This window comes from Carcharodon carcharias, chromosome 14 (genome assembly GCF_017639515.1).
Source record: "Carcharodon carcharias isolate sCarCar2 chromosome 14, sCarCar2.pri, whole genome shotgun sequence".
Classification (NCBI taxonomy): domain Eukaryota; kingdom Metazoa; phylum Chordata; class Chondrichthyes; order Lamniformes; family Lamnidae; genus Carcharodon; species Carcharodon carcharias.
The window spans coordinates 143,448,092-143,586,321 of record NC_054480.1 but is presented as its reverse complement, the minus strand read 5'-3'; the positions used below and the strand labels follow the sequence as shown (position 1 = coordinate 143,586,321).

At 41.0% G+C, this 138,230-nt stretch overlaps 1 protein-coding gene across 5 annotated transcripts; it reads right to left on the bottom strand.

Annotated features, from left to right (window-relative positions):
- Positions 1-24,264: 24,264 nt before the first annotated feature.
- LOC121286953 (casein kinase I) lies at positions 24,265-130,443 on the bottom strand. 5 transcript variants are annotated; one of them, XM_041204292.1, is made up of 13 exons: positions 130,299-130,439; positions 84,368-84,476; positions 81,988-82,422; positions 73,365-73,405; positions 67,084-67,153; positions 61,730-61,878; positions 59,675-59,909; positions 57,716-57,801; positions 54,135-54,219; positions 50,412-50,560; positions 46,824-46,904; positions 29,948-30,054; positions 24,265-27,554 (listed from the first exon to the last, which is right to left on the bottom strand). In XM_041204292.1, exons 3-13 carry the CDS (start codon positions 82,169-82,171, stop codon positions 27,500-27,502), a joined length of 1,242 nt encoding a protein of 413 aa, XP_041060226.1. In that variant the 5' UTR covers positions 82,172-82,422; positions 84,368-84,476; positions 130,299-130,439; the 3' UTR covers positions 24,265-27,499. The 5 variants fall into 5 exon arrangements, with proteins under 5 accessions (XP_041060226.1, XP_041060224.1, XP_041060228.1 ...); XM_041204290.1 differs by lacking the exon at positions 84,368-84,476 and having other exon boundaries at positions 130,299-130,443; XM_041204294.1 differs by lacking the exon at positions 84,368-84,476 and having other exon boundaries at positions 50,412-50,557; positions 130,299-130,443.
- Positions 130,444-138,230: the final 7,787 nt, after the last annotated feature.

Genomic DNA, 138,230 nt, shown 5'->3' with positions numbered 1-138,230 from the left:
GATGGCCATTTAGAAATGTTTCGTAAAATTCTTTCAGCTATTTTATGAATAAGGTATGTTTTTGTAAGAAAGCTAGGTTCTGGCTCCTGTTTCACCAAACGGAGAAAGCCGAATCACTAAGTCAGCAAACCTCAAGACATAAGCTGAAAGTAGATTTCTTATGTGTGTGGTTTTCTACACTTTGTATCCACAGAATTTTAGGGGCAGTCGATTTTGCCAATTATCCTTTTGGCTGTTTCAATGCCAAATGTTTCAATTTCAATAAAATATCCGAAATGTTATTTTAATGCCAACTGTCTAAACACTTTTAAAGTGAAGTTATTTGTAGTTTTTTCTATTTTGAACATCTTCTATCCTTCAATTAATGATCCCATACAACTAATGATCCCATACAATGATTGGTGCAAGTAAAGATGTCTATTTAATTTGAACTCAGAGCTCACTCAGTAAACTTTGTAAACAGTACTTTTGAACCATTATATGAATATTTTCTTTTGGGATGAGCCAGTTTAACTCTGTAATCGACACCAGGGAATGCTCATCCAGCCCTGCTCTCTCTGAAAGGTATCTGATGAATCATCACTGCCATGACCATAGCCCCAAATTACTTAAGGATATATTGAACTTTTAAGTAAGATGTGTAGTTTTTGAAAAGAAGGACATACAAGGAAAAGTTGGCTGAGGCTGTAAAGTAACCACTTGCTGGAAAATTCTTATGTGGATTACACTTCACCAATTAATCCAGAGAACGGAATGTTGCATCTAAAAAGGTGTCAAGGCCTACTTCAGACAGAGACACTTCAAAGGAAAAGATGCAATGCAAAAACTGAACTGTAATCTCCTGTGGTTGCGGAAATAATGAAAGCTGATTACCATTTTAACAGAAACCATCCCCTGTGAGTTATATAACAGACTGTGGACATCCGTGAGTTAAAAAGAAAGCAGATCTGGGCAAAAGATGTGTTTGTTTTTTCCTCTCCAGGAACACACAAGAAGTGGGTTAAAAACCAACTGCGACCCTAGTCTCTGTGTGCTAGTTTTGGTGTTCCAGGTCTTGTATGTGAGGGTGTGCTGTGAAGGTCAAGGCTGAAGGACATCAACTAGGCATCCCCATGCTTGTAGGTTAAAAAGTCCTTTCTCTCAGATTGCTGGAAGCAAATCACAAGTCAGCCAACCCACAGTCAGGAAGGAAACAGGACAACTCCTTTCAGCTAATCTGCAGAACCAAGAATCTCCAAACCAACTGCTCAACTGCCAAAGTCAGCGCTACCGGAATCACCCAGTTTAGTGGCCGCAACATTCCACCATCTACTCCTCACAGACAAACCAAAGTGTAGGGGGTGGTGTGTGTGTCAGCTTCACCTCTGACTTCTGAGCAGTTCGAATCGCTCCCACTCCCTGGGTTCTAGACCTTGGACTTATTTGGGGGTTGTGGCAAAGTGCAGCAGACAACTGGTTTTGGTGCAAGAAAAAAACTGAGTTTATTGAAGTCACAAATGAACTTATAACATTAGGATTACACTGAGCTTATACAGACCTACAAAGTACACTTAGTTAAGAATGGGGAACACACGGCATAATGAGGGAAAATCACGTTACTAATCCCCTTACCCTTGTCCCACCCCCAAAACCTAACTAAATTGAACTAGGAGGGGTCAGGGGTCATGCTCACCAACCCAGGGTTCCTTGACTGTTCAAAATCCAGCCAGGTAAGCCGGTTGCAATTTTGGGGTATGCTCTTTGTGTCCTCTGGGGCCTGCCATCCCCACGTGGTCCTGGTCTGTAGAATCTGTGAAGGTTCTTCAGTTGGGTGGAGGGCTGCGGTTGTGGGTGGTCGATCTTCGTGGAGGGCTGTGGTTGCAGCCTTGTTGTCTTTGATTGTGCCCCTCGTCGTGATGTCGCCTGCGGGCCTGGAGACCTCCAGATCTCCTCCCTGCTTGAACTTGGCTTCAACTGCTCCCAACTGCTCGCTGCCCTTTGTCAGCTTTCAAAACTGCTCACCCGTCTGTGTCTCCCAAAAACTGCCCAGTTCAGATCTGCTGGCCCAGTTATACAGTTTTTTTTCACATTTCTTATCTCAATCCAAATCAACATTAGTTCTTTGTTTGATTTTGGTGGGCTTCCCCAGGTGATTGTTGTCTCGTCGTTTTTAATGGACTCGCATGATGTTTATCATTGTCTTCCTGCCCCTGTAACTAGTTTTGAACTGAAAGCCATTGTATGTGTGGAGTATTGATGGGTTCACATAATTGCACTGATTGTCATCTTCCTGCCTTAGTAGTTAGTAGCGATTATTTATGCAAGATTTTGATGGATTTCAGTTTAAGTCTTTCTCTGGGTTGATTGCTTTAAAGGGAAGAATACGTATTCTGACTCCTCTCGTCTGGTTTCAGGTAAAAGTCCAAAAGTCTTATCCTTATTGATGATATGAAAAACGTGGGAATTTTGAGAACCCTTCAGCAAGACTGACTCATATATCTTTTTTAACTTTTATTTGTGGACACAATTTCTAATTTCTAACCTGTGTGTATGTGTGATGCATTTTTATTATTTATTTTCTCACATTTTAGTAACCAATAAACTCACTCACTCTTTAAGTCATGAAAGCCTGGTTAAATTCGCCCCATTTAAAACATAAATACATTTGGACTGGGAAAAGATATCCACGAGGGAAGGGATCCTTTGTAGATGAACCCTGTTGTGACTAACCGAGGGAGTTGAATAAAGAAGGGGAGCCAGTTCATCCCTCCTCACCCAGGAGCATAACAATTTGGGATACCTCATCTGGGATCATAACAAATTGGGGGAACCTTTCCCGGGGACCGTTCATAATAATACACACCAAAAAGCTGGCAATGTGTCCAATAAGTCTATTACTCTGAGAAGTAAGAACTGCCTAACAGTTTAGCCTGTTTATCCCCTTGTGTTTATGTGCATGGACCCCGGTCCTCCCCAATCTGTCTAATTGTAATAGTTTTCCAGTATACACATTATTCATTATTTTATAGATCTCAATAAGATTGTCTGAGTCTATGCTTCACTAAAGTATGTAGATCCAGTTATTTAAACCAATCTGGATAGTTTAGGTATTATGGGCTGAGAATCATTCTCCTCTTCGAACCTTACTCAAAGCTTCAATATCACCCATTGTATCAGAGGACCAAATTTGGACATGGTATTCTAAATGAGGATTAAGCAAAGAACATTGGACTTAGGAGCAGAAGTAGGCCATTTGGTCCTTTGAGCCTGCTCTGCTATTCGATAAGATCATGAATGATTTGGTTGTGGTCTCAACTCCAATTTCCTGCCTGCACACCCAGCCCCCCATAACCCTTGACTCCCTTGTCTATCAAAAATCTATCAGCTATAAATTCAGTGGCCCAGCCTCTACTTTTTCCAGAGAAGAGAATTTCATAGACTCAGGACCCTCTGAGAGGAAAAAAAATTCCTCTTAAAATGGAGATCTCTTATTCTTAAACTGTGACCCCTAGTTTTAGTCTGCCCCAAAAGAGGAAACATCCTCCCAATATCCAACCTATCAATAATGTACTTGTCTTTTTACATGCAACATCTTTCCTGAGAAGGTGGTGCACTTATTTCCAGGCCCTTGCTTAAGGCCTTGTACTGTGTCAAAATGCTACATTTCATTTTGTAATGGATAGCCAGTCAACATCCTCCTCCAAGGGCCATAATAACATGCAAAGTCTCAGATATCAAGTATAATAAGATATGTTGGTTTTTTCAAAGTGAGTCATTGCTCCCACCTTCCATCCTTGTTCAAACATGTGGTGGTATTGTTGAATGGTGCGAGTATATTCTAGTCATCCAGAGGCACATATACCCACGTTGCAGTATATTTATGCACTGAGAATTTCTTTCTACTGATGTTTGTGCTGAGACTATAGATTTTTTTTTAATGGAATGTTTGAAATGTGAAAGGACAACAAATGCACATCACATTAATTATTTTTTTCTTTGTAGCTACTGATCAATGTAGTGATTTATCACATCTTTAAGATATCCAAAAGTATTTTGCATTAATTACTTTTGAACTACAGTCACTATAGTTGCATAGGAATGTCCCATTGACAAAGATAAATACAAATTGTTTTATTTTGTAGCATTGCTTGAGGAAAAAAGTATTGGCCAAATTCTTTGCTCTTGAAATAACAACTATTTGCATTTATATCATCCTTCAGGTACCATGCCCCAAGAGAGCATTGTGGACCATGGATTTCCATTGGATTGGTCCATGATTATACTTTGCAAAGTACTGCAGTGGTTTGCCATTACCTTCTGCAAATGGCTGACCAGGAACCTCTCCCACTCTTACTGCCTGCCATCAAGTGTATTGGAAGGATGTACAGGCTGGTAGTCAATTTGTTTGGCCACATTATGCACAAACCTTCCATGGCCATCAAGTCCTGAGGTGGGACACAAACATGGAGCTTCCGGCCCAGAGGTAGGGACACTACTCCTGTGCTACAAGAACTGTATTCATAAAGCACCTTGTAGTAGCATAAATCAGACAAAAGCTGACTCTGAGTCAAAGCAGATATTAGGAGAACTGAACAACATCTTGCTCAAGGAGGTAGCATTTTGTTTATTCAGCCTCCCACATTGAAATATTACTTTATTTTGTACAGTAGGTTCTTTAATGAATTGATGATTAATAATATCAAGTTTTTTCCTTGCAATGGCCGTGCATAGAATGAACAGGGAACCCCAGATACATCAGTTTGGGATCTTGATTTTTCAGACAAAATTTCCTCAGCTGGTATCAAAAATATGACTGGCCTCAAAACAGGTTGATGTTTTTGCCATGCTTTCAGAGCTTAGGGCCTAGATAACTGAAGGCATGGGCAAAGGAAGTGCGGTTGCTTAAGAGGCCAGAATTGGAACAAACTCAGATTTCTTGGAGGGTTGTAGGATTTAGAGGAATTTACAGAGGTAGTAAGTAGGTAGTATTTGCCACAGCACATGGCACTGCTGAATCTCATCTGATCCCGACCTCATCTTCTAGCTCAGAATATTACCGATCAGTTTTTCAAAAATAGTTAGAGTATGTTTAGAATAATGTTGAAAGGAAAATAAATTTTTATTTCCCTGGCATTAGCAACTTGCTAGTTAACCACATCCCTGGTAAAAGTAATCTTAAGAATTGTCTTAACGGACCTTTTAAATCAATTCATAATTCAGTACAAAAAAATTAGAATTTGGTAAGCTATTTTTGCTTTTGGGATCTGACTGATTTTGGGCCAGGCAAGTGAGAGCAGAACCTCTGTATGTTTAATGTTGTAGTTGCTGAGTGTAGATCCAATTTTGTTTTACCACATACTAGTAGATAATATTAATACATAAATTCCCAGTTACAATCATGTGACAATGACAGACACAGAATAGAAGGGAGGGGAGAATTTTAATAGCCTAAACCTTCATAGCTGGAAACGAATATAAGAATCTAGCTATGTACAAGTAACAGTAACAGAAAGAAACCTCGTCAGGCGAGAAGGGAAAAATCGGGGTCATCAATCTATCCTCAATGGTAAATGACACAGATCATTGGCTGCTCTTTCACATAAAACTATACATAAAATCTCACTCCCGTTTCTCCCTCAGTTGGTTTTTGTTACACTGCCCATCACATTTAGGATTTCCAACCCTCCAGGATTGGCCTGGAATCTTCAGGAATTGAAGATTAATCTCCAGGACTGCTGTGCACTGCTCTGTGTAAAATCATTGCGACATTAAAAAAAATTTTTTTAAAAATTTCTTTGAACATTTCTCTTTACCAGATATAAAAATATTGAAAATGGCTGTTTTTGGCTGACAGCCAATCATCATCCAATTAGGTGATGAGTCCTTTTACTTTCCAATTGGCTTAGGAAGGCAGTGCGTCACAAGGATGGATGTGTTGGCCAACTAATGGCAAGAGTGTGGGGGCAGGTCATGTGCCGAAACCTCCAGGAATACATTTAAGCACAGTTGGGAACCGTAATCACATTTCACTAGGTGTGTAGCAATTCAGCATTTCCCAGCCAGCCCATAAACAAACAACCCAAAAATGAAACAATGCTTTCAAGCAGGAGAAAGGTGGCTTCAGTTGGGAGGGAGATTGGGGACCAGCATTGCATCCATTTCTAATATATGAGCTCTTACTGGTAACACAAGTATGTCCTTAATTCATGCGTGTTGCCTCAATAATATTTCCATCACTGGGATGGAAAACATTCACATATTTACTTATATATGCAAGTTGTGGGTGTTTGCCAAAGCATTTTTTTTTGAGGGGTGGGCGCAAGAAATTGAACTTAACAACTTACACTTAAATGAAGCCTGCCATGTACTTTACAGCAGATATGGAGGAACGCTACGCAGTAAGTGGCTGAGAAGTTTCATGAAGTGACCAAAAGTGCATTTGAAAGTTTTGAGGAGTTTTAAGAAAGGGAGTCTAGAATACATGAGAATGGTGGCTGAAAAATCTCCCATCAATTTGGGAGTGGGGGAGGAGCTGCAGATTAGGCCAGACTTGGAAGAGCTCAAGGTGTGACTAGGAAGTGGGCCTGGAGGATATTGCAGTGGTGGGATCAGAAAATGAGGAGGAGGATTTTTAACTTGACATGAAGTGGGTTAAGAAGCCGTTAAAGCCAATAAAAATAATGATCATTGGTTGTGTGACATGAAACACAAGTGGCAGTGTTATGAAAGAGTTGGAATTGTGCAAGTTGGAGATTGGGCGATCAATGAAAAGAGCATTGATAAAATCAAGTCTGCAAGTGATGATAGGTTTTGGATTTTTTTAATTCTTTCGTGGGATGTGGGCTCCACTGGCCAGGATTTATTTCTCATCCGTAAATGGCCTCGAGAAGATGGGGTTGAGTCACTTTCTGGAACTGCTTCAGCCCACGTCGTGTAGGTGCACCCACAGTGCTGTTAGGGGGGGAGTTCCAGGATTTTGACCCAGCGACAGTGAAAGAATGGCGATATAGTTCCAAGTCAGGATGGTGTGTGACTTGAAGGTAAACTTGCAGGTGGTGGTGTTTCCATGCAACTGCTGCCCTTGTCCTTCTAGGTGGTAGAGGTCATGGGTTTGGAAGGTACTGTCGAAGCACTCTTGGTGAATTGCTGCAGTGCATCTTTTAGAAGGTACACCCTGCTGCCACTGCAAGTTGGTGATGGAGGAATATTGAAGGTGGTGGATGTGGTGCCAATCAAGCGGGCTGCTTTGGCCTGGATGTTGTCGAACTCCTTGAGTGTTGTTGCAGCTGCACTCATCCAGAGAGGTGGAGAGTATTCCATCACACTCGTGACTTGTGCATTGTAGATAGTGGACAGGCTTTGGGGAGTCAGAAGGTGAGTTATTTGGCGCAGAATTCCCAGCCTCTGACCTGCTCTTGTAGCCGCAGTATTTATATGACTGGTCCAGTTCAGTTTCTGGTCAATGGTCACCCCTAGGATGTTGATAGTGGGGGATTCAGTGATGGCAATGCCATTGAATGTCAAGGGCAGATGTTTGAATTCTCTCTTGTTGGAGATGGTCATTTCCTGGCACTTGTGTGGTGTGAATATTATTTTGCCACTTATCAGCCCAGGCCTGAATGTTGTCCAGGTCTTGCTGCATTTGGACATGGACTGTTTCAGTATCTGAGGAGTCTCAAATGGTGTTGAACATTGTACAATCATCAACGAACATCCCCACTTCTGTCCTTATGATGGAAGGAAGGTCATTGATGAAGCAGCTGAAGATGATTGGTCCTAGTGATGTTGTGGAATACCCTGGTAGACAATATTGGAGACAGATAGGGAGATTTGAAGATTCTCCTGTTAAAGATTCTTGTTATTCTCCATAACTTAAATCTTTTAAGTAACATTTGCATTGAGTTTTGTAATCTTATGAAAGTAAGCCAGCTGCGTAGTTGGTGGTTAATAAATACGAGTATTAGTACCTTGGTTATACAGTGGATAGGTGGGAATACAATAGAAGAAGATTGCTTAATCTAAATGCTGCATGTCAGAAAGCAGTTTGCTCTTTCATCTAAATAGTGTTTGTGGCCAAATGGTTATTGTGGGTGGTCAGATCTGTGTAGGTTGTGAGATATTGGATGTGGAACAAAGGGTGAAGCACCTGCAGCCCTGATACCAGGCTGACCAAAAACACCCATTTTGATTTTCTACTGATACAAATATTTTAAAATTATTCATAGTGGTTTATTGATTCTCACTTGGAAATTCAATCTTGACAACTAAAATAATTTCTTGAAATCCATTTATGAAATTTGTTCCTGCAGCTGTATATAGAGATGGTGCTTGGCGTGGAGCAGCATTTTCTCTCATTTCGTCTCTACTACATCATCAGAAATTGTGTGAGTTCTGTGCTTATTCACACGACTGTCTGTATAGTACCCATTTGGCAGCTCTCAGTCCCCTGGAATATTTGCTTAGTCCTCTTCCTTCCAGTTTCCCACTGATCTCCTCACATTTCCACTACATTCACTTCCCTCCTGGGTGCATGTGGTCTCCAACATCAAATCATTTAAAGCTATTGCTCCATTGGACTTCACAGAGCCTAATTACTGTTTGCCAAAATTAACTTATAAGTAGTAATTTACATTTTATTTAGACTACAACACTAGTGAGCGCTTTACTTTCTCATTTTAACTGTATATTAATTAAAGGATTTTAAGGAATCGCCAACAATGTTTAAATTCTGAAAAGTATTTTCTAATATTGAACTTGTCTGCATTTTCGCTTGGAAAATGTATTATTCACCTTTGGCTGCCTTTTACTTGACTTCTCAATAACAAAGTTTTATGGAAAAAAATAAAAGGATGAAAATGAATGTTGCATTTTGACAACATAAATAAGGGGAGATATGTGTTAATCATAAATGACTATATCAAATACTCCCTGATTATCTAAAAGTGAATAGAGGCACAGCATGGTGTAACATTAAACCAAACAGACTGGAAGGCATTTCTGGTCAATCATTATTCTGTGTTAAGTTAACTACTGTCCTGCTAGACGACAGCTAAGGTGCTATAATTTTGTTCAATGTCCCTGGAGCTAGGCAGATGAAGAAAGTATGTTTCTGACTGCTAACCAGTTACCAAGGGTGCAATGTGTCCACCTCTGGGCACAGGGCCAGAACAGGGTTGGTCAACAGCATTGCTCTTCATAATGGACTAGCCCTCAGAAGCTCATTATCTATACTCACAAATGAAGGTTGGCCATTTGAAGAAGTTCACAGCTGACTGTTGATTCCTGTGGTCTAGTGGGGGTTGGTCCCTTCAAGAGAATAGAGAAGAAACAATTGGAAAAGTATAGTCCGAGAATGTTTCTAATTTCCCAACATTAAAAGGCGCACTTGTGACCTTTGCCTTGGTCATGCATAATTTGAAGTAAAACATTGAGGCCCCCCACCCCTAAATTTCTAGGGTGGGGCCAAAGCAAGGCCAGAAATTTCTGAGGGTGCTGATTTTCACTTAAGCTTCACTGGAGAAATTCAGTTTTAGGATGTGCTGAAGAAATGCCTACCCTCAAAGTGGCAGTTACGGGCAAGCAGCTCAGTTAGGGCAGGATGATGTTATCCACCCGAAATTCCTCCTTCCTTCCCATCAATTTTTGAGAATGTTTGTCTTGTCTATAAACTACCATTTGCCAGGGCCCATTTATTAAAGCAGAAACACTTGGTTATAGGACATTGCTCATCCGAGATTGCTTGGGAAGGCTGTTGGTCATAACTTGGGACTCAGTGTAATTTTTTTATTCATTCATGGGATGTGGGCGTTGCTGGCTATGCCAGCATTTATTGCCCATCCCTAATTGCCCTTGAGAAGGTGGTGGTGATATAACTGAGTGGCTTGCTAGATCATTTCAGAGGACAATTAAGAGGCAACCACATTGTTCTGGGTCTGGAGTCATATGTAGGCCAGGCCAGGTAAGGACAGCAGATTTCCTTCCCCAAAGGGCAGTAGAGGCACCAGATTGGTTTTTATGATAATGATTTCGTGGTCATCAATAGACTTTTAATTATAGTTTTTTTTATTGAATTCAAACTTTATCTGCTGTGGTGGAATTGAAACACAGATCCCCAGAGCATTACCCTGGGTTACTAGTCCAGTAATAATACCACTACATCACCACTTCCCCAAGCATTGGGAAAGCAAATTTTACTGACATACACAGGAAGCCAGTCCCTTCTGCATTGCCCTTGGAAATTATTCTTTATCAACATAACAACTCAGCTAGGATAGAGGCTGCACAATGGGATTCTCATTAAAAAAAATCATCCCACTTAATATTAGAATGTTATTGGAGGAGGAGGATGAAGATGATCAGCAGGCAGGGAAAGCAGATTAATCAGGCAGTCGTAGAGGACAGCCAGGCTTTCCAAACATGATCCTTCCAGGCCTATGGACTTTCATGCACGTTAGAGATTGTTCCCAGAAATTCTGTCTCAGGATGTTGTGATGATTTAATGAAGCTATGAAGGTACACAGCTCCTTGCTGCAGTCGGAGCTGCAACCGAGGTCGTGCAGCAGCAGAGAAAGTGACCACAGTTCTCTTTACACCTCTCGCTCATTCCAGGAAACCACAGGGGCTATTTTGACAGTTTGCTGTGCACTCTACCTTAAGGCAAATCACCAGTGCTCTCTTTACGCAATTTGATAGTGCTCCTACACAGATGATTCATGTGTGGCCATCACATTCTTCAGGATTGTCATTCTCAGGAGTTGTCTCACCTATTGATTCTACCCATCGGGCATTCCGCAACTCAAATATAGCTCCCCCCACAATAACTTCCAATCTCTAAATGGGAGCACGTTTGGATTGACAAGCACTGTGTTTTTGCACTCACAGTCATGAGCTGTAATGATGTTCACTAGACTAGTGTCGCAGTTCAATTTTGACAGCAGGGGCAAGGAGCAGGATGCCTGCTGGGTGACCAGGGATTCTCTCTACTCCCCAGAGCATGATGCCGCTTCATAGAACCACCAGTGTTACTGAGGAAAACTACAATGAAGCACAAATGAAGACAAGATTAATAATTGAACAAACCATGGAATACTAAAAGGAATGACGGAATAGATCCAGGGCTATCTTGAGGTAGATGTAAGATTCATAACTTGGCAGTCAGGCAAGGACTGATGCTGGATGTTCTGGAGGATGCAAGAGTGTTACTCTCTGGTCAATTACATTCTTAAGGTTTGTTAATGTCATTGTTAAGAGAAACAGGTGATGGGTATTAATTGTCTTTGAGCACATAGAAATGGGGGATCACGCAGTGCAGAGGGGGGTGGGGAGGGAGGAGGACCTCCTCGTAAGCCTGTTCCTGGGCCTGACCAAGGTGGCCATCAATAGGTCTAGGCAGCGGACGGTTGAGGGTGTCGTCTGACCCGACTATGCTCGCAGGCGGGTGGCCTTAGAGAGGGAGCGTGTGGTGTCCACTGGTATGCTAGTCGCCTTCCGCAATCAGTGGGAATTGTGGGGGCTGGGGTGCATCATCACCCCTGAGAGTGACATTTTGATTTCAATTTATAAGTTTCCTTTCACGTTTTTGTTTTAGTTTCAGTGCTCCACCAGGAGCTGTCACCCCCTCTGATTTTTAGTTTAATTGATTGATTTTGTTTCTAAAAAGGGTCTATAAATAGGGATCACTCAGTGCCGAGGTGGGTGGGGGACGGGGGAGCAGGGAAGCTGGAGGGCTTCCTTGTAAGGCTGCTCCTGGGTCTGGCCAAGGTGGTCATCAACAAGTCCAGGCTTTGGGCGGTTGAGGATGTCATCGGACCCGACTGTCAGCCCCTCTTCGGTGGCCATGTTTGCAGCTGGACAGTGAGCATGCGATGTCCGCCGGTACGCTTGAGGCTTTCCATGACTGGTGGGGACCACGAGGTCTGGGGTGCATTATCGCCCCTGAGAATAATATTTTGGTCCAGTTAGTTAAGTTTCCTTTGACGTTTTTGTTTTAATTACAGTGCCCCACCAGGGGGGCTCTCAACCCCTTTAATTTATTTTATTGACATTTTTTTTGGTTTTATAAAAAGAGAATAAGGGGATAGCTGGGACACTGGGTTGAGCAGGAGGAGAGCTATGAGACTGAACAAGTCAATAAACTCTCTCAGTGGAGATAAGCTCCGTGTCTCTGTTTCAGCTGCACCAACCAGTTTGGATCCTGTTAACAAGAGAGCCACAAAATGATGCCAACAGCTGACGCTCTGCCTTATTTGAACCCTTTTTTCTGTGTCATCCAAGAACTTAGGGGTTAAGATGTAGAGGCAGCTGCAAAATGTTTTGAGCCTGTTGAGGTCTCCAAGAGCTGGGATGGATAAAAGATAGGTTAAATTCTTGTCCGTGGCAGTTTGAGCTTGCAAATAAAATTATTAGGCTGCTGTGGGGAGCTGAAGTGTTCACTTGTGCTGCTGCTATGGAGATAATCACTGTTAGTCAGAGAGGCACAATTACCAGCTTCTCCTGAGGTACTGGGAACAGGATTTTGGTTACCAGCGATCATAGGAGACTGGACCTCGAGAAAATAAAGATCCTTAAATCCCAGGCATGGAATCAAATGAATATTCTTTAGTTGTTCTGAGATGCTCGGCTGTATATTAAAGAAAAGAAAGACTTGCATTCATGTCGTGCTGTGCACAACCTCACGATGCACTAAAGCACTACACAGCAAACCAAGTACTTTAGAAGTGTAGTCATTATTGTAATGTAGGAATTGCAGCAGCTGATTTACACACAGCAAGGTTCCATAAACAACGATGACCAAATAATCTGTCTTCAGGGGCAGAATTAAAGGGCCGATTAAGATAGTTAAAGTTACAGTTGTCTTTAATTTTTCATTGCCTGTCCAAACTTACGGTTGGTGGACGGTGAAACGCCTTTGCGTTTTTCTTCAAACCTCATCCACAGGCGGAATGAGGTTTCTGTGATGAAATGAAATATATATACATTTCTGTGCAAGGCATTTTCAGTAGCTAAACTTTAGATGACTTATAACGATGCGTGGACACTTTCTTTCATCTTCTGAAACACAAGCTTGTGAAAATGTTTCCAAACAGCAGGGATGTTAGGAAATATGGATAGTTTAAGGAGGTTAGATTTATATTTGCAGGTGTTAGGAATGAGTTTTCACTTTAAAGTTTAAATTGATTTGTATTTCTGCAACTGTGTATTAAGAAAGGTCAAATGAAGTTTTAGTTTTACTTTAAAAAGCTGCTTGCATTTCTAATGAGAAGTTTATGACCTCTATACAGTTAAAGTAAACACACAAGATTAGAAAGAGTAGTGCTGTTGCCTAGCAACAGGGAGTCAGATCGGTAGGTTTCTCCCACAGACATACACACAGAACTAAAGAAATAGCAGTTTTAAATTCAGTTGAAGCCAGGACCCCAGAGAGACTGAACATTGGGAGAGGGAACTGCAGATTTCCTAAAAGAACAAAATGGTCCCAAGCAAAGAAAAACTCCAAAAATCCAGGAGAGTGGGAGAGGGGAAAGTTCAAAGGAAACCTTGTAGTCAAAGGAAGGACAGGAGCCTCAGAAAAGGTCCTGTTAAGTGAAGTTAAGAGTGAGGGGCAGAGGGAAAGGCTCCAAGCTTCAGGTTTAAAGTGAGAACAGCTTGTAAGAAGGTTCAAAGAGACAACTGAAGATCCGTAATTCTTTGCTATGGGCACGTGAAGCAGTGATGTATTGTTTCAGCTGAGTTGGTGAGAGAGAGTCCATGGAAGTCAGCTTGAGTGCATGTGGTGACTTAGGGGAAGAGGAGCATCAGAAGGCGAGTTCGAAACCCTGGAGCCGAACCGTTGTGGAAGGTGTCCCCTTGTGGAAGGTGTCTGAGAAAGCGTCAGTTTGGGAGAAGATTCCAAGGCGATGTCCTGGAGAGTGGATTGGAATCCCTCGTGTAAAAGACAGAGTTCAGTGAGACTGATTGGCTCACGGTGAGACAAGCGCCTGGGGGGAGTTGAGGAGAGATCCATAGCATCTGTTTGAGGTGACATCTGTCACTTGGTTTGAGTGAGATGTGTCTGACCACAGGGTGCCATAGGTTTACATGGACTGGGTGCTTACTGTGTACATTAGAGTATAAGATAACTTTTGTAACTTGTGTTATCCTTATAAATCTGTATATGTCTGTAGAGGTTTAGTTGTGGGTGAAGGAGTATTGTAATATAGTTCATCTTTTCTTGTTGAATAAATGTTTCATTCTTTTGGTAGAAGTTCATCAGCTGACTCCTGTGCCTCTGTTCAGTAGCTGCAATAACAAAATACAAGTTAGGATCTATCAAGCTGGATTTCACTCTGGGATCAGGCTTGTTCAGGGGTAACCTCAGCTGGGATCACAACAGGCGGTTGAAGCAGAATCTGCCAAAGTGGGTAATGAACGTGATGAGCAACCTGGACTCTTTGTCTAGCAGAAGTTGCAAAAGCCGCTATTGGCATTGAGTCAGGTCAGCATCCATCGGGTGTACTTCTCTGGCCATGGCTTTACTGAGCTGTGTCAAGTCGACTCAAATACGGATGGACCCGTTTCGTTTTGGAACTGGGACCCTCCTGGAACCCCGTGCGGTTGGCTGTGTGTCCGGGGTGGTCACCCCCATGTTTGTCCAGCTGCTGCTGCACTTGTTTCACGAGCGGGTGGGGAATCTTTTGTGGAGTGAACAGGCACACAGGTTTAGCACCCTTCCTCAACGTGACCCTGTATATATTCTTCAGTCACCCTAAGCCTGTAAAGAGCTTCATGAACTCCTTTTTATATTTGAAGCCAGGCCCTTGTTGGTTGACCACCACAATTTTTTTGTAAAAGGTTAAGATCAACATAGGCTTTTCAGCTGAGCAGTGAACAGTCCTGGTTGTGGGCCACAAACAGGGTGTCTTGGATTGCTTTGTCTTTGTACCTGAATCGCCTGCAGAGTTCCTTTCACCAGGCATTGAATGCCTCCTGCTCCATACAGGTGCATTGTCACCGGCCATGGTTCTGTGTCTGATAGGATCGTAACGCTGGCTCATGTGTCCAACTTAAAGTATGTGAGATAGCCACTAACAGGAGATGTCCGCATTCCAGAATGAAGATCCAGGATCTTCGACCTCATCCCAGAAGCATGGTTGTGTGTCGTCCTGGTGAGCTGTCTCGACCTTGTGAATCCTCGAGATCCTCCATGCATTTTGGTGTTTTGGCTTTGCGCACCTTCGCGAAGTGTCCGATTTGGTTACATTGAAAACGTCGGATGAAATTGCTGGACATTGGTTATGCCTGTGGGGGGCGCTTTGCTCCACAGCGCTGGCATGGTCACTCTACTGGTTGGTTAGGGTATTGCTTCTCTTAGCCTGGAGTGTCCCTGTTTCTGTGCTGTTCAACTCACTGGACAGTGGGGTTTACTTTTTGGCTTGCTATCTTCCTTTAATATGGATCTGTGCGGCAAACAGATTTCAGATTGCCTGACTGGATGGCTTCCTCAAAGGTTAGATCTTTCTTCGCTTGAAGCATGTCCAAGAGTGCATCGTCCACCACTCCCACAACTATTCTATCCCTGATTAGTTCAGATTTCAGGTCACTGTGATCACAGTCTTCAGCCATTCTATACAGCTCAGTAACAAAAGAGTTGATAGGTTCTCCTGGCTGCTGGATGTCTATTAAGTGTAACCCTTTCAAGGGTTTTGTTACTTCTGAGGTTAAAATAGGCATCAAATTATTTTAAAACTTCATCAAATTTTGCAGATGATTCCTTGTCTAGCTATATTGTTGGCTATTAGACTTACCAAATGAAGCAGTGTATTAATTTAAACAAAAACAAAAATTGTTGGAAAAACTCAGCAGGTCTGACAGCATCTGTGGAGAGAAAGGCAGCGTTAACGTTTCGAGTCCGTATGACTCTTCTTCAGAACTAAAGAGAAGTGGAAATGTGGTGAAATGTGTACTATGTAAGTGGGGGGGAAGGCAGATGAAGCAGAGTAGAAAGCAGGATAATCCTTGTTCTCACACCCTCCCCTCCCCACCCCCACTCAGGCCATCCTGTTTCTACTCTTAACGTCATCATTAGCACCTCCTTTAGCCAGTATCATCACCATCAACATCCCTTCGATCTATTGTTTATGACATCTTTTACAATCACTCCTTCGTCTCCACCTATCACTGGCCCTCTATCCAGCTTCATCAGGCCCGCTGAGTTTTTCCAGCTTTTTTTGCTTTTGTTTCAGATTTCCAGCATCCGCAGTATTTTGCTTTTATCTCAGTGTGTTAACTAGTTCAGCTTCTGTCGTTTTACCCAGACCGGAAGCAATCATGTATCCAAGGAATCTCTTTCTCCAGAGTTCCCAATTTTGTGATTTATCTGGACCTTGGATAAGTCCAAGCTGATCTTGGAGAATGGATTTCCAATCCATGGTTAAAATTGTTAAATTGCAGGTTCAGTTTCAGGATGTTTCCAAAAATCCAAGATGGCGCCGCCACGTGGTTTTTCACAAAGAGTTTCCTCCACTTGTCATTTTGGCGGGTTCCCATAGTAACAGCCTTCACAATCTTAGCATTTAAATTTTTCAACAATGGCTGACTGGTTAGTCTTCCCGACTTTAGCACAATGTTCTTGGGTCTTGGAAGTGTTGAATCCTGGCTTTCGCTGGGCTTTTAAAGCTGCTGACTCAGTCGCGATTAATTTTTAATTACTATTTTTTTTCTTGTTTCGGAGCGAGCTCGACTGCCGCGTGTTCTGATGCCATCTCAAGAGTCTGGTTTCTCGGACTGTGACTTGAACAGCAATTTTGGACCACTGCGGTGTTTTTGGGACTTTTTTGGGACTTAGGTTGCCAGGAATTTTAAAGTTTTAGCTCACCCCTGCTGGTCTCCTGACTCTACACACTCTGGATAGTGAAGATGGACTTCCACTGGATTCAATGAAGTCTTTTGCTGCAGTGAGGATTTTAACGTCAGCTTCCAAGCCTTTCTTGGAGCTTTTCCCTGGCAATTTCCTTTTGCGCCTTCACTTCTTGAAGCTTTTTTTCAGGTCAGAATGTTCTTTGATTTTCCTCCCATTTTCTAGGATTTTAATTTTCTTCTGTACTCTGTGCAAGGTTTTGAGTTGTTCCATTCACTGCCACCATGTTGTAAGATGTTGGGAGTAGCTCAGTAGGATTTAAGGTAGTTCTAGTCTTAGGTAGTTCAACAGTATTTTTTAACTATTAGAAACTATATACATAGGTACAGTAAAGGTCCAAACTAGGAGCTGTCTCCATGTTTGCTTCTACACATGTTTCTGTCCAATGCTACTCTGACCTCAAGTTGTGAGTCATGTGCCCTTTTACATCATTGTGGGTGATACTGTACTCAGTAACCCTTTATATGCCAGACTTTTATACTACATCATCTACCCCTTCCACATTTGCAGCCTTTGGCTTTCTTGTGCTTTCTGCCTCATGTCAATTCCTTATTTGCAGTCATGATCCTGCCTTTAGTGCAGGGGCATCTGGACTGTTGCATTCAAAGGAGAAGATGAGTGACAGTGTGGGTTAGTGACCAATAGAAGTAGATGGGACTGCAAGGTCTCACTTTAGAAATCTTCCCTGATGTATTCAGGCTGTGGCCTCTGAGTCCCATTAACATTGGAATGCTTGAACCACGTTTTTATCTTCAGCAGCTCCTTTAAGACTGAAGGACACATTGAAAAAAAAACTTCTATGAAAGAACGATTTTTACAAATCCACAGAAGACAGAGGGGGCTCTGACACCTCCATTCCCAACCGCCAAATCACAATAGGAACCAAAAATGGCCACTGCATCCTCTTCTTGCACTGTCAAATGCCAGAGGTTGGTGCATCCTACCAGAGCAGCAGGTTGTTCCCTGGTATTCCATGCTGTTGTCTTCTGCAGAAGTGCACAGTGGTATTTGGTTGCTGCAGTCACACTTGATCATGATTCATGCATGGTAGGTGTAAAGGGATCAAGGACCTAAGTTGTGGGCACTGCCAAGTGACTTTGCTTTGGGAATTGGGAGCAGGGTACCATATGATAACAGTTGAACATTGCCCTTTAAGGTGTGCTTGGAGATTGAATCACAGAAGCAGTTACCTTCCCTGTTATTAATTTAGAATCAATCTTATGTTACTGACCTGGTAGTCATTAAACTTCTTCTAACACTGCAATAGATTGTGGAAGACCCATTTGCAACCCTTTTTTTCCCCCACCTGTCCCATACACTTCTTGGCTTCTTCGTTGATATTCCATCTACTGGACATTATCTTTCTCTGAACAAAGATCTTTAAACACAAAAGGTTGCTTCCATACTCCACCTTCAATTTATAAAAAGCAAGCTTCCTCCACATCTCAAACACGTTTTTGAACCCCTTTGAGGAGACCACTTCACTTATCCCGTCAGCATTATTTAAATTAGTTGACCCTAGAATTTGACCTCTAAATTTGGCAGCCATTTGTTCCATCCCAACACACTTTTGCCACTGGAACGAAGACCCAGAAATATCCAGGCCTATGTCTCCCCATATTTCTTATTTTACATTAAATATAAATGACTTTTCCTGGTATTACAGACATTGAATTGTTTCTAAATGAAGTATATAAAAAGGACTACCCACTAGCTAAGTAGTATATGCTCTACTTAAACACCACAGTATTCTTGAAACAAAAATGGGAATTATTTGATGACAATTATCTTGGCATGCAAGACCTGTAGTAAGTATAAAAATGACACACTAATCAGTCCAAGATGAATGCTGGGCTTCAGGAACTGCCAAATTCAAGAGTAAAACTTTAATTTCTTTTGGAAAACTTCACTAACCTTCATAATCCTATAGAAATCGTTATTTACATCGGACTCTTTCAAAGCAGTAAATATAACTCCACTTTTGTCAAATGCACTCATTCAAAAACACTAGCTGCAATAACATGGAAGGATAAATTCTTATAAGTCCTGATAAAAGGGCATAAATTAATTAGGGAGTTAGAAGAGTGAACAAAAGTTGAATCTTTTTTTTTTTACTGAGAGTGTCATGGAAGGGCATTGAAGCAGTGTAAATAGGTTTGCAAGACAATCTATATTAATGGTAATTTCTTAACAAAAATTGTTCCAACCCCTTTTACAGAGAACAAATATCGAGCATATAGTTACAAGAGTTATCTGAGAGCATGTTTGAATAGATAAGTGTTGAGGCAGCTTTCAAAGTAAGTGAATAGGCAGAGGGATTTAGGAAGGGACTTCAACATGTACAACTGAGACAGAAGGCTCTGCCAATGCTTTTTAAGGAGCTTTTATTTTAATGTATTCATTCATGTGATGTGGCATGACTAGCATTCATTGCCTATACCCAATTGCCTTTAGGAAGGTGTATATTGTGGGAGAAGGGGGCATAGGGCCCTGGAGTCAAAGGCTGTGATATAAGTGGGGTTGTGGTGCTATGGTGAGGCCTTGGAGGAATTTGTAGATGATAACTAAAGCTTTGAATTCAATGTGTTGGGACAAAACACTAATAACAATAGACAAATTGAATGTATTTCTGAACATAGAAGAGGATTCGCAGATATGTTGAGAAGGTAGGCAAGAGAGGGCTGATTTTTCAAAAATGGCAACCTAAGTCTAATGGGCTTTTTGCGTTCCTAAACTTGGTAGCTGAATTCCATCAACAAATAATTTTAGCGAGAAAGGTGTGCACGAAACAGATCACAACAAATCTTTTGATATTAAATTAAGATTTTTATACATACGTTTTATATATATTTTTCATAACCTCAGGGAATTCCAAAGTGCTTCCCAACCAATTTAGTACTTTAGAAATGTAGGGAATAGGGACAGCCAATTTGCACCCAGCAAGGTCCCACAAATAGCAATAAGATAATGGCCAATTAAACTGTTTCTGTGGCGTTGGTTGAGGGATAATTATTGGCCAGAACACAGGAGAACTCTCCTCATCAAATAGTATCATAGGATCCTTCAGATCCGCCTGAAGGGAAAGACAAAGCCTTGGTTTAGCATCTCATCTGAAAACACAAATTGACAATGCTACACTCCCTCACTAAAAGAGTCATCTTAGATTATGCATTCCAAGTCTTGAAAAAAGGACTCAAACCCACAACCTTCTGACTCAGAGGTGAGAGTGCTACCAACTGAGCCATTGGTGAAACATACATTGTTTATTGAATCAGTCAACCAATGGAACCTATTCCGGAATTGGGGTTCTGAGGCACTAGGTGCACTTTAACCTCCAGATATAGTTAGAAAGAATCATAAACATGCAGCATAAGGAGGTAAGAATATGTATCTGTTCCTTTAAAGTTATTGAATTTTGGTCCTCATTTGCTTTCCCTTTTTCAACCCTAAAATATCAAGAGTGATGACTGTATGAACACCTAATCTTAGACATTCTCCAATGTTATTTTTGACAGTGAGCATTTAAGTAGTTTAGGCTTATTGATTATTTCCATTTCCTACTGGTAAGCAAATATCTTGTCTCCTGTAGAGTATTAGAAGGAAAGGTCACACTCATCATGAATGAATTTACCACTGGTAGTTAATTCTACTATATAAATCATTGTTCTAGGGATACCAATGTATAGCGATGCTATTCATCTCCATGCCTGGTGGTGTAAAATTGCTGCTGAGAACATTTTGTGGAAAAAATCTGTGAAGACAAGTATTAATCCAGAGGGAACAAAGCTGAAATAGTATTCTATGGTTAGCATTTCCTATTCATTTGATCACTGGGGAGCAGTTTTTCACTGCATAGTAATTTCAGGCAGCTTCTAGAAATTTATATATTAAAACAATATTCTACATGGAACTAATTTCTCAGTGATCCCAATAACATTCTGCTGTGCCAATTGTTATTTAAGTAGAGCACAAGATTTTAGAATAATTGGGAATTGGTCTTTTAGAACAAAATAATGATCCACTTGACTGGCCCAAGATGAACAATATCAATCCTGATGAGTGGAACATTCTCTCACTGTTCTATTATGATCCAATGTTTCACTTTATCTTTGACATTGGAAGAAAATTCTCCTAACTGCAATCATATGATTTTCTATTTCACGGTTCCTTTTTGCCACTCTGTAAAACACTGTAGTGCTGAGTACTATGCTGTACTGTCATATTTGATAAGACTATTGCAGACAGTAGAAAGAAAAAAATCAGTTGGGACTGGATCCAGAGATAACTCTGCTCTCATCTTCCAGATCACAATTTTTGCAATGCTATCTCTATAAATTTTCATACAATTTAAAATAGCATTTCTTCACAATAAAAAATCATGGTGACTAGTTACCTATTTCCAGTGCCAAGTATTTAGTAGTTTTCATAACTCTTGAACTAGTCACAAGTAAATCAAAGTCAAGGGCTGCCCTCTAATGCTTCAGTGGTTAAATGCAACTATAAGATATGGTGCGGAGTCAGATAAATGGAAAAGGTCCCAAATTCAAGTTAGAATTAGCTGGCCTGTGCAGGGCAAGAGTGAAATATAATTAGTTGCATCATCATCACAGCAAGTTTGGTTGAAAATGACACTTTATCCTATAAATCTCATCTTTCCAAATATCAGTCCCACATTCTTCTTGAAGATGTTCAGCATCTTGACCTCCGCTACCTTTTTTGGCAAGACATTCCAGTTTTGAAGTCCCTGAACCTGTGCTCTCTTGCTCTGGCACATCAGAAGACATTGCTTTGGGTTTCTCTGTCTCATGAACTAAGAATTCTTTATGGTCCCCTCCAAGATGTGTTCTTTCAAAGCTAAAGAGATCTAGCTTAATTAGTCTTGAAAGCTCTGAAAAGACTGAGGAAATTGGGCCAGTTGCTTTCAAGCAAAATTGAGCAAGGTCAGGATTTTGATCACCTGTATTGCATTCATGTCTGAATCTTATGATTCACAGATGTTCTTGGCAGAAGGTGAGTTGGAATTTTTTTCTGGAGGTTATCTGGACATTGAAGTGTTATTTTAAAAGTTTTAACAAGCGGTTGAAAAAGATCCATCCAGGATCAATTTTGATTTTAATAAGGTTGAAGGATATCTGACATGAGAAACAGTATGATTTTCTTTGCCAGTGAAATGCATTTATGATGTGCCTTTCCCTTGGAACAACATTTAATTAACTGCGGAAGAGGAAGCAAGAGGAGAAATTGCAATCCTGAGGTAGATCCTGCCCCTCACCCGCTATCATCGTATTTATCCAGTTTGGAATATGCCACATGCTCCAAAAGCTAAAGTGAATTTGTTTAGATCTTGGAGATTCTTAACTGGAAAACTTGAATTTTACCAGCTCTTCAATTCATAGATACTTCCTCTTTTTAATCTTTTGTTAAGGAGGAAATAGTTTGCATTTATATAGTCCCTTTTATAACATCAGGGCATTCAAAAGCACTTCATAGCCAATAAATACTTTTGAAGTATTGCAATTTAGGAAACCAACTTACACACAGAAAGGTTCCAGTAGCAGCAAAAACGACCAGTAATCTGTTTCTGGATGTGTTGGTTAAGGGACAAATATTGATTAGGATATTGGGAGAACTAACTTGCTCACCAAAAGAATTTTTCACTTCAGCCTCGGTTTAATGGCTCATTTGAAAATTGCACCTCCTACAATAAAGTACTTCCTTGGCACTGCAGTGACGTGCCAATCTAAGTCATGTACTCAAGTCTCTTGAAGGGATTGAACACACAACCTTCAGAGAGGCAAGAATAGTACTACGGAGTCTTTTTGTTTGAACTTTTGACAGACCGTGCAAGACAAGTTGCAATTCAGGAAAGTACAGGCAACTAATTTTCTGAAATTGATGGATTTGTTGGAAGCCAGGAGTTAGCAAATCTAGAAAATGTGAGCCAACATGAAAGTACAGATTAGATGTAGCAACAATTTGCTTCAGTAACATACCACAGACAGCAATAAGACAAATGGCTGGTTAACCAGGGCTTTCTTTTGGTGGTATCAGTTGGGCAGGTGGTAATGTTGGCCAGGACACAAAGAAATCACTGCTCTTCTTCGAATGCAATGTAATCATTTATAACCAACTGAATCAGTTTAGCATTCACTAATGCCATACACAGTGTTTTGGTAAGCGTTTTCTTGCTCAAAACACCAATCCAGAATTGTCATAGAACAAACCAAAATTACATGAGACAATCGCTTTTTTCTCCCCACAATTACTATTTACAGCATGGCACCAAATATGAAATTGTAGAAGAAAATAAACATATGCCAAATTGCTGAGATTTGCAGACTTTAGCATCCCAATGTGAAGAATCATCCCTTACTGAAGATAGTTACATGTCTATTTCTTTAGAGGGACAGGATAAAGTTACTTGTAAATTACTGCACAAAGAAAAAATACTCGGCTACTTTGTTAGCTGTGACTCAGTGAGTAGCACTCTTGCCTGTGTTCAAATCCCACTCCAGAGACGCCAGCACAAAAATCTAAGCTGACACTGTGCAATACTGAGGGAATGCTGCATTGCTAGAGGTGCCATCTTTCAGATGAGACGTTAAGCGCCGTCTGTCCCCTCATGTGGATGCAAAAGATCCCATGACACTATTTCAAAGAGGAGCAGAGGAGTTATCCCTGGTGTCCTGACCAATATTTATCTCTCAATCAACATCACAAAAACAGATTGTCTGGTCATTATCACATGCTGTCTGTGGGACCTTGCTGTGTGTAAGTTGGTTGCTGCATTTCCTGCATTAGAATAGTGACTACACTTAAGTACTTCATTGGCTGTAAAGTGCTTTGAGGTTGTGCAAGGCACTTTATAAATGCAAGTCTTTCTTCCTTTCTTTGCATTAACTCTAACTTGTAAACAAAGGTTGATTAACTGAAACAGAAGAACAAAATATCAACATACATTCTCATGCACAAATGATGCATCATATTTGTGCTTTGGTTGCTGTGGTATATATCAGATTTTTAAAAAAAGACCTCACTGATGGCACTTCATGTTTAATGGCAGAGTTCAGCATCAAGTCTACATGGGTGTAATTTGGTTAAATTACATGCTTACCAGAGCAGAAGAGCAGGACAAGGTAGGTCAGTGGAGGAGGAAGTGTATTAATTCACTTAACACCTTAGTTGGCTGGAATAGCATATCTCACCATTTCTCAGTTTAGAACTTACATGGAGCATGTATATATGTGTGCTAGCTTTATACTGTACAGTACAATGCAAAATGTAGCCAATTATTTAATCTGACCAGATGCTTTTGTAACATTTCAGAACGTTTAGTTACCTAGCAAGGAGTTTAACACCTGAATGAATAAAAAAAATGCAAGGCATAAATATGAATTGCTTGTATTCCCTTTATTTGGTTCTTTTCACTTATTACAGTCACCAAAATTAATGACAGCATAATAAAATTGCTCATGTGCTTGTTGTGGATAGGGACCATTTTATGTCAAGTAAGTGTTAAATTACTGGGCAGCTTACAGAATGCAGAGTTCAACCTTCTCAGTTGTAGTGCCATTCTGAGCAGTAGATTTATCACAAAAAAAGGTTACAAAATCGGAACCTAAACATTAATATACATTTTAACTGTCACATTAATACCTATCATGATAAATTGCATTCCAGCCAATAACAGACCCATCCTAGCAGAAAAGGCAGCAGGTGAATTTTGCAAAACATTGCACAGCATGCTGGTGATACCACTGTGCTACCATGACATTATTTGTGACTCCTCTTTCTATCCATTTAAGTGGAAATGGAGATGATTCACAGTCAAACTCTTGGTCATTTCTGACAGCTCAAACTGCCCACATAAATTTTTGAAAGTCTATATACAACAATAAGTATTAAAATAAGGTATGACCGTCAACAGCCCACCAAACATTAGGTTTATATTTTTAAAGATACTCTCTGTTCAGCACTTAATTCCATAATTTTTCTGTCCAAGGGAAATTACACATTGGTTGTGCTGAATTGAGATCACCAGTATGAAAAGTGCATGTTTTTGGAAGTTACAAAATCAGTTCTGCCTTCTCTCAGGAAAGGTCTATATCTAACTGTAAATTAGTTTATACTTCAGGGGTGGGAACGTAATAAAAATACAACTGTGCAATACTAGCCTCAGCTAAAAACCTTTGGGTAGTCTCACATACCTGACATGTTGAATTCTCAATTTTCAGAAAAAATTGTGGTAGTTCACAAGATATTTGTGAACACAAAGCTTAACATTATTTCAGAAAAAAACAATAAGCATAATTTTCACTTAAAATGTCTTCATATTTTCACTTGTGGAAAGGACCAGACACACCTGCAAATTAGGTTTCAGGAGTGCTTTAACCATATTGGCCAAACTAACTCTCTGAATACTCAATGATACTTTGGAAAGAAAAATTGAAAATGCAAAAGAATTACTTCATATTTCCATACAAAAACCATCACTTAGTACTGTAGTTTCTTCATTAATATATTACGATGCAAGCATATCAAACAATGTTTACCGTGGAGACCAGGTAACAGAAGATCAGGGCCAACATTGTTACCCTTTTGTTCCTGTGTTGCCCTCCTTATATCTCATTGGCAAATGGACACAATCCACAACAACACTTAAGCATCCAAAAAAATTTTTAACCAACTAAAAACTGAATGTTACACAAATAAAATGTTGCACATGGTTGTGGATGAGTGTTTCTCTGCACCAGAAATAGACCTGTTAGGTACTGCACCAATGGAAACAGCTTCAGTAAAGATGACTCACAGTAAAGTACGTAACCTATAAGCTTAGTTATGTGCAGGACCAATGATTCACTCTAGGTAGAAGTTTATAATCCAAGTTTTACTTGTACCTATAGTTACCAAGAATCTATTGAGATGGATAATCAATCAATAGCCCATTCTCATCAGGGGTCCATTTTAAGTACCCTAATTTCCTGAGAAAAACCTGCAGCCTTAAAACAGAAGGGGGATAGAGTGGATTCTAAAATGGTGTAACATTTTAAATGAAATGAACTTTGAAGTAAAAACAATGGATTTTCTAAATAAAATTGTGCATAAAATCTTTGTAGTTCGACACACCAAAAATATGGCTACACGAACAGCTTACAGCACATTGAACGCAACGGGTAAAGCTGGTAATTGGTAAACCTCTGAAATCAAGATTTACTTCAAATTAATTTCTGTCCTAATTAAGACTAACAGCTGTGGCTTCCAATTCAGAAATTGAGGTACTTTGTCACTGCTCACGTTACTAACTTTCCAACAAAGTCATTGAAACCTGAAGAATTCTCCTTGCTGTCTGATGGGCCTGATCGAATGACTGCTAACTTACTCTTCTTCACTGCTCTTGCCTAAATTGAAAACTTCATGATGTCTCAGAGTGCTTTTGCCCACTTTTTACTTGACAATTTGAACTAGTTCAAGAATTTTGTTTAGAAGCCTTCCAAAGTGCTTTGCTGTAAACTTGCCAACGCCGAATGCTTTGAAATACGAGATCCTCCTCCTGTCTTACCTCGTGCTCTAAGAGTACTGGTAACAAAACTTGAATGCTGATCTCTCAGTATATGGCATGACTATGACAGAAGCCTTCAACTGTACAAAACCCTTCCCCTATTAACTGGGTTGCTTTGCCTAGATCCAATATAAATGGTGCCTCCACAAATGACCCATTCACCTCTATCGTGTCTGAAGTGCCATTTTATCTCATGGTACAGCTGCTAAAATTCAGACGATGACCACCTCCTGTTCATATATGGCCCTTGTGCCATCTGGATCTCAAAAGCTCAAACTAGATCTGAATTTGAACAAGTTTTTTTTTCTGTGAACTATCAGGTCCTAATTCTACCCAGTTTAATAATGCAACTGCTTCATTTACATTTTGCAAACATTATTACATTTAAAAACATGCTACATTTCCTACCATTTTTGTATTCCCTTAAAAAGGTACATAGAAACAGTTTTTGCACAATCAGATCCAAAAGCTCTTACATACTGTTATCGAAAGTGCAATTAAAAGGTGAGGAAAGCCTGCAGGCCACTTCCTCATCCCAACAGTACCCAACGACAGTGACTACACCATGCATTCAGGTTGATCAAAACAAAAGGAAAAAAAAAAATAAAGAAAAAAATTATCGTATGACTCGCAATTATAACACTGGAGATGAATGAATCATGTCTCGAGTTGAGTTTCAAATTATATCAGCAGCCCACCAAAATCTTGAAGTAATTGTTGCTTTTTCATTCTGGAACTTTTTAAAAACTTGAACTCAACACTGCCTTGATCCCATTGAGAGAACTAACCCTATTTAATGCAGATTTCAGGTGTTTATTTCAAAGACGATGCTTTCGTGGGTTCCCACAGAAAAGGAAGTAAAAACTTTGCATGGTGCATTTGCCAAGTCCACTAGTATGAACTTCACAGCAAAAAAGAGTACCAATGTCAGAAGCCCAAAATGCTGGGCAGAAAAGTCATGATCTTAGACAACGGCAGACGCCTGCCACAAAAGGGATGGATTTCTGAATTAATTATGACTGGAAAGTTGCAGAACACGCTTGTAAATCTCACAGCAGCTTCCAGAGTCACTTATGGCGCTGAATGGTTTTCCTCTTCCGCCTCTTGAAGAAACAACAGCACCTTAAAAAAAAACACACACACACATGGCTGAGAGAAAGATCCTCTGTTACCGCTAAAGGTTTTAGTCGACTGAAAAAGATCTCAAAGCTCCTGCTGGTATCAGCCAGAATTATATCACAACTAGAATCTAACTTTCTCCTTTCTGCTGGCAACGAAGGCAACTGGAGTTGAATGGGCAAGGGCCAAATGAAAACAAAAGAAAGTGAAAATAGTGGATTGAAGAACTTTATTTCTGGTCAAAGATATTTTTAGGTGTTAATATATTTATGAACAATAAATTCACTACCACATGAAGAGGAAAAGCAGCTTTATGCATTCAAAAATTTACCTTGTGCTCACCAACATTATGCTAATATGAGTCAATGAATCATATTTCTGCTTTGGGCACTGAGTATTAGCATCAAATGTTCTCTTGACAAGGCAGATGGAAAATAAATCCTCCTTTACTATTAAAAATGGTGCGATCACCATTGCTTCAGCCGAACAGTTCCTAATGCCCCACCCACCCTCTCACAATTTTGCTCAGGTTGTATTGACTTCTGAGCAAGTTTTGAGTTATGTGTGCCTACTAGCTACAGAGTTAAAACCGTTGCAATTCATTCTACATTGGACTCATATAACCGCCAGAAAGGGAGAGTTTTCCCTCATCAATCTCATGTCAAAGGCTAAAGGACATTGTACAAGCTATCCCACTGAAATACCAAATTCTGTTCCTGTGCTAATAATAAAAACTTCACAAAGAACATGTTAATTGACAATATATTCAGTTGTAGAAATTTAGAAAATTCAACAGGTGCCTCATTTTGATAGGTGTACAAGGCATTCAGTATTGAATGTGAAACAAGATAATGCTACAGGATGAGGGAGTTAATTTGGAAAGTAATCAATGGCAAAATGGTTGGATCTGCTCTGGGCTACCCACACAGGTATAGGTACTGCACCTTCACTAACTTGCTGAATAATTGGTTTGCCTCTATTTTCAACATCTTTTGTCAAATATAAAGCCTGTCTTCCAAGTATAACAAGCATATAACAAGTATAAAAAGTGACTTATGATAAGGCACTCAATAATGTTGCACTGAAAACAGCTGTGTGAGTGGGCAATTTGGCTTCAGTTTTCCTCTATTCTTATTGGGAAGTGCCTATTTTCACTAAATGTTTTCTTTATAAAGTTCCAATCTCAGTTGTTCAGTTTAATGTGGTAGAATAATGCTATGAACTCACATACCACTACACTCTAGATGATGTATATCAATGTTTCAAGTGTACTGCACCACCAAACCTATCCTTTTGTGGCTGTATGTTTAAGGAGGTCAACAATTTCCCATAGAATCAGAAGGGAAGAATCACAGGAAGAGTGATTCTATACCACATTGTACACAGCCACAACTGGGAATAATTTGTGATATGGATGAATTCTTAATTGTTAGAAAGATTTAAAATGGGAAATGAGAAACATACTGAAGTAATAGTCTTTCCAAAATATGATTCATGCCCAAGTATTTCAGAGAGAAATTCAAAAAAGCTTAAATTTTGCAGGTGTACTAGATGGTCCCTCCATCAAAACGTTAATACAATTCAGCTTCAGCACCAAGGCATGGAGCCATCGTGAATTCCTATCTCTGTGGCTGAAGTGCTGTGAAGGTTAAAATTGGTCTAATTTTAGCCACAAATGTAGGGAAAGGTTTTCAGAAGCTCGGAATAAACTACACATTTTAACTCAAGAACTAAGGGAGGAGAAGAAAAATGGTCCAAATCTCATGCCTGAATAACTGACTTGACCTATTTAGAATTCCACACTTCCATCATTTAACTCGCAAAGCACATCATCATTTAACTCGCAAAGCACAGAACTAAAAGACTGATTTGCTTTTAAGTCATTTATAGCTCAACAGATTTGAGACAGAGTCCTTGATTCCTATCTCCCCCTTTGCTCTCTTCAATGAACCCACTCCATTCTGAATGCATAGAATTTTGTGAGGTCTGTTGCAGAATGCCACGTCACTGTGTGCCCTTGTAGGCTGGCAGGAACAGAATGTAATACAAATATTACTGATGGAGTCTTTGTAAAGCTGAATAAATTAAACAAAATCAGCTTTCAGCACTAATGAAATGGACTTTGCAGCTTTCAAAGCGCACATTTGTAATTATATTCAAAAATGAATTTCTGTCCATTTTTAGCATGAAACATCATGATCAAGTTGATATGTTTTTACCATAGAGGTAAAGCTTCAGAACCACATACATGGTTTGTCTTGGATGCATACTGCTAGCTTAAATCATAAGATATGCTGTTTCACTCAGCTTTTCAAAGCAAACAATAATTAAGGATTCATATTTGCTTAATATTCAAAAATAAATAATTTATGTCGAAGGTTAGGAGAAATTCATACTTTGTATCATCTGCCACTTCAATCTCTGCTGGGGCTGTGATGGGTGCATTGGAGTGTCCTGCTGTGGGGTCATCTGTGTTAAGCTCTCCATTTGTTGAACTGACCACCTTAAAAAAATACAGAAAATAATTTGAAGAATTGTGTAATTTTCTGCTACTTATTGTTATGCACAATGTACTGTACATTTAAAGATTCAAGAAAAAACACTTGCAAATGATGAAGATAAAATCACCCTAAGTTGAACTAGTATTTTCACCCACCAAGAGATAGGGCAAATAAAATTAAAAACAGAAACAATGCAATTCCAATCAAAGCAACCACAAGTATCCATTGTTCAATAACAATCAGGTGACGAGATGAAAAACTGCAAAAATAATCAAGATTAGTCAACTATCAGCACTAAAATGCTGGATGAAGATTATTGAAAAATGTTTACTACACAATAAAGATGGCCATCTCATGGATAGATGTCTATTTACTTTGATGGCATATATCTATTTATGATACTTGCGTACACAAAGGAAATATAACTTTTTAAAATCGTCACAACAATATGGTTCCTGCCTGCAATTCTTGATACATCGAATTCCTGATCTCAACTCTGTTGTGGGGAACTACTTAGCGAAGACCAGAAAACATCTTTAGCATCGGAGGGGAAATTCTGACTTGAGCAAGTCAACTTGGATCAGCTGGCAGTATTCTTGTCTATGGGTCAGATAACAATTTGGTCCCACAATAGGTGCTAAACTGAGATTCTGAGATGGAGTACTAAGGGATCGCTGCAATACTGGCAGGTTTACTCCTGTAGATAAAACATACAGGTTCCATTCTGTCTCTTTCACTGCATTATTTGAAGAAAAACAGAAAATTCTCCTGATGACCTAACCAGCATCGCCAGAAAGTAAATTAACTGGGTATGTACCCACCAAGAATTTGATTAATCAGTGATTCATTTCATTTACACGTGGGACGTTTTTGCTGCGTGAAGTGCTTTTTTCCAAATACTCACGCACCTTTTAGTAACTGATTACAGAGCTGAATTGGCAGAGGCCTAGAAACAGGCCTCGGACCACTCCTTGGCTAGGAAAGACCATGGTAGGATAGGGAGAGGGCAAGAAAGATTGGGTTTAGCCTGTTGCATATATTCAAACATCTGAACTCCCACCTTGCAAAGATAAAAATCCAAGCAGCAACCTGTGTAAGAAGGAAGAAATAACTGCTTTTATATAGCATATGTTTTCAGGATGCCCAAAAATGTTGTTTCGCCAATGGATTACTTTTCGAAGTGCAGTCACTTATATACTGCCAGTCTGGCCAGGCATAGGCTCAAATCTGCACCTGTCAACTGCTCAATGAACAATATTTCCTTAAGAAATAATCCCTGTCCATTCCATGATAGCATTTGTATTAAGATAACAAGATTAGTGATCGCAGATTTGAATAAATTATTTGTGGCACAATTAACAATTCTTAATCAGGCAGGTTTAAGCTACTTGAGTGCACGACTGATGATTGACCTTGTTTCCTGGTTTATTCAACAGAATTTGAAAGGGTTGGCCAATCATAAGGCTCTTCCCACTTAGCTCCAGACAATCTGGTAGTCAAATTCCCTAACATATAGGCTGGATTTAGTTAGATAATTAGTAGAAAGCTTGTCAGTGCTGAAACACTCTACTGCTTTAGCTGGTTGACCTCTAGCAGACTTTGGTTAACTTTTGCCAATCTATACTCAAGTTTTCTTGGTTTAGAAAAGTTGGTTGTATCCCCATGTGCAGAGCTGATGTGATCCACACTTGCAAGGAGAAGTTTTTCTGAAGTGAATTTCTCAATGGTTTCATTTTGAAACTTGAGCACAGTATTGGGTTTTCATCCATGCCAAACATTAGCTTGATTAAAAATAAATCTCCTTTGACTTTCTTTGCCTTTTGATTAGCCTATTTCCTCACTGTCTGAAGCGAAAATCTCTGATTCACTGTGGGCAGTTAGTCGACTATGCCATGGTATCCAATAAACTGTTTCATCCATTCACACACATGAACTCAAGTATCCAGTTATTTTCTGCAATTGGTTGCATGTGCCAAATTAGTGTAAGGATTTCCTCTCTGAGGTAGGAAATCTTTCTGGTGCTAGAGGAATTCAGTCACTAAATTTGGGATAGATTGCATGCAACAGTGAAGTTTGAGCAGAACTACTTGTACACATACTGCCTGAAGGGAATTATTAATTTACTCTATCAGGAGAATGACAGAAACCTCAACATGAAGGAACTTGCAAAGAAACACTTCAGCAGACCTTGGGGAAACAACAAATTTTTGACAGATGTGGCTAGTTTGCTGACTGAGCCTGGTGAATAACACAGATGGAAGCACAATTCACAGAATCAGCTGCTGCAATTTTACTTAAGAGATAGTGATTTCCTGTTGATGGAGGTGATTTTCATGAGTTTCTAACATCCTTTCAGATCCCTATCTGCAATCTCAAATGTCAACATTCAAAAAGAGAGATTGCCCTGGTGCTTGCTTTTCCTGTGTGTTCTGATGGCGTAACTTGCACTACAGTTCAGAGGTTAAATACAGGCTTTTGTCGAGAAGCTTTGATTCTTGGTTATACTGAAAGACGAAGGTCTTTCAAACCGCTGAGCTTACTCAGTGAAAAGAAGCATAGAATCATACAGCACAGAAGGCAGCCATTTGGCTCAATGTATAGATCTTTCAAAAAGCCCATGCACAATTAATCTCACTCTGATGCTTCACCCATAGCTCTGCAAAGGCGGCTGTGTACTTATATTGTGCCCTAGATGATAACAGGACATTGCAAAGCACTTCACAGTCACTTAATTATTTTTGAAATGTAATCACTGTTACAATATAGCGAAACACAGCAATTTGTACATTGCAAAGAACACGCAAACATCAATGGAGATGAACTACCAATTAAACTGTTTTAATGATGCTGGTTAAGGGATAAATGATGACCAGGACAACTGGCGAACTCCCGTTAAAGGAGCTTTGGTGAGTTGCTGCTGTGCATCTTGTAGATGGTATGCACTGCTACCACTGTGTCAGTGGTGGAGGGAGTGGATTCTTAAAATCATGCCTTGGAATCTTTTGCTCCTATCCCAGGGGGCATGTGCGATCTCTGTTCATTCAAAAGATGGCACATCTGACAAGTGTAATACTGAGCAGTGTTACATTAGGTGTCAGTCTAGATTATGTGCGCAAGTCTTGGAATGCTCCTTGAAACCGACAACGTCTGGCTCAAATGGAGCAGGGGAAATCTGAAGGATGATATACTCTGTGTCAATCTTATGTATCCCTTCTAGCCATTTTTTAAAATTCTTTCATGGGATGTGAGCATTGCTGGCTAGGCCAGGATCTATTGCCCATCCCAAACTGCCCCTGAGGAGGTGATGGTGAGCTTCCTTCTTGAACCGCTGCAGTCTTTGTGGTGCATACTCAAGTGCTGTTAGGAAGAGAATTCTAGAATTTTGACCCAGTAACAGTGAAGGAATGGCGATATAGTTCCAAGTATAGATGGTGTGAGACTTGGAGGGGAACTTGCAGGTGGTAATGTTCCCATGCATCTGCTGCCCTTGTTCACCTAGGTGGCAGAGGTCATGAATTTAAAAGGTGCTGTCGAAGGAACCTTGATGATTTGCTACAGTGAATCTTGTAGATGGTACATACTGCTGCCACTGTGAATCAGTGGTAACTCTTTCGAGTACAAACCCGTTTCCATCTGTTTCAGATGAAGTTACATTGTTTGCCATTGTGAGATTTGAACTCTTGATCTTGGGGTTACAAGCCCAGTACCATAACCACTTGGCTATTTAGGCCAAGCTTTTTGCAGGATGGCTGTAACTCTTTTGAGTACAAACCCGTTTCCATCTGTTTCAGATGAAGTTACATTGTTTCATAGTTTGCCATTGTGAGATTTGAACTCTTGATCTTGGGGTTACAAACCCAGTACCATAACCACTTGGCTATGTAGGCCAAGCCTTTGAATCAGTGGTAGAGGGAGTGGATGTTGAAGGTGGTAGATTGGGTGCCAATCAAGCAGACCGCTTTGTCCTGGATGGTGTTGAGTTTCTTGACTGTTGTGGGAGCTGCACTCATCCAGGCAAGGGGAGAGTATTCCATCACGCTCCTGACTTGTGCCTTTTTGATGGTGGACAGGCTTTGGGGAGTCAGGTGGTGAGTTATTCTCCACAGAATTCCCAGCCTCTGGCCTGCCCTTGTAGCCACAGTATTTATATGGCTAGGCCAGTTCCATTTCTGGTCAATGGTATCCCCCAGGATGTTGATAGAGGGGGATTCAGCAATGGTAATGCCATCAAAATGTCGAGGGGAGTTGGTTGGATTCTCTCCTGTTGGAGATGGTCATTGCCTGGCACTTGTGTGGTGCAAACGTTACTTGCTACTTATCAGCCCAAGCCTAAATGTTGTCCACGTCTTGCTGCACAGGGGCACAGACTGCTTCAGTATCTCAGGGGTCATAAATGGTGAACATTGTGCAATCATCAGCGAACATCCCCACTTCTGACCTAATGGAGCAGGGTAGGTCATCGATGAAGCAGCTGAAGATGGTTGGGCCTAGAAAACTATGCTGAGGAACTCCTGTCCTGATGTCCTAGGACTGAGATGATTGACCTCCAACAACCACAACCATCATACTTTTTTGCTAAGTATGACTCCAATCCAATTTCCGCCGATTCCCATTGATTTCAGTTTTGCCAAGCTCCTTGATGCCACACTCAGTCAAATGCTGTCTTGATGTCAAGGGCAGTCACTCTCACCTCACCTCTGGGGTTCAGCTCTTTTGTTCATGTTTGGATTAAGGCTTTAATGAGGTCAGGAACTGAGTGGCCCTGGCAGAACCCAAACTGAACATTAGTGAGCAGATTATCGCTGAGTAAATGCTGTTTGATAGCACTGGTGACAACCCCTTTCATCACTTTGATGACTGAGAGTGGATAGATAGGACCGTAATTGGCCAGGTTGGATTTGTCCTGCTTTTTATGGATAGGACATATCTGGTCAATTTCCCACATAGCCGGGTAGATGCCAGTGTTGTACCTGTACTGGAACAGCTTGGCTAGGGGCGCAGCTAGTTCTGGAGCACAAGTCTTCGGTACTATTGCTGGAATATCGTCAGGGCCCATAGCCTTTGCAGTATCCAGTGCCTTCAGCTATTTCCTGGTATCATGTGGAGTGAAACGAATTGGCTGAAGACTGGCTGTGATGCTTGGGACGCCAGGAAGAGGCCAAGATGGATCATCCACTCGGCACTTCTGGCTGAAGACTGTTACAAATGCTTCAGCCTTCTCTTTTGCACTGAGGTGCTGGAATCCCCCAACACTGAGGATGGGGACATTTGTGAAACCTACTCCTCCTGTTAGCTGTTTAATAGTTCACCACCATTCACAACTGGATGTGGTAGGACTGCAAAACTTAGATCGGATCCGTTGGTTGCGGGATTGCTTAGCTCTGTCACATGCTGCTTCTGCTGTTCGGCATGCAAGCGGTCCTGTGTTGTAGCTTCATCAGGCTGACACCTCATTTTTAGATATGCCTGGTGTTGCGCCTGGCATGCCCTCCTGCAGTCCACTGAACCATGGCTGATTTCCTGGCTTGGTGGTAATGGTCGAGTGGGGGATAGGCCAGGTCACAAGGTTACAGATTATGGTTGTATACAATTCTGCTGCTGCTGATGGCATCCATGAGGCTCTGTGGGCCGAGCTGAGTTGCTAGATCTGTTCAAAACCTGTCCCATTTGGCACAATGGTAATGCCACATAGAGGGTCTGCTCAATATGAAAACAGACCTTCGCCTCCACAAGAACTGTGCCGTGGTCACTCCTACCAATACTGTCCTGGACAGATACATCTGCGCCAGGTAGGTTAGTGAAGACAAGGTCAAGTAGGTTTTTCCCAGTGGGACAGGACATACCCGGGAATGGTGATGGTGACGTCTGGGACATTATCTGTAAGGTAAGATTCCGTGAGCATGACTAGGTCAGGCTGTTGCTTAGCTATAGTCTGTGGGATAGCTCTGTCAGTTTGGGCACAAGCCCCCAGATGTTGGTGCGGAGGGCCTTGCAGGGTCAACAGGAGTGGGTTTGCTGTTGTAGTTTCCCAGGTCAATGCCAGGTGATCCATCCAGTTTCATTCCTTTTTGTAGACCTTGTAGCAGTTTTGATACGACTGAGTGACTTGCTAGGCCACTTCAAAAGAGATTTAAAAATCAAGGTTGCATGTAGGCCAGACCAGGTAAGGGCGACAGATTTCCTTCCCTAAAGGACATTAGTGAACCAGATGGGTTTTTATGACAACCGACAATGGTTTCATGGTCACTATTACTGATACTAGCGTTTTTTTTATTAGTTAAAGATTTATTAACTGAGTTTAAATTCTACCAACTGCCATGGTGATATTTGAACCCACGTTTCCACAGCATTAGCCTGGGCCTCTGGATTACTGGCCTGATGACATTACCACTGTGCTGCTGCCACTGTTCAAGAAAAACCTTTGTAAAGGCATGGAAGCAATCAGCAAAACAAACACTTTGGAAAAGGATGAACAAGGTACCAGAAGTAAAATTCTGTGTTTTAATTACAGTCACATGCAGCCAGAAAGATAGATCACCATCATCATAATGCCAGATTGAGAGTCTACAGACAGGGGAATCCCAATTTCAGAGCACTTGTCAGCCTTAGCTCAGAGCTTTCGCCTCTGGAACCGAAGGTGCTGTGTTCCAGGTCCACAATGAAACAAACGCAATCCAGGCTGATGCTTCAATGTAACACCGAGGGTATGCTGCTTTGTTGGAGGTGCTCTTTGAGATGAGATGTTAAATCGAGATCCCAACTGCCCTCTGGTGAAAGTAGAAGACCCTATAGCACTCTTTGAAGTGCAGGGAAATTCTCTCTGGTGCTCTGGCCAACCCTTATCACTTAACCAACTATACTAGAACAGTTTCATTTGTCATTTATCTCATTGTCGTTTGTGTGATCTTGTTATATACAAATTACAAAGTACCCTACACAAGTGGCTACACTTCAAAGGTAATTAATTGACTGAAGTGCTTTCAATGCCCTGTCAAGCAAGACTCTATATTAATGTGTCCCTTCATTTCACTATCATCAAGACATTGAACCTGACAGGAAATTCTGTGCAAGAAAAAATTTTGCTTCAATGTGCAAGAGCATGTGTTTAAAATTTTCAATGCATACTAACTGATATAAAGTTTCTGGCATAAGATTCAGAATGTACATTCTGAAGCACATCACTGTATGACCATACTTAGGCTCAAAAATATCCAAAAACTAAAAACATCCATATGGCTTGCACAAATTTGCTATTTTTTAAGGAGAGCCATTATGGTTGTCACTGACAGAAAACACCTGGAAAGCTACCATCATACAACACTCATCTTTATCTGTAATTGACCAAAAATCATCAGTCAATTCACTCTACTCCTCAAGAAGCGTTTGATCTGAATTTTACTTAATCTTCTGTTCTCTTCACCTGAAGGTAGAATGTGAATCATGCTGCAGAACAGATAATGGGTGTCAGCAGACGTCCAGGGTTTCCTTCCTTGAACTGGTCAGTGTTCTTGTGACAAGCCTAGGCAATGAATGCTGCCAGGCTGGGGACCACTGTGGTTGTCACAGCCCGAGCAGAGGCCTGACCTCACCCAATATCCAAAAATATAGAATACTAACCGGCTTATAAGAAACTGTAAATGGAATTGAGATTTAGATCAGCCACGATGCAACTGAATTGCAGAACAGGCTCCAGAAGCTCAATGTCCTACCTCTGTTCCTATGTAACAATGACTTTGGTTGACTCTGGGTCTCACATTTTAGGAAGGATGAGAAGGTAATGCAGAGGGTTTAGAAAAGATTTACAAGAGCGGTTCTGGATGAGAGACTTCAGTCATGTGAATAGGTTAATGAAGCTGGGATTTAGAGAAGGTGGTGAAGAGATTTTATAGAGGTGTTCAAAATCATAAGGGCAGAGTAGATAGGGAGAAACTGTTCCTATTGGTGTAAAAGTCAAGAACCAGGTGACACAAAATTAAATGGCTGGCAAAAGAATCAGAGGCAACAGGAATAAAAACATAGAGATAAAAACAAAAAAACTGCGGATGCTGGAAATCCAAAACAAAAACAGAATTACCTGGAAAAACTCAGCAGGTCTGGCAGCATCGGCGGAGAAGAAAAGAGTTGACGTTTCGAGTCCTCATGACCCTTCGACAGAACTGCAGAACTGAAGTTCTGTCGAAGGGTCATGAGGACTCGAAACGTCAACTCTTTTCTTCTCCGCCGATGCTGCCAGACCTGCTGAGTTTTTCCAGGTAATTCTGTTTTTTGTTTAGAAATAAAAACATTTTTTCCCAGCAAGTGGTCATGATTTGGAATGAACTGCCTGAGAAGGTGATGGAGCCAGATTCAATGCGCCCTTCCAAAAAGAATTAGATAGTTACCCGAAGAGAAAAAAAACTGCAAGGCTAAAAGGAAAAAGAATGGGGCTAGTTAAGTAGCTCTTTAAGACAGCTGGCATAGATCCAGCTGCCTGAATGCTCTCCTTCCATGCTGGAACCATTCTATGATTTTTCCACTCCCGAGCCTATCAGCAAAAGGTCCATTTTAATTATAGCGCTACACCTCAGATGGACTCAGCTAACTTGATGTAAACCAGGTATTGAACGTGGAACCTTGCCGGTCCACATAATTTAGGGCAAATTATGATACCAATCACTCTTTCAATCTTTTACAATTGTGGATTTTGGCTAGCTACACATTTGGTTTACATCCAAAATCTGAACAGGAATCCAGGAAGTGTGGTATATTTGGTTTTCTCCATTTCACCAACGCTTTAGAGGTCTGTGCACTGGTAATAGATTAGCGGCACTCTAGAACTGTACAGTTGTGTAACCAACTACTTATTACCACATACAGTCAAACTGAATATCATAAACAGATTGCATTTTGAACATCAATTGGAATCCAGTTGTAATGCAGAATTATAAGTGAAGAATACAAATACTAGGTGCAACAGAATTGAAATTAGTTTGCAAGGACGGCACATCAGTTTTACAAGCAACACACCAAAGAATGGTTAGAATGTGCAACTAATGCAGAAAGTACCTGTACGGAACCTGCGAGCCTGTCTGATGCCAGATGTGTTCCCAAATGTTGTGTACTGGGCTGACAGCTGGAATGAGGTTCCCAAGCTCCGTTGCGATCTGCCAACTGTCAATGTTAAAAAGGAAAATAAAAAGAAAAAAAAACAAAACAAAAAAAAAACAAAAGTAAGGGGAAAATCATGCTAAGGCAAGCAGATACAGCAATTATATAAAAAGCAAAATTAGTAAATATGCCAAATTAAAATTGCAGAGTGCATTAGAAAACAAGTGACAGCGAAGATGACGACAAGTGAGGCAATATCAGTGAGCAAACAGAAAATAATGATTAAGGTGCAAGAACAATTCTAGCATACAAAGAAAACAAAAGCCGACTTCCATAAAAGCAACCCATCTATTATTCCCTAGCTTTAGAACGCCTTTCACTTTCCAATTAAATGGATGAAATTCTGAATTTACTTAGTTATGGAGTAGGAAGTAATTTTCCAGAACACTCCCCTCCCACAGGAGATTGAATATGTTGGACTGGGTTCAGTCGGAGCAGGCTCAAAGGGGTGCTTGTCTTTTTCTTAGACAAGTGTATGGGGCTCATAGACATCATTGTCACCAAGACTGAGACAATCTGATCAGCTGCCTCTGCCACATCCCTCCCTTCCACTAATGCACTGGGTCAAGCTTGCTTTTGGGTTCCCCCGTGCTATAGCCCTGAACTCGCACCTTTTTTTAGTTTCCCTCCTAGCTCCAGTCATGGCCTCTCTGAGCTCATCTTGTCCATGAGACCCACCTCCTGGTCCCTCAATTCTATTCCCACTAAACTAATCATCCAAGTTCCCCTCCGTACCCCCATGTTAGCTGATTTGAAAACAAATTCTCTCTCTTTAGGTATTGTCCCTCACTCCTTTAAATTTGCCGTCATCACCCCTCTCCCCAGGAAAAAAAGCCACCTTTGATCCCGCTGTTCTCGCAAACTACCATCTGATCTCCAACCCCACCTTTCCTTTCCAAAGTCAATGTGTTGGTGCTTTTCAAATTTGTTGCCATCTTCCCTGGAACGCTGTGTTTGAATCCCTCCAATCAAGTTTCTGCCCCTGCCATAGTACCGAAATGGCTATCAAAGTCACATCTTACATGACTGTGACTAAAGTAAACTTTTACTCCTCGTCCTTCCCGATCATCTGCAGCCTTTGACATAGCTGGCCACACAGTCTTCCTACAACGCCTCTCTACTGTTGTACAGCGGACTGCTTTCATGTGGCTCCATTCCTATCTATCTAATCATAGCCAGAGACCCGGCCTGCTCCCACACTGTTACTTCCGGTGTCTCTCAAGGATCTATCCTTGGCCCCCTCCTATTTCTCATCTGCACACTGTCCCTTGGTGATGTCATCCAAAGTCAGTGTTATTTTTCAAATGTAGGCTGATGACAGCCAGCTTTACTTCACCACCACCCTCAATTCCTCCACTGTTGCTAAGTCATCAGGCTGCTTATCCGATATCTAGTACTGGACGAGCAGCAATTTCCTCCAATTAAATATCCAGAAGACCAAAGCCATTGTTTTTGATCCCCACTCCAAACTCTGTTCCCTGGCAACAATCCGAGAGTAAGTCAGCCACTTCAAAACCTTGCCGTCACATGTGGTCCCAAGATGAGCTTATGGCCTCATATTCATGCCATCACTAAGACCACCTATTTCTATCTACATAACATCACCCACCCCTACCTTGCCCGTTTTAGCTCTTCTATTGCTGAAATCCTCATTTACGCCTTCATTACCTCGACTCGACTATCCTATTGCACTCCTGGCTGGTCTCCCACATTTTCCCTTGGTAAACTCCAGATCATCCGAAACTCTGCTACCCGTACCCCAACTTGCACAAAGTCCCGCTCACTGCTCCGTGACCTACAATTCTCCCAGTCAAATAATGTCTTGACTTTAAAATTCTTATCCTTGTTTTCAAATCCTTCATGGCCTTGCTCTGTTCCTGTCTCCGTCATCTCCCACAGCCTCTCAAACCTGCAAGGTGTCTGTGCTCCTCTAATTCTGGTTTCTTGTGGACTTCCAATTTGAAGTGCTTCACTATTGGTGACCTTCAGTTGCCTAGGCCCCAAGCTCTAGAATTCCCTCCCTAAACCTTCCTTTCCTCTTTTAACATGCTCCTTAAAACCTACTTCTTTGACCAAACTTTTGGTCACAGACCTACCATCTCCTTATGTGGCTCAGTGTCATACTTTGTTTTATAAAGCTCCTACAAAGCACCTCAGGCCATTTCATTACATTAAAGGTGTTATATAAATACAAGTCATGAGGGGACATAAGTTTAAGGTGAGGGGCAGGAGGTTTAGGGGGGATGTGAGGAAACACTTTTTTACCTAGAGGGTGGTGACAGTCTGGAATGCGCTGCCTGGGTAGAGGTGAGTTGCCTCACATCCTTTAAAAAGTACCTGGATGAGCACTTGGCACATCATAACATTCAAGGCTATGGGCCAAGTGCTGGTAAATAGGATTGGTAGGTAGGTCAGGTGCTTCTCACGTGTCGGTGCAGACTCGATGGGCTGAAGGGCCTCTTCTGCACTGTATGATTCTGTGATTCTGTGAAGTTGCTGTTGTAAATTGTTACTACTACGTTCCTTATATATTGTTAAAGAATGCAAATTTGCAACAGTAAAAGCATCTGATCAAGTAGCAAATTGATTTAGAAAACAAAATGATCCAATTAAGCAGGAAATTTTCAAAGCATTTTGAATAGATTCAGAAAAAAGTTCAGTTTTTTTTTCTCTCTGTCAGCCCACTAAAATTTTACATGTTTAATATTTTGGTTAAAAGCAATGATATCAGTGTAAATCTGACCCAAATATGAATTTGACATTTACACTCACCTCTGCTCTGAACCAGGACAGATGCTGAACAGAATTAAAATTACTTCAGGGTTTAAAATAAAGCTAATAAACTACTTCGCGATTTGAATACAGCTTCTTCAACTCTTCCATTCGGTTTCATCTCGAGTGTATCATAATACAGTCAAATGGAACATTTTTGGGAAAGTGGCAATTCTTTCTTACTTTAAACTTTACACCGACATTGTCTATTATTTCTTTAGCCTCTTTCCGGTTTTAAATCACATTTCTCATTCAAATATTTTTCTTGCCTATAGATTTTGATAGGTAAATTCAGAACTCAGAAAAGGTAATAACTCAGCACACACTTGAAAAACACCCTGAACAAAAAGCCCATGGCCAAAGTTACTGCTTTAAAGTGACTGAATCAAGTTAAATTCCTTTTGCTGATATTGGATGTCATATTTCTCCTTGTGACTTGTGTCATACTGAGGAAACATACTCAATGCTTTCATGCATGTAAAGAAGCAGATAAATTTTAAGTGTTTATGAAGCAAACAGGTCATGGCTTAAGCTGCGGCTATTTCCAATATTTCATGTGATCATATGCAGCTAACAGTTGTGCACTCAAATATTCAGCTTTTTGGCAAGCAGTTACACTGGCGGCTAGAAAACTAGTTTACAGTTGTAAACAGCTGGAAGTACAAACAAGACTTTTGAAAAACCGACCTCCTTAAAAGCCACTTAAATTAAAGCATGTTACAAATGACAAGGGGGCTGCACATTATCCTTTAGCTGACGTGAGATCAGCTGAAATCATTATGCATGGGGGCAACTGTTTTGGTGGATCCTTCCTGCCTTATGAACACAAGGTAAACTGAAGTGGGAAAGGCCAAGACCCATACAAGAAAAGATGATTCAAAACCATGAACGTGACTACATTGAATCCTAACTCAGCAATGATATTCTCTGACCCAAAACACTGAAAGGAAGATCTTAGCAGGTCTGACAGCATCTGCGGAGAGGGATACAGTTAACGTTTCGAGTCCGTATGACTCTTCATCAGAATTAAGAAATATAGAAATGAGGTGGAATATAAACTGGTTGAGGGGGGGGTGGGACAGCTAGAGCTGGATAGAGGGCCAATGATAGGTGGAGGCAAAGAAGAGATTGCCAAAGATGTCATAGACAAAAGGACAAAGGGGTGTGGACGGTGGTGATATTAGCTGAGGAATGTGCTAATGATGACATTACAGGTAGAAAATAGGATGAGCAAGTGACAGATAGCCCTGGTGGGGGGAAGAGATCGAAGTAGGCTAAAAGGTAGAGGTAAAACAATGGATGGAAATACATTTAAAAATAATGGAAATAGGTGGGAAAAGGAAAATCTATAAAAAAAAATTTCAACACACCACCCTGCTCTCATGCCCACATGTCTGTCCTTGGCCTGCTGCAATGTTCCAGTGAAGCTCAACGCAAACTGGAGGAACAGCACTTCATCTTCCAACTAGGCACTTTACAGCCTTTCAGACTTAACAATGAGTTCAACAATTTCAGATCATGGACTCTCTCCTCCATCCCCATACCCTTTCTGAACCCGCCTTTTCCAATAAGTTATAATTTTTTATTTGTATATATATTTTTCTTTTCCCACCTATCCAGCTCTACCTGTCCCAGTTTATATTCCACCTCATTTCTATATTTCTTAGTTCTGATGAAGAGTCATATGGACTCGTAACTTTAACCGTATTCCTCTCCGCAGATGCTGTCAGACCTCCTAGGTTTTTCCAGCTATTTGTTTTTGTTTCAGATTTCCAGCATCCACAGTATTTTGCTTTTAACTAATAGGAAGATATTTGGATTGAAGCAGTGGCTACCAAGATTTATATTAGAGCCATATACAAGACATTATTTGTGTTTGCTATTATGTAAATCTGAAGTCAGCAGAAAATTCATTTCTGGCCCCAAATTTGTGTGTTGGCAAGTAGTAGAAATTTTGGTACAGTTAATGCTTGGTGTGTCCTGCTGTGATGCTCACAAAAATGCAAATTTACACTTGTAAATCAACAAGGTAAAACTGGGAAGTTTATTCTTCCTCTGAAATTTCTTACATTTCACTCATGCACTCCCCTTCTGTTAATATTCAAAATGAGTCACAATCATTGCAGAAATGCTCAATTGCAAAGAATCTCACAGTGAGAAACTGTTACTCCCATGAATGAGAGAGGCCTCATCGTAGACTTGTGACATAAGTATAAGAATGCAAGAAGTAGGAGTAGAAATCCAGATGGCCTGCCGAGCCTGCTCTGCTATTCATCACGATCATGACTGATCTTGGGCTTCAACTCCACTTTTCCTACTCCCCATATCCCCTGATTCCCCAAGGCCCCAAAAATCTGTCTATCTCAGCCTTAAATATATTCAATGATGGTGCATCTGGTGTAGAGAATTCCAAAGATTCATAACCCTTTTGAGTGAAAAAATCTCTCATATCAGTCCTAAATAATCAGCTCTTTATCCTGAAACTTTGCCCCATTGTTCTAGATTTCCCAGCCAGATGAAACAGCTTATTTGTATCTATCCTGTCAAGTCCCTTAATAATCTTGAATATTTAAACGAGATCACCTCTCGTTCTTCTAAACTCCAGAAAATATAGACCTAATTTACTTAGCCTCTCACTATCGGACAATCCTCTCATCCCAGGGACCAATCTAGAGAACCTTTGCTATACTGCCTCCAATGGAAGCATATTCTTCCTTAAATCTGGAGACCAAAACATTGCACACCGTATTCTAGATATGGCCTCAACAAAGACCAGACTTCTTTACTCTTGTACTTCAATTTTCTTGCAATAAAGACCAAATGCCATTAGCTTTCCTAATTGTTTGCTGTACCTGCATGCGAACTTTTGTGTTCCTTGTATCAGTACACTCAAGTCATCTGAATATCTATATTCACAAGTTTCACACGTTTTAAAAAATATTTTGCTATTCTATTCTTATGACCGAAGTGAGTAATCTCACACTCCCCCACATTATACTCCATCTGCCACTTTGTTTCCCACTCACTAACCCTGACTATATCTTTTTGCTGCTTCTTTGTGTCCTCCTCACAGCTTGCATTCCCACTTAACTTTGTATCATAGTCTTGAGTTATGAAGGCATTCCTTATTAGAGGAATAAGTGAGATATACTCCACTGCTGCCAACTAAGCATCCGATGGAAATATTAGCAAGTGCAAAGCATGTTTAACATTCAACTGTGGTATGTGAATTGCCTCTCTTTGCACACAGACAGGTAGGTCTTCAGAGTCAATATCACAAGTAATTGTTTTAACATATGTAAAACCAAGATATAAACGCGCCAAGAAAGTAAGGGTGGAAAATGGCCACTACACAAAAACAGTGCTTTTATAATACCCAACTTCCTCAAAGTAAAGCATGTTGCAAGTATGATACAACCACCAAAAGGCAAGAGACTATGGACAATTTATGGCAGTAGGTAGAAAGTAAAAAGCATAACATGTCATGGTCATGTAATGCATTCTATAAAGTCATAAACATCATAAATTCCGTTGGATAAATCACAGTAGAATGCTGATGTGACAGAGTAAAAGACAAGTGTATAACCAATGCCAGGTAAGCAAACCTATGCAATTTCCAGTGGAAAAGGAATGCTGACCACAAGTTACAATACATCATCATTAGAAACACACAATTGCTTATCAAAGTGATAGCATGTAAATGCTTATATGTTTCAATGCACATAAGAAATAGGAGTAGGCGGTTATTTGGCCCACCAAGCCTGCTCTGCCATTCAATAAGATCAAGGCCTCAACTCCACTTTCCTGCCTGCAATGATTCAAGTATTAAATTCTAAAGTAGCATTTATTATTTTGAACAACAATTTTATCCAACATTACATGGAATTCCCTACTGTAACCTACTGCACAGTAAGCAACATCTCTGAGTTCATCCAGTGCATGGATGTAGAGTTTCACCACACAGCTTTAATTTGGCAATTTCTGTTTCCTGGATTAGATCCAGTTCTAACGAAGATTACTGAGAATGGTAGCTCACGCACATGAGTAAAGGTAAAGGTACTGAGGCACCAGTATTCTGCCAGGTGACTAGACTGCAGTACAAATAAAATTTGGATTAAGCACATATCAATAGAAAGGTGCTTGTGAAAATCAAATACAATACAAAAACTTCTTAAAAAAAATTCATTCACAGGACGAGCAAAATACTGACAAGCCTCTATTTATTACTCGTCCAAAGATGTTGCTTGTGTGCATTTATCTTGGGCAATTATGTTACAATTCAGTAAAGCTAAGGCTTGGAACTGGAGTCACATATAGATTAGGCCAGGTAGGCATGGCAGGTTCTCTTTTGTAAAAAAAAGATTTATGAACGAGTTGAGATTTTATGACAATTCAGCAATTCATGGTCATTCTTTTCTATTACAGGCCAGCAAAGCATCAAATTTGTTGAATTCAGTTTCTCAACATGCACGCTGGGATTGAACTCACAACCAGAGTTACCAGAGGCCCAATAGCAGAACTGTGATATTATCCTCTAACACTACACTACCATATCTTGGTGCAGCATTATGATGAAACCAGTACAGGAATGCAAGAGTTAAGATTTGGAGTTTCAAGATTTCAAAGTATTTTATGATATAGCACTGCAATGTACAAATAGCATGCAAATTTCAAACTGGCAAAACAAGTTAAGGTACATTTTTAATGCTAAAACCTCCAAAAGTTCACACAACAGTATAGAGTTAATAGACTGTAGCACATATTTAGTAAATTCCTGAATTCATCAACTTTAAGATCATTTCATGGAAGCACCCATATATGGTTATGAAGAAAATATTTACCAAGTGCTTACCTGTTTGGTTTGTTGTGGTGCTTTATCTCGATTGGGTGGTGAGAGTGGTATGTCAGCATGGATTGAACCAATAGGAGTTGGCTGAAGTTAAAGAAAAAAAACTCCAGTTACAAAAAGCTCCTTTTTCTGTTATTGCTGTTGTGGATCTTAGCTTAAGTTGTCCTTGGTTGGGATAGAGAGAGACACTGCTAGAGGAACGGCTGTTGGTAATCTTATTAAATAGCCTTCTAACTATATACAGGACAAATCTTAGCAAGAGGCTTCACATAGAACCATCCCTCAGTAGGCTCTGTTGTCATGTGATCTTACATCACTGATGATGTTGTCTATTTATATATTTAACATTAATCTTTTACACTACATTTCCCTTCAAATCTCTGACTCTATTCAATACATTACACTGTATATTTTATTCCCCCCAATTTTTCATTCATTCCTCTTGTGAAGTTAGCAACCCAAATCTTTGGGTAACCATCATTCAAGTAATCATTCTTCATGCAAGCTAATACAGTAAGTGTTGATATGCTACTTAACTGGGAGATATCACAGCCAAGTCCTGTGTTTTTCTCATTAGACATCAATAAATCTATACTTTATAGTAGGTGTCACTAGATAGCAGGCAGGAGCGAGAATGCTGGGCAAATTTCCTTTTGCCTAGGGACATTGTTGCCAACTGAGAGAGAGATCAGGTTTCTCATTTGCAAGATACTTGTAATCTACCCTGGGATCTATCCAGTCTGCAGCACTCAGTGCCGTACCATGTGACACAGTTACTCACTAAGCAGAAACGAGGCAAGATGAAATTCAGTGTAGATAAGTTGCAGGCGTTAAATGGAAAAAGAAAAATGGGAAGCACTCAATGAATGGTGTTGAATTAGCTAGGGCAAAAGCTGAAACTATCAAGTTAAAAATAATAATAGGGATGACACTGACTGCAGAACGCCACAAAGGATGTTGAGTTTTATTGCCAATTCAATGGGCGAAGTCCACCATGTTAACTGTAGAGTGCTCTGGTTAGGTCACACATTAAATATCACATGCAAACCCCATTACCAGAGCACAAAGCCAAATCCTGGAAACATTACAGGAAAGAGCAACACAGTTTAGCCCTAGCATCAGAAAAGTGGTTTCTGAAGAAGGCTTAGAAAAAGGAAAGTTATAGCTCATGGAATAAAAAGGACAGTAGCAATGTGGATACAAAATTGGCTGAGTAATGGGAAACAGCGAGTATTGGTTAATGGATTTTTTTTGGGCTGGAGAAAGGTTTGTAATGGGGTTCCCCAGGGGTCAGTATTCCCTTGCTTTTCCTGATATATATTAATTACCTAGATCTTGGTGTGCAGCGAACAATTTCAAAATTCGCGGCTAATATAAAATTGGAAGCATCGTAAACTGAGGAGGACAGTGTAGAACTTCAAAAGGACATAGACAAGTTGGTGGAGTGGACAGATAGGTGACAGTTGAAGTTCAATGTGGAGAAGTGTGAGGTGATGCATTTTTGTAGGAAGAACATGGGGAGACAATATAATGTAAGGGGCACAATTTGTAAGGGGGTACAGGAGCAGAGGGACTTGGGTGTATATGTGCATAGATCATTGAAGGTGGCAGGACAGGTGGAGAGAGCAATTAATAAAGCATAACAGTAACCTGGGCTTTATCAATAGGGGCACAGAGTACAAAAGCAAGGAGATCATGCTGAGTTTATGTAGGGCACTGATTAGATCTCAGCTGGAGTATTGTGTACAGCTCTGGGTGCCAAACTATAGGAAGGATGTGAACACATTGGAGATGGTGCAGAAGAGCTTTACAAAAATAGTACCAGGGATGAGAAATTTCAGTTATGAAGATAGATTGGAGAGGTTGGGACTGTTCTCCTTGCAGAGGAGAAGGCCATGAGGAGATTTAATAGAGGTGTTCAAGGTTATGAGGGGGCTGGGTAGGGAGAAACTGTTCCTGCTCGTAAAAAGATTGAGACTGAGAGAGCACAGATTTAAAGTGATTTGCAAAAGAAGCAAATGTAATGCAAGAAGAAACTTTTTCACACAGCAAGTGGTTCGAGTCTGGAATGCACTGCATAAATGTGGTGGAGGCAGGTTCAATTAAAGCATTGGAGATTATTTGAATAGAAACAATGTGCAAGGGTACGGGGAAATGGAAGGAGAATGGCACAAAGTCATAATGTTCATTTGCAGAACCAGTGCAGACACAATGGGCTGAATGGCCTCCTTCTGTAACATAACAATTCTGTGATCCTCATTCTGTGAAACATGAACACAAGCTTTTGAGGGGGATGTAAGAGAGTGGAGTTTATAAAGAATAAAGGGTAGAGCAGAAGGGATTAATCTTTTGAACTCTTTCAAAATAAAAGTAGACCATGGTAAATGGCCATTTAAAGATTGTGGGTGATTTAATGACATTGGAAAATTGCCTGAGGGGAGATACAAGAATTATTTCTAGCTTAAAAGAACCTCAGCTACTCAAACAGGCCCAAGGTCTATTTACTTTAGAGGTCTTGGTCCAATAGTACCATATAGATTTAAGAGTTGACCTGATGGAGGGCTTGGTACCATCCCTGTGGCCAGATTATTCCAGTTTAAACAGATTTGGAAGGGTCAGGGAAAACAAGTTTAGACTACATAAGAATAGGAACAGACTGGATGTTAGTCAGTTCTTCTTTTCCCAGACAGTAGTGGGCCTTGAGAATACATTGCTGGCTGGTGTGGTAGGTGCTGATTCCCACCATACCCTCAAGAGGGAGCTGGACCATTCACGAATGAGGAAGAGACTGCATTAAAAGTGTTTTTCTACATAACACTTAGTCCATGTGATCTCCTGGACTACTTTGGCCGTCATGTTGCGGGACAGGTTTTATAGACAATTTTCTGCAATCACAGCATGGGGAAGAAAGAGGGGAGGCCAAAGACATTCTTGGGGGGCCAGGGAGCTGCACTCCTCGCCCACAATCAGCTTTCCATGGCAGAACATTCACACCCAACCAAACCTGCTGCCATTTATGTGGCGGGTTGGGGATGTATTCACTTATTATAAAAAAATAAATTTCTGAAAACATCAAATCTTGCTGGGTCCATGCATATTGATTGCTCCATGGTGTACTGCCAAATTAATCATTCTTCATACATGAGTATAGACAGCAAGTACCAGAAGATTATTCAAATGAAAAGGGCATCACCGCTGAGCTGAAACCTGATGTACGCTAGGAAAAAGGGTTTACTCAATTACGATCAAAAGCAAGAAGCCTTGGGGTGGCTTCCTCCTCTCTAACTCAGAAGGCACCGAGGTAAATTATAGTGTCCTCAACTTTACTTTGGGTGAAATTGGCTAAGCTAGCAAAGATGAGGAGTTATACCTGGGAACTTTCTGTTCTGTATGTCTCAGCTGCTCTCCAACCAGCTGAGCTACAATAGGAGTGAATGGTTAAAATCAAACATTGATTGAAACTATGATTAGGTTTCTTTACCAGCTGTAACATATTAAATGGTCCCTATTTTCTTGCAGCTTTTAGGGGTTCAGAGTTCAAGGCAACTTCATTTAGTTTGAAAGCCGACTGAAAGTTCTCAGAATACTTACTAGTGGTTTGCCAACCCAGTCATATTCGTAATCAAACACAAAGCCATTTCTATCAAATAAATCAGTGAAGAGTTTTCGCAGGTATTCATAGTCTGGTTTCTCAAAAAAATCAAGTCTTCGTACATAGCGGAGGTACGTTGCCATTTCTTCTACAAAAAAAAGAGAAATTAAATCGAATTTTACACTTCATTATATTCATAAATAACCCTAAAGAGAAAGAACACTCTAGGGATAAGTATAATTAGTAGATCATTCTTACTTAGATGCAATATCTCAGCTGTATTCTATTGAGCCCTATTTCATCTATTCATTATCTATTTCAGCAGTTAAAAGTAAAGCAGATACACCAAAAGTGATGCAGCATGGATCCCCTTTGGAGTACATGCCCTAACCTAGGTATTTATGTGACTAGAACAAAAACAAAAACACCTGGAAAAACTCAGCAGGTCTGACAGCATCTGCGGAGAGGGATACAGTTGACGTTTTGAGTCCGTATGACCCTTCATCAGAACTGGCTCTGATGAAGGGTCATACGGACTTGAAATGTCAACTGTATCCCTCTCCGCAGATGCTGTCAGGCATATTGAGTTTTTCCAGGTGTTTTTGTTTTTGTTCTAGATTTTCAGCATCCACAGTATTTTACTTTTATATTTATGTGACTAGTTTGTCTTGAGATCAACTACAACTTATTTTTTTTCTTTTCACTTTCTAAAAGGACACATTCCATCTGTCTTAAGCACACCTCAAGTATATTTATTACATGCTTCCCTAAAAATGAAAATATTCAGGGAAAGGTACTGACCACATAACATTTACTCTTACAGCCCTCAAACTCTACATGGCAATTTCAAAGGAACAATAAATAAAGCTTACACTGTGTTTGCTTGGTTCACCTTGGTAACTATCTTATGTCAGGGTTAGAATTTGAGAGTCCAAGCCCCATTCCAGGACCTGAACCCATAACCTAGGCTGACTGAGAGACTGAGCACTAGATCAAATATGAACTGAACTGATGAGAGAGTGCCAACATGGGTTTGTAAAAGCAGTGCACACCTAAGTAACCTAAGTGAATTATTTTTTTTGAGGACATCAATGATATTTTAGATAAGGGTGCGTGTGTGTAAATAACATCTATATGGACTTCCACAGGGTATTCCTCGGGAGACTTATAAAGGCGGCAAATGAACATGGGATACAGGGTAATTTGATAAGGTGTATTCAAAATTGGCTTAGTTGTAGGAGACAGAGGGTGATGACAGAAGGACGCTTTAGTGACTGGAAGCCAGTGTCCAGTGACGTACCACAGGGATCTGTGCTCGGTCCCCTATTATGTCATTTACATAAACGACATGGATGACTATGTGCGGACTAGGATTAGTAAGTTTGCAGATGACACAAAGATTGGCCGGGTGGTTAATAGTGAGGCTGAGTGTCTTGGGTTACAGGAAGATATAGACTGGATGGTCAAATGGGCAGTTAAGTGGCAGATAGAATTTAACTCTGAAAAGTGTGAGGTGATACACTTTGGAAGAAGTAATTTGACAAGGAAGTATTCAATGAACGGCATGGCACTAGGAAGTTCTGAGGAACAAAGGGTACCTCGGCATCTGTGTCCATGGATCTCTGAAGGCGGAGGGACATGTTAGCGGGGTGGTGAAAAAGCCATATGGGACACTTGCCTTTATCAATCGAGGCATAGATTACAAAAGTAGGAAGGTCATGTTGAAGTTGTATAGATCCTTGGTGAGGCCACAGCTGGAGTGCTGTATGCAGTTCTGGTCGCCACATTATAGGGAGGATGTGATTGCACTGGAGGGGGTGCAGAGGAGATTTAAGTTATAAAGAGAGGTTGATAGACTTGGGTTGTTTTTGTTGGAGCAGAGAAGACTGAGGGGTGACCTGATCGAGGTGTACAAGTTTATGAGAGGCATGGACAAGGTGGATAGGGAGCAGCTGTTCCCCTTAGTTGAAGGGTCAGTCACGAGGGGGACACAAGTTCAAGGTGAGGGGCAGGAGGTTTAGGGGGGATGTGAGAAAAAACGTTTTTAGCCAGGGGGTGGTGACTGTCTGGAATGCGCTGCCTGGGAGGGTGGTGGAGGCGGGTTGCCTCACATCCTTTAAAATGTACCTGGATGAGCACTTGGCACTTCATAACATTCAAGGCAATGGGCCAAGTGCTGGTAAATGGGATTAGGTAGGTATGTCAGGTGTTTCTCACGTGTCGGTGCAGACTTGATGGGCTGAAGGGCCTCTTCTGCACTGTGTGATTCTGTGATTCAATAACATTTCACACAAGAGGCCATTAAGATAGATGAAAGTGCAAGGCATTGGAAGCATCCCATTGATATAGGTAGCAAATTGGTGAGAAGGCTGAGTATGTACTTATTAAGGATGCAATTAGTGGTGTTTTCTCTGGATCTGAACCAAGCCTCAGCTTTTCACTATAAGTACCAACGGATTACAGCAAGAATAGTCATATATCCAATTTTGCTGTAGGTGGCAAAACGTGCAGATGGGGCCAGAAAGTTTTAAAGGGACATTTATAGATTAATTGAGCGGGCAAAACTATGGCAGATCAAAAACAATTTTGGTAAACATGAGGGCATCCACTTTGGATCCAAGAAATATTGATCAGAGTGTTTTCTAAATTGTAAGAGGCTGGGACTATGGAGGGCAGAGGGATTTAGGGGTCCAAAACAGAAATCACAAAATTGGTGGACAGGTACAAATAATTAAAAAGGCTTTATCTCAAAAGGAGACTGGAATACAAAGGGGTGCAAATTAGACTAAAGTTGTATAAAGTTCTTGTTAGACTGTATCTGGAAATGCATTTAATTCTGGGCACTGCACCTCAGGAGAAATATATTGGCCTTAGAGGTGCAGCACAGAATCCTAGTAGGGCTAAGTAGGTTAAATTTTGAAGACAGATGCATCAATTCTGTTGCCTTCTGCATAAAGTTTAAGAGAGGGTCCAATTGAGGTGTTTGAAATGATTAAGGAATTCAATAGGTTAAAGAAAGAGAAACTATTTCCTCTGGTGAGAGTCCAGAACAAGGGGATATAGCTTTAAAATTAGAAGTAAATGATTGAGGAGTGATGTCAAGAGGCAATTCTCCCCACCACCCCACCGATCCAATAGACCTGTTGAGGCTAGGTTAATTGAAAGTGTCAAAATGAAGACAATAGATATTTATTTGTTAAGAGTATTAAGCAATATGGAACCAAGGCAGGTAAAATGGAGTTAAACAGAGATTAATGATCTTATTGAATGGTGGGACAGACTTGAGAGCCTAAAGAGCCTACCCCTGTTCTTATGACATTCCTATTGAGGGATTATTGCATTGTCAGAAGTGCCATCCTTTGAATGAGATATTGAACTAAAGAATGGTCTTGCTCATGCCAAGATTCAGGTGGATGTTAAAGATCCCACGACAGTACTTGAAGAGCACAAAACATCTGTTGTCCTGGGAAATATTCCTCTCTCAACCAAAACCCAGATTAATTGGTCTTAATCATATTGGTGTTTGTTGAATTTTACCATGCTCAGAATAGATGATGCATTCCCTAGATAACTACAGTGACAGCACTTCAGAGTAGTTAATTGAATGTGAAGCACTTTAAGATGATTTGAGTGACACAATAAGGTGCTATGTTAGTGCAGGACTTTCATTCTTTGCAGAGGTTGTATTAGGTCTAATTAGGTTAAGAAAGAAGGGTTCAAACCTGGGAAGTTGTCACATAAGACTTCAATTGGGGTAGCTCGTTTGGTGTCACCTATTTTCTGATACCTTTCTTTTAATGTATCAGCCTATAACAGACAGAAGGCAATCATAGGTATAATTAGATATCATATCTTAAGTTAAAATTAATAAAACACTTGCAAATATTTTACATTAAGATCTTCCGTGGCATTAGTCATCCCAATTCAGATGTTACACTTTACTCACTGAGGAGAGGATGTGCTAAAGTGTGATTGGAAGCAGTTCAAAATCTACATGAAGTATGTACTACACAGAAGACTTAATATATGGTAGATAGCTATATAGATAAGTAATTTTGAATTTTGAATAGATCTTTAGCTATTTCATCCACAAGACTAGAAATTAATTTTGGCAATGTTAGCAAACAGAGGCTTGCACATTGTTCTTCAGTCTGTTTAATGTGAGCACCACCCTCCATGAAGCAAACATATTGACACCTGCAGTCAATCAACACCGTGGACAAGTTCTGCCACCTTGAGGGAGACTATAATGAAGAACATGATGTAAAACAATGAATGGTGTCTACTTGGACACATAGGTAATACAACAATTCAGGTATGAATGGTGGTTATTGGGACACACAGAAGGCCAATGAGCAATTTTTTTGTGTTATTGTGCACTCTACAAATATTTCAGAATGAACACTCAGAATGAGTTAAACTTATTTTACCTGAATTCCATTGATGTGGAAGAACTGTTTATAATGGAGAAAATTCATTGTATACCTCGCTTTTGTTTTTAAATTAAAACTAAACATATACCAAGGCAAGTAATACCATATCCACTGGTATCTTTTTAACAATATGTTCTTTTAAAAATGTGGACAAATTAAAAATAACTGAGGATGGTAAATTAATTCAGTATAACAAAAAGAATTAAGGAATAATGTAACTAATTTCAGAATAGCATGAAAAGGAATTTAGTGAACTACTGAACAGTGTAAATACATTCCTGACAGCAACAGAAATGAACTAAATAAGAAGGGTGAAAACGATGGAACAGGTTTTAAATTCAGAAATAGGGAGTTTCAATTATTGAAAAAGAGAGTTTGCCAACAAATGAATAGAAGGAGTTCAGAAAAGGTTCACTTGACGCATTCCTGGGATGAAGGGCTTATCTTATGAAGAAAGGTTGAACAGGTTAGGACTATGCCCATTGGGTTTTAGAAGAACGAGAAGTATCTTGATGAAACATAAAAGATCCTAAGGGGACTTGATAGGATAGATGTAGAGAGGATGTTTCCTCTCATGGGAGAACTAGAACTAGGGGACAGAGTTTAAAAATAAGAGGTCCTCCTTTTCAGACAGAATTGAGGAAAGCTTTCTCTCAGAGGGATATAAGTATGTTAAATTCTCTTCCCCAAAAAGCAGTGGAAGCTAGGTCATTGAATTTATTCAAGGCCAAGCGAGACAGGTTTTTTGATAGACAAGGGAGTCAAGGATTATGCAGGGCAGCCAAGAAAGTGGAGTTGAGACCACAAACAGATCAGCCATAGTCTTATCGAATGCTGGAGCAGGCTTGAAGGGCCAAATGGCCTACTCATACTCCTAAATGCTGTGCCACAAATGACTGAACCTGGAAGGAAATCTTAGTAACTATCAAAATGACAGAATAAAGAACAGGCATAATTTATTTCAAAATACAGAGCTGTGATACCAAGGGGGGTGGGGGAATCAGTAGTTTAGGGAAGTTTTAAAAAAACAAAGTAGAAAAATTGTTCTGTTGTCTAGCAACAGGAGATCTATAGAGACTGGGAGAAACAGAAAGCAATTTTAGTTCAGTTGGTATGTGGAAGCCACAGGGCGAAGACAGAAAATTCTCATAACAAAGAAGAAAGGTCCCAAAACCAAGGAGTCAGACCAGAAAGGGGGTCCCAGGAAGACCTGCTAATCAAAGGAAAAGAACAGAAATCTGAAAAAAGGTCTGGTTAAGAGTGAGGAGCAGAGGAAAAGGCTCCAAGTTAAAAGACAGAGCTGTAGGGAGCAGACTTGGAATGAAGTGGGCTTGCGACAGCCAAAGGTTGGTGACTCCTTCTACGGGCCTGTGAAGCAGCGGTGTTCTGTTGGCACGGTTGAGTTCCTGAGATAGTGCGTGGAAGGGAAAGCTTGAATACACATGGCGATCCAGGGGAGAAAAACATCGGAAAGAGAGATCGAAACCTTGGAGGTGGATCTTTGTTGAAGACGTCCTAGAGGAAGCATCATTTGGGAGAAGATTCCCAGGTAAGTTCTTCGAGCATGGAGATTTGAAACCCTTGTGTGAAAGACAGAGTTTCTGTGAGGCCAGTTGACTCTCAGCGTGACGAGTGTCTGGCGTAATTGATGAGAAATCCACAGCATCTGTTTTGGGCGGCATCTGTCATTTGATCTTGGAGTGTGGTGTATCCAACCATAGGTTGCCTATTGGTTTACATGAATTGTATACTAAACTGTATTATCCTTATGAATCTGTATGTATCTGTAAAGGTATGGTTGTGGGTGAAGGAACAGTGTAATATAGTTTCTCTTCTTTGTTTAATAAACTTTTAACAAAAGATTAAAACGTTCATCAGCAGACTCCTGTGACTCTCAGTAGCCGCCCTCCACGTTTCTAAACAAAAAATAAAAGTTAGGATCTATCAAGCCAGGCTGCACCCAGGGATCTGACCTGTCCAGTAGTAACATCAGCTGGGATCCTAACAGTCTACACTGGTTTCTAGTTTGAGAAAAAAGTTATATTTAATTCTGGGTGACAAAGTTCAAATTGATAAGAGATTGATAGGAGTCCAAATTAAATACAACATAGCAAAAAAAAACTGGGAGGGAGGACAATTAAAATAAAGCTGTGATATTAGAATAGCTGATGGCAAATCGTGTCTAATGCTTGGAACTCACCCAAAGCAAAGTTTCAAAATAGATTTCCATCTGTTCTGCCGGGCTGATACTGAATAGGAACTAGCCATTTCATCAGAAAGAGAAAGAAACTGGAAGATAACTCAGCCCTGTGGAGTTCTTAGTGAGCAACTTAAGAGCACTATTTTGAAAGAAGTTCACCTACCTATCATCTTAGCTGTACTAGCCTAACATACTGGGGCCCAAAGGGAAAAAGCAATTTAGAAATACTAACGCCTACTGCCAACCGGAAAGGTGTCAGGAATGGTTGGGCATGTGCACTTGGTAAACATTATAGCCGCTGACTGACGGATGTGCAGGATGTGCTGTGGCACAAATAAATTCAGCTATTCAGAAATGGGATAATCAAAAAGGAATATCGTATTAATATTTGATTTCTCTTCCCTGGAACTTAAGCCAAAATTGCTAGCTTGCTGAGCTTAATCCCTTCAGTTTTATAATGATGTAGTCAAGCACTCTGCAGCATAGCATGATAAATTATACAAGTTTAAAAGGATATAAAACAGAAATTGACTGCAAATTAAGGCAACATTTTCATACTGCCCATTTATAAATCCTACTACTGAATTTAGTAAATGTAATGGGACATATTATAGAAAAATCATTTACTTACATGGATGGACTAAATCTGACAGACTGGAGTTTCACTCACCTTCAAACCTTGCCAAGGCAAACTACCACGCAGGAAGTACATAAACATGTGGCCTAATGCTTCGAGGTCATCCCTTCGACTTTGTTCTATAAAGAAAATAACAGAGTAAATAAACTCACATCAGCAAAGTTAACATCCAAGTTGTCAAATTTTATAACGTGTGTAATTTAATCATTTGTCTGAGTGAGTGATGTTGCATTTTTCAGAAAGCTTTACATAATCGTGTTTTTGCTGGGGTATGACAAGAGGCAGAGAGGGACAAATCAGTTACAAACTTATTGAAAATCAACATCTCACTGGACTTCTGATTCCATTGTGCACAAAATTATTTTCCTACTGAAATCATAGACAGTTGAAAATATTGTACACCAACTTCAGTTGATTTGAGGAAAGGACACTCTCTTAAATGAGTCTTCCATCAACCAGCATGTGACCTTACACATCAATTTCTGGTAATATTAGCAGTATGAAAAATCAAACCCTTATAACCAGTGCTACTGTAATTTTCTCACTAAGTAACACAAGCCCTCCTGAGTAATACTAGATAAAATAACCCTCAAACCATGTGGCATAGACCAGGTTTATTAAAAATAAAAATTAAATAATTGCTGAAGATCAACAAAACGGATTCCACCAGAACACAACTGCAGCTGGTGCAACTAGTTCCAACACAACTATTTTTGAGACTAGGTAAGAATTACACGGTGTTTGAGAATACAAATGACAAGACATAACTTTTTTTTGGTGAGAATGGGTGAAGATGCAAAGTCTGATGTTAATGGAAAGGTGAAGACCTTTTCGAACAAGGCCTTACACACAGCAAAATCAGCAGGATCAGCTGATCAACATGGCTGTATATGGCAAAGCTGTTAAAGCGGCACTGTTACTTTCCCTCACCAATTCTAACCATAGACTGATGAGCTGAATAATCAATTTGTGTGAATAATATGTGTTAATCAATTGACCCTTTCTTGTCAATAATCAGGTGTAAACACTGGGCTTTTGTTGAAAGAGAGATTAGGTAAAATGAACAAAAATTTGCAAATCATGTATCAGTTTTATTGCATATTTATTAACGTTAAAAAAAATCCTTTAAGTTACAATCTCTCTGTCTATCCCTTGACCAAATTATCTTTCCATAAAATGTTAATTATTGCTAGTACATGTTTCCCTGTGTCTTGTGCAAGTGGTCACTGTATTTATACCAGCCAGAGGCCAGCAGGATATTGGAACATCTAGAGGAAGACAGCCAAGCCTGATTTAAGCTCGACACAGAGGTTACAGCAAAAGCAACTAGATAGCAAACAGGAATAGGAACCTGAGCTGATTTTCCTAATCAGAAGCCTAGGCCGTTGAGACTATCTATAATGTAGCAACTGCTGGCCTGGCAGAGGTAAGCTAACTCAGCATACAATGGAAATTGAACCTGATTTCTGGTCTATGTGTTTGAGTGCAACAGTGGGAGAGGCTTCACCCATGGGATTGATTCTCATTTTTCTCCCTTCAAGTTTACTGCTTACCCATATCTCACATCTTAAAACGTTGAGTCTGTTGTAATCCCTTATGTAGTTATCAGACACATCCAAAATTATTGTAGAACAGAGTTGTGTCATATTGGAGAAACAGAGACTATATTAGCTAGCTTACACAGATTCTTGATCCTGAGTGATTCCTAATAAATATTATCCAGAATGTTTTGTTTAATTCATGCTAAATGCATTCAGAGTGGAACAGTCAAGACGCTATAAAGATAATCAACAAAGACATGGTAAGGCAATCACTGAAGTTAGCAATGATGCTAATATCTTGAATTCTGAAGCTGTGTTGTAGAACATGCAGTACAACTGTTCCACTCCCAGTTTCAATCTGGCAAATGTCATCACTTCTCAACAGGCTCACAGAAAGAAGCTTCTTCAAAAATCAGTATTTCCCTTTCAAATCATACCAGCAAGAAATTACCTTTGCCTAGGTGTGTGTTTATGCTCATATATCGTGCTGTCCCAGTTAAGCTCTTGTGCTCTCGGTATGGGATGTGCTTTTTGGTCTCTGGATCAATGTATTCCTTGGCAAGGCCAAAGTCTATGATGTGAATGGTATGTTGTCGTTTGCTCCCTGGTCGACCCACTAAGAAATTCTCTGGTTTAACATCTCTGTATATTAAACTTTTGCTGTGTACAAATTCCATCCTTGTAATCTGGAAAGACAAGGTAATAATGTGGGTTAGGCAGTTATTTCAACAGTAAGGTTAAATTAAAATTGTGCAGCAGCTTCAAGTTCACAACTGATTCCATCGCTACAGTAAATTAGAACAGCTTTAAAGTAATGGTTAAGATTAAAACTAAAAATCGTCTCCCTTACAACTTTTGTTCTCCATGCTCCAATCCTCAGTCTTGAAGTCTCTTTATAGCTCATACACTTTTTAATATCAATCTCGGGTTCTCCCTCATACTTTTGAGAAACAAGGTACAACTTACTTTGCTCAGCTCCATTAAAATGTCTCAACCCCATTTTAAGAGCACCCTCTACTGCATTAATACGAGAGATTTTTCATCTTTCACACCAGTTATCTTGTGACGCTGGCGAGATTGACAATTGTCAGCTTTGTGTTCTAGGCTCATGTCCACTGGGAATCAGATTAAAACCACCCAAACTCACTTCACAATGAGACCTTGCAGCCAACAGAAGGAAAATCCTCTCATCATTCAGGGCTAGATTTGAACAGACAGCTGAAAGTCCACTGACTAAACAATTGCACTACCCAGTTTCCACAAATACAAGCTTAAGCAATTTGAAACAGGGAGACTTATGAACATGTATGTGGACAAGCAGTGCTTTAACTATAGTCTCAGACTGCACTTCAGAGAAGTTCTACCTCATTTATGAATTTGAAGTAATAAGATACTTCTGTATTTTATAGACTATATTGCTTACACCTTGGAATCCAGCTACTTGGGCACAGAGAATAGCAATTGGTGGCAGCGTTGCTCACCTTAAAAGTTGAGCTCGCAATATGCATTGATTACATATTTCTCAAGAGCAGCAAGGAAAATAGTTAAGGGGAAGTTCTGATGTACATGTTGCACAAGTTTTCACCCGCGAGGCAAACAGTGATTGGGTTTAGAATAGAATGCAACTTTGAGGCAAAATATTAGCAGGTTATATAAGAATTAACTGTTGGTTCAAGCATAAACAGTATTCTTACAAGCTTTTCTATATTTTGCATTCAGGGATTTAGATTTTCTTTTTCAAATATAGCTAATCAGGTAAATAAAGGAAAAGGTTTATTGTAAGGCCAGTAATTTAAATATAAAATATTTATCTCCATGCCACACTAAAATCGAGAGAGTTATTATAAATCACACATTTCAGATCCTATCATCAAGGTATTTAAAAAAAAGAATATTTCCATGGGGACCTGCTAATTCAGATGCCAAAACGATACTCAGCTAATATCAGCTACAGACCTTATCATCAAGCAATACAAAATAAAGTGAACTGGATTTTGTGGTCAGCGGCAAAAGGAAAGCGCTCACTTGAAGAAAGCTGTCCACAAAGATCTAGCGAGCGCTACCTTGTTGATTTCTCCCATTATGATACCAATTTCATCCTGGCACCAGCTCCAGGGGATCTCTAACATCTGGGAACAATGAAGTCAACAAGGGCTGAACAGCCAATCAGGTTGAGGAATTCTTATGGACAGAAAGCAAAAAGCATTTAGAAATGCTAGTTATAGGATGCTTGGAAGAAAAGCATATCTTAGGAAAACAAAATCTATATGTGGGCAATTGTACATGAAAACATATCCCATAAGACCCCATCTTCAATATCTTGTAAAAAACTGATAAGAGTATGGATAGGGGCCACTAAGAGCATCTGAATTTACTGCTTTCATATCTGCCACACTATATCATAAATTAGCAAAATGTACAATATTGGGTTGTCATTTATTCACTTATGCTTCTATAAACAGAAACCGATACAACAAATACCAATCATTTGGTTAGTCACACTTACCAACTGTATAGCTATCATTAATACGGTTTTAATGGAAAACGTTCGATCGCAAAGATCAAATAAATCCTCCAAGCTAGGTCCCAGCAATTCTAGTACCATGGCATTGTACTTTCCACAAGGGCCAAAGTAGTAAACCTGAGGAATTCCCTCTGTTTTAAAAAGAAGAATTGATTGATGATGAACAGCTATGATAAGCTCCACTTCATAAAATTAACATCACAACAGTAGACCAAAAAAAAGCAACACTACCAAGAATGCGCATGATTTCAAGAGTATAATGAACAGCTCACAATATCTAATGCAGAGGCATCAAGATAGTGGGCTCCAGTTTCTGGGAGGCTTTTTGATATTTACTTTTCTTTCTGATTTGACTAAACAAAATGTAGGTACAATAAAGTTAAGGACAACACCTTCCAGGTTGAGCCTAGCACCATTAGGGTGGTCGTCCAGTTAAGAAACAGAAAATGTAGCCAAGTTGGGTTGCCTCTGGATCTTGGCCTATTTTCAAGCTCTCCTTTTTGGATATTCCACCCATATTCTTAATCAAGCAGATGTGTTTGGGAAGTTTCATGACCGTCCCCAGGGATTGACCCATTTATGTCTTTTATAGGTCTTGGCAGAGCTCATCTACCGAGAGCAGGTCTGGTCTGGAAAAAAAAGCCTCAAAACTTTTCCGTTCAAGTTAATTGCTTACATTCCCACTTAGTAACTGTAAGCAGAAAAGATGATGAGGTTAAGTACAGGGGTTCAGCAATGGTTCACAAGATCGATTCCTGGAATGGGAGGGCTGTTTTATGAGGAGGCGTCAAGTAGAATAGGCCTACACTCTCTGGAGTTTAGAAGAATGAGAGGTGATCACGTTAAAACAGAAACAATTTTGAGAGAGCTTGACACAGTAGATGTTTCTTCTGGCTGAAGAGTCTAGACCAAAGGTATATAGTCTCAGGAAAGGGGACCGGACATTAGTGAGATGAGGATAATTTTTTTCATTCAATGGGTTGTGAATCTTTGGAATTCTCTATCCTGGAGGGCTGTTCAGTTGACGCTCAGTTGATAAGTATATTCAAGACAGAGATCGACAGGGAAGCAAGAAAATGGGGATAAGGCAGGAAAGTTGAGCTAATGTAGAACTACAGTCATTATCTTACTAAATGGCAGAGCAGGCTTGATAAGCCACATAGCCCATGTCTATTGCTTATGTCCTAGTGCTTTATGCATATGAAAAGCTAAATCCATTTTTCTCCTGAGAATTGAGAATTCTGACCTACTGGATATATTTTCACAGCTGAATGCTATTGCACCATTGATATTTCACAGAATACTGAGGACGGTGAAAAAAGGGAGGGAAAAAAAGCCATCAGCAACTTCCACAGAAATGGAAGTATAAAAATTGTGCATGCAGCACTTTAGAAAGTATTTATAGAAATTAGCACCTTGTCATAACCAAATAAACTTAACAATTTGCAATTACAGTAATTTTAGCTTCCCAACTACTTACCATTTCAAAAATGGTAAACAATATGAACCAGCCTTTTGTCATGCTTTGTGCATCCACTTAAAATTTAAAGATTTTAGAATACATTGAGACAGTTTTTCAGCTTGAGTTTAGATGTTTGTCAGGTGGTGGGGGTGGGGGTGGGCAGGGAGCGGATAAGGAGCAGTATTCCATTTTGGAGCCCTCCTCATAATTCTGAGAGTTACTGCGCTGAGTGCCACTCAGCCATACAGGGGTACTAGGCTAGTTTGTACTAAGTTAACTGATCTCAACCAGGGATAGCAAGGAAACTATAATTAGCTTCAATATGCCACAGACTGGAAGGAACATTCAGAAAGAATATACTTATTCACTACATACTGGTCCCTCGATTTTTATGAGGTCACCAACAGATAACAAGGTTAGAGATATCAGGGAATGGTTAGGAATGTTCTGCATTCTTTGCATCATGAGACAGAAACCAAAAAGAAAGACATCAGTGATACATTAGGAGGCAGTACAGCCAGCAGTTGAAAAAATGCACTAAGATTAATATGGTTGCAGTCTGGTTAGCACTAACAAAGCTACACTGTATTTTTGGAATTATGAGGAAAAACAGCAGCAAAACACTAACCCCAAAAGTGCAGTATAATGTGGGGCATTACAGATATGTGTGTAATTCACTATTCCTACCATCTCCTAAAATCCAACCAGCTGAAATAATTCATCAAATAAGAAACATTTTTAATACATTTTATCAAGACTTGCACCCCAAAGCTTATCATTTCTTATAATCCAAGTTGTTGTTACCTGCTAGATCAGTAGCGGAATCTGGCCTTGTTAAGAGATTTACTGGAGAAAAAGTGACCTGATAGAGGCCTTTAAGATTATGGAAGGGTTTAATAGGGTAGACCTAGAGAAGATGCTCTCACTTCAAGTCGAGACCAGAAGTAGGGCCATAATAAAAGAGTCAGTAATAAATCCAATACAGGAGAAACTCTTTACCAAGAGAGAAAGGTTAGAATGTAGAACTCACTATGACGAGTAATTGAGGCAAACAGCATAGGTGCATTTAAGGAGGAGTTAGATAAACATGAGGGTGAAAGGAATAGAAGGATATGTTGATACAGTTGCATGAAGACTGGGTGGAAGCTCGTGTGGAGCATAAACAATGACATGATCTTACGGGGCCACATGAACTATTTCTGTGCTGGAAATACCAAGTAAAGCTAGTTATTTTTAAGGAGCTAATAAACAAAAGGTCAGAAACTGTCAAAACACCTGGCATTTTTTAAAATCTGTAAACCTTTCAAAAGGATTATGCTGCTGCATTTTGTTAATCTTTGATTAAAGCTAACCAAGCCTGAATTATAAAAGCAGCTTTCTAAACAGAGTCAGCAAGGGACAGACCTATTTACCAGCATAATTCAACAAATGAATTTGCTGAAGAAGAATTTGAATTTGTAATATTTCTTGTAAAAACTCAACCATCACAGAAGATTCACTTATCCATAATGGTATATCTTATTAACTTACATGCAGTTCTACAAACCTATGTGCTCATTGATGTAACATATGATACACCCCAGAGTTCTGAAGGAGATAGCTGAACAGATAGTGGAGGCGTTAGTGGTGACCTTTCAGGAATCACTGTAGTCAGGGAGGGTCCCAGAGGACTGGAAAATCGCTAATGTAATCCCCTGTTTAAGAAGGGAGTGAGGCAAAAGACGGGAAATTACAGGCCGATTAACCTGACCTCGGTCGTCGGTAAGATTTTAGAGTCCATTATTAAGGATGAGATTTCAGAATACTTGGAAGTGCATGGTAAAATCGGGCAAAGTCAGCATGGTTTCATCAAGGGGAGGTCATGCCTGACAAATCTGTCTGAATTCTTTGAGGAGGTAACAAGTAGGTTAGACAAAGGAGAGCCAATGGATGTTATCTACTTGGATTTCCAGAAGGCCTTTGACAATGTGCAGCACAGGAGGCTGCTCAGTAAGATAAGAACCCATGGTGTTAGAGGCAAGGTACTAGCATGGATAGAAGATTGGCTGTCTGGCAGGGGGCAGAGTGTGGGGATAAGGGAGTCCTTCTCAGGATGGCGGCCGGTGACTAGTGGAGTTCCGCAGGGGTCAGTGTTGGGACCACAACTTTTCACTTTATACATTAATGATCTAGATGAAGGAACTGAGGGCATCCTGGCTAAGTTTGCAGATGATACAAAGATAGGTGGAGGGACAGGTAGTATTGAGGAGGTGGGGAGGCTGCAGAAGGATTTGGACAGGTTAGGAGAATGGGCAAAGAGGTGGCAGATGGAATACAACGTGGGGAAGTGTGAGGTCATGCACTTTGGTAGGAAGAATAGAGGCATGGACTATTTTCTAATTGGGGAGAGAATTCAGAAATCTGGAGTGCAAAGGGACTTGTGAGTCCTAGTCCAGGATTCCCTTAAGGTTAACTTGCAGGTTGAGTCGATAGTTAGGAAGGCAAATGCAATGTTGGCATTTATTTGGGGAGGACTGGAATATAAAAGCAGGGATGTGCTGCTGAGGCTTTATAAGGCTCTGGTCAGACCACTTTTATAATATTGTGAGCAATTTTGGACCCCGGATCTCAGGCAAGATGTGCTGGCCCTGGAGAGGGTCCAGAGGAGGTTCACGAGAATGATCCCAGGAATGAAAGGCTTAACATACGAGGAACGTTTGAGGACTCTGGGTCTATACTCGATGGAGTTTAGAAGGATGAGGGGAGATCTGATTGAAACTTACAGAATACTGAAAGGCCTGGATAGAGTGGACGTGGGGAAGATGTTTCCATTAGTAGGAGAGACTAGGACCCAAGGGCACAGCCTCAGAGTAAAGGGAAGACCTTTTAGAACAGAGATGAAGAGAAACTTCTTTAGCCAGAGAGTGGAGAATCTATGGAATTCATTGCCACAGAAGGCTGTGGAGGCCAGGTCATTGAGTGTATTTAAGACCGAGATAGATAGGTTCTTGATTGGTAAGGGGATCAAAGGTTATGGGGAGAAGGCGGGAGAATGGTGTTGAGAAACTTATCAGCCATGATTGAATGGCGGAGCAGATTCGATGGGTCGATTGGCCTAATTTCTGCTCCTAATGTCTTATGTCTTATGATCAAGGCAGGCTCTAACTGGGGGTGGGCCGGGGTGGGGGGGGGCAGCTGGCAGGGGGTGGTGGGGTTGGCACACTGTGATGCCTCTCATGGTTAACAGCTGCTTGACATTCACTATTGTAAGCTCAAATGAAGGATTCCTGCAACTTGTGGGACCACATTCCGCCAGAAGCCAGTTTATCCAGTAGAGATATGAAACATGGAAGAGAGAAAGGGAATCCTTTTTAATGAAACATCAGCTCGACTAATCTTTTAGGTTGATTTATTATAAAGTTTTGTTAACAGCCAATATTGAGATTGATATCCATCTGATTCATCATTCCTTCACAACTTTCAAGTAATTTAACATACAGATGGGTATTTTTCAAACTGAAAGCAATTGTAATTTTCTATTAATCAGGTCTTTGGGCTTTGCTCATGGAAAGTTAAAAGGAAGACAACCCCTCCTCTGCCTCCGATTTATCACACTGCCTTTTCATCCAACTAAATACTGAGAAGACAGGAGTCATCGCCTACTGTTCCCACCACAAATTCCAGTGCCTAGCTTTCGACTCGAGGGGAGTTACTCTGGGTTTGTAAGTTTTCCTTCCCAAAAAAAAAAGTTAATACAAACCCTTGGACAAAACCAAATATTCAAAATCAAAATTTTAACAAAACTATTCAAGATACTAATTTTGCAAATTACTACTATACAAAAGACAGGCATTTCCAAACAACCACCTCATCAATTACGAAACTCATTTCCTACCTGCATTGCCGAGCTGTTTGTAGAATCTGTACTCTAAATGAAGTTGCGGAGCCCTGGATTTTATAGGTTCCTAGGAAACATGTAAAATAATATTGGTACCTTTAGAATTTGTTAAATTTAACAGTTTTCACAGTTCATTCAAATGGTGAAGGATAATTAAAATGCTTGAATTTCCTTAGCAGGTCAAAATTGGCTGATATCAAACTTCAATCAGCTATGACTTGTGATGGAACAATGAAGTTTCTTTTATATCTTCCAATGAGATAGAAACTGTTTTTTTCTAAAATGCAAGTAAATGCCAGAAATTAATTGTCTATGGCAATAGGCAAAGCCAACTGATTTGACATCAAGAGTACAGCATTTTTGTTCTAAGTGCTAATTAAAATTTTACATAGCCAAAGTATTAGCAGTAAGAGAACCTGTTAATTAGCAAAACATACACCATGCCCTACCAGTATGCTATTAATCAGAAGTCTCACAACAGGTCTAACTTCAGGTGGTTATGGAATGAACAGCTGAGGAACACTCCAACAGGCATTAGCTCTGACTGGAGACCTGAACTCTCTGGTGTATTGAAAACTTGTATCACTTACATAGAGCGATACATTGCAAAGGTCCTTGAAAGGCTTTCAGTTACAGAGTCACAGAATTGTTGCAGTGCAGGAGATGGCTATTTGGCCCATTGTGTCTGCACCAGCTCTCCGAATGAGCATTATAACTTAGTGCCATTCTCCTGCTTTTTCCCTGTAACACTGCACATTATTTGAATAGAAATAATCATCTAATGCCCTCTCGAATGCCTCGATGGAACCTGCCTCCACCACACTTCGAGGCAGTGCTTTTCAGACCCAACCATTCGTTGTGTGAAAAAGTTTTTTCTCACACTGCATTCGCTTTTTTTGAGAATCATTTTAAATCTGTGCCCTCTCATTCTCAATCCTTTCACGAGTGGGAACAGTTTATCCCCAACTACTCTGTCCAGTTCCTTCATGATTTTGAACACCTCTATCAAATCACCTCTTAGCCTTCTCCTCTCCAAGGAGAACAGTCCCAACTTATCTTCATAACTGAAGTTTCACACCCCTGAAACTATTCTTGTAAACCTATTCTGCAAACTTAAAACTTAAGACAAACTGTTCTGAAAGGAATATTTTAATCCACATAAAACGGATTATATTTTCATTGTCCTAAGTGCCATTGTGCTCATAGCTTCCTATGCCTATGTATTATTCAATCCATACATAATGGTTTACAATCTATACATACAGGATGGTGTGGTATTTTCATTTTTCAAAAGAATACAGTGGACATCCCATATGACTACCTGTGGCCAAAGCTGCAATTAGGGATTACAGTTAGAGGTCATTGTTAATCCAGGACATGCTAGTCCAGTGAATGCAATATAAAAGATTTGCAGATTTCAGGTCTTGGGATAATTAGTCATCTACAGAAAATGCCTTACACCATGAACATGGAGGTTTTAGGGAAATTCTTAACTATAGAGTGACTTGTAGGTCAGAAGCAATTAGCTGAACAAAGTGTTAAAGGATCTCTACCATTTTGTATCCAGTACACTCATGGCTATAAATCACTTCATGTTTAATTCAATTAATATAGGAATTTGCCAACCCTAATTGTCCATAAACCTTTTAACATTAATGTAATGGCTCCAGAGAGTGAATCTATCCCAACCTCTTTAGCCAGCTTACCTCCCTCCATCAGATAGAAACAAAGCTGGCAATTCAAGTAGCTGTTTAACAAATCATTACTGCCAAAAGAAGATGAGTCAAACCATTTATGCTCCTATAAACATATTTATCATCAGCTCCACTTTCAAAAAGTTCTCTCTATTCCTCCAGTCACATGCTAAAAATAACAATCTTGCAATTTATACTAATTTGATACAGCACTGCTTTGTTACTTCCAAATGCATTAGTGATAAATGCATGCAAATATTGAAAATAATTTTTCTGTATTTATTTGCTAACTGAATGTTAATCAGATGTATGTTTTTCAGTTTTCAAATTTACCATTGTTACCTCCAGTAACAAACTCTGCCAGTAGCTAACATTTACACAGAGCTAAACGATCCCATCATTTTGTTGTTAATAATGTAAGTCACAAGAACAGCAATCAAAGTTAGGAGATGCAGTCTAAGTCACAAACAAAACATTAGTGGCCACTTTTATATGCTTCACTAATCATGTATAGAAAACAATTTATTAGAAAACCAATTATGAAGTACTAGTCACTGGCATTTTGACAATTAGCTTTGATTGAGCCAATGAAGTTATTAAACATACACACAAAAGTTGGAGTTTAAGAAAAAGTTTGGATCCTGAAGTAAGGCTTCAAGCCAAATTTGAAAATCAAGTCCCAACACCTAATGCAAGACTGGTCAAAAACAAGCTCCCCTTTCAAAATTTAAATCAAGTGATAAAAAGGGATACAATACTTTAATATTATGGCTACACCAAATAGAAATGTACACACTGACCACCAGAAGGCACTCAGCAGCTGCATCATCTGCCCTCAGAGTTCCTTCTCCTTATATCAGTGAGCTGAGATCTAAAACATAGTGAGGCAAAACGCCAAACCCCTACATCTGCATGCTGGTACTCTAAAGTACCACAACCACTCTGCTGCTGAGAATTTACTCAAGTTGAAATGTATAATTATGAATGTTATTCTTATAGACAGAGAGAGATAATGATTAGCTTGGAGGTCATGTAGTCCCATGTGTATTGGCAGGGGAAAAAAGATCACCCGACCTGAATTCCATTGTTTTTGGGTGAGCATGACACCATTCAATAATAAGCCTTTTTGTTTTAATGCGTACAGTAAACAATGAAATTCATATTACAATGTTAAGTGTGCTTAGGAGCTACTAACTTAGGACCACCAAGTAGTAGGAAATATATAGGGGAGCAGATTTTCAGGGAAGTTACAGAGAATTGCAAGAACTATTGAATAATGAAAATGGGGCTTCAACCATCCTAATAAAGACAGGGATAGTAATGGTGTAAATGGAAGAAGGGAAAGACTTTCTGAAATGTGGCCAGGAGAATTTTGAGCAGTACATTTCCAACCAGACGAAGAAGGAGGCATTGGAGGATTTGGTTCCGGTTAATGAAGGGATCAAGTGTCAGTAAAGGGACATTTAAAGAGCAGTGATCATGAGGTTGAGATCTGCTGTGGAAAATGGCAAGAAGCAATCTAGAGTAAAAATATTTAATTGTGAGAGGCTGATTTCAATGGGTTCAGAGATTATCTATTCTAGGTAAATTTGAATCAAATATTGGCATGCAAAATTGCATTAAAACAATGTGCTGCCTTTAAAAGGAGATGGTTCAGGTACAGTTGAGGTACATCACCATGAGGGGGAGAGATAGGCCACCAAAGCCAGAGCTCCCTCAATGACAAAAATGAGAGAGTAAAATGAAGCAGATAAAAGGGGGCATATGACAGATGTCAGGTTGTTATACAAGAAAGGACCAGGTTGAATATAGACAGCTCAGAGAGGAAATGAAAAAGCAAATAAGAGGGTCAAAGAAAGAGCATGAGAAGAGACTGGCAGCTAACATAAAAGGGAGTCCAAAAGTATTCTATTAGCAAAAAAATAGTAAAAGTCAGTCGGAGGAGGGGTGGGACTGATTAAGGACCAAATGGGAGACCTAAGCATGGAAGCTGAGGGCATGGTTAAGTTGCTAAGTGAACACTTTGCATCTGTCTTTACCAAGGAAATGATGCTACCAAAGTCATTGTGTAAGAGGTAGTTGAGATATGAGATGGGCTAAAAATAGATGGGTGGAAGTACAAGGAAGTTTAGCTGTACTTAAAAGTTGGTAATTCACCAGGGCTGGATGGGATGCATAAGAGGATGCTGAAGCAAGTAAAGGTGGAAATTGTGGAGGGACTGGCTACAACCTTCCAATCCTCCTTAGATATATGTGGGTGATTGCAGAGGGCTGCAGAATTGCAAATATTACACCCTTGTCCAAAAAAATGAAAGAGGGGATAAAACCCAGCAGCTACTGACAAGTCACTTCAGCCTCTGTTGTGGGTGGGTGGGTGGGTGGGTGGGGGGGGGGAGAGCTTTTAGAAATGATAATCCGGGCAAAATTAACTATCACCAAGCCAAATCGTGTCTAAATAACAGTTTTTTTGATGAGGTAACACACAGGTTTGATGAGATTGAAATAGTGTACATGAACTTTCAAAGGACATTTGATAATAGCCCACATAACAGGTTTGTTGGAAGCCCATGGGATAAAAGGGACAGTGGCAACATGGATACGAAGTTGGCTGAATGACAGGAGAGTAGTGGCGAACAGTCGTTTTTCGGATTGGACAAAGGGTATACAGTGGTGTACCTCAGAGATCAGTATTAGAAACAATTTCTAATCTATATTAATGGATTACACTTTGGAGTACAGGGCAAAATTTCAACATTTGCAGATGATACAAAACTTGCAAGTATAGTGAACTGTGAGAAGAATAGTGATAGATTTCAAGAGAACATAGACAAACTGGTATGATGGGAAGTCATATGGCAGATGCCATTAATACAGAGAAATGCATTTTGGTAGGAAGAACAAGGAGCAGCAATATAAACTAAAGGATATAATTCTAAATGAAGGTGTAAGGATGATGTAGAGAGAGCTGGAAGTATATGTACATACAAATCATTAAAAAGTGGCTGGGCAGGCTGAGAAAGTCATTAAAAAGGCATATGGGATCCTGAGCTTTTGTAAATAGAGGCAAAAGCAAGGAAGTTATTAACCTTTATATAACACTGGTTCAACCTCAACTGGAGTATTGTGTCCAATTCTGGCACCATACATTAGGAAGGATGTGAAAGCTTTAAAGAGCATGCAGAAAAGATTTGCAATAAAGATTCCAGGAATGAGGAACTTCAGTTAGATCAACAGACTGGAGAAGTTGGGGCTGTTTTTCCTAGAGGAGAGGTTGAGGGCATATTTGATAGAGGCGTTCAAAATCATGAGGGGTCGAGATAGAATAGATAGAAACGGTTCCCATTAGCAGGAGGATCTAGAACCAAGGGACTTTGATTTGGCAAAACAGGCAAAAGAATCATTTAAAAAAAAATGCAGCGAGGGTTTATGATCTGGAATTCACTGCCAAAAAAAAAGTGGTGGAAGGAGATTCAATTGTGGTTTTCCAAAGGGAATTGGATAAGCACCTGTAGGGAATAAGCTGCTCTTGCAGAGGACCAACACCAACTCAACAGATTACAGCACAGAAGGTCATTCTATAGTTCTATCAATTTTTTTGGGAAGGACACTCAAAAACTGTAGACTATCGATTAAAAAATGTTTTGGGATGTGGAGTGCAATTATCATATTGTCTTAACTGCCCTGAACTACTGCAGATGGAAAGCAACGCTTAGCAGTTCCATAAGTGCTTACATTCCCTTCCCTCAAGTACAACTGGGTAGGTTTATAAAAGAGTTTATTTTCTTGGCACCAACTAACTAATTACCAGATTTAATTACTTCAACTCACAACATGTCACAGGTTGACTTGAACTCATGATCACTAGATTGCTAGTCCGCTACCAGAACCAATCCATTATATTTTCATCTATTTTAAGTACTGAAATACACTTGCAAATACCCCGGAAAAACAGTTAACACAATTTGATTACCTGCACTGCATAGAATACAGTTTTACTGCTGGGCAGAATAATGCCACATTTCGTTCCATGATGAATGTGAGGGGTATAATGTTCTAAAGCATGATAAAATTGTACTTTATAATCAAGAATGATCCTAGAGTGTTTTACAAAGCACTTGTACTTTCAGTTTTATATTGTCATCTAAATGTGGCTCACCAGCGCCATCCAAATTTGGAATTGCATTATGACCCTACAAGCATTTCTAGTCAAATTGTTCTTTTTTTAAAAAAAAAAGTGAAATCGGAGGGAAAGTTTAATTTTTTTTGGCACTGGAACATACAAATTATCAATTCATGCTATCTTATCTGTAGTAATCGCTGATTTCACTTTACTGTGTGTTAATGTGTACACATTGGCCCAGCAGATTTTCAGCCTTTCCTCTCATTCAAACACTTGTCATTGTTTGGTGTGTAATTTTAACTATTGTTCAATTTCTAGGCTTTTTGTTGAAATCAAAATAGTACTAACATTCACTTCTGAAACCACCGGTTCAGGGATTCAGCATTATTGCTGCTATTCACACACGTTAAGAGAGCTATATTTGTAGCATACCCAGGTATTTATGGAACATAAATACAACTTACCAGTTTGATGGCCACATATTCATTTGTGTACAAATTCTTTCCTGAGTAAAATACGTGAAAAGAGCAATGAGTTAAAAAAAAATTGTAGGAGATGATTCAACAGTAATGCAGTATTGCTGTTAATTCAGGTTGACATGCAAATTCCTTTGTAATAATGCTTTACTTGTAGGAAAACAAAAATACCTAATTTATGGATGTCATTTTATAATATTAATCATGGGCAGGGGTTTGAGTTAGGTATAACTAGTAAATGCAATTCAACCAAAATCAAGCTAACCAGCAAAAAAGATCGAGTAATTTTAAACACAAATTACATTTCGCACAAACTGAGTTTCCACAATTGTTTGCACCAGTTTAATAAAAACATTGCCCACAAAACTGGTCGCACTCCGAGATCTAATTCACCACCATTTGCAAATTTCCACTAATTGCGCCTGTTTGAGGCTGTTCAAGGAGTCTTTATTTGAAGCTTTTTTAAAAAAAAATGCACAAGGATAACAACGGACATGTTTTGAAAGCTTTTAAACAAACAATGGTCTGGATTTTAAGGTGATAATCACAATGAAACTGTCAGCATTCAAAGTCATCACTCTGCGAAACTGACAGTAACCTTTGTCGTCAACACATGTGCAGTTAAAGCCAGGAATCTGCAAGTTACTGGCATCAATTCCCCGCTCTCCACAGGGTGTGCTATTGAAATACTCAGGTGGAAATCTTATAGCAAATCACTGAATTAACGTAAACATCCACTTTTTAACATTATTATTCTTACTTAAAACTTGCACTGTGGTGTATGTGTAACTGAGTTTTTAAACAGTGTGTTAAGTCAGAATTACTATTGAACGGTCCCTCTGGCCCTGAAAAGTTAAATTTAAATTTGTGGAATGTTAATTTCACAATTCCATGAATGTTTGTTTATATTGCAGCTTCTGCATTAAATCCATGTGTATGGACCAACCTTCATTTCAATTTCGGTGAAATTATAAAAATGAATGATAAAAAAAAAGCTTGCTGCTTCTTGGATTGCTGAATGTGAGAATTCTTTAAGGTAACTGGCTGCTTAGCCTATTTAAAGTCATTATCACTAGACTTCAGAGGTCCCATTTAGGTGGTCCTAGAATGAAATTGATGTCAGTAAAGACGAAACCTATGCTACAGAGCTTGTTACATCTTTGTGGGCAGCTTTCCTTGAGGTCAGTGGCATGTACCGTCACTTTGCCACTGACAGCAAATTCCAGGCAAAAGCGTTTAAAATTTAGCTGCTGTACACCAATATAACTAGTAAATGGCTCTGTATAGTTTTCCAAAGTCAATTTCAGTTATTTAAAGCCAAGTTACTCAGGTGGCGAACTAAACATACTGATTAAAATGCTTATTTTGGTGATAAAACCTATTTTCATTTGTATTAATAAAACTACACCAAATTACCACATTTAAAAAAAAAATGAAAAATTTTATATAATTATGTTCTGAAACAATGCTCAAGTGCACTGTTTCGTGGCAGATTTTACTTTTGGCAAAATGCAAACAAGTTTGGCCAGAAACTTGGCAAAAAAAATACTTCTCAAGACAAGCTCAATTTTGAGCGCAATCTACACCCAAATTGCAACTGCACCCAAAGCAAAAACTCCGGTATGTATAAGAATAAATACTGGTGATGAGTCCATTAATGTTTCATCAGTTTGGTCTTCTTCCCAAAACACTTATTTCAAAGAGTGGGAGAGCATTTCCCAGTGTCTTGGCCAACATTTACCCATTAGCCAACAAATTGAATGCAGTGTTTAGAAAACTATGTTTCTGAAACCATAACAGCGACAGTATTTCAAAAATACACCACTGGCTTATAAAGTGTTTTATAAATTCTCTCTTTCCTTATGAGTCAAGAGAGGCTGTTCTAAAATTATATCTGGCCTTCGTGAGATTACATCTGCAGCCATGACTAAAGCCCTATTTGAAAAAGAATAACGAGTTATTGGAAGGAGTGCAAAGGATAATTTAAAGGCTAATTCTAGAATTAAAAGGACAGGAGTATGAGGGGAGGCTAAATACCTTTGAAAAGAGTGGTGATTTGAACTAAGATTTATTATAAAGGCTTTGTGGAATGTGGATTTAGATAATTATTTGTGTACAAAATTCACTAACCAGGGCTCATGGTTTCAACTTAAGAATGACAGGAGTATCTGGCAAGATTCAAAAAGGAGGCTATAATAATTCCTGTCAGTAAACAGGATCCAGAGTTACTAGATTTAGAAATAAATCGGTGCATTCTTGAGAGAAATTGCATAGATAGGCTATCTTGCTCAAATCTTGTTACCATTTCTCAAAACTCAGCAACTTATTTAAATCTCCAAGGAGCTGATGTACAGCTCATATACGAAACAAGAAAGTAAGTAAGTAGTTGACAGCTTATGTTGAACAAAGCACACTGAACAGAAGAATATTCTCTGCAACTATAGTAATTTCCACACACAGCAATTTTACTCTATGCAAGGTCTTCTGCAATCAGGAAGTATTATTTTACTTTACTGTTTATTGCATTTATATTTCCAGACGGAATTACATACATACGAGGATGATAAAAATGTCTTCTCATTTGACTTGATCTTTGTACTGTGGATAAAAAAGCTGACTGCTCTTCCATCTCAAAATGAGGAAATCAAAGTCTGCAGGGTGGATGAGCAAACTGACCACAGCACCACAGTACAGGAGGCTAGTCAAGTTGGGCGGGAGTAGAAAAGAATGGTAATGGTAGGAGGCAGCATAGTCAAGGGGATAGATACAGTTCTCTGCAGCCATGACTGGAAGTTCCGAAGATTGTGCTGCCTGCCCAGTGTCACAAGTTCAGGACGTCTTCTCATGGCTGAAGAACAGAAGGGGGACAATCCAGTTGTCATTCATCAACAACAAACAACATTGGTAAGTTTAGACACAGGTTATTAGGTCTAGTTCAAGGTTATAGAGGTGAATACGTGGTTATAAAGAGCAGTGTGGGACACTGGCAGAAGTACTGGAACAGGAAGGTACTGTATCATTGAGATGGACTCCACCTGAACTCGGTCGGTCCTAGCAGAAAGAATAAACAGGGTAGTCAAGAGGTTTTAAACCAGTAAATTGTGGGGAATTGGGGAGGGTTCAAGTGAAAAAGGCAGGAGGATAATAGTCTGAAAACAAACAAAAAGGAAAGAAAGTAGAGCAAATTGTGCTTTAGGTGCTGCATGTAATAGGAAAGCTAAATGATATAAAGAAATTAAACCAGGAGAGAGAAATAAATTTGTCTGTAAAACATTAAGCAGGAGGAGCACAGGGGCATAAGGCACAAACTGAATTAATTGAAGGTGCAAATTCAATTTGGAGGATATAACACAGTAGCCATTACTGAGACACATTTTAAATGGTCAAGACGGGGAACTAAATATACCAGGCTTGTAAGGTCTATAGGAAAGGTTGGTAATATGGTTGAGGGGCTGAAGTAGCCTTGTTGGTTGAGGAAAAAAATCGCTTCAAAGTCAAGTGATATAATAAGGTAAGCATGCAGTGTATACTTACAGAATTAAAAAATAGAAAAGGATTTAAGCATGTAGTAGGAGTTGTGTATAGACTCTCTTGTAGCAGCTTTGAAGTTGCAGATTGTATCAATGCAAATGTTTAAACCAGCAGGTAGCAAAGGCAGAGTGATTTTCATAGAGACTGGGGTAAAGAGACTAGCATATGTCAAGGTAGGGAATTTGTTGTGCATGTCTGGAACAGTTTGCTGGAGCAACATGACCTAGAACCTAACAAGGGAGTATGTCATGCTCGATTCTGTAATGATTTAGTTAACAGCTGATTGGTGTATGAACAATTAGCTAATAGCGATCATAATGTGTAATAACACATAACAGCTAAGATTTTAGATTCAACGAAGGTTGACTTCTATGGATGAGACAGAGGCAGCCTGCAGTAAACCAGACAAATCGGTTCATTGGTAAAACAACAGATCAGTGGTCCTGTCCAATAAAATAACTTACTCTGACACAGAGCCAGTTTATACCCCTAAGAGGAAAGGGCTATATTTGCCAAAAAAAAAAGCCATGGGCAACTAAAGAGATAAAAGACAGCAGAGGTATACAAAAATGTAAAAACAGAAAAGATCCTGGAGATGGGAAAGTTACAAATAACAGCAAAGGTCCCAGTGTATAAAGCAGGGTCCCAGTGTATAACCTTCCAAAGTTTTCTTGACTGAGGAACCACTTCTTTGAAAATTACACTATTTAAGAAAGGTGGCAGAGGGAAACAAGAGAATTATTGTCCAGTTAATCTAAAATCGGTTGCCAGGAAATTGCGAGAGGCTATAACTAAGGATAGTGCGATTGAATACGTTGAAAATTTTCAGCTGTTTGGAGACAAGTAACATGGATTTGTTAAGTGTAGCACCTGCCCAATAAACCATTTTCAGGATCTTTTCTATTTATACATTTTTGTATACCTCTGCTGTCTTTTATCTCTTTAGTTGGCCATGGCTTTTTTGGCAAATATAGCCCTTTCCTCTTAGGAGTATAAACTTTTTTTTTGAAGAGATGACTACAGAGTGAACAAGGGGGTAGCCATGGAATCCAAGAGGCATTCAATAAAGCACCTCATGAGAGTGTTAGCTAAAGTTGAAGCCCCTGGAATTATTGAACCAGTCAGCAAATTAGTTAAGCGGCAGGAGACAGAGTTGGGATCATAGGCAGGTACTTTAATTGGCAAAACATGACCAGTAGTGTCCCACAAGGATCTGTATTGGGCCCTCAATTGTTCAATGTCGATAGAAAGTCACATGCCCAAACTTGCTAATGGCACAAAAGATAGACAATATTGTAGCAATGAAGATGGAAGCATAAAATTACAAAGAGATATTAATACATTAAGTGAATGGGCAAAACTGTGGCAAATTGATTTCAATGGAGGCAAATGCAAGGTCATCCATTTCAGACTGAAGGACAACAGAATGGGATTCTTCCTAATTGGCGAAAAGATAGAAACAGTGGAGTCCAAAGAGACATGGATGTCCAGGTAAACAGTGTTCCATCTACAAGGTGCACTGCAGAAACTTACCAAGGAACCTTAGGCAGCACCTTCCAAACTGCTACCATCTAGAAGGACAAGGGCAGCAGATACATGGGAACACCACCAACTGGAAGTTCCCCTCCAAGCCACTCACCATCCTGACTTGGAAATATATCTCTACTCCTTCACTATCACCAGGTCAAAATCCTGGAACTCCCTCCCAAGGCACTGCAGTGGTTCAAGAAGCCAACTCACCACCATCTTCTCAAGGGCTATTAGGGATGGGAAATAAATGCTGGCCTATCCACATCCCATAGATGAATAAAAAAAAGACTTGATGTCCAGGTAAACAGATCACTAAAATGCTATGAACAGATACAGAAAATAATCAAAAGGCTAATGGAATTTTAGCCTTTGTATCTGGAGGGATAGAATACAAGGAGATTGAAGTCTATAGATAGACCTATACAAATAGGGCCTACCAAGCAGGAATATTGTGAGCAGTTCTAGACATCACACCTTAGGGAAGATATACTGGAGGGGGTGCGGCATAGGTTTACCAGAATGACACCTGGGCATCCAAGGGTTAAATTACGAGGAGAGATTACACAACTAGGGTTGTATTCCTCGGAATGTAGAAGTTAAGAAATGATTTGATCAATTTTTTCACAATATTAAAGGGAAACAGATATGATAGTTGGTGGGGGCGGGGGGGGGGAATAATTTCCACTGGTTGAGGAGTCTAGGACTAGGGGTCATAATCTAAAAATTGGATGGAGTCAAACTAGGAAAAAACACTTCATGTAAAAGTGGCAGAAGTTTGGACCTCATCCACAAATGACAACTGATGCTAGAGCAATTGTCAATTTTAAATCTGATAATAGTTTCCTATTACTCAAAGAAGTTAAGGGATAAGGAGCAAAGGCAGTATATGGAGTTAGGCCACAGGTGAGCCATGACCTCACTGAATGGGAGAAAACAGGCTCAAGAGGTTAAATGGCCTTCTCTGTTTTTTATGTACAATTTACTATTAATTCAAACTTGCTTAACAAATTAGTTTAAAGCATCAACTTCTGAGCCTTATTTATATTGCTTATTCAAAGCACTGGATAAGAAAAAAAAAATTAGAGAAATTTCATGCCAATTTTAGTTCCAGCAGAAGCACAGTAACTTTAGTCAAATGTTACCCTTTCCACTCATTTTAGGTGATGAGGCCATTGAATTCAATGTTGAAAGGATACATTTGAGTTAGAAGCCAAATTTTGAAAGATCTCCCTTGATGACAAATAATGCATTGAAATTTTAATTGGCCTGATAATTATTCTGAATTGATATGATACAGTATTTGATTACTTATTCAGGTTTCAACAATGTAGTTCCTCTCTACCCTTTCAACACACTAAATATTGAAAGCACTAAAATAGAAAGGTGCAAATTTTAGTATCCAACAGAAATGATGTACATTAGAGCATGAACAGTCACTTTCACTGAAGGTAGCTAACTCAGTAGGGCTTCTGATATTTAGCTACATTGTATATGTGAGTACAAAGATGCTGAATTTAAACATGGGGTCTTAGTTAGATATTTAACTAAAATACTTAAACTGATATATTGAGGCCATTTCAGAGTTTGACTTTGGACTCATCTGTAAGAGTCAGGCAGGCCTTCAAGGCCAAATTTTAGAATTACTTGGGGAAAAGAAAAGTAACCCGAATATCTAAAAATGCCTTTTGTACTGGTCAGTATGTTAATATTTTAGAAAGGTACTGGCAGACATTAGATTAACTGAGTGAATGCAGAAAGGAGAGGAACGCAGCTCTGAAAATCATAGCAAATTTGGCATATTCAGTTAAGGTATCTTCAACATAGTGTAACCATTGCACAGATCTGTAGGAGCTTTATTAGGCCTACTGATAAAAGTATGCATAAAAAACACAAATAATTATGCTTTAATGTTTGTCTACACCAGTACTATTCACCTCCCTTCATATATGGTATCTAAATTTGGAATGACCTACAACTGCACATCTATTTGTGTTTCTTACAATTTGGGTATAAGTAGAACAATAGTTGCATGATTGCACTTTACAAATCAGTGACAAAATTGAAGTTAGCAAATCCCACAGGTGAAGTCTGTGGACACAAATCCATTTAAGTACTTCATGCCCTTTTGTGTTGAATTTTTTTTAAAAATCGACATAATTAAATATTTCTAAGAAAGTTAAACATCTATTTTTATATATTTCATCAAGCAATTCAAAGTACTTCCCATATCATCTAATTTTTGATCTTAGGCCAAGTTACAGTTTTCTTATAATTAATTAATTTCATCCATGTGCAAAAGATTTAGGGGTTCAGGCTTAACTGCCCTTCTCTCAAAAGAATATTCCAAATAAAAGGCTCATGAAAACAGTGTCCCTTTCTGTAGAGCAAACTGTATTTAATTACTTCACATATGGTACTTACATTATACAAAACTCAAAAGCCTAAAGCTAAGTAGACCTCCTTAATCTAATTCAAATTTCATAAGAAATAGTGAATTGCTCGATACTATTTTGAGAGGACAACTGTAGCAACTTTGGCAAGTAAATACTTTGAACAGTTTTCCCACAATGGATTTTAAAAGGGACAAACAAAGAGCAAAGGAGAAAAAGACCCATCTTTTAACTGGTAACTATGCCAGAAGGGATAATACTTCTCTCTAACTGCATGTTCAAGAGGTATTTGCAACTGGCTTCAAATATTAGTAAATGTGTGAGACTTAATTCATAAAATTGTGTACCAATGCTTTCTCAGAAACAATATTAAGTGATCCATACGGCGGTTAGAAACGTGTTGCATAGATGTGAATTTGCAGAAGAGATTTAGCATAACAGCAGCAAGGCACTTTTGATATGTGGAAAAATTAGAGAATTTGGGACTCCTTTGGTTTGAAAAGAGGTCAAGAAGAATCATACAGGTCAAATAGCTAACGACTGTTCAAAGTCATTTGAAGGACTTAACATTCAAGCTGACTTGATTAGTAGAAAAGAATAGATCTACTCTTGATTAAGTCACCAAGAAAGGTGATTTCAGAAAGGGAATGCAAGGCAGAATGTACTTAATTAAAAGTTACAATTCAAGAAATATTAGGAAAAAAGTGGTACAAACAATAGATAAATATAGTGAAAATGAAAGTGCATGTCATTGATACTTCAGGAAGTGTCCAGTATAGTGATTCAAGGGTACTGAAGTGAAAACCAGAAGCATCAGGGAAATTAAACACAAAACATGGCTTTGACTGAATTTACAATTCAAATTCAGCACTCATATGAATTAATCCCCATGTTTACTAGGGTACAACAGTCTTGGCAAAACCTACACAAAACTAAGACAGCAAATGAAAATATGTACACTGCGCTCAGTAAAAGAGAACATCAGAACTGGAAAGGTTTACGTATATTCTGGATGTACAAGTACAACTTTAGTAAACAGACTAAGTATGAGTTCTTTGTAAGGCTACAGTTAGACATTCAGTTTCTAAGAGTCAATCATACAAAAAAAATTCACTCGTTTCTAAAAATAAGAGAGAATCAGCAATTCTGATGATTCTTACCTAGACGAAGCTCTCCAAAATTTCCACATCCAATCTTCTTCCCCACCCGAAAGTTGGGGCCCACCATTAAGACTCCAGAGCTGGTCCCCGTACTCCGGCCACAGTTGGTTCCCCGCCCACCGGATTTTGACATTCTTCTTGTTTCTTCCGTGTCACCCCTACCCCCTCTCTTATCAAAATCCATAAGTTTGTGATAGCCTGGCTTCTCCACGGTTACTTTGCCATGCAAACCAACAATGCCAAAACTTGGAATTTTAGAATATCATCACGGTTAAAACAATGGGCTACTACAAGTTTAGCACCACCAAAGGTCTTGACAAATCTTCCATTTTTGTCTTCTTTTGTACATTTTTTAAGAGACAACACATCCTCAAGTCAAATCGAAAACAGAGATGGAACAGCCAAATTTCTCCACCTTCCTTCTTTGGTGTAGACCTATGAAACAAGATAAATCAATGAGCACATTTTATGATGAAAGCAAAAACAACGTCTCAATGATAATGAATGAGAGGACTAAACAAATCTTTTCTGTTTCTTGTTAAACAGGATTATTGTAGGAGAGTTTGCAATAATTGAGGGATGAAGTTAAGTTGATCAATGCTGATACAAAGGCAAAGTACTGCGGATGCTGGAAATCCGAAATAAAAACAGAAAATGCTGGAAATACTCAGTCGGTCAGGTAACATCAATGGAGTGGAACAGGGTTAACATTTCAAGTCATCAACCTGAAAACCTTAACTCTATCAATGCTGATTCTGCAATGTACAGCATGTTCTGAAATTTAAGAAGTGGCATTTTTAAATTTTGCGAATGCTTGCAGTTTAAAACCTTAAGACATGACAGCTCATGTGTTTTCCAATGGTCGACCTGACTTTGCTACCAAAATAGGTAGGAAGGATCTGCTCTAAGATCAGCACCAATTCCTCCCATCTATTAATTGGCTACCATAAGATACTGGGAACCAACATGTAAAACTTTTCTTTCCCTATTTTCCTTGTGAAAAAAATGTCATAAGTGCTGCTGAATGCCTTACTTGGCATGGATTAGAATGCAGATGGGATTCAACCTTTATTTGTTTCTATTCCACAGCACTGAGGATTAATGCTCCAATGCTCTCAGGGTACAATCTAATTCTCATAATCCAAAGCTGCCAATTCAAATGATCTAAATTAATTTTTGGCACTAAATTCCCACTTTGCTGTGTTGATTAATTCAACTATTGGATAATCAATTTTTTTTTCAGCACAAAGAACTTTGAATCATTAGTAGATTAAATTCACAAGTTGGCTTTCCTTCAAGTACCTGTCACCACAGGTTATGTTAAAGCAATTCTGGCTTATACTGATGCTACTGTCAAGGCCAGTGCTTTCTAGATGCATGCCATAGTTGAAGATGGCATGTATTGTGAGAAGCAGCATCCTTGAAATGGAAGCACGGAATTCCTTCATTGAATCTCAGTGGGTGGGTGTACAAAGAAATCTCAGTTAAAAGCCTTCACTGTCTAAGTGCAGGGTGGAGTATTAGCAACAAGGATTACTTCATAAAGTTGTGCATTAAGGTTGACATTGAACATAATTAAAATTTACATTTATCCTAAGGCAGATTGGTTCAGATGTCACGGATGATAGGTGAGAAAAAATGTTCAAAAACTGATCAAAGACATTTTGGTTGCATGCTTACATATAATAGTTTTTGGTCGGTATCAGAGCTGATTACAAAATTCCAAAGATGGACATCTTTGTCCCTAATGCTGAAGCAAATTTAGTCCAAGATGGTTTCAACATCTTCACACCAGTCGTACAAGTCATTGTTGAATATTTCTCAGCACCTGTGTTTTTGAATGCTCCTTTGACTCAAATCCCTGTTTAATCCAGCAGTCAGAGGTGTGCATCTAACTGGGACTGTCCTTCATCTCTCTGCAGGTTAGAACTGCCTTGTCCCATGGATAACGTCAATGAACAAGCTCGCTTAATGCATTTAGAGGTTTCACATTGGCCATATGACAGTGTAAATGGATATGTGAATACCAATTACTGGAAAGAATCAACATCTGATACTAATTTACAAACAAGAGCACTATTTTCTTCCTTGTGCATTAGAATTAAATATGCAGTAAAGTTCAGCTGTTTGCCCCAAAATTGAGGCCCCCCCAACCCGTGATGATTTCCACTTGCCACTGATTTAGTTCCCACTGCTGCCTAGCTAGTCAAAATAAAACTTCACCAAAAATCTAATATTTCAAACAGGACTTCTGTTACAATGTTTCCTGCAACTGCCTACAATGTTCTTTCCCAGTGAAGAGTAATATAAACAAAAATTAAAAGTTTAACATGTACAGAATACAGAAGCATCACAAAAGATAGAGATCTAAAATCCTTACGAAAAATGGAAGGGGTGGTACGGGAGGAGGAAGAGGTATCATCAAATTGTCAGCTTTGCAGCATGGTACAAGCTTTTTTTAAACAGATTGTCACTTGGAGATTTCTCTGCTGAGATAAAAGCAATAAATTTTATTTGCGTGTGAAGGTTGAATGTATGTGGAAGTTTTAAATAGCATATTTGTTTAAATAGGGCACATAGGAGTTGTAGAACAAAATACTTCTCAGAAGCATTTAGTCTTATTCTGCCCTCCCCAGCAAAATAAGAAAGTGATTTAACTATAAAACTCTTTAGAAAAAGTGGGATAGTTGCTGTGCTGTCTTGAGAACCAATCAAGTGAATTCACTCTACAAATATATGTAGCTTTGCGAAAAGCAAAATATGACAGATGCTAGAAATCTGAAGTAAAAGTGCTGGAAACAATCAACAGGTCAGGCATCATCATCTGTGGAAAGTGAAATATCAGGTTAATGTTTCAAGTGCTGTCTGACATGCCGAGTGATTCCAGGCTTTTGTATTCTAACATGACTACACAGTCAATATATTATTCAGAAAATATGCCACTGCCACCCGTGTGCAAACAAAGACGAACAACTTATTTGTGACAGTTTTTTTACTTTGAAAACAAAATTGGAAATCACTTCTTCCCAGTTAATATTAAACGTTAGTCAATTTTCCGATATGACAATATCTTTACAGTGCAGGAGGAGGCCATTCAGCCCATTGAGTCTGCACTGGCTCTCAAAGAGCATTCCACCTAGTCCCACTCTCCTGCCTTATCCCCGTAACCCAACACATTCTTTCTTTTCAGGAAGCAATCCAAGTCACTTTTGAATACCTCAATCGAACCTGCCACCACCACCCTTTCAGGAAGTTTGTTCTAGACTCCAACCACCCTCTGGGTGAAAAAAATTTTCCTTAAGTTACGAGTTACAACTTGTAATTGCTTTGCTAATAATTTTTGGGTTCTTCAAATAAATTGCAGAAAACTAAAATGAAGCTAATTCTGGAAACACTCATGACCCTAATATAACATTTTAGTGATAAAAAACAAAACAACTGCGGATGCTGGAAATCCAAAACAAAAACAGAATTACCTGGAAAAACTCAGCAGGTCTGGCAGCATTGGCGGAGAAGAAAAGAGTTGACGTTTCGAGTCCTCATGACCCTTCGACAGAACTTGAGTTCGAGTCCAGGAAAGAGCTCTTTCCTGGACTCGAACTCAAGTTCTGTTGAAGGGTCATGAGGACTCGAAACGCCAACTCTTTTCTTCTCCGCCGATGCTGCCAGACCTGCTGAGTTTTTCCAGGTAATTCTGTTTTTGTTTAACATTTTAGTGCATTATTCTAATGAGTTTTTATCCCTGCAAACCATGAAAACATATATGCAACTTTCAGCAAAAACAAGAAAATGCATCTCTTAACAGTGAATTTGAGCAGTTAAATTATGCAAACCAGTAACATTATTACAGGTGGACAGAAAAAATTTCACAGCACTATCAAATTAGAGCAGTGGAGTTCTCCAAGTGTCCTGGCTGATATTTATTCCTCTCGGCTATCAGTTTAAGGGAAGGTTTTGTGAATTATACCTGGGTAGGCCAAGGCCATAGCTCAGATCAGACCACTGACCAGAAATAATACATTCGCCAAAATGATTACAGAAATGGAAGTTGGAATCAGCAGGCATTTTAGTTTCAAAGAATGCTTTGTAGGGTCAATAATGAGAACAACCTAGCCCAACATATGGATCCTGGTCAGTGATCAGCCAGTAAGGAAAAATGCTTTTTTTTGGTAAATTAAGAGCAAAAGACACTTCTCTTCAGATTTTTAGAATTTCCCTGCAGTCCCAAATCAGTTAGGCCAGGGCATACATTTCTTCTTTTTACCTCCAGCATAACCCACCATCTTTGATATCTATCTGGGTGAATTTAATCAGACTGATTACAAGCTTTCCATTAAATGAATGGTGTTCAGCATTCATCTGCTCAGGGATTTCTTTACCAAAATCTTTTCCCATCTTTGCATTGTGTTTTCCCAGGTATCCAGTTTAGACTTTTGAAACCTTGAGAAGGACAAAGTAGAAAAATCTTTTCCAATTGGCAGTGCCTTAACAAAGAAAATTTACAATTGAATTCTATGATGCCTTTAGACATAACAAATGATACTCTTGTAGGGTGCAGGAGAATCTGTTCTTTAAGTGGAAGATGGCATCAAATCTTTCTCAACGCATCAATGCTTACTATACACAAAGCCATGTGGGGCAGTTAAATGGCTGGTAAGGAAAGGCCCTACCTTAAAGGACCAGAATTAAGGCTGAGGGTCTAGGGCTGCTCTACTTTTTCACAATGAAAAAAGGGAGAGTTGGGAAAATGTAGTTGACTGTGGGCATAGCTGTTATACTGACCCTTCAGCTTTCCCACATAAAAAGGCAGCCCTAAACATTCCTGAAAGTCAGTTTGGTGCTATAAAGAAAATGTGAGGTCGCCCGCTGGAAGGTTATCTAAGTATTTTCAAACTGGATCATTGTACTTCAACCCTTATGAAAAATTGGTTAAGAGGAAGGTGGGCAAGCTACACATATGACAAATTGGAAAAGCCTCTAGTGTAAAGCTGCTTAGTAGCTAGTTAACTTACTAAAATTCTAAATAACATATAACTACAGGAACAGTAGCTATAAGACAAATAGTTAAAAAGCAACCACACACTCTGGTAAGGCAGCAATAGCCTTGAGAATACCAGCATTGGAGCAAAACATAAAATATAGTATCAACTGTGATTCACACTTCTTTTCTTACATGGAAAATTCTTCTCAATAGGAAGTCACTCATGCTATGATTAGCTCTGATCAATAAGCCCTATGCATTATGCATCAATATGTGCAGTGCAATTTGAACAGCAATTAACAATCATGAGAAAGTATTGCCAATGCTTCTTGTAATACACCTGAGGTTGCCTGGAGATTTTATTCCTCATTTACCTATTGTTCATATTGACATAGCAGATTTCAGAGTTTTAATCTCTCCTTTTCATTCATGTTTTGAATGAACAATGATGTGCTCTCCTCCCCAAGACAGTCAAAAAGAAACGTTGCTTTCAGGTATGTGTTCTAACTTCTGGACAAACAGTTGGGTTTTTCTAAATGTTTTCATTACATATTGATTCTACTTTCCCCAACTAATTGAAATACTGCATCAAGGTAAGCAAATGTCATAATGGAACTAATAATCAGAAGATCATAAACAGCACTGAAATATATTTTACAATAAAGTTGAAAGTGAAAAGTACAATTTAATCTTCATACAGGCTGCAGGTTCTAGAAAACTTCCATCTCACTAGCCAATCTGTTTTGCTCATTTTCAGCTTGCACTCTAGACACACCCATAGTGCTGTTCGGAAGGAAGTTCTGGGATTTTGATCCAGCGATAGTGAATGAACGGCAATATAGTTCCAAGTCAGGATGGTGCATGGCTTGCGGGGGAAACTTGCAAGTGTTCCCATCCATTTGTTGCCCTTGTCCTTCTAGATGGTAGAGCTCATGGGTTTGGAAGATTCTGTCGAAGGAGCCTTGGCAAGTTTCTGCAGTACATCTTGTAGATGGTGCATACTGCAGCCACTTTGCACTGGTGGTGGAGGGAGTGAATGTTTTATGCTGTACAACCATGCCTGGTAGGAACTGAACTGAGATTGCAAAAACTTATTTAAAAAGACTTTTCTCACACCACACTACAACTGGACAGCAGCAAAACATAGTGCTAACTACATGCTCGGACTTTCAGACCCAATACAAAATGATTGAATAATAGATGCTTCACGAAAAAAAAATCAATGTTTTGCCATTGTTGTTAGTTTTAGAAAACATGGTTCTACCTGTATAACTAACCTAGCTAAAAGTCACCACTGCTTCTCTATGAGACCACCAAGTGCCTACGAACATCAAATTTCAGTCCCTAAATTACTGGATGCCAATAGTACTTGCGCATTTATTTGCCTGATCAAACATGAGGACAATTCTGACTTGACTTTTTAGATTCGGCACCTGTTACAAGTACTACATCAAATGTGAGGTGCCGGTCAGAGATCCTTTGCTGAATACTTCAAAAACATTGGATCATCAGCAGTGCCGTCTACTTGATTACATTAAACAGAGGCTCCATCTCAGGTGGACATAAAAGGTCCCATGATACTATTTCAAAAAGGAGCAGTGTAGCCCTGGCCAATACTTATCCCTCAATAACAAACAGTAAAACAGATTATCTGGTCATTATCACATTGCTATTTCCTACATACAACAGCAACTCCATTCTGAAAGTGCTCCAATGGTCGTAGTGTGTTTTGGGACACCTTGAGGTAGTGAATGACATTATATACATACAAGTCTTTTTACAAAAGTTTAGACAAGATTGACAAATACAGTCTAACCTAGTTGAGTACCAGTCAACAGTTCCATGCTGGAATCCTTTTGTTATCTTCCATGAATGAAATAAACCACTGACTTTCAAAAGCCAAACTGATCTCAAGTCGATGTAATGTCTCGCATTGGCTTCCGATCCATCTGCTAGGGTCTTTAACATTATCTTGGATCAATGTGTAATCAAAGTTATGGTGGGACGCTCTTCACATTTCATGGTATTTGCCCCTTTCTCAAATGGGTCCACTAAACTCCTCAAAGAAACGTCTTCTGACTACTCTCCCTTAGTGTATATTTCCTTTTACAAGTTAACCAATTTTGTTGCCTTCTCTCCCAAGTCCTTTTATCATTTCTGTGGGGATTTCATTATATCCTTTTACTTTTCCTGCCTTCAGTTCTTTTATAGCTTTAAATATTTCACACTCCAGAAGATCAGGTCCTAAATCATCATCATCTTTCTCTGGTTCTAGCTCTGTTGGCTTGTCATCGGTGTATTCATTCCACCTATTCTTTACTTTCTCAGGTTCTATAAGCAGTGTACCATCTCTCTAATATCACTTCATCTTTGTAATGCATACCTCTCCTTCCAGCCGATTACTTTATTTTCTCAGCGTCCGTTCTTCCAATTCCTTGCACTGCTTTCCTCACTAACACCGTCTTACCTGCCTAGCCTCTCTTAGCTCATTGTTTAGTTTTTTACACATTAGTTTACCTTCATTAGTTTTTTGTTCTTCCACTTTATTCTCTCATTCATTTTCTTTACCATTTCTTCTGAGACCCATGGATTCTAATTCTTTTCCCTTTAACCACACCAATGTTTTCTTTAGCACTTTCTAAGAAGGCACTTTTCAATCCATCCCGCTGCTCATAGAAATTGCTTCCTGAACTGGTGCTAACCTCTAACTTTTTCTCAACTGCTTCACAAAACTTGGCCCCTCACAGCCTTGCACCTTTTCTCTATCCGACCTAGGCTAAGGATTTCAATTTTTTGATTCTGATAAAGACGTACTAGATAAAGTACAGAAAATGTCAAAGGAGGAGGTCAATCGGTGAAGACAGTGAGATGTGCAGACAACAGGCCCTAGTGGCTAGAACAGTATATGATCTACAGATACTAATGGATAGAAGGAAAGATAGAAAAACAGAAGTGTTAAAAGTTTACCAAATGGAAATTAAAAGTTATAAAGACTGGAAGATATAATGGTGGGAAAGCAGAGGTCAAGATAAATGGTCAACAGCTGGGTCAGGTCTCACAATTTAAGTACATGGGAAGTATCTTGTCTGAAGTGGGCTACTCCCATAAAGAAACAGAGCTAGAACGGCAATGGCAAAGAACATATTCTCCAAAGAAAGAAATGCTTAGCATAGGAATGAGCATAGATCAGAAAATAATTATCAGAGTGTGATTTGGAGTGCCCAGGACTGAAGCGTGGGCCATGAGGAAAGTAGACATCCAAAGTCTGTGATATGTGGGTCTGGAGGAGGATGGACTGGTTCAGTCGGAGGAGAACACAAGAACAATGAAGTAGTTGTTCTCAGGATGGTGGAAGAGGAAAGGTTGTTTGTGAGTATCAAGAAAGGTCAAACAAGGCCACATTCTTTAGGCATGAAAACTTGAAGGAGGCGAGTGAAGGAAGATTAGAGGGATGTATACCAAAAGGAAGAAAGAGAGTAATGATGTTAGACAACTTAAAATTGTAAAATGGGAGGTTCCAACGAGCAACTGAAGAGAAAGTGCAAGACCATGGAGAAATGAGCAGAGGACCTACTCTTAGGCAGACCACTACTACTGCTTGCGTAAGCTGTAACATTTAATGTAAATATATAATATTTAACGTTAAAAACAAACTGCAAATGCATCACTGAAACTCAGTTACATCACCTTCAACTTTCATAAAAATGGAACAATAAATAAAACACAATACTTCCTTGCAGGGGACCAGAAAAGGTAATGAATGCGTCCATCAGGTCAAGCCAACACTGTCAAAGCGCCCGAGAAGGAACTGATCACTTGAGTACAGGAAATATGAAGTAGTTACAAAATATTTTGTTGATATTTCCTATGTCATTCTTCTCACAGATAAAATGTAGAACTTTTGATGGGTGGAATCAGGATTCTCAATTTCTTCTGGAGGGTCATGACTGAAGAATCATTTTACAAAGTCCAGAAGAGAGCAACATGTTATTACATTTAATGAAGTATTTTAAAAAGGATTCCAAAAGATTTCTAAGTTCATCATGATACAAAGCTGACATATTGCTAACTGCCCTCACTCACCAACGACTGATCAGCGTACTGTAACAGGGCCAGAGTCCCAAGTTGGCTATTTTTGTGTAGTTTTTTTTAATGTATATAATTTAAGATTAAACAAATAAGGTCTTAAAGTGTACAGTTCTATGACATATTGGGAGGCACCAACAGGTCACACAATGCAACTTTTAAAAAAGGGGAAATGTTGCAAGGGTCAGCAAGATGAGGAAGCTACAGAAAATTAAAAGCTGAATTTCATTGAAAGGAGATGTGGTTCCAATGTTTGAAAGATATTCAGTATGTTTACATTAGGTCCGTTACTGCCAGCTATCAGTCACATATAATCAACACAGCCGGGATTGATAAGTCAATTTCTAGAAACTTAAAGTGATTATCTTTTCTCTCCTCAACTCCAACTTTTTTCTCCTGTCTGAAAGCAATGACATGTGAGCACATGGTTCTACCTTTTCATACTTCAATTAACTTGACAATCTTCTGGGACAAGCTTACGCAACAAATGCCAGTAAACCCCTATAGATTAATGGAGGTATGATAAACTGAATCCCATCCACATCGAGCACACACACACCAGCAGAAGTGACTTGCCAGCATTGGAAGCAGGAATCCATGTTAATTTATTCTGCCCTTCGCCAACCCATATAATCCATGAGAATGGAGGTTTATAGCATCCTACTGCTGCCCCCAAGGGCAACTAACACAGTTCAACAGTTACCTTGTTGAGAGAGATCAGCCCAAACTACAATGGCAGAGTTGCAGATTGGATTTAAAATCCTCAACGTGTTCATGCACGAAGAAATTGTTTGGGGGGGGTCACAGGGGCACAGACCAGGTGGGATGGGGTATTGTGGAGGGCTCCTGTGGGTAGGAAGGAAACAAACAGAGCGAATCTGAATCAGACAATAAAGCAGTGAGCGAAACATTTACATAAAGGCACAGTAGGTAACATGCAGCTTTCTCTACAAAGAACGTGCCACAGTTTTTAAAGAGGGACATGACAAAAAAAGATAAAATCAGAACAGCACACTAGATTTTAACAGTCTAATCTGCGAGAAACCCCCAAGCTGTTCAATATATTTTTTTTGGCCAGAGTTCAACATGTAGACTTTGCCCCAGCTGGAGTGTTGTGCCCAATTCTGAGTGTACATTTTTGGAAGGGCGTGAAGGGTTTGGAAGGGTACAATGAGGAATTACTAGAATGCTTCCAGACATGAAACATAATACATGTAGTTACATGGATTGATTGCAAAAGCTAGGATTTTTCACCTCAGAGCAGAGGAGGTTAAGGAGAGATTTGATAGAGGTGTTTAAAATCACGAAGGATTTTGATCGAGTAAATAAACAGGCACTGTTTCCAGTGGTTGAAATGCTGATAATCAGAGAGCACAGATGCAATGTGGCTGCCAAAGAATCAGAGGTGATACGAAGAAGAATATTTTTACACAATGAATGGTTAGTATTTGGAATGCACTGCCCAAAAGTATGGTGGAAACAGATTCAGTAGTAACTTTCAAAAGGGAATTGGATAAATTGGAGAAAAACTGCGGAGATATTGGGAAATAGCAGGGGAGTGAGATTAACTAAATTATTCTTCTAAAGAGCCAGCACCGATTCAATGGGCAACACAACTCCCTTCTGTGCTGTAATAGTCTAAATTGATAGCCTTTTCATTGCAGGTGAAGCATGCCATTTTTGAGACCCCCCCCACCCCCCACCAAATCAGCAGCAGGCCTCACATGCAGTATGAAACCTATCAGAAATACATGGCTGCATTTGAGGTTTGTTGTCCGTTCATGTCAAAGGCCAGAAAATGAAAATTGCAGTTTTTCTAAGGAGTTGCCTGTGGCCCCCGAGCCGTGGTGCATTTCTCTCAAAGTGAGGAATACGAATGCTGTGAACAAAAAAATTACCTGGTAATTATGCAATGCTGACGGGGCGCAACTAACTAGTCTCAAGAGAACCTCTTACATATAGAGCTTGCTCAAAGGCTGGAAACATAGGAATAAGTTAAACTTCAACTTTGTGGGCTTACAAGGCATCTAGAATAAAACCCTTTTCATTCTTAATCTACCAGTACTCCCTTAAACATGTATGACCAGGTAAAGTAACTGAAACTTGTTTCTTAACCAGAGAAAACGGTTGAGCATCAAGTCCTTCTGGTTTCATTTAGCACTTGAGGTCAGAAACATTTAACTGTGGTATTATAAACATACACAACTCACCACTACTCCTGAGCTGCCCTCGGTACAGAACAAAATAACTTAAGCTCAGCAAAATTACTGATGTAGATTTATTTTGTTCCCGCGTACCCAAAGAAGAAAAACCCTTTTCAGGAATTATCCAGCTTTTTATAATTAGACACAAATTAAAAAGGAATCATTCTGTGGGGTTGTTTCTTTTATTCAAATGACTTACATCTTTTACATACTTTAGAAGCGTAAACTAACATGACAAAATATTTGAGGAGATAGGTGGTATTATACATGGTCTCAGACTCCTGTAGTGTACGACACCGCAGGATATGCACAATTATCAGTTCATTGCGTTCTTTAAACAAAATTAACTGGCTGCTCAATAAAACACTCTGCCTGCCACCTCAACCGAAAAATGAAGCTCCATGCAAAATTGAAGAACTGCACCTCATCTTTTGAATAGGCATTATACAGCCTCTTGGACTCAACATAGTTCAACAGTTTCAGACTGTAACCTTTGCCCCCATTTGTTTCCCTGTTTTGCTTTTGCAGTCTTGTTTTCCTTTTACTTTACCTTCAGCTGTTCATCCTTTTACTATTCACATCTCCTCGTGACATCTTTTATATCTTTATTTGCCCCACTCCCTTCAGCCTTGCATCACCAACCCTTGTCATTTAATCTCAAATGTCTCCCCCCACCCACATCACAGACCTTCCTTTTTTTTCTTTTTATAACACTCCCCAGTTTCACTTGCTTTAAAACCTTATTGCATTCAAACTTTTCCTTGTTCCGATGAAAGGTCATTGACCTGTTTCTCTTCCCACAGAGAGATATCCCCACCATCATAGATGCAGTTGCCAGTCTTCAGACAATTCGATTCACTTCACATGATATCAAGAAACAGCTGAAGGCATTGTATACAGCAAAGGCTCTTGGCCCTAACAATATCCTGGCTGTAGTACTGAAGACATTCTCCAGAGCTAGCCGGGCCTCTAGCCAAGCTATTCCAGTACAGCTACAACATTGGCATTTACCCAATAATGTGGAAAATTGCCCAGGTATCTGGCCAAATACCATCCGTTCCCTTGCATCATCATCAGTCTACTCTTGATGATAAGCAAAGTGATGAAAGGTATCATCAACGGTGCTATCAAGCAGCATTTACTCAGCAAGACCCTGCTCATCAATGTTAAGTTCCGCAAGAGCCACACAGCTCCAGACTGTATTATCCAGGCCACATTATAACCTTGTTTCAAAGAGGGACTATGCCGCATTCAAGGGATGAAGTGCCAAGTGACTACCCTTGTCATCGAGGCACACTTGACTGAGTGTGGCATCAGGTGCCCTGACAAAATTGAAATGAAAAACAGGGGAGAAAATTCTCCATTGGTTGGAACCATACCTAGCACAAAGTGGTGGTCGTTGAAGGCCATTCATCCTAGCCACAGGATATTGAAGCAACTGACACCACCCTGAGGAATCCCAGCAGCAATGTCCTTCACTCCATCAAAAGGTCATAGGTGGGGATGTTTGCTGATGATTGCACAATGTTCAATACCATTTGCAAGTCAAACATGCTGCAAGACCTGGACAACATTAAAGCTTAAGATCATAAGTGGCAAGTAACATTTGTGCTGCACAAATGCGCAGGCAATCGCCATCTTCAACTAGAGAATATAACCATCTCCCCTTGACATTCAATGGTATTCCTACTGAAGTCCCCACCAATATTCTGGTGGGAGGGGCCTTGACTATTGGTCCAGTTCAGTTTCTGGTCAGCCATACAAATACTGTAGATACAAGAACAAGTCAGGGGCAAATGACTCCAGAGCTTGTGCACCATCTACAATGCACAAGTTAGGAATACTCTCCACAAGCCTGGTTGAGTATAGCTCAACTACTCAAGAAGCTCAACACCACCTAAGGCTTGATTAGCACCCCAACCACCACCATAAACATTCCCTCCCTTCACCATTGGAGCAGTGTGTACCATCTGCAAGATGCACTGTGCCAACTCGCCAAGGCTAAGCAAATAGCCCAAACACACAAACTCTAAAGAACAAGGGCCAACATGGGAACATCACCACCTGAAAGTTCACCTTCAATTCACACAACATCCTTTCACTGTTGGTGGATCAAAATCCTGGAACTCTCTCCCTAATGTCATTTGTAGGTGTGCCTACACCACATGGACTACACTGGTTCAGCAATTAGGTTAGGACAACAAATGCTGGCCTTGCCATCAATGCTCACATCCCAATTACTATGAAACAAAAAAAGGGGAAAAACTGACCTGAAGTTTAAATCCAGAGTTCAGGAATTCCAGTCCCATTAGGCCTCGGGACTTCTGCACACGTGCTGGTCAGGAAACGGCCACACCCGTACAGTTTATCTACTTTTGTGCCTTTAGGCTGGGAACCGGCCCTGCCCACATGCGTGAAGAAAAAGAGAAAAATGAAACAGCACTAAACAGCAGGTCAGGTGACCCGGTGAGGCACGCCATTAGAGTGGTATCCCAGGGAGCAGGACATGGGGGGACGACAGAGAGAAGGCGCCAAACAAAGATAATCCCAAACCAGGGAGTGGGGCAGAAACAGGTCCTAAAAAAAGGTCCCAGGTAAAGGACAAGGACAGAGCAACAGATCTTATTATGTAAAGTTGAGAAAAAGGAGCAGGGCTACAGGCTCCAAATTAAAGAGAGCGCAAGCAGACTTAAAGCAAAGTGGGCTCGAGAGAAGCCTGAAGATCCAAGACAGCAGCTGAAGGTGGGTGACTCTGTGCTGCGGGCCATAAGGGCAAAGGTACCCTTTGGAGCAGTGGTGTCCTGCTTGACATGGCCGATGATCTGAAAATGTGCATGGAAGGTGAAGCTTGAGTGTACGCCGAGATCCAAGAGAAAAAAATCTCAGAGGGTGAGAGAATTCCCAGGTAAGTTTCAAATGTGGAGATTGGAAACCTTCATGAGTAAAACTGTTTCTGAGAGACCGGTTGGCTCATGGTGTGACAAGCTTCTGGGTGGGTTGTTGAGAAATCCATAGGATCTGCTTTGGTCACATCTGTCATTTACTTTTGAGTGTGGTGTGCCTGTCCACGGTTCGCCAGTTGGTTCACATGTACTGCATACTTACCCTGAATATTAGAGTATAAGACAGGTATGGTGAATTGTTTTATCTTTCTGAATTCTGTAAAGAGATAGCTAGGGTGAAGGAATAATGAATATTTTAATCATTTTCTTGCATTTGTATCAAGATCTTTCCAATTTTTTTGTCTGGTGCAATATTGTTCATTTCTCTTGTTTAATAAGTGCTTTATTCCGTGTGTTAAAAGTTCCTAAGCAGACTCCTGCGAATTTATTCAGTAACTTACCTCCACGGTTTCTTAAAAAAAGGTTAGAATCTATCAAGCCAGGTTTCACTCTGGGATCTGACTTGCCCAGTATTATCAGCTGGGATCGTAACAAAAGAAGTAATTGTTAAAAAAAACTCTGCAAGAGACCAAGGACAGAAAGGTCAACATGAGAGCAAAGTGGAGAATTAAAATGACAGGTGACTGGAAGCTCAGGGTTATACTTGTGGATTGAACGGAGATGTTCCACATAGCAGTCTGCCAATATGCATTTGGTCTCCCTAATATAGAGCAGACAGGATCACTCACAATATGACTTTTTCATTAGCCAATGGAAACACACACGCAAAGTGAAGGTTCTATTCAGAATTTATTAGACTTCCGGCTTAGACATTATGTACTGATACCAATGAATCCAGGCAAACTATTTTTCTACTGCTTACCAAAGGGTCATAATAGTTAATTGGTTACTTAACAAATAATACATTGTAAGCTCAGTAATGGCATAAATAGCTGCAAAACATTTAGCCAGCAGCCACATGTACAGTTAACCTTCTTTTCCTACAAACCTGCAAATTGGGCAGCGTAATGCTAGATACTACCTCCATTGTTGAAACATCATTAATTTGTTTTTTTTAAACAAAGTAGTCACATTTAAAAGTATTTAAACCTGAACACAGCTGCCATTACTAAAGACCTGTAATGTTTCATGGAATGCTGCAGATTTATAAAAATCTTGCAGAACTTTCCCAGACCCTAAAGCAAATAATCTGCTACATCTGTGCTCCAATGATCCCCTTGTAAGTTTTATAACAAATTGCTTTCATAAATTCAGTTACCAACCACTCAAGTGCTTGTAATACCCACTAAATCCACAGCTGCATTAAGATTTGAACAACTTAAAATTACCACAGAGAAAACTGGAGAGTTTTAAAACAAGGAGGGTTTTTTTTTGAAAAATTCAATCCAATTCCATAAAAAACCAGGCAATGAGAATATTGTTACAGTGGAACCACTAGAAGGTCCCCATGGCATTGCCATGTGAAGTCCAGAACTGGGGGCATTTGAGTGCTTACTATAGTCTCACAGCAATCTAAACACAACAGTTTATACATTGTAATATAGCAAATGTACTGAGTAGTTTTATATCTAGAGGTATAGAATAGAAATGTTGAGCTTGGACAAGTAGTTATTTGGAGTATTGTGCTCAATCTTGGGTAGCCTACTATTGGAAAGATATAAAAGCAATGGAAAAGGTGCAGCATAGATTCACTCAGTGTTATTATAAAAGGTTACAGTTATCACATTGGAATTTAGAGAACCAAGGCCATCATTTCAGTCCAGTTGGCCAGGGTTCATAACAGAATACATCAACCACCATGTACATACTTCAATTGATTTCCTCAACAAATGTCTGTAAAACCCCCTAAAATTATATAAAGAATTTATGTATTTTCTTTCCCTTAGTGTCAAGATGTAGTTGACATCTACCTGTTCACCATGCTAACCTATACGTTTCTAGTCTTTCAGAATTCCTGTCACAATTTGCCACCAACAACATTTCAACACTGCACCTTCAATTCCCAAGTCCAGATTGTTTACACATACAAAAATGCATGCATAAACAGAGATACCTCTGGACTAGTCATGTACTTTGGATATATATGTACAAGGCCTGGAGAATCAGAATTGCTTGTCAGGTGACCTATGATTACAACAAGTAAACAGTGACATAGGGACAAAAAGCTAAAAACTGCAGTTGCTGAAAACTGGAAATCAACACAGAAAATACAGGTTTGACAGCATCTGTGGAGAAATCAGAGGAGATAATGTTGCTGGTGTGAACCCTCTGCCCAAAGCCATTGTGATGAAGGAAATCCTTTCTCTTCCTGAAGAATGGAAAACCATTTACCAATATTACACAGATCAGAATTTTACATTATAAAAAGGTTATTTAAAAATGACATGGGAAGCTAGGATGTAAACAAAGTGTGTACCATGTACAAGACAGTTCGATGATCTACAGAATTTGAACTCCTGTATTACTCTTATGCCAGCTGTGAGCTGCAAACTAGCCAAATGGTCACTGATCTTTTACACTTAAATAGTGTTCTTTTAGATGATTTTTTGAGGCTAGAGAAAAAGGAGTGTTGGAAAAGAATTATGGGCCCAGCAGCCAATAAAGGGGAAACAAACTCAGCCTGGTGTCATGCCAAGCACATGTTATGAACTTTCAGTCAATAATTTTTAAAAATTGCACACAAACAAGCTGTTAAGGTGGCTTCTGGAAATCATGTGATTTTTGCCATTTCAACTACAGACAGTATCGAGTCTCTGGCAAATACCAACTTAAAGATAGATATATTATTTCAGGGATTCACGGCCTTGTCTCCAAGGGAGCAGACTAGGAGGGAGGAGCACTGGAGCGGTGAGTATAAATCTAGCTTAACTCGGGGATTCACGGCCTTGTCTCTAGGTGGCAGACTCGGAGGGAGGAGCATCGGAACGGTGACTTTGGGGCACAGAGTAACTGAAGCCAAAAACTGAAAAAGTGACATCACAGGAAAGCTGTGACCTGATTGGTTGGTAGGAAATCTGCACCAAATTTGAAAAAAAAACACTGCAAAGCTAATTAATAAATTAATTAACTAAGTAGAGATGGTTGGGCAGGTGATCTGCTGTAGCTGTATGATGTGGGAGCAGGCAGATCCCATTGCGAGCCGCAGTGACCACATCTGCAGCAAGTGTTGGTTGCTGGAGGAACTCCGGCTCAGAATTGCTGAGCTGGAGTCTGAGCTCTGGATGCTGTGGCACATCCGGGAGGTGGAGAGTTACCTGGACAGTCACACCTGGTGGATTAAGTATCTCAAGTTCGGTCAGTGGTCAGGGTCAGCAGGGTGTGACTGCAAGTGAGGCAGGTAGAGGAACAAAGGAGCCTCAGCTCTTGAACTTGTCCAACAGGTACGAGGTACTTGCTCCCTGTGTGGATGAGGAACAGGGCTGTAGGGAGGATGAGCCAGCTGACCACGGCACCGTGGCACAGGAGGCCATTCAAGAACGGGGAGCAAAAAGACAAGTGGTAGTTGTAGGGGATTCTATAATTAGGGGAATTGACAGCTTCCTTTGTAAGCAGGATCGAGAGTCCCGCATGGTATGTTGCCTGCCCGGTGCCAGAGTGAGGGACATCTCTGACCGGCTTGAAAGCATATTGGAGAGGGAGGGGGAGGATTCAGTTGGTGTGGTCCACATCAGGACAAATAACATAGGTAAGACTAGGAAAGAGGACCTGTTTGGGGATTATCAGGAACTAGGAACTAAATTAAAGAACAGGTCCTCAAGAGTTATAATCTCCGGATTACTACCCGAGACACGTGCAAATTGGCATAGGGACGCGAGAATAAGGGAAGTAAACACGTGGCTAAAGGAGTGGTGCAGGAAAGAGGGGTCCCATTTCGAGGGGCACTGGTGTCAGTATTGGAACAAGAGGGGTCTGTACAGTTGGAGACGGTCTCCACCTGAACCGATCTCGGACCAATATTCAAGCGAAAGGGTAAATAAGGTGGTCAACAGGACTTTAAACTAGAAAGTGGTGGGGGGGGGGGCTGCTAAAACTCCAAGAAGTATGACTAATGGGAAACAAAGCAGCAGGTTAGTGTGTGGGGGGTGGATTCAACTTCATGGAAAATTATGAAAAAACTGAAAAGAAAGGAGAGCACAGGAGAGGCTATTAAAGTCTCCTGAACACAAAATAGGATAGTGTTTGGAAAGTGCTAGGAATCTAACTTCAAGCATATCAGCTAAAGGGATGGCAATGAGAAAGGGGATGAAAAATAAAGGACTGAAGGTGTTGTATCTGAATGCACGCAGTATACAAAATAAGGTAAATGAGCTTGTGGCGCAGATTGAAATTGGCAGGTATGATGGGGTGGGCATTACGGAGACATGGCTACAAGGGGATCAGGACTGGGAGCTAAAGATAGGCAGGTTGGCAGAGGGGGTGGGGTTGCTTTGTTAGTAAGAAATGAAATTAAATCGATAGCAGAAATGATGTAGGGTCAGATGATGTAGAACCTGTGTGGGTAGAGTTGAGGAATGGCAAAGGTAAAAAAACCATAATGGGAGTTATGTACAGGCCTCCAAACAGTAGTCAGGATGTGGGGCACAAGATACACCAGGAGATAGAAAAGGCGTGTAAGAAAGGCAAGGTTACAGTGATCATGGGGGATTTCAATATGCAGGTAGACTGGGAAAATCAGGTTGGTAGTGGATCCCAAGAAAAGGAATTTGTGGAATGTCTACGAGATGGCTTTTTGGAGCAGCTTGTGGTGGAGCCCACTAGGGAACAGGTAATTCTAGATTTAGTCATGTGTAATGAGGCAGATTTGATAAGGGAGCTAAGGTGAAGGAACCCTTTGGCAGAAGTGACCATAATATGATAGAATTTACCCTGCAATTTGAGAGGAAAAAGCTGGAATCAGATGTAACGGTATTACAGTTGAATAAAGGCAACTACAGAGGCATGAGGGAGGAGCTGGCCAGAATTGACTGGGAGATGAGCCTAGCAGGAAAGACAGTGGAACAGCAATGGCAGGAGTTTCTGGGAGTAATCTGGGAGACACAGCAAAAATTCACCCCTAGGAAGAAGAAGCATACTAAAGGGAGGACGAGGCAACCATGGCTGACAAGTGAAGTCAGGGACAGCATAAAAGCTAAAGAGAAAGCATACAATGCAGCGAAGAGCAGTGGGAAACCAGGGGTTTGGGAAGCCTACAAAGACCAACAGAGGACAACTAAAAAAGAAATAAGGAGGGAGAAGATTAGATATGAGGGTAAACTAGCCAGTAATATAACAGAAGATTGCAAGAGTTTATTTTAGATATATAAAGGGTAAGAGAGAGGCAAAAGTGGACATTGGGCTGCTGGAAAATGAGGCTGGAGAAGTCGTAGTGGGGAACAAAGAAATGGCGGAGGAACTGAATAGGTACTTTGCATCAGTCTTTACAGTGGAAGACACGAGCGACATCCCCAAAGATCAAGAGAGTCGGGGGGCAGAGGTGAGTATGGTGGCCATTACCAAGGAGAAGGTGCTAGGAAAACTGAAAGGTCTGAAGGTGGATAAATCACCTGGACCAGATGGGTTACACTCCAGAGTTCTGAAGGAGATAGCTGAACAGATAGTGGAGGCATTAGTGGTGACCTTTCAGGAATCACTGGAGTCAGGGAGGGTCCCAGAGGACTGGAAAATTGCTAATGTAACCCCCCTGTTTAAGAAGGGGGTGAGGCAAAAGACGGGAAATTACAGGCTGATTAGCATGACCTTGGTCTTTGGTAAGATTTTAGAGTCCATTATTAAGGATGAGATTTCAGAATACTTGGAAGTGCATGGTAAAATCGGGCAAAGTCAGCATGGTTTCATCAAGGGGAGGTCATGCCTGACAAATCTGTCTGAATTCTTTGAGGAGGTAACGAGTAGGTTAGACAAAGGAGAGCCAATGGATGTTATCTACTTGGACTTCCAGAAGGCCTTTGACAAGGTGCCACACAGGAGGCTGCTCAGTAAGATAAGAACCCATGGTGTTAGAGGCAAGGTACTAGCATGGATAGAAGATTGGCTGTCTGGCAGGAGGCAGAGAGTGGGGATAAGGGGGTCCTTCTCAGGATGGTGGCCGGTGACTTGTGGAGTTCCGCAGGGGTCAGTGTTGGGACCACAACTTTTCACTTTATACATTAATGATCTAGATGAAGGAACTGAGGGCATCCTGGCTAAGTTTGCAGGTGATACAAAGATAGGTGGAGGCACAGGTAGTATTGAGGAGGCGGGGAGAAAATTCAGAAATCTGGAGTGCAAAGGGACTTGGGAGTCCTAGTCCAGGATTCCCTTAAGGTTAACTTGCAGGTTGAGTCGGTAGTTAGGAAGGCAAATGCAATGTTGGCACTTATTTCGAGAGGACTGGAATATAAAAGCAGGGATGTGCTGCTGAGGCTTTATAAGGCTCTGGACAGACCACATTTAGAATATTGTGAGCAATTTTGGGCCCCGGATCTCAGGAAGGATGTGCTGGCCCTGGAGAGGTTCCAGAGGAGGTTCACGAGAATGATCCCAGGAATGAAAGGCTTAACATATGAGGAATGTTTGAGGACTCTGGGTCTATACTCGATGGAGTTTAGAAGGATGAGGGGGGATCTGATTGAAACTTACAGAATACTGAAAGGCATGGATAGAGTGGACGTGGGGAAGATGTTTCAATTAGTAGGAGAGACTAGGACCCGAGGGCACAGCCTCAGAGTAAAGGGAAGACCTTTTAGAACAGAGATGAGGAGATAAAAAACAAAAAACTGCGGATGCTGGAAATCCAAAATAAAAACAGAATTACCTGGAAAAACTCAGCAGGTCTGACAGCATCAGCGGAGAAGAACAAAGCTGACGTTTCGAGTCCTCATGACCCTTCAACAGAACTAAGTAAAAACAGGAGAGGGGTGAAATATAAGCTGGTTTAAGGTGGGGTGGGGGGGAGAGAAGTGGGGGAGGATGGTTGTAGGGACAATCAAGCAGTGAAAGGAGCAGATAATCAAAAGATGTCACAGACAAAAGAACAAAGAGGTGTTGAAGGTGGTAATATTATCTAAAAGTATGTGCTAATTAAGAATGGATGGCAGGACACGCAAGGTACAGCTCTAGTGGGGGTGGGGTAAAATGGCATAAAAGGTATAGAGTTAAAATAATGGAAATAGGTGGGAAAAGAAAAACCTATATAAATTATTGGAAAAAAACAAAAGGGAGGGGGAAGAAACGGAAAGGTGGTGGGGATGGAGGAGGGAGTTCAAGATCTAAAGTTGTTGAATTCAATATTCAGTCCGGAAGGCTGTAAAATGCCTAGTCGGAAGATGAGGTGTTGTTCCTCTAGTTTGCGTTGAGCTTCACTGGAACAATGCAGCAAGCCAAGGACAGACATGTGGGCAAGAGAGCAGGGTGGAGTGTTAAAATGGCAAGCGACAGGGAGTTCTGGGTCATTGTTGCGGACAGACCGAAGGTGTTCTGCAAAGCGGTCGCCCAGTCTGCGTTTGGTCTCTCCAATGTAGAGGAGACCGCATTGGGAGCAACGAATGCAGTAGACTAAGTTTGGGGAAATGCAAGTGAAATACTGCTTCACTTGAAAGGAGTGTTTGGGCCCTTGGATGGTGCGGAGAGAGGAAGTGAAGGGGCAGATGTTGCATCTTTTGCGTATGCATGGGGAGGTGCCGTAGGTGGGGGTTGAGGAGTAGGGGGTGATGGAGGAGTGGACCAGGGTGTCCCGGAGATGAGGAGAAACTTCTTTAGCCAGAGAGTGGTGAATCTATGGAATTCATTACCACAGAAGGCTGTGGAGGCCAGGTCATTGAGTGTATTTAAGACCGAGATAGATAGGCTCTTGATTGGTTAGGGGATCAAAGGTTATGGGGAGAAGGCGGGAGAATGGGGTTGAAAAACTTATCAGCCATGATTGAATGGTGGAGTAGACTCGATCGGCCGAATGGCTTAATTTCTGCTCCTATGTCTTATGGTCTTATAGTTGAGGGCCCCTCACAGCCATTTGTGGAATTCACACATCACATTGCTTAAGGATGGCCCAACACCTAAAGACCATGGAGTTTCCACACTACCTGTTTAAGTTCCAGACTCAAACTAGCAAATCAGCAAGCAGCTAAAGTACTTAACCTGCTCTAGTTTCAAAGTTCACCTGAGAGCTATATATTCGAATACAAGAAACCTCAACCTGCTACAAACCCTTCACTTTACAAGACCCTCACTTCAACTTTAAAATCACCAAATCCATTCAAGAAACCACAGGCCCGTCACATGGGAAATTGAGACTGAATTAACGTAATCTGGATACAGAAAGATTGTGCACTTTGACAATATTTTTGTGCAAATGTGAGCCATTGCATTAATTTGGGATAAATGAGAGGGAATAAATAATCTTCTTTATTTAAAATGCACAAAAGCTTGCTCCTGAATTATTTAATTGGAATACACAATCCAAGGGTAAGAAAAGGCACATGTCGTTCCATATAAAACATACTGATTATAGGCAGTTAAGAGAGCACAACCCATGACATTGGCATTTTCTAAATTCTGTAGGAAGATAGAGTTAGGTGGGTGCTCTCTTGCATTTACAGCAAGACTATTACCCAAACATCTTAAGGGGGGCATATTCTTGCTGGATTTTCTGCTGTTAGCATGTGTTTATGTCACACTATAAGGAGGATGCTGGAATAATAATTATTAAATGGCAGGTTTTTAAGATCTAAGTTATGAAAAGTATAAAAAAGGGTAAGTAAAGCACTGATCCCTTTAGCATAAACACAATGTGGAAAATTTGGGCAAATCTGTCATTAGTAGTAACAGCATGCCAAGAAACAACAGCAATTCATAAGGTAACAGGAAACACTTGGAAGCTCAACCTCTGTGGAGGATAAGGCTGAAACAAAATCACTATGCATAAGAAAAAAAAAGTTTTAGCAGAAAAACTTTAAAATGGTTGGAATTACACACAAGCAAGCTATTTATTTCAATGCAATGAAAAAATTGTGTAGAATTGAACAATTGTAACTCTAAGTGAATCCTACTTTTAGTTTCATATCTGCTACTGCCCAGTTTGATCAGAAATATTAAAGGCCTTTCTGCATATTCAAATAATTAGCCTTGAGAAATCTTGCCTGAGCACATTTCCGCCTGAACTATCCCTGCAGTGTAGGTTTCTTATGTCATTTCCTGCTGTGGTTTACAGCCCAGACAGGATGTGTAGGCTCATTTGAAAAAAATGGCCTGAAGACAGATTTCCCCCTTACAGTCCAAAGACTCCCTCCCTTAAAGCTTCAGTGCCCAAGGAATATTTTACTATTAAACATTGAACTTTAAGAGGTGGCTTCTTTGGGACATTTTTGGAGATCAATACACAAATGTTGTTGATCTCCAGCCTTTATCCCCCAATTCCAAACAGTGGAGAGGTAGTAGACTGCACACCAATAGTGCTAACTTACACAAAGCAAATGATGTGGTCAGATACCAATCCCTTGTACAAAAATGTAATTAATCTACAGAATGAATTGCATTTGAAATTTAACATTTAATAAATACAAGGCTTTAATCTTAAACTTTTAGTTTGAATAAAATTTCAATTTACCAAGCAGCAGAACAAAACTCAAGTTCAATGCTTACCAGAGCAAAGCTCCCCATACCAACGCCTGGAAAACATGTCATTAGGACTATTGATAAGTACCAGCTTAGGCTCTACTCAGATATCACAGGGACCAGGTAGCGTTGTATTTTGAGGGGTGAGGGAAGGAAGAGACATCATTGGGCAGGGTGTGAGGAAATATTTTATAAATGATACAAGTTCAAGAACATAAAATTGCTATACATAGGCATATGTAAAGCAATTGTAAAATATTTAGGAAAACTGACAAATACAAAATTTTTTAAAAATGTATAATAAAGTTGCAAACACACCATGTCAAATCTATATTGGTGGGGGAAAAACAAGAAATGTTTTGGGTTCATACACTGTACCCAAAATACGTATTTAAAATTCAGATAGCATTTCATCATCAGCATTCAAAATCACGCTAGTACTGAAGAAGTTCATGTTATTGTTTTCATTTCCCACCTCTCTGGTAGTGTTACAATTATGAGGTTTATAAGCTTATTATGTTTCGGGACTATTATGAGGTTTAAAATATTATGTTTTGGGATTGTCCTCAATTTAAGGTAAAATGGAGATGACCATTTGACCTGTTCTGAGGTCTAACTGACTGGAAGCCTGGGTGGTTTGATTGTTAGAGATTAAAGGGGGTCCAAATGGTTTTACTGGAGAAAGGTGCAAGGCATTTACACTTGCAGACAAAGGCAGCAGCCTGTCTGTGCTAACATTGGAGTGACTGAGAGTCTCCAAAGTCCCAGAAAAGTGTTGAGAATGTTGGATTGTAAACAGTTGTGCTTTAAATTGTCCATTTACTTCCAAGATAATAGAGAGTTGGGGTCTCAAGGATAACTAATCAGCATCTCTACCTGGAGACAAGGCCCATGTGATGCATATTGACATGGTGGTGATGGGCTTTGTGGTGGGAAGGGTACTGAGGGAGCCAGGTTAGAAGTATTCCTGAAATATCACTGAATATCACAGATAAGTGGGTTAATCTGCCAGGGTCTTGGAGAAGGAGAGACTTTCAGCCTCTAGCTGATCTATGATTCACCATGCCAGAATACTTGTATTGAGAAGACCAAATTTGTGAGGAGTTAAAACAAAGCTGGAGGTTTCACCTAGCTGGCAGTGGACAGAGGATCTCTGTGAAGGAAATGTCACAATGAAGGACATTTCTGAAATTAGAAGTTACCAGGCTGAGAAAGGAAAAGAACAGAAGTAAACCCTCAGGAGCCAACAATTATTTTGGACTAATTCTAGAAGAATTGAATGTCTATTTAAAGATAACGTATGCCTGATAGTGTTTTTTTTTTGGGTTGTTAAAAGTTCTGTTCTATAGTTTAAAGTATAAGTTGCTAAAGATAGTGTTAAGTCAATAGTGCTTTTAGCCTGTTTGTTACAGTAAATGCCTTAAAACGTGAAATCTTGTATCAATCATTCAGCTTAACTGGAAGTTAGAATTTCTTTTAAAAAGTTATAAGTCTCTATGGGATTGTAAAAGTGGGAATGCGACTGTACTTTTTTTCCCCCCCTGTGATCCAAGATCGATTTGGTAAAATTTTCTGACTTTGTTAAATGAAAACAAAAGTTAAAATAGATGCCATATGAAAAATAATTCTCAGTACTTTTTGCAAACAATTAAACTACAATACCAAATTCTACATGCAGACAATACTGCAAAATAAGCCCAATGACATGTGAAACAATATAGAATCAGAAGGCCACTTTAAATATTCAAGAATTGAATGTATTAAATATATAAAAATGAACATGGGAATGAATTGGTTATCAATGTGCATCCAAAACCCTATGGGTACCCTATGTCAAACTGCAAATGTATAACCCATTCTAGTTATCAAAAGATGGTAAACCTGCCAATGTAAACCTGCCTTCATACTGTACTTACGTTCAACCGATAGACATGAAGTTCAGTTATCACTTATCAACTGAACATCACACTATGTTAACCTTTGCAAAGAGAATTCTATATTGGTCTTACCTGTTTAATATTTATTTGAGCATCGAAACCATTAATATTGACAATTTTCAAACCATGCATAAACCTTGAGAATTTCATTTGACTTGCTAGGTTTCATTTTCAAATAAACACTTTTGGCTTTTAAAACCTTTTATACCTAATTCTTTTTGGTGAACTTAACCAAAATATTAAAAGATCCAGGAATATATATTCCCTTTTCAGGTACTATTCTGATATTATGCCAATGGAAACAGGATTTAGGGCCTTTAAGTTCATAAAATCATAGAAATTTATGCCACAGTAGACCACCATTCAAATATTGGGTCTGCACTGCCCAAAAAATACTTATTCTATAAGAATTAAAATTAAACCTTACCCTAGCATTTAAGGGGAAGAGCAAGATACATTGCCTTGAAACTATGAAGTACTTACAACACCTGAATTAGGGTGGGGGGGGGGGGGGAAAGAGAGAGAAAAGGGGATCATCTACTAAATGGGGTACAACTAATATTCATCTAAAGAACAGAGCCCCTAAGGAGCAGATGTAATAGTTATTCCTGATAAACCTACTGCAGTGCTTTGAGATGAAACTAAATTAATGGATGATCGCTATAGCATGGATTTGGGATTTTAGAAAATACTTAATACAGAATTAAAGGACTTTTAAAAAGAGTGCAAAGGTTTATGGAATTAACAAACTGATAAAGAATTATCACACAATCATTACCTAGCAACTTTGCTGAACATTATTAAGCATGGACAGAAACAACATGAGTCATAACACCCTTCAACACTGAAGTCTCCCAGGTCTTACAGTTGGGCAAAGTATGGCTACAAAATCCTTTAGAATACCAGCCCACCGTGAATCATTACTTTAAGAAAATATCTAGACTATCTGTGGCAAAAATAACCATAAACATGAGACAAAATACTGCATGGGACACAAATGTTGCTTTGCAGTTGGGAGTGAACTCACAACGGAACTTTCTAGATAAAATTCAAGATTGGAGAATGGAAATGGATAAATCCTAGCTTTTGCTCTAATAATTTTTGAGATCAGGGACATTTATAAAGATCTTCTCTGAAGAAGTTACTTAGCAAGACCAGAATCTATGATACAGCAGTTCATTAGAAGTCTTAATGAGCCAAATAACCTTTTCTCATTGCATGTATTATGTCATTATGATGTTTGTATCTATCACATACACAAAAACCACATCTACAGTACTCGGTGATGGTATTCGGACAATTATGCACCATACATCCAACAGATCAAAAGATACGTTCACTGAGGCACAGTAGTTGCTAATCGAGAACAGTGCTGGATTTATTGTGGGGTGCTAAGGTAATTGAAGTATGTGCAGTTATATTGAGAACGGGGTAAAAATCAAAATATTACATTGTGCATCAGGTTTCTTCAGCAGTTATCAGTTTCGATTTAACTAAGCCAGTTCAATCAAATATGTTTTCAAGTAGTAAGGCAAGAAAAGAAAAAATATCATTTTTTTTCATTTTTATTCTCCCTGTGTTAAAGGGGTTGATTTTGTAACCCCACTTTGAGTTTCTTTTTCTCCTCACTTGGTGCAGAATCACAGCTTTGTTTTTTGCCCTTGTTGGTGTTCATTTCAATAGATGCTGGTCACCTTCCAGTGTATTATCCAGGCACTATTATTCGCATGTAATCTTTGGTACTGAGTGCTGTTAGGGTGGCAGAACAGCAGAGATTGATCCTGTGCCAACCCAATATTTGCACCTACACAACCATGCCGGAAGTGTTGCAGTCAAGTCAGAACCTTGACATGCATCTTTCTTGCCTCTCTTCCTCCAAGCTAGACTAATTAAGGTAAATTATAGTTGCTCAGTGACCATAATGGCTGAGATCGGTTAATCTAGCACAACTGGTGATGGGGCTGGGGCTTCCCCCTTGTCCTCACTTTTGACTCCACCGGCCTCCGCATTCAAAAGATCATCTCCGCCACTTCCGCTAACTCCAGCGTGATGCCACCACCAAACACATCTTCCCCATACCCCACCTATCAGCATTCCATAGGGACCGATCCCTCCGAGATACCCTGGTCCACTCCTCCATCGTCCCCAAATCCTCATCCCCTTTCCACGGCACCTTCCTAGGCAATCACAGGTGGTGCAACACCTGCCCCATTACTCCTCACCATCCAAGGTCCCAAACACTCCTTTCAGATGAAGCAGTGCTTCACTTGCACCTCTTTCAATTTGGTCTACTATACTCACCGCTCCCAATGCAATCTCCTCTACATTGTGCAGACTAAATGCAGACTGGGTGACTGCTTTGCAGAACACCTTCACTCAGTCTGCAAGCATGACCCAGACCTTCCTGTCGCTTGCCGTTTCAACTCACCATCCTGCTCTCATGGCCACATGTCCATCCTTGGCCTGCTGCAACGTTTCAGTGAAACCTAACGAAAACTGGAGGAACAGCACCTCAGGTTCCGATTAGGCACTTTACAGCCTTCTGGACTTAACATTGAGTTCACCAACTTAAGACCACGAACTCTCTCCTCCATCTTGACCCCCTTTTTAATCCATTTTTCCCTAACCTCCACAGATCCATCTGTCACTTGTTCTTATGTTTTGCTTTTGCAAAGCATTGACCCTTGTTCTGCTATTAACATTCTGCTATCTTACCTTTATGCCACTAGCAGCACATTCTTTAGTCTTTAACATTACCATTAACATTCCCTTTGACTTGTGTCCATGACATCTTTATCAAATCTCTCCTGAGCTCCCACTTATCCCTGACCTTTGATTTTGCTCCACCTGCTCCATCCCCTCTTAAGCAGTATAAAATCTATCACATTTCTACCTCGAGTCATACGGACTTGAAACATTGATCTGTTTCTCTCTACACAGATGCTGCCAGGTCTGCTGAGTTTTTCCAGCATTTTCTGTTTTTAACTTCTCTGATCTGTATTGTTCAGCTATGCACAGGATAGACTTACTGAGCATTAGCCCATATTTTTGTCAAACTGTACATAAAATTAGCTATTAATAATCCAAGCATGCCAATGATCTAGACAACATAGAGATTTTTTTTAAAAATCAGCCTATGACTTCACTGATTCACACTATGTTGTAACTTTACAGGAGGAATGGTCTCCTCCCTTGGTCGAGGCAGCTTCACAAGCTAAAGCAATAAAACTGTATCTAATTGGGTAGGAAGGAAATATTCCTGCTGCTTAAGTGGTTGCCTCCATCAGTCACTAATTTTGGTCCTTTGTGACAAAATAGAAGATGCAGGAGCATATAAGGTTAGAAAGGATGATATATTCTCCCCTCACCCAAATACTTCAGTATGTGCATGGTTTTGCTCATTCCCAATTCTTGAATCATTAAAGTCTTCTAAACTGTGCAATAGTTTGCTGTGCATGTCAACCAATATCTTCTGCACAGACCAGTTGTAATTGCACCACAGATGATTGAAGTTTGCAGACTCTAATGAGGAATGGAGCTGAGAATGTCTTCAGCAAAGTTTGTTTTATGTCTTGGATATTTAACACAATAATTACTGCTGGATAAAAACTGGAGTGTAAAGTGCACTGATGAGGAATAAGATTTAAAAACTCACAGGCCGAGTTTCCTCTGTGCAACTCAGAACGTAAATCCAAAAATGTGTCCAATGTCAAATTGCCAATGTCATTAAAATACAGTCAAACGCAAAATGGGCAAAACTCAGCAGACACCACCAGAGCTCAAGGAAAGCACCAACTTATATATTTCTTCTAACTATGAAAATGTAAGTTTCAACTCATTGAACCGAAATTCATACATCAGATTCAGAATCCTGAAATCAGGGAAGCTTACCTCTCCCTGAACCATGACCCCACCACTGAACATCAAGCCATTGTTTCCAGGACTGTCACTGATCTCATCTCCTCTGGAGATCTTCCTCCCACAGCTTCCAACCTGATAGTCGCCCAACCTCGGACGGCCCGCTTCTACCTCCTACCCAAAATCCAGAAACAGAACTGTCCCGGTAGACCGATCGTCTCAGCCTGTTCCTGCCCCACGGAACTCATTTCTCGTTATCTTGACTCCCTTCTCTCTCCCCTTGTCCAGTCCCTTCCCACCTACATCCGTGATTCCTCTGACACCTTACGTCACATCAACAATTTCCAGTTCCCTGGCCCCAACCGCATCCTCTTCACCATGGACGTCCAATCCCTCTACACCTCCATCCCCCACCAGGATGGTCTGTGGGCCCTTAGCTTCTTCCTTGAACAGAGGCCCGAACAATCCCCATCCACCAGTACTCTCCTCCGTCTGGCTGAACTTGTTCTCACACTGAACAATTTCTCCTTTAACTCCTCTCACTTCCTCCAAATTAAAGGTGTGGCTATGGGTACCCGCATGGGCCCCAGCTATTCCTGTCCCTTTATTGGGTATGTGGAACATTCCTTGTTCCAGTCCTACTCTGGCCCCCTCCCACAACTCTTTCTCCGGTACATCGATGATTACTTCGGCGTTGCTTCATGCTCTCGTCAGGACATGGAAAAATTTATTAATTTTGCTTCCAATCTCCACTCCTCCATCATTTTCACATGGTCCATCTCTGACACTCCCCTTCCCTTCCGTGACCTGTCTCAATTTCTGGTGAAAGACTGTCCACCAATATCCATGACAAGCCTACCGACTCCCACAGCTACCTCGACTACAGCTCCTCACACCCCGTTTCCTGTAAGGACTCCATTCCATTCTCTCAGTTCCTTCGCCTCCGTCGCATCTGTTCTGATGATGCTACCTTCAAAAACAGTTCCTCTGACATGTCCACCTTCTTCCTTAACCGAGGTTTTCCACCCACAGTCGTTGACAGGGCCCTCAACCGTGTCCGGCCCATCTCCCGCGCATCCGCCCTCACGCCTTCTCCTCCCTCCCAGAAACATGATAGGGTCCCCCTGGTCCTCAATTATCACCCCACCAGCCTCTGCATTCAAAGGATCATCCTCCGCCATTTCCACCAACTCCAGCATGATGCCACCACCAAACACATCTTCCCTTCACCCCACCCTGGCGGCATACCGTAGGGATCATTCCCTCCGGGACACCCTGGTCCACTCCTCCATCACCCCCTACTCCTCAACCCCCACCTATTGTACCTCCCCATGCCCATGCAAAAGATGCAACACCTGCCCCTTCACTTCCTCTCTCCTCACCGTCCAAGGGCCCAAACACTCCTTTCAAGTGAAGCAGTATTTCACTTGCATTTCCCCTAACTTAGTCTGCTGCATTCGTTGCTCCCAATGCAGTCTCCTCTACATTGGAGAGACCAAACGTAAACTGGGTGACCGCTTTGCAGAACAACTGTGGTCTGTCCGCAAGAATAACCCAAATCTCCCTGTCGCTTGTCATTTTAACACTCCACCCTGCTCTCTTGCTCACATGTCTGTCCTTGGCTTGCTGCATTGTTCCAGTGAAGCCCAATGCAAACTGGAGGAACAGCACCTCATCTTCCGACTAGGCACTTTACAGCCTTCTGGACTGAATATTGAATTCAACAACTTTAGATCTTGAACTCCCTCCTCCATCCCCACCCCCTTTCCGTTTCTTCCCCCTCCCTTTTGTTTTTTCCAATAATTTATATAGATTTTTCTTTTCCCACCTATTTCCATTATTTTTAAATCTATATCTTTTATGCCCTGTTAGTCTATCCACCCCACCCCCACTAGAGCTGTACCTAGAGTGTCCTGCCATCCATTCTTAATTAGCACATTTGTTTAGATAATATCACCACCTTCAACACCTCTTTGTTCTTCTGTCTGTGATATCTTTTGATTATCTGCTCCTATCACTGCTTGCTTGTCCCTACAACCACACCCCCCCAACTTCTCTCCCCCCACCTTAAATCAGCTTATATTTCACCTCTCTCCTAATATTCATTCAGTTCTGTTGAAGGGTCATGAGGACTCGAAACGTCAACTCTTTTCTTCTCCGCTGATGCTGCTGAGTTTTTCCAGGTAATTCTGTTTTTGTTTTGGATTTCCAGCATCCGCAGTTTTTTGTTTTTATCTTAAGCTTTTCCAATGTGAGCTATATTTATTCCATAAAAAATCAAAGATGACAGAAGAGAGGGATTTCAGTGAGATTTTTTTTTATTTAAATACTCAAAAAATTGCACTAGAACACCAGAGGAATGATTTTCTTTCCTGCTGCACCTGAAGGTTAAGTGTGACTGAACAACTGCAATAGGGGAATACTCACATTTGAGAATTGTGGACGTTGGCCAGATTTGTGAGCAGAGATTGCTTAAATGGATCAATTGAGAAGACTTGGCATATTGTAGTTATGTACTTAACTCACTTTCACCCAGTTAGTTTGCATCCAAATTATGCCTGACACTGGTGATGAGCAAATGCGGGTGAAGCTCCCAGGTCAATACATCATTTAGAATTACACAGCATCTTCACAATGTTGGACTAATGTGGTAATGTTACTAGACTAATAATCTGGAGGCCAGGACTAATGTACTGGAGGCGAGTACAAATCCCACCACAGCAGCTCAGGGAATTTGACCTTAATTCATTAATAAATCTGGAATAAAATGCTACTTTCATTAATAATGATTAGGATTGTCAATAAAACCCAGCTGGGTTAATAACGACCTTCAGGGTAAGCAATCTGCCATCCTTACACAGTCTACATGTGACTCCAAACCCACAGCAATGCGGTTGACTCTTAAATGCCTTCTGAAATGGGCAAGCCACTCAGTTACACAGAGATATTACAGAAGCTGGAGTTGTCCACATTATGCAAAAGATGAAAGGGAGATTTAATAGAGGTGTTCAAAATTGTGAAGGGTTAAGAGGAGAAACCATCTCTAATGGCAGAAGGGTTGGAGGACACAGATTCAAGATAACTGACAAAAGCAGGGGAATGATGAGGGGAAATTTTTTTAATGCAGAGTGCTACAACGTGGAGCGCATTGCCTGAAAGGGTGGTGGAAGTAGGCTCAATAACTTTCAAAAGGAAATTTAATAAATATTTCAAGGGGGAAAATTTATAGGGCTATGGAGAAAAAAATAATTGGATAGCTTTCCCAAAGAGCTGGCACAGACACACTGGACTGAATGATGCAACACAGAAGGCAGTCATTTTATAATTCTATGAGTACAGTATCAGGAAAAATAGAAGAAGTTATTAGGCTGCAAAAGGAAAACCCTCCCACTCAAGTATACTTGATGTAAAGGAAGATGACAGTGGTTGTCAGATGTCAGTCATGCAGACAGAATGGCAGGAGCTCCTTAGGGTCACACATCTTCAGACCAACTATCATCTGCTGCCCTGCATGCCATCAAAGTGAAACACTTGCCGATAATTCAAGCATTCAATTCCATTCACAACTTCTGGGGTGGGAGAGTGGGTGCAGCACACGCAAGATAGGGAGGAGAGTGAGAGTGAAAAAGGAGAGTGAAAAAGCTAGAGACAGGAGGAGAGAGAGAAAAAGGGGGAAAAAGAAGAAAAGTAGAAAGTAGAAAGGAGAGAGGAGAGAGAGAAAACCAATCAGAAAGCTCCCCAAAAAATGTAATGTCCACAATGTTTGCTTAGGAGCCAGGTTGCCTTTCCCATGAAGACTCATTTGTTAATTACACTGAAACAAAAGATTGTTTTATGGATTCAGGTGTTAACAATATAAATGCTAATCTACAATGACCTGTTCATAATATTTAAATATATTATAGATGCCCTTGGTCCGAATATTGTACAACTGATTTCTAAACAACTGCTGTAGGTCACTTTATCTGTAGAACTGTAAAGTGAAAACTCTTGTTCACTGTCAAGGCCACAAGAAAACTCAGGTACAGTACACACATCAAGAAAACAGTGCACCTGAAAATGATTCATTATTCAGCATTTTCAAAAATCATCCTCATCATTTCTGCCACAAACAATGAGGACCATCTGAACAGACAGCAATTTTAACAAACACAGAAATGTTAAGGACAGTCCAAGTGGACACAAGGGTACAGTGCAACTGTTTTGAACCAATACAGCAAGGCAACTGACCTCTCTCAATATTGGTGAATGTAAAAGTTACAGCTCTGATGCCAGGGACAGCACAATCCTGGCTCCCCCAAACAAAATGGTATCTTGTTATATGTTACTTTACAATTTCAAGGGAGAAGTATATGGGTGAGTTACGAATCCTATTTGAACTCATTGCGCATGCATATATACACTGAAAACAATAGGAAATTGCTTGGCTTCAACAGCATGACATTATCAATAGTATGGATTCTACAAGATTTTCAGAAAATTAAAATGAATCTTCAAAGAAAGCAAGCAAGCATCTACAATGCCCCTGCCCCACCTATTACGGTACCAGTGTAATGTTTCATTCATGCACTGGAGCTGTCTAAACTGCACTGAGACCCGCAGGCAGCTTCTGAATATTCGCAATCCAGCCACTGAGGTGACTCGATCCTATTTGGATTTATATTATCTTGTTTGTAGGTTTATGCTAATTCAATAGTGTGGGCCTGGAGGTTTGGAAAGTGATTTTAAATGGTGTTTCCACTTTGACAAAGAAGTAATAAATCAGAACACCAAGATATGTCTAGAACCTAAAAATAGTGCAAATTAATTGCAACATAGATTTAAAATCTCTGTGGCACCTGAAACTCCATGGCAGGCACCTATGCAGCCCAAAAGCTTAGATACACATTTTGTGCATACCCAGCATAAGGCCATTTGTCACAGGTTTTAAGTTTATGCAGTAACTCCAATCAGGAGCTGAAGAGCCCAGACTGGACATCACTTCATTTGGGAAATTTGGAAACTTATTTTCCATTGTTATTATCATGGGGGATAATTAATACTCTGCCCATGATCCAATATTATCAATAAGTATCCAGGACCATGCAAGAGCACACATGAGCACTACACACCACAGATACTGGTCTGAAATCAGCAGCTACAATATAACTGCAGCCTTATATTTGTCACCCCACTGACATAAGTGACATGAGGATCACTCAATTCAGTTCATTTAAACCTCTGAAATAGCTTGTACTTTCTAGCACTGCCAGTAAGTATAAGGAATCAAACTGCAATATGGTACAAAACACTGGTTATCAGCAACTTTGTACTAAAATATTAGTATTAACTCAGGCAAGCAATCCAATCTCAACAGTGGGAACAAAAGCTTGTTTTAAAGCTTGGCAGTTTAATGGCATTACAGGTCAGTATTAAAAATAATACATTGAAGATCTAAAACTGGGTATAAAAGGGGCAAAGAGACTATAAGAATGGATTAGTGGCCAATATAAAAGCAGGAATCCAAAGTTCTTTTGTAAACGCAAATATTTAGTGGAGTCGAATGGGGACCAAACCTTCTTGCAGAGGTAGAGGGCACATACAAGATACTAAATGAATAGTGTGCATTTGTCTTCAGTAAAGAGAATGTGCCAATGCAACAGTAAAGGAGGAGGCAGCAGTGATAAAGGATAGGATAAAAATAAATAGAGGATGTACTTAAAAGAATGGCAGTCCAAAGAGTAGAAAAGTCACTTATTTCAGATGAAATGCATTACGTTACTGAAGGAAGCAAGGATGGAAATTGTGAGGCCTCTGGTCACAATCTTCCTGTCCTCCTTGGTTACAAGCTGGTGTCACAGGATTGGAAGTTTGCAAATGTTTATGCCCATTTAAAAAAGGAGAGGGGGATAAACCTGGCAACTATAGGTCAGTCAACCTGGTAGTGGGGAAACTTATAGAGACAATAATATAAAGCAGAATTATTTCACGTTTTGGAAAAGTATGGGCTAATAATGAAAGTTAGCATGGATTTGCAAAAGGTAAATCCTGATTGACTAACTTGATTGATGCCTCTGGTGAAGTAATGGAGAGGGTTGATGGGGATAGTATGGTTAATACAAAAGAGACTTATAACAGTCTTCTCAACTTATCCAACCATCTTCAAACATACATCTGCAGGTTCCACAATTCCTGCACCACCTTTAAAATTTACTTCTATATTAAAATTTCATCTGCCTTCTGTCTGCCCATTTTACCAGTCTCTGTCCTCCTGATGTCCGTTACTATACTCATTTTGTTTTTACTGTTTCCAAGTTTTAAGACATCTACAAACTTTAACCTGGGTGCACATGGCATAATTTCATTATTGTATATCAGAAAAAGCAGTGATCCTAATACTGACCTCTGGGGGAACACTACTATATACTTCCCTCCAGTCTGAAAAAAACAATTGTCCACCACTACTCTCTGCTTTCTGTCCCCTGGACAATTTTGTATCGATGTGCCACTATCCCTTTTAAGCAATTACTTCTTCTTGCATGTCTATTATGTGGTACTTTGTGAAACACCTTTAGAAAGTCAACTTCTGCATTAACCACACTACCCTCATCAACCCTCTCAGTTACTTCATCAGAGGCATCAATCAAGTTAGTCAAATAGCATTTGCCTTTCACATATCCATGCTAACTTTCATTATTAGCCCATACTTTCCCAAAATATGAAATAATGCTGCTAATTGCTTTACCAAAGGAAGACGCACAATAAGCTTTTTGTGCTAAACAAAAACAGAATTACCTGGAAAAACTCAGCAGGTCTGGCAGCATCGGCGGAGAAGAAAAGAGTTGACGTTTCGAGTCCTCATGACCCTTCGACAGAACTTGAGTTCGAGTCCAGGAAAGAGCTGAAATATAAGCTGGTTTAAGGTGTGTGTGTGGGGGGCGGAGAGATAGAGAGACAGAGAGGTGGAGGGGGTTGGTGTGGTTGTAGCGACAAACAAGCAGTGATAGAAGCAGATCATCAAAAGATGTCAACAACAATAGTACAATAGAACACATAGGTGTTAAAGTTAAAGTTGGTGATATTATCTAAACGAATGTGCTAATTAAGAATTCTTAATTAGCACATTCGTTTAGATAATATCACCAACTTTAACTTTAACACCTATGTGTTCTATTGTACTATTGTTGTTGACATCTTTTGATGATCTGCTTCTATCACTGCTTGTTTGTCGCTACAACCACACCAACCCCCTCCACCTCTCTGTCTCTCTATCTCTCCGCCCCCACACACACACCTTAAACCAGCTTATATTTCAGCTCTTTCCTGGACTCGAACTCAAGTTCTGTCGAAGGGTCATGAGGACTCGAAACGTCAACTCTTTTCTTCTCCGCCGATGCTGCCAGACCTGCTGAGTTTTTCCAGGTAATTCTGTTTTTGTTTTGGATTTCCAGCATCCGCAGTTTTTTTGTTTTTAAGCTTTTTGTGCTGTATGATTCTATGCTAAAGGATTTCCCCACACAATACGAATAGCTGATCTCAATCAAGCCAAGAAACGTGAAGCCAAAATATGTCCCACAGGGAGAGATTAGGAAAATAAAAATCACAGGACCAATTGCATTATATAAATATGATCAGTAAAATAAAGAAAGGTAATGGACCAGGCCTGTCAATTGCTCTTAAACCCTTTCAGACAGAAAATGTGCATGGTTTAAGGAGGGTTAAGGAAAGAACAATACATTTTGCCAAATTGTACTGCTGAGCAAATGAAGATACAAAAAAAAACAGTAACACTTTCACAAATCTACTCCATGCAATTAATGCTTTACATAATGCACTAAAATGCAATGGAAACCAAATTTGAGATTATCACAGCACATTATTTATCAACCGATCAACAACAATGGCATTACAAACATAAAATACATTTATATCAAGGGTATGGGATACATTGATAACCCTGGTACAGAACAAAGAAAGACTGATAACATCACTTTTACAAACTGATATTGGATGATTTCACGATGATAATCTCATGTTTAAGGTTCACTCTCAGAAAATAATCAGAACCATTTCCTGGATAATTTCCATGTATTTGCTGCCTATCAGCCTTTTAATAATGAACTATTTTCACGAAAGTTTGATTTAAGCTGTAGGGCTTTTGCTATTTTTCTTGCTAATTAGGTTTATGAATTTGACAATGCATAAAAGCTTTCCAGTTGAATGTATTCAATATTTTCTTCCCTTCTCTGCTGGAAACAGTGTCCCATCCAGGAGTATGTATGCCTCTGGGCAGTGGGCGTCAACAGGCCATGGGCACGCCAATTGCTAAATCCGGTGTCTCCTCACCCGCCATCTAAGTTACGCCTTCCATCCAGCAGGAGTTCCCACACAGCCATTGCGGGATGTTTCCCCTACCCACTACAGAGATGCCACGCTCAGCTTTAAATCGGCCTACTATTGCCGCTGCAGAGATCACTAACTTAATGATTAGGAAGTGAATGTGCATCTCCGATTCACCTTAAATGTTACCTCAGTTCCTCTCTCCACGGATGCTGTGTATTTCCAGCATTTTCAGTTATTTCAAATTTCCAGCATCCGCACTACTTTGCTTCTGAACCTTCCCAATTTCTATGACTCAGCAACACAGTGAATTTATATGTTAAAGCATCACATGGGCCACTGAATGTAAGGAATTCTGCACTGGAGTTACCATATAATGTTAGATTTCAATTTTAGTCAGTTAAAAATTGTTAAATATTTCAAAAGTCTTAATAGCTCTTCATTAAAATGCAGCGCAATTTATCAACTTTAAAGCTGTTCGGTCCTGCAAATTGCTTGATAAAACCCTACAGCAATTTTAATCACTATTACTTAAATCACTTTAAACAATGTTCCATTTTTTTAAAAAAGTCAAAGACAAGCCTTATCTACATTTATGAATAATTCAGTGACAGCAGAAAATTTCACAAGTTGTTCTGATAGACTGCATTTGGCAAGTTTTTGGCTAGATATCACTGTGGCCAACAGGTGGTAAACTGCAAATTCCAGTCACAGCTAAGTGTTTCTAACCCAGATCAAAATTGAAAGGTTCCAAAAACGCCTGGCAAACCAGAAATTAGTTTTTTGCAGGCAATTATTATTACAAACACCAAAGATAGCATTGAACATTATTTATTTGCCACTTATCAAGATGAGTGATTTTAGCACTGAACATTTTATCACTTCAAACACTCAGCATCAGTACCAAACACTTCTAAGGCATGTACAGAACACGTCAGCTGCAAGGGGCTCCCTATTTAGTTCCAATTCAGAACAGCGTTTCTACTGTACCTGTGTTTCATTTGTTAATAACATTTTCAAAACCTAGAAAGACAGCAGATCTATCAGCATCTGAAAACGGATGTTGAATGTTCAGGAGGACTGATGGAGGGTGGGCAACTTACAGATGTTGACAGATCTGCAGTGTTTTTCCATTTCCTAAACCAGCTATCCCCAGAAACTTCATGTAAGAAATATGTCATAACAGTTTTGTATCCATTAGGGGAGGGCTTTGATCTGAAACTGTCCGTGAGGATCTGTACTACCAAAAAGAAGGCCTTCATTTCATTAGCTGGGCTTGAGGTGTAAGACATGTAGTAAACAAAACAGTCGCCAGATTAAAAGTTGTCAGTATGCAGTTGATTGCCTTTAGAAAGAAAATTAGCATATTATGGTCCATAAGCAATGTATAACTTTGCAACGGACTCCTTTGGTCTTGTAAATTTGTACAGGTTGTCAATCGATAATCGATCCTGTTCACTACATAATGGCATTGTGATAAAAGAAGCTACAGTTCAGATTAACTCTGAAAGTTCCAATTACAAATGGGACAATTGTCCATACAGTTCAAATCTCAATTGAGCCACCAAAAGCCGGCTAATTGCACCCTACTGCCCCATTCCAAATGTGAAGGGCAGGGTATACGGAAGAGAATAAATAGTATAAGGGGGCCAAACGAAATTCGATAGTGGGGTTCGGGGGGTGGGACAAGAGGGGGAAGGAAGATCTGAAAATAAAACTCAGCTGTTTAGACAAAGGAGGGAATCGAATAGAAATAAATACGGTTTAGAAGTCTATAACAAAGTTAAGCTGAGTTTTAATAGCAAGTCCTCACAGTAGTGAGAGGAGAAAATAAAGGAAATGCAATGTGCAGATCCATTCAATTTAAATATTAATGATAGCTGGTGACAAATTACAAGTAGTGTAACGTATAGGGCTGAATTGTTTTTTTTCTCCAACACAAGGTGCTCAAACTCGAATCATCTGAACTGTTAGGAAATCTTTTACAACTGCTGCTTCTGTCCTCAGAAATGAACTGTTATTTCTTACTTGTATAAGTAATACGGTAACAAAATCAAAGTCTAATTGCCTCTCACTCTAAAATAAAATAACCATCTAACGACCCATCATTTTGCCTCAGGCTCATTATTCTCAAAGATGAGATTTGTATTCTAGGGTCTAGAGCTCAGTGGTGAAGTTTTGGTCTACAAATGTCTTCTACTCAAAACATGCTAACATCGGTTAACCAGAGGTCAAAATTTCAGAACAAATTAAATGTTTTAAATAAATTATTGAAAGCATTATAACTCTTTTGCTCAGAAATTCAGGTTGTGAATTGAAAAAATAGAATATTCAGCCACACAGCTATAAATATTCTTCCAATTTGCGACTAATTCAACATTCTATCAGAGGTGTATTAGCCCACATTTTTCAGCCTAAAGGCCCATTTACAGAATTTAAACTGAGCAGCTGAAAGACCACTCTAGAGAACAGAAAGCTGCATTACAAAAGCTTTAGGAGATAGCCACCAAGTACATTCATGATATTCCTTAATAAAAATTAACTTCCTTACCTTTCAGTACAAATAAGACAACAGGCACAGTCCTCCTCGCTCACGAGGCATGGCATTTCTGTTACAAATGAACATCCTTCATAGTCACAATGGCAAAATTCCACTTAACACAGGCTTATTTTATAAAGCAAACTGCTGAAGTAATAGTGCAGCATCTATAAAATGGTGATTGAAAGGGAAACCTGAATTGCACAAATATGCAATTTAAAAATTAAAAATAAGAATATAGATTCTTTTATAAAATGTAAACTTGCTCAAGTGTTCTTTCTAACGTGCAGTAATAGTAATTCAAGTAGCATGTCTGTTTTACAAGCCTCATCTTTAGTTCAGAATTATTTTGATACTAGAACAGAGAAAGGTTATTTATGAAATGGCTCATTTTCTTCTTAACATATTAAAATATATGTCACACTGACTATCTAAACTGGTCTAGTGGAGTGCATCCTAGGTTGTTGCAAGAGCAAAAGGTAGAAATAGCACAAAATTTTAATCAGTATTTGCCACAGGAGTAACGACCCTCCAATGCATGAGGTGATGCATTTTGGTAGGAAGAACATGGGCAGACAATATAAAATAAGGGGTGAAATTTTGAAGGGGGTCCAGGAGTAGAAAGACTTGGGTGTATATTTACATAGATCATTGAAGATGGCTGGGCAGGTGGAGAGAGCAGTTAATAAAGCATTTAGTATCCTGGGTTTTATTAATAGGGGCACAGAGTACAAGAGCAGGGAGGTCACGCTGAATTTATATAAGACACACATTAGACCTCAGCTGGAATATTGTGCACTGTTCTGGGCACCATATTATAGGAAGGATGTGAACATATTGGAGAGAGTGCAGAAGAGGTTTACAAGAATGGTTCCAGGGAAGAGTAACTTCAGCTATGAGGATAGATTGGAGAGGTTGGGACTGTTCTCCTTGGAGAGAAGCTAGCTGAGAGGAGATTTGATAGAGATGTTCAAAATCATGAGGGGACTGGACAGAATGGATAGGGAGAAGCTGTTCCCACTCAAAAGGATCAAGAACAAGATGGCACAGATTTAAAGTGATTTGCAAAAGAAGCAAGTGTGACTGATAAAAAAAACCTTTTCACACAATGAGTGGTTCGGGTCTGGAATGCACTCTCTGGAAGTGTGGTGGAGGCAGGTTCAGTCGAGACATTCAAGAGGACATTAGATGATTATTTGAATGAAACAATCTGCAAGGGTATGGGGAAAAAGCAGGGCAATGGCACTAGGTCATTTGGAGAGCTGGTGCAGACATGCTGGGCCAAATGGCCTCCTTTTATGCCGTTAAGATTCTGGCACTAATGTTATACTACTATTCAAAGTGGAGAGAGGTAAAGCCAGAAGCTACAGTCCAGTCAGCCATGCATTTGTGGTGGGGAAGTTACAGAAAATTATCAGGGACAAAATAAAATTTTCATTTGGAAAGGCATGGGTTAATCAAGGAGAGCAGGCATAGATTTGTTCATAGGCAAATCCTGTCTAACTAACTTTATTGAATTCTTTGATGAGGCAACACAAAGTGGTGCAGTAGATGTATACATTGACAAATGCCTTGCAAGAGTCCAAATGCCACACAGGAAACTCATTATGAAGCTGGAAGCCCAAGGAATTAAGGGGAAAGTGGTGGTATAGACACAAAATTGACTCAGTCACAGGAAGCAGAGAGTGGTGGAAATATGCTTTGCAAATTGGGAGATGTCTTACAGTGGTTTATCTCCCCCACCCCCACCAACCAAAAGATCAGTTTTAGGTCCATTCCTCTTTGTAATTTTTCTGAACAACTTAGACACTGGTAAAGGGTGCATTATAAAGTTTGCAGATACAAAACTTGGCAAATTAATAGTGATAGGCTTCGGGATGACAGGCAGGATGATGAAATGGTCAGAAGCATGGCAGATGAAATCCCATGTGCAGAAGTATGAAATGATACACTTTGGGAGGACCAATATAGAGAGATCATATACCATAAACTGCACGTTTTTGAAAAGTACAGATGAGCAGAGAGACATTGGTGGCCATGTACATCAATCCATAAAAGGTGACAAAGCAAGTTGACAAGGTGTTTAACAAAGCACATGGCTTACTTTGGTTTAAAAACATTGGAACGGAATATAAAAATAAAAGAGATCTTGTTTGAACTTGATAAATCACTCAACTGTGGACAATTGTGAGCACCACGCTTCAGGGATTGTATAAAGGTCTTTGAAGGGGTCCATGAGGTTTACCAGGATGTTACCACACACGAGGAAGAGACTGAATGCATTAGAATTGTTCTCCTTGGAATTAGATGGTTAAGAGGTCCTCAATGCACTTCTCTATAGGGTGAGAACTGGACTACAGTAGGCAGGGGAAAAGACTGAACAAATGCTGCCTTAGGCGTACCCTCAGCATCTCTCGGCAGAATAAAGTTGCCAACTCAGAGGGCATGGAGCATGCTAATGCTATTAGCATACACTCATTGCTAAGCCTACAACATCTGCTCTGGCCTAGCCACATTCATCAAATGGATGACGACTGTGTATTCAAAGATCACCTGTATGGTGAATCGGTTGCTGGGCGGTGTTCAAAGGACGTGGGCACATTAAAAGGAATGGTAATTGCATCTCAAATGAAAATTAAGGTCCCAAATTAAGCAGACCAAAAAAAACTAATACTACTTATTTACTTGGAGTACACAATAGGTACTTTTAACTTTCTTTGTATGTTGTAAGTAATAGGAAATGATTGGCATGACCCACAATCGATCTTTGTATAGGTCGTAAATTGTGCTACTCAAAAAAAAATCTCTGGGTGTTTCTGTACTGAACAGAACTCATACAGTAGAAAATTGTTTTGTTCAGGAAATTTTTTTTTCTGCAGAACTTTGTGGTACACTCCTACACGTGTAAAGAGCTGGTTATAAAGAAACACAAAGCACTTTATTCTTTCAATATTTTAGCTGCACGCAAACTTTCTTGGAAGTATAAAATTCTTAACTTAAAATTTCAAATTTACATTTCTCCCAGTAACATTTAGCCCAGTTGTAGTTTCAAAACATCAGAATTCTTGAACATGTGCATGCTTTTACATAACGCTCCAGTTTTTACCCGATTTCTACCGAGAGAAAATATGAATCTATTGGCGCAAGCTTCAATCCAACACCAAATGAACTTCAACAATGCCAATGACAGATTAATCAACCAAAGTGAGCATATTACCCTCAATTAATGTCTAGGCACAAGCACATTTCAGGAGGAGGCACTCGGCAAACAGATGCAGGATTCTTGGTTGACTTTTTTCCCCCAAGCCCAAGATCATGGAACTTTTTTTGGTTTTCCACTACTATCTGGATAAGATCAACTAATTCAGCACATATCACAAATCTAGCCATGGACCTTTTGGTCTACATTATTCCAGACCATGCCATAAAACACATATACTCAATGAGTCAAGGGGCATGTAAGATATTTCCAAACGGTTTTTGCATATTTATGCCACCCATTAAAAACAAGCTTGATGAAATACCGTGGAGATATACATTAAAAGAAAAACATACACACAGTAGCAGCACTGTGCATCATATGTACGATGCGCTGCAGCAACTTGCCAAGGCTCCTTCGACTACACCTTATAAACCTGTGACGTTTACCACCTAGCAGGACATAAGCAGCAGATGCTTGGGTATATCACCACCACTAAGCTAGCCCCCAAGTCTCACACTATTTCTTCACCGTCATTCGGTCAAAATCCTGGAACTTCCTTCCTAACAGTACCACATAGACAGCAGCAGTCCAAGATGGCTCACCACCACTCTCTCAAGGGCAATTAGGGGCAGGCAATAAATGCTGGCCTTGCCGGTGATCCTCAAATCTCAAGAACAAATGAAAAAAAGTGATTTAGAGGCCTTCATTCTTTCTCAAAAAGTAAATCAACAAATTTACTTTATTAAAAAGGCATAACAGCTTCTTGGGTTTCATCTCCATACAACTAAATAGTTGTCTGTGACCATTCTTCTGCTTTACTTTCTGCTCTATACAAAAGTGCCAAGCCTCATTTTCTGGTTTCAATGCATGAAGACACTGGGCCGTTTTCTATTCACTAAGAGGCAGTTTTTTTTTAAACATAGAATGACAAGCCCATGTACAAGAAATATACATAAAAACGTTCTTAAAGTATATCAATTCACATCATATCAAAGGTGAGAAATTTCAAGTTACTACGAACCAAATTCATGCCATAGCATAATTTTGCATTAGCATTCAAACAAACATGGCAGAGTTTGGACTATCTGTTCCAAGATATAGCCCTATGTTGAAATGTACTCCAAATGTACCAAGGTACACATTTAGTGGGGGATGTTGGAAGAGAACAGCAGTCTACTTGCAACACTTCTGAATCACCAAGCAACCTAGTTAAGAATTGTACAGAAGATGATGAAGAAAAGGTCAAAGGAAAGGACACCCATCTGAGATAAATTCATAAAATGGTAAGGCCTCAAAGAGGTAGAACCTACTTTTATATAATACACAAAGGACTACTGTTGGCTTCAAAGTCTATTTGACTCCCTACAACCAGTTCCTAGAGCCAAACTAGAGATGTGGTGATACTCTGCAGCTTAGATACATTATGAACAATATTCATTAAATATGCTAAGGTCATGCAGCAGAAAAAACAATGTAAATATTGTTCAAATCCATACACATGGCTTGATCCTTTCTATATGAAGTTCAACTGAAATATCAATCACCATTTGGGCATAATAGTAACTGAAAGTGCCCAGGATCCCATAAACCAACGGTTCCATTTGCTGAGAAAAATTCCCAAAGGTAAATCACACTTAAGCTGTGTTTCAACTGAAATTCAGTAGTTCACTACAATACTGAAAACTGATGTTTTAAAATGGAAGTACAATATTTCAGTTTTTCAGAGCAGCAAAGGCAATTGTAAAACATACTTACTAGAGTTATATAGTATTTGGTAATATTCTCCTTCCTTCACCCTCTCACTTTAATTTACATACATAATAGGATACATTTGTATCAAATATCTTCCCTTACATGTGTAGCATTAAAAATAGCTTCATAGGATATAGCACCAGCCCTTCTCTACAGCTGTAATTCAATTTGGGTTCCAAAACATGCATTAACCTTAAAAAAAATTAAGTAATGCAATTTGAGTGCATTTAAATAAATGAAGTTGCTAGTCAGGCAAATATAATGTAACTTTTTACTCACTATTGCCATGTTTGGGCCATAACTATTGCACATCACTGAACATATCTAGATAGTAGCCAAATGAGTGCCCAAACACAGGTCTGCTCTGGTAATTGCCATCCGCAAACAATTTTAAAAATTCAAAAAAGGTCTTTCTGTGAGAAATTCTGGAAGGCGATTAATGTTAATTCTTGAACAATGACAACAATAGTCCTTATGTGGGTAGGCAGTTTTTCCAAGACCATCCTCCACTGAACTTAATTTGAGCTGTATAGTAAAATGTCACAGAACTAGATAAGATTGGGGGGAAAATAACCTGCTGATGTGTATGGAGTCATAGCTCCCATTAGGTTGTTTACCTATTGCAGAATAGAAGCCCTGGCAAATTATAAAATTAATTTGATTTACATTCTGCTACAATTGTGAAGTTTTTGAGGTTATATTTAGTAACTGTATCTTTAAGGTAAAAAGGACTCATATGACCTGTTCTGAAGTCTGCCTGAATGCAAGCCTGGGTAAATTTGATTGTTAGAGATTAAAGTGGGCCCAGATTGTTTTACTGGGAAGAAGGTGCAAACTGTTTACACTTGAAGAGGATGACAGCAGCCTGTATGCTAACAGCAGATAGATTGCAACCTTCCAAAGTCACAGGAAAGTGCTGAGAATGTCAGGTTGTAATCAGTTGTACTTTAAACTGCCCATTTACTCCTGGGTCTCAAGGATAGCTAATCAGCATTTTTACCTGGATACAAGGCCCATGTGGTTCACGCTGTCATGCAGATGGGCTTTGAGAAGGGGGAAGGGTCGAAAATATACCCGAGAACTCTCAGATAAGGTTAGCTTGCCAGGATCCAGGAGAGGAGCTATAGGTAGCAAGATGCTGTGGCTCGCAGGAATGCAGGTAGAAGCTCGCACTCAGATTGAAATGACTGAACTCACTCAGGTGCCAAGAATCACATTGGACTGGTTCCAAGAGAATTGAATGTCTACTTAAAGCACAGTAAAGTATATCTGTGAAATGGGTTTTCAGTTGTGCTAAAAGAAAAAGGGGAATGTTCGGTTTTGTGGTTTAACATAAAAGTTGCCGACAAAGATGGTGTTTAGTCAATAGTGTGTTTAGTGTTTTGTTGCAGTTAAAATCTAAAAAAGTGAAATCTTGTCATGTCATCTTTTTCAGCTATTAACTGGAAGTTCAGATTTCTTTTTAAAAGTAATCGGTCTCTATGGAGATCATAACAATTCACATATGCTCTTAACGCGTTAAATACCAGTAACTTTGAACCTAAAGTGTACTTCATACCTCATACTTTGATCTGCCTTCTAAATGTATTGGGTTAAATATGAAATTAGCCATTAAGGTTTCATGCCACTGTACTAAGGAAGGGAGTGGGTAATTAGCCACTGCCTATAAGGAATCATAATTATTTCTCTGTTAGTGAATGGATCATGTGCTTTTGATTGGAAATAACTTGCGGAGGGGCGGTGGAAAGGAAATTGGAAACGAATACAGACAAATATGAGAAGTCCTAAAATGTTGAGTATTTCATCCTCTGGTCCACAAGGACTCAATTCAATCTCTCACATACGTGCTGTTCCATCCCTGGTGCATGAATGGTAAACAATAAATATTTAACAGGTCCAGACTTAAAATTTCCCAAGCACTAACTCGTCTCTTTAACTGCATCAAGCAGCTAATTCATTCATCTGGTGGTTTCATGGTAATGTTACATCCTCACAACCTGACCCAATAAAAACAGCCACCACCCAAAACACAGTCCTCGAACCTTGTGCAATTGGATGTGCAAAACTCCCACGTCTAATGAATTAAATATATATATATATATATATATACATACACACACACACACACACATATAAAAATATACACACATACATATATATAAAATATACACACATACATACATATATATATAAAATATACACACATACATCCACACACACAAACACATACATACACACATATATATATACACACACACACACATATATATATATATATAAAAATATACACACATATATATAAAATATACACACATACATACATATATATATAAAATATACACACATACATCCACACACACAAACACATACATACACACATATATATACACACACACACATATATATATATATAAAAATATACACACATATATATAAAATATACACACATACATACATATATAAAATATACACACATACATCCACACACACAAACACATACATACACACACATATATATATATACACACACACACACACCGTACTGTACTACTCTTGGACTGGACTTCAAAGCAACTTGCGAAATCTATTAAATTCGGTTTAAATATATAAGAAAAGTCTCTTCTTGCAGTCTTCTAGAGTGTTACATCTGCCATGGACGTCAGGGTTTCTAGTCACATCAAAAAGCAGCAAGCTGAAAGCTTTTTCTGAAGCAGGGAGAACACAGTGGAGGCAGGAGGAACAGGGTTTAGTCCATTTTTAAAAGCGGCAGAGTCCACGGAGGCCTAGCCAGACACAACCGAGCCTAACCCTAAGTGATTCTTAGGAGAGGAATACACAAACCCCCGGAGATCCATTTAAAAAAAACACACACACACACACACACACACAGCCGCTCTCTTTTTACCGCTCTCTGCTCGGAGGTGAGGAACACTCGGTACCTTTTCCTAGGTGGGGGTTGCAGCGGCTTCTTCCCTCATTTCTCTGCTCCTTGCCTGTGGTATTTTTAATATCTATCTCTCTATATCGCCGCTGGGGCTCTTTTTTTTTTTAAAAGCCTATTTCCAATCCAGCACCAGGGCAACTCCTTCGCGCCTGCGCACGACCGGCCGGCCGCCAGCCTCCACCGAACGTGCTGGCTGCCGGGAGGTTCTCCGCGCCGATTGGTCGGCTCCCGCGGACGACCGGCGATTTGGAACGTTGCTAGCGGCGACGGCGCTTCCGATTGGCCGCCCGGCCCGTCAATCCAGCCTGGTTGTTTTTTTTTTCCCCGCCCCCTCCCCCTTCCCCCTCCCCCTCCCCCGGGGGTGGGGAAATGATCAAGCTCGACTGACCGGGCAGAGGAAAGTTGAGGGGAAAGTAGTTGCCGGGCGGAGGCTTCATGTCAGCGCCGCAGAGGCAGAGGCGGAGAGATTACTTTCTTTTTTGTTTTTAAAAAAAAAAAAAGAGGGGGTGGGGGAAGGACACAATTTCTGAACAGTATCCTTGGAAAGTTAGGTTTTAAATATAAAATGTGGCGTAAAAACACGCAATCGAGGCAGCCTCTGACGTCAGGTCTTCTCATGGAACCAGCCCCGTTTTAATTTCCGGCTGAGTTTTCCAGGGGAAACTCTGTGTGTGTGTGTGTGTGTGTGTGTGTGTCGGGGGGCGGGGGGGGGGGGGGGGGGTCTTGTGAAATAATTTTTAAAAAAGCCAAACTTCTCCCTTTACGCAATGAATGGGGGTGGGGGGTGGGGGTGGGGGTGGATGGGGGGGCCCCACTCGTTTTCACTTCCGGCAATGATTGTGACTCGTAGCTTTGTGCTTCTAATTGATTGGAGTCATAGCCCACTCTATCATCACCCCCCCCCCGCCCCACCCCCACTCTATCATCACCCCCCCCCACCCCACCCCCACTCTATCATCACCCCCCCCCACCCCACCCCCACTCTATCATCATCCCCCCCCACCCCACCCCCACTCTATCATCACCCCCCCCACCCCACCCCCACTCTATCATCATCACCCCCCACCCCACCCCCACTCTATCATCACCCCCCCCCACCCCCACCCCCACTCTATCATCACCCCCCCCCACCCCACCCCCACTCTATCATCACCCCCCCCCACCCCACCCCCACTCTATCATCACCCCCCCCACCCCACCCCCACTCTATCATCACCCCCCCCACCCCACCCCCACTCTATCATCATCACCCCCCCACCCCACCCCCACTCTATCATCATCAGCCCCCCCACCCCACCCCCACTCTATCATCACCCCCCCCCCACCCCACCCCCACTCTATCATCATCACCCCCCCACCCCACCCCCACTCTATCATCATCAGCCCCCCCACCCCACCCCCACTCTATCATCACCCCCCCCCACCCCACCCCCACTCTATCATCACCCCCCCCCACCCCACCCCCACTCTATCATCATCAGCCCCCCCACCCCACCCCCACTCTATCATCACCCCCCCCCCCCACCCCCACCCCCACTCTATCATCACCCCCCCCCACCCCACCCCCACTCTATCATCACCCCCCCACCCCACCCCCACTCTATCATCATCACCCCCCCACCCCACCCCCACTCTATCATCATCCCCCCCCCACCCCACCCCCACTCTATCATCACCCCCCCCCACCCCACCCCCACTCTATCATCACCCCCCCCCACCCCACCCCCACTCTATCATCACCCCCCCCCACCCCACCCCCACTCTATCATCATCAGCCCCCCCACCCCACCCCCACTCTATCATCACCCCCCCCACCCCACCCCCACTCTATCATCACCCCCCCCCACCCCACCCCCACTCTATCATCATCAGCCCCCCCACCCCACCCCCACTCTATCATCATCCCCCCCCCACCCCACCCCCACTCTATCATCACCCCCCCCCGCCCCACCCCCACTCTATCATCACCCCCCCCCACCCACCCCCACTCTATCATCATCACCCCCCCACCCCCACCCCCACTCTATCATCATCCCCCCCCCCGCCCCACCCCCACTCTATCATCACCCCCCCCCACCCCCACCCCCACTCTATCATCACCCCCCCCACCCCACCCCCACTCTATCATCACTCACCCCCCCCCCCACCCCACCCCCCCACTCTATCATCACCCCCCCCCACCCCACCCCCACTCTATCATCATCACCCCCCCCCACTCTATCATCACCCCCCCCACCCACCCCCCCCCACTCTATCATCACACCCCCCCCACCCACCCCCACTCTATCATCATCACCCCCCCACCACTCTATCATCACCCCCCCCACCCCCCCCCACTCTATCATCACCCCCCCACTCTATCATCACCCCCCCCACCACCCACCCCACCTATCATCATCACCCCCCCATCCCCCCCCACTCTATCATCACCCCCCCCCACCCACCCCCACTCTATCATCACCCCCCCCCACCCCACCCCCACTCTATCATCACCCCCCCACCCACCCCCACTCTATCATCACCCCCCCCACCCCACCCCCACTCTATCATCACCCCCCCCACCCCACCCCACTCTATCATCACCCCCCCCCACCCCACCCCCACTCTATCCACCCCCCCCACTCTATCATCACCCACCCCCCACCCATCAGCACTCTATCATCACCCCCCCCACCCCACCCCCACTCTATCATCACCCCCCCCCCACCCCCACTCTATCATCACAGCCCCCCACTCTATCATCACCCCCACTCATCATCTATCATCAGCCCCCCCACTCTATCCACCCCCACTCTATCATCACCCCCACCCCCCACTCTATCATCACCCCCCCCACTCTATCATCACCCCCCCCCACCCCACTCTATCATCACTCTATCATCACCCCCCCCCCCACTCATATCATCACCCCCCCCACCCACCGACTCTATCATCAGCACCCCCCCACCCCCACTCTATCATCATCACCCCCCCCCCACCCCCACTCTATCATCACCCCCCCCACCCCTCTATCATCAGCCCCCCCCCACCCCCACTCTATCATCACCCCCCCACCCCCACTCTATCATCACCCCCCCCCACCACTCTATCATCAGCCCCCCCCCACCCCCACTCTATCATCATCTATCATCAACCCCCCCACTCTATCATCAACCCCCCCACTCTATCATCAACCCCCCCACTCTATCATCAACCCCCCCACTCTATCATCAACCCCCCCCCCCCACCCCCACTCTATCATCACCCCCCCCACTCTATCATCACCCCCCCCACTCTATCATCAGCCCCCCCCACTCTATCATCACCCCCCCCACCCCACTCTATCATCACCCCCCCCACCCCACTCTATCATCACCCCCCCCACCCCACTCTATCATCACCCCCCCACCCCCCACTCTTATCATCACACCCCCCCACCCCCCACTCTTATCATCACCCCCCCACTCTATCATCACCCCCCCCACTCTATCATCACCCCCTCCCCACTCTATCATCACCCCCCCCCCACCCACTCTATCATCACCCCCCCCCACTCTATCATCACCCCACCCCCACTCTATCATCACCCCCACCCCCACTCTATCATCACCCCCCCCCCACCCCCCACTCTATCATCACCCCCCCCACTCTATCATCAACCCCTCCCCACCCCACTCTATCATCACCCCCCCCCACTCTATCATCACCCCCCCCACCCCACTCTATCATCACCCCCCCCACTTCTATCATCACCCCCCCCCACTCTATCATCAACCCACCCCCCCCACCCACCTATCATCACCCCCCCCCACTCTATCATCACCCCCCCCCCCACTCTATCATCACCCCCCCCACTCTATCATCACCCCCCCCCCCACCCCCCACTCTATCATCACCACCCCCCTCTATCATCACCCCCCCCCACTCTATCATCATATCATCACCCCCCCCACCCCACTCTATCATCACCCCCCCCCCCACCCCACTCTATCATCACCCCCCCCACCCCACTCTATCATCAACCCCCCCACCCCCCACTCTTATCATCACACCCCCCACCCCCCACTCTATCATCACCCCCCCCCACTCTATCATCACCCCCCCCACTCTATCATCACCCCCTCCCCACTCTATCATCACCCCCCCCCACCCACTCTATCATCACCCCCCCCCACTCTATCATCACCCCCACCCCCACTCTATCATCACCCCCACCCCCACTCTATCATCACCCCCCCCCCACCCCCCACTCTATCATCACCCCCCCCCCACTCTATCATCACCCCTCCCCACCCCACTCTATCATCACCCCCCCCCACTCTATCATCACCCCCCCCCCCACTCTATCATCACCCCCCCCACCCCCCACTCTATCATCACCCCCCACCCCACTCTATCATCACCCCCCCCCCACTCTATCATCACCCCCCCCCCACTCTATCATCACCCCCCCCACTCTATCATCACCCCCCCCACTCTATCATCACCCCCCCCACCCCCACTCTATCATCACCCCCCCCCACTCTAACATCAACCCCCCCACCCACCCCCACTCTATCATCACCCCCCCCCACTCTATCATCAACCCCCCCACCCACCCCCACTCTATCATCACCCCCACCCCCACTCTATCATCACCCCCCCACCCCCACTCTATCATCACCCCCCCCACTCTATCATCACCCCCCCCCACTCTATCATCACCCCCCCCACTCTATCATCACCCCCCCCACTCTATCATCACCCCCCCCACTCTATCATCACCCCCCCCCACTCTATCATCACCCCCCCACCCCCACTCTATCATCACCCCCCACCCCCACTCTATCATCACCCCCCCCCACTCTATCATCACCCCCCCACTCTATCATCACCCCCCCCACCCCCACTCTATCATCACCCCCCCCCACCCCCACTCTATCATCACCCCCCCCCCACTCTATCATCACCCCCCCCACTCTATCATCACCCCCCCCCACTCTATCATCACCCCCCCCCACTCTATCATCACCCCCCCCACTCTATCATCACCCCCCCCCCACCCCCACTCTATCATCACCCCCCCCACCCCCCACCCTCACTCTATCATCACCCCCCCCCACCCTCACTATCATCACCCCCCCCACCCCCCCACCCCCACTCTATCATCACCCCCCCCACCCCCCACCCCCACGCTATCATCACCCTCCCCACCCCCCACCCCCACTCTATCATCACCCCCCCCACCCCCCACCCCCACTCTATCATCACCCCCCCCACCCACTCTATCACCCCCCCCACCCACCCCCACTCTATCATCACCCCCCCCACCCACTCTATCATCACCCCCCCACCCACTCTATCATCACCCCCCCACCCCATCATCACCCCCCCACGCTATCATCACCCCCCCCCCCACCCCACCCCCACTCTATCATCACCCCCCCCACCCCACCCCCACTCTATCATCACCCCCCCCACCCACCACTCTATCATCACCCCCCCCACCCCATCATCACCCCCCCACCCCCCACTCTATCATCACCCCCCCCACCCCCCACTCTATCATCACCCCCCCACTCCCACTCTATCATCACCCCCCCACTCCCACCCTATCATCACCCCCCCACTCCCACCCTATCATCACCCCCCACCCACCCCATCATCACCCCCCCACCCCATCATCACCCCCCACCCCCATCATCACCCCCCACCCCATCATCACCCCCCCTCTATCATCACCCCCCACCCCCCACCCTATCATCACCCCCCACCCTATCATCACCCCCCCACTCCCACCCTATCATCACCCCCCCACCCCCACTCTATCATCACACCCCCACTCTATCATCACCCCCCCCCCACCCTCACTCTATCATCATCACCGCCCCACCCCCCACTCTATCATCATCACCCCCCCACCCCCCACTCTATCATCACACCCCCCACCCCATCATCACCCCCCCCACCCTCACTCTATCATCATCACCGCCCCACCCCCCACTCTATCATCACCCCCACCCCATCATCACCCCCCCCACCCCATCATCACCCCCCCACCCCCACTCTATCATCATCACCCCCCCACTCCATCACCCCCCACCCCCACTCTATCATCACCCCCCCACCCCATCACACCCCCCCACTCTATCATTACCCCCCCATCATACCCCCCCACCCCATCATCACACCCCCCCACCCCCCACTCTATCATCACCCCCCCATCATCACCCCCCCACCCCATCACACCCCCCCACTCTATCATCACCCCCCCACCCCATCATCACACCCCTCCACCCCCCACTCTATCATCACCCCCCCCATCATACCCCCCCACCCCATCATCACACCCCCCCACCCCCCACTCTATCATCACCCCCCCATCATCACCCCCCCACCCCATCACACCCCCCCACCCCCCACTCTATCATCACCCCCCCCATCATCACCCCCCCACCCCATCACACCCCCCCACCCCCCACTCTATCACCCCCCCCATCATCACCCCCCCACCCCATCACACCCCCCCACCCCCCACTCTATCATCACCCCCCCCCCCATCATCACCCCCCACTCTATCATCCGCCCCCCCCCCCAACAACCCCCACACAGCAGGTAGACCGCCTTGCTGTATCACAGCCATTTTTTCCAAAAAGCGCTTTCAGACTTGCAGAGACTTCCACCGCTCTCGTGCAAGTGTGAAAGCAGACAATGTATATCCTTGTAATTTTCATGCAAGTTATGATTCTCTTCCCCCCCCCCCCCCACCTCTTGGTTGTGGTGCATAAATGCTTCAGCCTCAAAAAGACACTTCCTTTAAAGTTTCCTCGTCGTATTATCAATTTGAAAACCAGCTACGCTTTCGTAAAAATTATTTTGCGCAGTTAATGCTTCCTCTATCCACCCTCTCTCCCCACAGTGGTAAATATTCTTTAGAGGTAAGTCGAAGTTTCAAAGGCAGCACCAGAGACGAGGGTGTGCAATGGCTGCATTCTGCCGCTCCCCCAATGTAACAATGCCCCATTCCTTCACAAATCGAAATCACAGATGCTCCCATCTCGGAAATTGAGTTGATGTCATCACTACGATAACATATGTCTGAGCGGTTACCCATCCTGTACGATTACAGTCACTAAACACATTTCTCGCACTTCAGTCAGTCAATGCTGAACATTAAACACCACCATGACCGAACGCTGGTTACGGTTACCAAATGCGCGCACAATTTCTGAAGCAGGATTTAGTTGAAAAATTTACGCCAGCTGCTGAATTGTTAAAGAGCGGATTGTAGCCACGCACAACAGCAGTATATATGCATGACATAAAAACTGAAGTGAACAGTGGAGGCATTCAAAAGCAGTGGATTTGGGAAATGAAAGTCAAAGTTGCAAATATAAACATAGGCTCTGAAGATGGTGGCCAGTAAAGATATCAGTCAACAACACAGCATCCTTTGGGTAACCATGGACACTAGCTTCCTCTTTGCTCCAATGATTTTTCTCAATACCTGACTTACAACAGCTCCCTATAAAACAGCACATCATAGAATATGAATATTTTGCCATCGGTTCACTATTCTAAACATTGGAAAGTACTAGTATTGGGATTATTTGTAAAAAAAAATTTTTAAAAACTGAAATTATGGCAAAACTTTCAGAAAAGCATGAAATATGCTTCCTTCTACGCATGGAATACATTACTACCCTTCAACCACTGGAATATCAATTCCATCCCACTCCCTTCATCTCATGCTGAATCAGACTGTTCACAACCTTAGTCCTATATAACCAAGCTTAACTTCCGACCCCATATTCACTCCATGACAGACCACTTCCTTCCACCTTCACCCATCTCTGGCCCTGCTTTAGCTCATCCACGATTAAACCCATGTTTTTACTTCCTCTAGACTCAACTATTGCACTGCTTTTCTAGCTCCACAAGCCTCGGATGCTTGTATTCTAATTCATAC

Bases quoted from the DNA above. Each gene is read 5' to 3' on its own strand.
- LOC121286953 (XM_041204290.1), bottom strand. From the start codon at position 82,171: ATGGATTTTGATAAGAGAGGGGGTAGGGGTGACACGGAAGAAACAAGA. The intron at 73,406-81,987 runs GTAAGAATCATC...TATTTTACTCAG, and splicing joins TTTTGGAGAGCTTCGTCTAG to GAAAGAATTTGTACACAAAT. The intron at 30,055-46,823 runs GTAAGCACTTGG...TATTTTTTTAAG, and splicing joins CACCACAACAAACCAAACAG to GTGGTCAGTTCAACAAATGG.